The sequence below is a fragment of the Drosophila gunungcola genome, unplaced genomic scaffold (genome assembly GCF_025200985.1).
Source record: "Drosophila gunungcola strain Sukarami unplaced genomic scaffold, Dgunungcola_SK_2 000026F, whole genome shotgun sequence".
NCBI lineage: Eukaryota > Metazoa > Arthropoda > Insecta > Diptera > Drosophilidae > Drosophila > Drosophila gunungcola.
In genome coordinates this window covers 979,260-1,123,438 of record NW_026453205.1, presented here as the reverse complement: position 1 = coordinate 1,123,438, position 144,179 = coordinate 979,260, and the positions used below count along the sequence as shown (strand labels likewise).

At 40.2% G+C, this 144,179-nt stretch overlaps 1 protein-coding gene across 1 annotated transcript; it reads right to left on the bottom strand.

Annotated features, from left to right (window-relative positions):
* Positions 1 to 49,822: 49,822 nt before the first annotated feature.
* LOC128263904 (vesicular glutamate transporter 1) lies at positions 49,823 to 140,079 on the bottom strand. Its single transcript, XM_052999181.1, has 4 exons — positions 140,060 to 140,079; positions 134,057 to 134,211; positions 132,938 to 134,002; positions 49,823 to 50,119 (listed from the first exon to the last, which is right to left on the bottom strand). The coding sequence occupies exons 2-4, from the start codon at positions 134,147 to 134,149 to the stop codon at positions 49,922 to 49,924; spliced, it is 1,356 nt and encodes a 451-aa protein (XP_052855141.1). The 5' UTR covers positions 134,150 to 134,211; positions 140,060 to 140,079; the 3' UTR covers positions 49,823 to 49,921.
* Positions 140,080 to 144,179: the final 4,100 nt, after the last annotated feature.

Here is a 144,179-nt window from a genome sequence, read left to right as displayed (position 1 = left end):
AGACAAGGAAAGGAAGTCAACATATCCGGAAGCAGATCAAGGACAACGAGGACACCAAGGACGGCGAACGACAAGCGCCGTGAAGCAGATACGTCGACTTTTAAAGTCTGCGGCAGAGTGGGTAGGTGGAGTTCAGATCTGGTGTGCAGTAAATAACCTCAAGAGTTGCTGCTTCACCTGGTCTGCGAGTATGAGAAAAATCCCCTTGGTAGTTTGAATACTGCCGCTGAACTCTGCCCATGTTTTCCAGGGTTTATTGTTAGAAATGAAACACTTTAACGCTTTGCCTTGCAAAAATTCTGGCATTGTTCGGGGAATCATGCTTAGGCTCAGCCCATAGGTGTTTGCTGACCATTCCACTTGTTCCGTCGAATTTGTAAGACCATTTCTGACTAGCTTTGCGACTTTGGCGTAGTCTGGTGCGCTGGGCCTTTGTTGTTCTGGTCTTCTGACTTGACTTGAATCTTCCAGCCTCCTTTTTGCATTCCACGCCCAAACTTTCTATAAGCTGTTCGGCGTCTGCGTTCAGCAATTTGACGGTTGAGCCTGCTTTCCCGTAGGTCTTGTCCAACTTAGCCCAGATTTCCAATTTTTGGGTTTTCCTGGGTATCTGTGACGTATTCGGAGAGGGTTTTTTGTATGTCTTCCGTCTTCTTTCATACATCCTTTTCCCATTTCTGTTTTATGCTGATTCTTACTTTCAGGACAATCACGTTTTGGGGAACTGATTTTGTTACTTTCTGCTCGCTACGAAAATCGTTCGGTTAGCTCAAATGATTTTTGTGTTCGTTCCACCAAATTTACATAAACGTGACTGCCCAACTGACTAGTAAGAACGCACAGAAAGTGCGATCCTTCCGGGCTAGTCGCACCAGGACCCGTACAACTATCGCAGGACGATCAGGCGCACGCCAAGCCCGCGGTTCCTTATCGAAGGACTCTTTTTGTCCAACTCTGCCTGACATGCCGGGCAATACGCCAAGCTCAACTCGAGACAGAAGTTGTGACAAACGCCTTGACATAGCCGTGAGATGCCTTAAGGGCCTCGCACAGCTCCACTTGGTTCTTCACATTGTTTCACTGATTACTGGTTCACTTGATGACTGGTACTTGTTGACTTGTAAAAGATGACTGATCTAGCTTCCTGCGCTCGGCCTGCTTATATAGGTCTCGGTTTCTTTGCCTCCTGGTCCAAGGTCCACGGTTTTACCGTTCGACCTTTCGCCCTCTGCGCACGGCACCACAGATGGGTCCGAAGTCCCGTTACTTCCTTTTGCTGTTGCCTGTACTGCTTGCTTTTATTTGTGGGACGTTATTGAATTCCTCACAATGTGCAAAAGCAAAAAGAACCCAAAACTTGAGCTTTTTTGCCCTACTTGTGCCAACATATTTGGTTAACAGACAAACACAAAAACATATTGGTCAGAGAAGTAAAAAATGTTTTAAGAATTATTTTGCTAGCATCGATAACTTCATTTTTTCGCATTTACTTTTAAACATTTTGAAATATTCGAAGCAAACGTCGAAAAGGTGCGAACGTTCTGTTCTGAACATATCTATTGCACGATTAGATTTGATTAATTTTTTTTTAAAAAAGTTGTGATGCACAATTATTTTCGCTTTGAAATCTTGGCTTATATTTAAAGAGCATTAATAAAGAAACGATGCGATTGGTAGTTACGAAGAATTTCTTATAAGCTTGTTCAGTAACATAAGAATAACATTTTGGGTAGAAACAAATATTTTGGCAGCAAAGCAATTAAAATAATGTTGGTCTAGTATAAGCAGTGCATTGATTTTAAAACTAGCTTATATATATATTATATATATATATATATATATATTATATATATAATTTTTTTTTGAAGAAAGAAGGAATCAAGTTAAGTGGAGTTGCAATTTATGTTATGCCATCTACACAAATTCAAAGTTTGTCATTACATTGGTGTTTGTCAGATGCATTGCTTTGATTGCAGTGGCTAACGGAAGAAATATGCTAGTACAGCATATATATTTAAATAAATGGTATTTGACACTAGAGATATAATTTAAGTTAGTTAGTTGAGTGTATCGAATTAAAATAAATATTTTTTTGTTTTTCATTTTATTTTGTTAAATCTGAAACCGATATTTAAAATAAAAAATATTTTAAATTTAATAAAAATAATTAAAATACTTTTTATGCATGTATAATAACTTTAAAGGTACATAAACACGTGCAACACGCGAGTGCAACAATGATTATAATTTGATTAACAAAAACTACTTAATAATTTAAAGTCAAAAAAAACATTATTAAAAACGATTAATTCATAAAATCTTTGATCACGTTTCGCTGAAATCAATGAATGAACTGAACAAGTTTTCGAAAAAGTCACTTCTGTCTTTGTAGAATGCGAATGGCTATCGCACCAGCATACCATTTTGCAACTAGAGGGCAACGTAGTAGCCAAATGCAACAATGATGTCCTAGCAGCCACTGAACGCGTATAAACAACTTACGCATCTGTTTGCGCACTTGGCGCTTGTATTTAAATCACTAGTTGTAGGGCGAAAGCGGGAGCCAATAAAGCTTTCGTCCGTTCGCTCTTGCGGATTCGCCCCGTCTTTCGCCACCGTAGCATAAGTTAGGTTCTAAGAGAAATTATTGAAATATAATAGTTAGTGATCAATCGAACGTCATCGTAGCCACTCCATTTCGTCGTGCTTTCGAAATAGTTTTTCACAAGTTCGCAAATTAACGTCGTCTCGAACTACTGCAGTCACAAGTTTTCGCGTTGTTAATACAAAACAGTATTAAATTTTCATGGTGACCCCGACGTGATTAGCAGTAGAGTTCGCGAGTTTTAATTTTTTTTCGGTGAACAACTATAAACATTACCAACAAAAACCAATTTATTCGTGTCGGTTCGGCCAATAAATTCAATTTAACAATATTTCGTCGCTGGAAATTTTCTGTCGTTCCTTGAGTTGCCCCAGACGTTTCTGCAAATTTAATTGCTAAATTTGCTGCTGCCGCCAAATGGAAGTAAAAAGGAAGTTGCAATTATCAAGTCGGCCATTCAGGTATAGAGTGCCAAAAGTTGAAAGTTAATCTGTGGCGTTTTGTCAATTGTGTTTTGGCCCATCTTTCAATTTTTTGCATCGGTGTAAAAATCGGTAGATAGTGAGCATTCTAACCAAGAAATTAAAATTTGCATGTACTAACAACCAAAATTCTGCAATAAACATAATATATTTCGAATTATATGTGAATCAACCCAATTAGTCCGAACTTAATTCCCCTAACTTTCGTCGTAGTGAGCACCAATTTAGGGTATAAATAAAACAGCTGGGAAAAAGTGCAAATTGTGAAAAGTGTAGCTCTCAAAAATTAGCGGCAATAACTTTCGCCGCAGTTTGTCTGAACATTTTCCCGCGCTTTTCAGAATTTTCCCGCGCCTTTCCAATTTTCCCGCGCTTTTCATAATTTTTGAGCGCATTTCGATGTCAGGCTTATATATTCGTTGCCCTTAGTTATCGGTCAGTGTATCATTCTCCGTTTGCATTTGCCTAGGAAGAGCCGCTAGCCGCGTACACATACACACGCACACCGACACCGCTGCCGCTATTTCGAGTTATCTTTGGTCGTTTTCGTTCTCGATCGCTGCAGCAGTGCAATTTTCGGTCTGCCTAAACGTTTGTTCGTTTTTTTCGGTACGCTTGAGCGTAAGCTCCCCCACAGTGCGTGCGTGCGGCATATACTGTCGCAGGGCTTATATAAAAAATATAAAAACCCTATTTAGATATTTTTCGCTGTAATTCTCTCGGCACTTAGCTCCCTTACACTGTGTGCGATCGGTATATTATTCGTTGATTTTTTATTATATTATTTTAATAATATAAATAATATTAATAAAAATAAATATTTAACACCTCTTTGATACCAACAAAATAAATACAAATAAACGCAATGGAAACTAAGGATATCGAAGAGCTTAAACACCAACGAGATGAGAAGTATAAACTGAACTTATCGCCACTTAAAAAAAGCCAAATTATCAGTAAATCCGGTCGAGCTTGAGTGTCGATTAGAGATTCTAAACACGCACATTGAAAATGCTTCCCTTTTGCAAAACCAAATAGAAGTGAAAGATACAAAAGATATATACCGCGAAGAGTTGAAAGAGAGGGCCGTGATGACAAAGTCATTGCTGATTTCAATTTTAAATAAGTGCAAACAAAATAATATCGAGAAATCCGCTTCGCCGGTAAATCGCCCGCCTCAATGCCGTCTACCGAGCGTTGCTCTCCCATCTTTTAGCGGAAAACACTCCGAATTAAAAATGTTATAAGCCTTTTCGAAACTTTCGTTGACAAAGATGACACTTTACACGATATTGAAAAATTCAATAATTTATTTTCGTGTTTAGCTGGAGACGCTTTAGGAACAGTTAGGGCCTTTCAAGTCACTGCGGAAAATTATCCCAAAGCCCTTGCTAGCCTGAAGCGGGTGTACGATAATGATTGTCTTATTTTTTTTTTTGACAACATATCGACATTTTTTAATTTGCAAAAAATTCCCCCGCCTTCAGCTACAGCCTTGAGAACCATCATCGACACGGTCACAGCCTTGTATGACTCCTTGCTGTCTATTGGGGATGATAGCCCATTACTAATGCTATTTTAATACATCTGGTAATGAGCAAGGTCGATGCAGGAACTAAAAGAAAATGGGAAGAACAGTTAGATTATACTTTGCTTCCACTTTGGAGCGAATGTGAGGCGGCCCTCAACAGGCGATACCAACACATGGTAGCGGAAGAGGTTTCCAAGCCCAAAACTGTTCAGCAAACCCAACCTTACCCTAAGAAGAATGGAAATAGGAGTTTTTCGTTTGTCGCTGCCAGAACCGACTCTGTTCAATGCATGTATTGCAACTCAGCTGAACATCAGATTTGTAACTGCGCTTCCTTTGCAGCCCTAACAGTTCAGCAAAGATTCGATTTCGCTAAAAGAGCACCCTTATGCATTAACTGCTGCACACGGTCAAAAAATGCAAATCGAACAGATGTAGAGTGTGCAATTCCTCACATCACACTTTGCTACACATATATTCCCCAAACACAAATCTCGCGTTGCCACCCCCTCCTCAGCTACGCTCATGCAGGAGTCTCCATCGCATGTTTTGCATGCGAATGCATCGGATCGAGTCATTCTTGCAACTGCTTTTGTGAGCGTCCAAACCAAAAGCGGCGAGTTTGTATTACCTCAAGCGTTGCTCGACTCTGGTTCACAAATAAACTTTGTAACCGATGAGCTCGCTCAGAGGCTCAAAATTACAAGAGAGGACGTGTGCATGAGCTTGCGAGGCATTGGTGGAACTAATGCCCAAGCCACAAAAAAAATACACACGATTGTGAAGTCGCGAGTAGGGAACAGCCAATTGTCGTCCGATTTTTGGATTATGAAAAATATTTCTGGTTATCATCCGGATCAAGCGGTGAACACCAGCGGGTGGAGGGTGCCTGAAAATATTCAGTTGGCAGATCCATTCTTCTTCAAGCCCCAAAAAAAAGATATGCTTATCGGCGCTGATACATTCTATGAACTTTTATCTATTGCCCAGATAAAGCAGGGGCCTGAATTCCCCATCTTACAAAAGACAGTTCTCGGCCGGAAAGTGTCAGGGAGATGTGCCTCTGAAAATAATAAAACGCTGAAAAAATGGTACATCTCAGCTGCCAGGAGGAAGCGTTGGAGTCAATTGACACAACCCTGCAGAAATTTTGGTCTGTGGAGGACTTGCCGCCCAAGGCTAAAGTCCATACTTCTGAGCAACAACTCTGTCAACAACACTTTGAGAAAAATACTCAAAGATTGTCGTCCGGTAGATTTTCGGTTCGTTTGCCGTTTAAATCTGACCCAAATACTCTGGGTTCGTCATACGAAGTTGCGAAACGTAGATTTTTGTCGCTAGAAAGGAAATTGTTAAAGGACCCTTCGCTGAAGAAGATGTATACTGAATTCATGGAGGAATATGTTTTACTGGGCCACATGTCCTCCACCAATGACAATATTCCGAATACTCCGCAGTATTTCATTCCGCACCAATGCGTTTTACGGCCACAAAGTACTTCTACTAAGTTGATGCATCGAGCCGTACTTCTACGCAGGTAGCGTTGAATGACATCTTGATGGTAGGCCCAACTATACAATGCTTCGGTTTACATTGCATAAGTTTGCCCTTGCGGCCGACGTCAAAAAGATGTATCGCCAAGTGATGGTGGACGAAGGTGATCGAAACTTCCAGCTCATAGTATGGAGACTAGATCCTTCTGAGTCCCTGAAAATCTTTAAGTTAAACACCGTTACATATGGAACTTCGCCAGCACCTTTTTTTGGCGATTCGTTGTTTAATGCGGCTAGGAGAGTTGGCGCAAGAAACTCATCCAAAAGCCGCAAAGGTTATTCAGAATGATTTTTATGTTGACGATTTGTTGACTGGCGCCGGATGCGTTGAGGAAATGCAAAGCCTTCGAGACGAAGTTTCTCAGGTCTTGCAAGGGGCAGGCTTTGAATTGGCAAAGTGGTTTTCAAACTGCCCAGAGTTAACCGCATCTGAAAGCGCTGCGCACCCTTGGCGTGGTTTGGTTACCGGTTAAAAATTACTTTCAATTTCAGTTGGATGACTATTTCCTGGATCTTCGCGCGACAAAACGAAATATTTTGTCGGTGACTGCTCGACTTTTCGACCCACTTGGCCTCTTGTGTCCTTTGGTCACAAAGGCAAAGATGTTGTTGCAGGAACTGTGGCTTTGAAAATTAGATTGGGACGAGTCGCTACCGATGCAGTTGCTCACGTCGTGGGAGACGTTTAAAGCGACGCTTCTGCAGCTGCCTAAAACTAAGGTATCGCGATTCGTCAACACAGATCCACAAGTCCCGATTCAAATACATGGTTTCGCTGACGCTTCCATGCGAGCGTATGGAGCGTGCATCTACGTTCGGACTCAAACTGCTGAAGGTTTGAAAGTGTCTTTATTGACCGCCAAATCGAAAGTAGCTCCCCTCAAGACGAAAACTTTGCCTCGCCTTGAGCTGTGTGCAGCTCACCTTTTAGCAGATCTCTAAAATCGTGTCAGGCCATTGCTAAATTCCTGAGGACAGACTCCGAGATCACTTTACACTGGATTAAAACCCATCCCTCGTCGTTGTCGGTTTTTGTTTCGAACCGGGTTGCAGAAATTCAGGAGTGGTCGGAGAAAGCAATTTGGAGACACGTTCCTACGAAAGTCAACCCAGCAGACATAGTGTCCCGAGGATGTGACGTAGAGGAGCTTACAACGTCCATTTGGTTCGGTGGGCCTTCGTTCTTGCTAGACTCAGAAAATAATTGGCCTGTAAATAAACATTTCGAACTGCCGGCTGATGTAATGTCGATGGAGCTACGCAAATAGGCAATAGCTCTCGTAATCAGCCAAGAGCCAATTTATGTGCTTCAGAAAATAGAGTCCTTTTCGTCGCACCTGAAGCTTCTGACAGTGTTCGTGTGGGTTTTTCGTTTTATTCAAAGGTGCAATTTCACGAATTCAGGGACGACATGAGTAAAATTCGGACAAATAAACCGGTAGCAACGAATATTCAAAAGTTAAACCCTTTTCTTCAGGAAAATAAATTAGATTGGTGCTCCTCAACTTTGCTACGAGTTGGGGGTCGGTTATTGAATGCTCCTATTCCGTACGAAGCCAAATTCCCGTTGTTGCTGTCTAAAAGCTCACAGTTCGTCAGATCCTATGTGTCATACCTGCACGTTACGAACTGTCACGCTGGCCCACGAGCTCTCGTAAGTCGTCTGCGCGAGAAAATCTGGCTAGTTAATGCTCAAGAAGTCTGCCGACGAACAGTTCGGTCGTGCAAGCGCTGCTTTTGCTGTAAGCCGCAACTCTTGACGCAAATTATGGAAACTTACCAGCAGATAGACTTCGAGCTCTCCGCCCGTTCAATATTTGTGGCGTTGATTTTTGTGGTCCCTTCAGCACAACGTATCGTATCCGTGGTAAGCCACCGTACAAGTCGTACGTGACCTTGTTCGTCTGTTTTGCGTCCAAAGCGGTCCACTTACAATTAGTGTCTGACCTAACCACTGATGCGTTCTTGTTGGCATTTCAAAGGTTCGTGAGTCGTCGCGGGATTCCGGAGTAGGTGTGGTGCGACAACGCCACCAGTTTAGTCGGCGCAGATCGTCTCATGAGAGAGTTCCGAGCCCGCCTGGAGGAGCAGGGGGCGGTATCGAAACATTCGCATCAAAAAAGGGATGCGAGTTTGCGTTTATACCGCCCAGGGCACCGCACTTCGGCGGACTATGGGAGGCAGGTGTGAAGTCTGCAAAGCACCTGTTCCTTCGGACGGTAGGCCAAGACCTCTTGACCGCGGAGGAGCTCGGAACTCTGGTCACCAGCGTGGAGGCCGTGCTCAGCTCCAGACCCCTCGGAGCTCTAAGCAGCGACCCGAACGACGGCGAGGCCCTGACCCCCGGGCATCTGCTCATCGGCGGCCCTCTTCTGGCCCCACCATCAGCGGCGCTCCCGGACCAGATCAGCCTGACCTGCTTGCGACGATGGCGAGGTGTCTCGTCTCTCAGGCACAGGTTTTGGCAGCGATGGTCCCGGGAGTACATCTCCAGCCTCCAGCAGCGGTCCAAGTGGCAGCAGGGGGAGCCCAACCTCGTCGTGGGAGCGCTCGTCGTCGTCGCAGAAGACAACCTTCCGCCCCAGCAGTGAGGATTGGACGAGTGGTAGCGGTGCACGCCGGCACCGATAGCAAGGTTCGCATGGCGGACGTCAGGACGCAGGACGGCGAATATCGGCGAGCTGTCCACCGACTGGCCCTGTTGCCCGTTCTGGGCTGAAGGACGTCGTCCCTTCAGAAGGGGGCGGTGTTTGCGCACTTGGCGCTTGTATTTAAATCACTAGTTGTAGGGCGAGAGCGGGAGCCAATAAAGCTTTCGTCCTTTCGCTCTTGCGAATTCGCCCCGTCTCTCGCCACCGTAACACAAGTTAGGTTCTAAGAAAAATTATTGAAGTGTAATAGTTAGTGATCAATCGAACGTCATCGAAGCCACTCCATTTCTTCGTGCTTTCGAAATAGTTTTTCACAAGTTCGCAAAATAACGTCGTCTCGAACTACTGCAGTCACAAGTTTTCGCGTTGTTAATACAAAACAGTATTAAATTTTCAGCATCGTTCTGAAAGCTGGCAACCCACGATACCTGCGCTCGAGGAATCCATGCACATGTGCAGACTTAGCATAGACGCTGTTAAGAGCAGACAAATCTTTATAGCCAAATTAAAATATAAACTGTCGATTGGTATCTATTGCGATGAGATCACTGTAAGCCCCAGCTACCGGCATTAACATTTATCTCCCGCTCTCTGGCTCTTGTCGTTGTTCCCTTTTTGGCACATATATACCGATTGCGGCTGTTTGGTTGTGGCTGCTCGTTGGGTGTGAAGAAATAACATTGTCGTTGTTGTTCCCCCGCAGTTTTTAAACCCAAAATAAATATATATTATAACGATTAAATTTTCGAGTTATTATTTAAATAAATAAAGCTGCCAAAAAGCTGGTGGTGTCACGTTGGTGACCCCGACGTGATAGTGGTTCTTAAGTACGTTGCAAAGTTAAATTTGAAAATCATTTTGGAGCCCAAGCTTAAAGCATTGTGCAATAAAGTTGATAACAGCCAGTGGATTTGCAAATAATTGGATCAAATTTGTTCATCAAACGGAGACTCCGTTATTTTGCACGTCGTCTTTAACGCTGTTTTAAAACGGTTCAACTGCAAGCACATACATACACACAAACAAGCTTCAATGCGTTTTTTGGTGCCTGCACATACAGTCTGCTGAAGAAGTTTTCATTCAGATAACTTTAAATTCCTTTTTGCCAAATATTTAAATTAACAAAATACAAAAAAAAAAGTCGAATCCTGATTTGCCTCTGCTGCCATCGGTTCCTGAGAAGATCGCTTTTCTGAAACGCCAAACTGAGGTTTCTTTCGATCGACTTAATTTCATCGGCAGTGAACTAATGCCTGAAAAAATTGGATCAATCAGTGTTATCCATTTGGGTGTCCGCTTACACCTAATTAATCAAATTTAAACCACTTATAACCGTAATCAAGACTTACTAGAGTCTCTCGATTTTAATCAAATAGGCCAACCCTGTCGATATGAATTTGATGAAATGGAGTAACTTCTTGAGTTGCGATTGAGAGGTCACATTCAACAACGTACTCTACCATGTGCAACGATGATTCTTTAACATTTATGGTGTGTAATCGCTCTCGTGTTCCCAAACTAAAGTTGTCATATTTTTCTGGAGGATATACTGAATTCACAGATTTCATGTCGATGCTCTACACAATCATAGATAAGGATCCCGAGTAAACCAACATCGAAAAGCTGCAGCACTGACGTTCCTGTTTACTTAGCCCAGCGCTGGATGCCATAAAGTCGTTAGATATATTGTCAGCCAACTATACAGTGACTTTAGATCTGCTTAATAAACGGTATTCTAATAAACGTCTTGTTTTCCAGTCTCACATCAAGGAGATACTTGGTCTCAAAAGGGTGGATTCTTCAGCGGCAAATAAACTTCGGGAGTTTTCGGATAAAATCAACTCACACATGCGGGCTTTGGATTCGTTGGGATTAGCTCAGGAGATTGCTGATTCCTTCATCATTTACATGCTGTTGCAAAAATTGAAATTTCCCACGCAAACTGGTTGGGAAGAGGCCACCTTTATGAACAAAATACCCTCGGCGAAGGAATTCTATAAATTTTTGGAGAATCGGTGCCAAAAACTGGAAAACCTTTCACATGCCATGGGGAATTAAACTGATTTTGCCTCCAGTTCTCAGCCAACTACCTCTTTAGTCTTTCAAGGTCCAGCTTCTGATATCACACTATTGGCCACAGCTGTTGTCCTCGTAAAAAGCCGTTCAGGTTTATTCATTCCATGCAGGGCATTGCTTGATTAAGGCTCCCAGCTGCATAGTCTCACTTCTCGTTTCGCACAGCAGTTACAGCTAAAAAGTACTCGCTCAGCATCTTTGGTTTCGGGACTCGGTAAGACAAGGGTTCTAACTGAAAGATATTCCGTCGATATTTGATTATAATATCAGTCATCTGACTATTCAACGTTACTATCTGCACTCATCGCGCCTACTATCACTGATAATCAGGCAAGCAAAGCCCTGGACTTAGTTGGAATATATACACATATGTCCAACTAGCGGATCCCTTTTTTCACAAGCCGCAACGAATAGACCTACTAATTGGAGCTAGCATTTTTACATAATTTATTCACGAGTATTTTGATCTTAATCATATGTCTTTAGTTGACCCTGTGGATGTACATATTTGTCGGTACTTTCTCCCAGATCACAGTACAAAACCCATTTCTACCCCCTTGCCCCTTCCCCCTTATCGGACCGGTAATCGCAAAGTGCAAGATCTTTTGGCAGAATCTATGGAAGGCTAAGGTGACTTCGGATGAGAGTCTTCCTTTAAACTTGCAATCAACTTGGATGGACATTAGCAGCAGTTTCGGGCATATTCGGCGATTTACCTTTCCTAGACTAGTTTTAGATCCAAAAAGTACCATAGAAGTTCAAGGATTTTGTGATGCCAGCATTAAGGCCTATGGAGCTTGCGTGTACATTATCATTGTCATTTGTTGTGCTCGAAGTCAAGAGTAGCCCCGATAAAAACGAATACCGTAACAATGCTGGAATTTTCTGGAGCGTTATTGTTGTCTCAACTAGTGAGTTCAGTTAAGCAGATTGGATGTTTCGATGGAAGGTATTTTTGTTGGAGTGATTCATCAATGGTTTTGTCTTGGATTAAAGAGAAACGTTCAAAATTAAATGTATTTGTTGCCAACCGTGTGGCATCTATTCAGGAACTAACAAGCAGCTGAAATCCTTTCTAGGGGAGCAACTCTTGATAAGGCTCCATCGGTCCAACCTTCTTTAGTCAAAGTCAAGATAATTGGCTTGTCTCTTGTTTCCTACAAAAACCATCCACTGAGCTTCGAAGGAACGTATTGCTGGTCAACTCTGCTTATTTGGATTACACAACGAACTGCAAGTACATAAATTCATTTCCTGTCATGCAACGAGTTTTTGGATACGTCTCAAAATATTTGCCGTCGTCGTCATTCTGGGCTTTGCGTTACGAATGTTAAACATGGACCTGAAATTCTTATTCGACTTGTTTAACGTGCCCATAAGTGGGAGGAGCGGCAGGCTAAAGGAGTTGTTAAAAAGTCCAGTCCAATCGAGTCGCTATTACCGTTTCTGGATGATCATGACACTTTGCGGGTTGGCGGCAGACTTCAAAATTATACACGTGAACATGTCTTAGGTAGTCTTCCGAAGGAACGACTTGCCGAGCTTTTGAAGCTAGTAGAGTTGACTACTGCGTTCCCATTTACTACAGGTCCACTGTAAAGTGCTACATCAATTTTTATTTGCTTTACAACCAGGCTGTGCATTTAGAGCTTGTTCAAGACAACAACCAGCTCATTTCTCGGTGCGCTAAAGCGATTTGTTGCTTCGCGAAGCAAGCCCTATCAAATTTGGAGTGATATCGCTACTAACTTCGTAGGCGCAAAAAAAGAATTGCAGGAGCTTATTTGATTATTTTTGAGCGACACTCATTCTGCCGCTGTTAGCCAACTTTGTCTGGCCGAAAATATTGACTGGTGCTTCAATCCTCCACGGTGGCCCCATTTTGGAAGTTTGTGGGAGGCAGAAGTAAAATCGGCCAAGCATAATTTTTATCACACAGTTGAAAATTCGTTGCTCAGATTTGAGGAACTGCGGACTTTAGTGTGTCATATTTCTGAAATCGTTTATTCTCGGCCTTTAGTTTCGATTTCAAAAAGCCCTTGCGATCTAGACGTTTTGACTCCTGCACACCTTCGTCTTGTTGGACCTGCTGAGGCACTGTTAACGCCTGACTTAACTGCTTTAAACTATAATTGTTTGGACGGCTGGTGGGACCCATCTTCAGCAAATTTTTTGGATTCGTTGGCGTGAGGAGTATCTGTCCCTGCTGCAACAACGCGCCAAATGGCGCCTCGCAACTCGATTACTTCTGGTCCTCGTCAAGGACAAGAATCTTCCTCCAATGTGTTGGCCGCTGTATGTGGCCACTTTCAACGGGGGGAGTATGTTGGGAGCAGACAAATCTTTGTAGCTAAATTAAAATGTAAACAATCGATTGTTATCTATTGCAATGAGATCACTGTAAAATCCAGCTGCCGGCATAAACATCTCTCTCTCTCTCTTGCTCTCTTGCTCTTGTCATTGTTCTCTTTTTGGCATATTTATACCGATCGCGGCCCTCTGGTTGTTGTTGTTTAAGCCCAAAATAAATGTATAGTATAACGATTAAATTTAAGAGTTATTATTTAAATAATTAAAGCTGTCAAAAAAACTGGTGGTGTCAACAGAATTGTTGATCCAATTATTTAAGTTATTTGAAGTTTACTGTAAGTTAGTTTGGGGCGAAGGCGGGAGCACAAAAAAGCTCTCTCTCGCTCTCGCCATTTCGCCCCGTCTTCTCCAACTTTCGTTTAGCTAGGCTCTAACTAATTGTATATATATTGAAAAAGCACTCGTAAAATTTGATTCGCTTCGATCGCACGCAGTTTTCTTTCGTTGCCGTTTTGCCCAAATAAATTTCACGCTACTAATTTGTTTTCGTTGGTTTTCAAATAAAAAAAAAAAGTTTTTTCAGACACGATATCAATAGAATCTTTAAAAATAATGGGCAATAAAATTTTACAATTTCTAAGAGTAGCGCTAATCAAGCCGATGACCCTATTATCAAAAAATAATAAAGAGAAAGAAGCATTACTGTTACTGTGGTCATACAGGCATAGCTAGAACATTACCTAAAATAAAAGTCGTTATTGGAGCTAGCATGTTTAATGATTAATTATGTGTTGGGCAGATTAAACTGATCCCTGGGCTTTCGCTTCTTCAGAAAACTTGCCTTGGTTGGGCCGTTTCTGATGGAGGACAAAAGCATTTAAAAACGACAACTTTGGCTGCTTGTTGTGCTTCAAATGGTAAACTAGAGGATCACATCGATGATATTGTTCGTCGGTTGTAGGGAGTTAGAACGTTCAAATGAATCAGTTTCCGTCAGAACAAAGAAAGAGCTTAATTGCGAAAGGCATTTTGCCGACACGTTTGTCAGATTAACCACAGTTGAGTACTGGGTTAATCTGTCATTTAGTTCCAAATCCATTAACTTAGGCGAGTCATACGCGCAAGCCCACTGAAGATTTTTGAATCTGGAGAACAAACTACATCGTCAACCTCACCATAAAGAGCAGTATTCATCATTAATTCACGAGTATTTGGATCTTAATCATATGTCTATAGTTGACCCTGTGGATGTGGCGGTACTCTCACCCACTCCTATTATCAAGGAGGACAGCCAAACTACGCGTGGTTTTTGACGTATAGGCTGTAGCTTCATCTGGTCAATCCCTTAATGATGTGCCGTTGGCAGGCCCAATTATTCATACAAAATTGCTCTTACTGGAGTCATCTATAAAATGTATTGGTGTGTCCGTATGGGTTATCCTGATAACTTCTACCAATGTTTCTTATGGAGAGACTCTCCCCATGAGAAATGGCGAGTTAACAAGCAAGATACAGTAACAAAACCAACGTAATTTTTGTTGATAGGGTTAGCTCGAGATGAAGGCCCTAACTTTTCAATTGGATCCACTGCCTTGCTTGAAGACTTCTATGTAGATGATTTCATTTCTGGGGGCACTTCAATTTCTGAAATTAAACAAAGTGCAACAGACTTCTAAGATTCTTTCCCGTGCGAACTTTAAACTCCGCAAATGGTGTTCTAGTCATGCAGCCGTTTTAAAAACTGTAGCTGAGGCTGACAAGGAGCAGTTTCTACAACATGATGACGGAGGTGATATAACCAAGGCACTGGGCCTTGCATGGGATCCCTCTATTGACAATTTATTATTTTCATTATCGCTACCACAAAGTACAAAACCCAGTAAGCGTTCCATTCTATCCTTATCGGACCGGTAATTGCAAAGTGCAAGATCTTTTTGCAGAAGGAAGGCTGAGGTGACTTGGAATGAGAGTCTTCCTTTAAACTTGCAATCAACTTGGATGGACATTAGCAGCAGTTTCGGACATATTCGGCGATTTAACTTTCCTAGACTAGTATTAGATCCAAAAAGTACCTTAGAAGTTCATGGATTTTGTGATGCCAGCATTGAGGCTCCTATGGAGTTTATGTGTACATTACAGTACCAAATCTGGAATTGTCTGGAGCGTTATTGTTGTCTAAACTAATAAGTTCGTCGTCGTCATTATGGGCTTTGCGTTACGGATGTTAAGCATTGAACTGAAATTCTTATTCGACTTGTTCAGCGTGTCCATATGTGGGATGATATAAAGGAGTTGCAGGTTAAAGGAGTTGTAAAAAAGGCCAGTCCCATCGCGTCGCTATTACCGTTTTTGGATGATCTTGGCTAAGCACCATCACAATAGCTATCATTCGAAGCTTTTACCAACGGCAGCTGCACGCCGGACCCCGTGCCTTGCTTCCCAATTTGCGCTCGCAGTTTTTGCCCGTTGGATACTGAAGAGCGTCGCAAGAATTCTCAGTAAATGCATTAAATGCTTCCAGGCTTAGCCAAAATTGTTTGAATACTTCAAGGGTAGACTCCCGAAGGAACGACTTGCACGATCCCGAGCATTTGAAATAAATGGAGTCGACTACTGCGGTCCCTTATACTACAGGTCCTCTGTTCGCAGCAGGCCGCCAGTAAAGTGCTATATCTCAGTTTTTGTTTGCTTTACAACCAAGGCTGTGCATTTAGAGCTTGTTTTCTCGGTGCGGTAAAGCAATTCATTTATAAGTTAAACCCAATTAATTATTTTACTGCACCATCAATACTTTGGAATGCAATGCTCAAATTTACAAATGTACAGATTGAATTAATAAGCGATGGAGTTTGGGTAAGTCTCCAGAGTGGTCAGCCGTTGACTAGAGCTTGGTCGGCCACTAATGATGGTATACATATTTCAAATATTTGGGTCTAAAAACACTATCGAGGTTTTAATTTCTATTGTTAACGATAGTGTTAAACGTATTTAATAGCCTGATTCCATTGCCGCATTAGTGGACTTTTTAAATGTGCCTGATTCCATTGGCGCATTAGCATTTAGCTAATGCTACTCCGACATGTGAGTGGCACGAGCAGCTGATCAGGATTTGTTTACTTTTGCATTTTGGCAAATCCAAAAGAAATTAATTAAAACTAATGAACATGAGTGAGTTTACTAAACTCTGTAATGCTCAGCAGGACATCTATAAAGCTACCGAGGCATTTGCCAACTTGGACGACAAGAAAGAGAAGCTGATTGCGTTGTTATGACGGGTTTGCAATGGAGACCACCACAGTTTCTAAAAATGGCAAGGATCCCCGTATATGTGGGACTTATTTCCTGCCAGAGATCCAGCAGTAATGCATTGTGGTGCTGCGAGCAGAATTTGCAGCGTGCGCTTGAGTTTTCAGTCATTTTTAAATAAAACAGATTTTATATTCAAAAGACATGAAAAATTGCGCCAACCTTGCATATAGAGAACAGCTGTTGTAGTGGTGGCACAAACAAAATATCGTTCAACATCGGTATTTTCCGGTATTTTTTTTAAAAATGTTCGGGGCGAATGGTTTTTAATCGCATTTAAAAATCGAATTTATTTTAAATGCGGCATTTAGCCTTATGGGATTCCCTGTGTAAATAAATGCGCATTAGGCTAAATGCGTTTTAATGCGGTAATGGAATCAGGCTATAAAATTGTACATCCCTACATTTGGCGATAAAAGCGTGTCTCGACTGGCGGTATTCTGGTCTAAAATTTGTTTTTTTTTCGAATGTTTAGACTTTTATAAATATGATCCTAAAAGGATTTTTCAAATATCGAGTTGTTTTCATTGACATCGCTCATCTTATGACGTGTAGTCCGAGCCATTAGTATCGTTTCCTAATCTATAAACGCGTTTTTCTCGAAACTACTTTTTATGAGGTGGTTGAAATGATATTTCAAGTTCTACTGAACCGTTGAATGAAATTTGGTATATTTCTTGTTTATACAACTCACTATCGCGTCTGCCTCGAACTTAAGAAATGTTGATTATAAGTATTTTTTAAATATTGGAAAAGTTCGAAAAAATTGGTTAATAAACATTTTTTGTTTTCAATTCGACGCTATTTTGTTATTTTTTTTTTTGTGGTCTACTTGAAATCAGCATCTTTATCAATGAAGAATTTGTTTTTTTTTTTTTGTTCCGATCACTACTCAAATCCACCGACCTTTACCTCGGCGAATTTTCGTTTTTTTATATTATTTTTTATAATCTCAAAATTTAAATACAAAACACAGTATTTGAATTAAACCACCGATATTTTTCCACCTCCACGGCGTAGACAAAAAATTGTGTGTTCTTTTTAAATTTTTTAAAAGAAATCGGTAAAATTAAACCTTCATAAGCAAAACTTTGCATTTACTTTTAAACATTTTGAAATATTTCGAAGCAACGTCGAAAATGTGTTTTGAACATATCTATGGGACGATTTGTGTTGATTAATTTTCTTAAAAAAAGTTGTAATGCATAATTAAAGAATTTAAAAAAAGAAACGATTGGTAGTTCATTAGTATATACATTTTTAGTATACAAACTCTCGATGGTACATGGTAGAAAACCAAGCTTAATGAGTGTAGAACTGAGCTTTTCGTTCCATTCGATTCCCCTTTGCCTAAGCCCACACAGTGTTTTTTGCAACTTTGGCTATAATATTGATGATCAATGAATCCTTCCGGCTGACGCATATAGATGACATCATGTTACTCGCTTTTAAGACAGTCTGAAAAAACGTCGATTTAGTGCATGTACCCAGCCAACGTCATGACCAGTCTGAAAGTTGACTATTTGGCAACGTATGAAAAAGTATCGGTGAAGTTGACTCCGTATTAGACTGTCCATTTCATTTTTCATCAAAACCTCTTTTGCATTAGCGGGAACACTAATGTCTTCAGCCGATAGATTGCTTAGCATGTGATACAGCTTTGCTGGTCGTTCTAGACGACCTGTATAAAACTTTTTAGGTCTTTCGCGACTTCTTCGTGCTCCTTCTGAAGCTGGCTGCCCGATGACCTTATCATCTCTGTGATACTAATGTTACCAACATTCACTACAAACTCCTCGTCCTCACTAGCCACGACAATTGCCTGCTCATGAAGAATTGAATCTCGAGCCTCAATCACTTTCTAATTCTGAATATCCGACCAAATATTGCTCTTGGCTTTTTGGCAAAAATTTCTTAGGATGCTTTTTTTTCAAGACAATTATATTCGCACCAAAGACTCGCAGATACCCAACACAGTGTTTCCATTCTGTCCACACTTCAAACGGTGTCATACCTGGTTAAGATGATAATTGTCTTTTTACACCGCTGTCAACAAGAAATGATTTAAACCCGAAACGCAAATGTTCACGACTATTATCGCTTCTCAAAAGTTTCATTTTCCAGCCCGTTTCAATTCCTTGAACTAAACAATGATTTCGTCTCTTGTCTTCAGAAGGTCAACAAACACATAGCGAGATTTGTCGTCCATGAACGTTACAAAATATTCAAAATTCATTGGTCCGCATATGTCAGTATGTATTAAATAAAGAATTCTGCTTACCCGACTCGCAATACCTTTAAGGAACTGCTTTACACAAATGTTGCATTTTGCACAGGTCTCACACCCAGTCTTTGATGTTCTTTAACTCCAATTTTATATACCGTGAACAATTATTTCACATATCATCTATTTGAGGCTTCCGTTGTTTACCGAATTTGTTTTTACACTAAAACATTTGTTCGCTTGGTTTTTAATTCTAAGAAACGAGATCGCTTACAGTAGTCGACACAAAACATACTCTTTTGAAAGAGAGCTTTTGAAGCGAACGCAAAAACGAAATACGATTTTCTACGCGCCGTTATTTCCTTTCGGCTGGTTTTCCTGATTTTTTGCTCCACACTTTGACGCCTTGTGAGCGAGACGATCGCAAGACCAGCAAGTAAGGGCCCTCGGACCGTTCGATTTATTTCGTTTCTGACCAATTTTTACCGCCGGAACCGAAGCCAAGCTCTCGCTATTCGGCTTCTCTGCACACTCTTGATTTGCCTTGCGCCCATCTCCTTCTTCGTGAAGTGTGACCCTGTGAGAATTTTAAGTTGGCAGGTAATCGCATGTCCCCATTGCAACCACAAAAGCTTCCGACAGGCTCGATAATAACAAAATAGACAACATTTCTTCAGGCACTGTTAAGTCTATTTCTTTTCCACGACCGCGCCATAATTATTTACGTGATTTGTTACCGATTCATTTTCTTCCATTTTCATGAACAACAACTGCTTAAATAGTGTTATGCGACGCGCGGGGCCTGTCGGTGTATGAATTCCCGCAAGAGCCTTTTCGTCTTTCCCATCAAACTGCTCCCTTTGCGCATCACTATCGCCTTCATTTTTCACCTCTCGACCACCCATCACCGACCACAATTCCGAGTGTATTAGCACGCTTTTCATTTGGATCGTCCACGCACTATAATTCTCGTTGTCGAGCTTATCGATTGAATAGAATGAAGAACTCATTTTCACAATCGACCGAGTCTCATTTTCAGAAAGTCAGAAAATCACTTTCAACCGCCACAGACAGAAACTCCCGACCTATTCGTTGTGGTATATATTTGTGACTGAATTAAAGAAATTGCGAACGGAAAGCGAATACAGAAGAGAGTCGAGAGAGCTTCGCTTCGTTGCGACTTATACATATTATAAAATAAAATATTATAAATATTCAACAAAATTCTAAAACAATTTTGAGTCTAGTAAATATTAATAATTTATATGGATGGAATATGAGTCAAGCTTTACCGCTTTCAGTGTATACATTTTTGATAAAGAAGAAATTGAAAATTTTAACTATAAAACTTTATCTTCTGATGGTGAGATGGGATACATGTAAGAAGTTGACTTGGAACACTCTCCTGATCGAACTGACCCACATAATTATTTACCATTCAGACAAAACTTAGCTGATTTAACAAACAAATGACATTGTTCGTCTCATTTATTGCAGATTTATTGAAGCTCACGGTCACACTGCCTTTATAACGCAAAATTCAAACTTTATTGTTTTGTTTATTATAGTGTTTTTATTCCGCTTATTCTAACGTTTAAAAGGTTTCAGTTTTTAGCTTTAAATGGTTAAAATTATTTCGTATACATTTAAGCCTCTCTTTTTCATTCCGTTTTGTCGTCAACTCCTATCAATGAGCAAAATTGTAATTTCTACAACCATTTCGCTCATTGATGTATGTGGTGGTATTTCATCGAACGGTCTTTTTTTACTATCCGGTATCGGTTCTGACAATTTTGTTCATTCATTGCTCATTGAAATCGTCATAGGTTGTTTTGCTCGCACTTGAATGAGGCCTACAATGTAGTGTCATAACCCCATTGCAACATGGATTAAATGTGAAAAACACATAGAGCTTTGTTTTTACACGCCTGCTTGTCAAAACCTTAGAGTTTATCGATAGTGGGGTTCAGCATTGCTGAACCTCATTGTCGTTGCCGTTATCGTTGCTGCATTGAGAAATCCCGTAATCCCATCAATCGCAACTATCGATCGACCGACTGTCAACGAGGCGCCCCGTTTCTATTTAATTGGTAAACAAAAACTGGCACATTAAAACAAGATCCTAATGCTCCCTGCCCTGGTAACCACATCCTGAATCTACTACCGTTGCGGGCTGTTATTAGTTGACTTGGTTGCGCGGGTGAGGATGTGGTCGCCGCCCAACTCAGGCATCCCTGTTGGTGGCGGTGGAAGCCGCGGTTGCGCGCTGTGGTGTGGTGCGATACACCGTATCGGCCTCCCCTTTCCCCAGCAAACGTTTCGTCTGCTTCTGCTAATGCCCAAGCAATATCTGCCAGCCTCCGCTCCATTCCGGTTCTCCTCCTGCTACGTCCTCATGTCATCGATGACACCCTCCAATTTGATCCATATATCAGGAAAATCAGCCTTCCGACTGCTCAGGTGCGTCTTTTCCATATTTACTCCTTGGTTCCTTGGTCAGGACAATCACTTATGGACGCCAGATGTAAAGACCTGATTTCTTATTTCTTGCTCCCTACGTAAACGTGCGGCTAGCTTAGAGAGGTTGTAGGATCGTTCCACCAAATTTATATTGGCTGATTGACTTTGACCAAAAGATAACCCAAGGGTGTCGGGATCGTTAGGGTTATAATTGTCTCCTTAAATATAGCCTCGTGGGTCGCTCCTGGTCTTTGACTGCTTGCTGGTGTCCGAATCGTGACGGCTCCACCGAGTTGTATCGTCTAAATAAGATAGTTTATAGGTGTTAGTCAATAATGTTTATATTTAATTTTTTCATAGAATAATTACCAGTGCCTTAACAATAAGCATATGCTAACACCTATAAACTATCTTATTTTAAAGAATTTTATAATATTTGAATGTATATTTTTATTTTTCTAATAATATTTATTATTTGTAAATTTCTTTTACTTTATTTTTAAATAGAGTTGCGCTCCTTATTGTTTTAAGTTCGTTTGGTAGACTTTTCCATAATAAATTGCATTGACGTAGAACTGCCTCTCCGAGCAGAGAGATTGACTGCGAGGGCATAAATAGTTATTAGTTCATTGAGATATTGCAGTGATGAGCTTGCTGCTGTAACAAACTGATTTTCTTTGTTATCTGCTCGCTACGAATGTCGTGCGGCTAGCTCCGAAGATGTAAGTGTTCGTCACACCAAATTTATATGTACGTGACCGCCCTGTTGACCAGTGAAAACGCACAGAAAGACTGGGAGTATGCAGTGATCTTTTATTCGCCGACTTGACCCTCGGCCGGGGTGGTGTATTGATAATGTAGAACTATGTTCTGCCGTCGTCTCCTTCCCACGTTGAACATCTCGCTGGATCGTGCTGGCTGCGAAGTGGTGTCTCCCCCGCCGGAAGTGGTGTCTCCCTCGCCGGTTTCGCTTGCGATGTCTTCTGCTGCCCTTGGCTCGGCGGGGTTACAGGGATTAGGGATGCGTCACCGTTCCCAGACTAGGGTGAGCAGGCACTGTGCTCTCAAGGCGTACGCCTCTCGCAGCCGCAGCCTCCTGTCCCTTGCTCTGTCCCTGCCGGTCGCACCGGACGTCGGCTCAGTTTCTACCTGACGGTTCAGGCGTACGCCGGAAGCCGCCAACGCAGTCCGTGGGTCAAAGACGAACGCTTCCACCCTACCCTCTCTGCCGCAGGCTTAAGAATTCGAAGTATATGCTGCTCGCCCGACGCTCGTTGTTCGTCGTCCTGGGGTCCTCGTTGTCCTTGTTCTGCCTCCAGGTATCTCGACCGGCTCTGCTCCTTGTTGGCGACTCGGTAAGCTGCCGTTCTGGGACTCTAGCGGTGGACCGCTGTGCTCTCAACGCATACGCCTTCCGGGCTAGTCGCACCAGGACCTTGTACAGTTCCTGCAGGACGATCAGGCATACGCCGGAGTTCGCCAATGCAGTCCTTGTAGGCAGGCAGCTAGTTCTAGACAACTTTACTTCTGAGCCCACGGTTCTTTGTCGAAGGACTCTATTTGTTCAACTATGCCGGACACGCCGGGTGGGATGCCAAACTCGAATCGCGACAGAAGTTGTGACAAAGCGCCTGGACTTAGCCATGTGATGCCGTAAGGACCTCAGCTATCTGTGTCTCAATTCGGAGACTTTAGCTCTAAGTCCCGAACATCTCGACGGTGCGATCTTGTTTCCTTGATGACTCCGCACGGCTTTACTTGCTCCTTCACGTTGCTTCACTGGTCACTGGTTCACTTGATGACTGTTACTTGTTGACTTTGTAGAAATCGACTGATCCAGCTTCCTGCGCTCGGCCGGTTTATATAGGCTGTAACGATCCTGCTTTGCTGAGGTAGCTCAACGGTGTCCAGGTGTTCGTTCCAACATTTATTGATGTCATGAGTGGTTGCTGGAAGAGTTCGACCCGGTTCCCAGAGTATGACACGTAAGCGGGGTTCAGTGAAATCGAATCGGTATGCGTTTATTAAGAATTATCGTGTACATACGATAGAAAGAGTTTGTGCTGCAGGTGCTCGTCCGCCCGTAGGATGCCAGGGACTTCTGCGTCGTCGTTCGGTGTCGTCGTCGCGGCCGGCGGCGGTGGCGGCGGGCGTCCTGTGGGTGAGAAAGAAAAGGCCACGTCGGCCCTCTTGGCTATGCTTATGTCTATGAGGATGAAACAGTTTGGAGGCCGCTTGGGTCTACCAGTTTCGAGCAGAGGGTGGAGGCCGCTTGGGTCTACCAGTTCCGAGAAGAGGGTGGAGGCAGCTGGGGTCTACCAGTTCCGAGAAGAGGGTGGAGGCCGCTTGGGTCTACCAGGGTATGAGACGTCTCGCAACCACGAGGGGTCGGCCTTGCCGATCTCATCGGTCTTAGTTCCGGGCGCGCTGGGCCGGCGGTGGGCCTCGGAGAACCGAGTGGTGGTCAGGGCGCGTTGCGGACCGACTCAACCCGGGTGAGAACCAGGTGGGATCGGTTCGGCAGACGGCCGAGGAGCGCCTCGGAGAACCGAGTGGTGGAGTCCCCAGAAGGTCGGGTGTCACTAATGACGGTCGGTCTTGGGGTGTGGGATCCCAAAGGTCGGATATCACTGATGACGGCCGGTCTTTAGGGGGGTGGAGAAGGAATCCCAAAGGTCGGATATCACTGATGACGGCCGGTCTTTTGGAGGGTGGGAAGAAGGGGAAGGGGGGGGGAAAGCTAACTACAATGTATTCGGCGGACGTGGTACTAGACCCTATCCCTAAAAAGATCAATATCGTTGCTGCATTGAGAAATCCCGTAATCCCATCAATCGCAACTATCGATCGACCGACTGTCAACGAGGCGCCCCGTTTCTATTTAATTGGTAAACAAAAACTGGCACATTAAAACAAGATCCTAATGCTCCCTGCCCTGGTAACCACATCCTGAATCTACTACCGTTGCGGGCTGTTATTAGTTGACTTGGTTGCGCGGGTGAGGATGTGGTCGCCGCCCAACTCAGGCATCCCTGTTGGTGGCGGTGGAAGCCGCGGTTGCGCGCTGTGGTGTGGTGCGATACACCGTATCGGCCTCCCCTTTCCCCAGCAAACGTTTCGTCTGCTTCTGCTAATGCCCAAGCAATATCTGCCAGCCTCCGCTCCATTCCGGTTCTCCTCCTGCTACGTCCTCATGTCATCGATGACACCCTCCAATTTGATCCATATATCAGGAAAATCAGCCTTCCGACTGCTCAGGTGCGTCTTTTCCATATTTACTCCTTGGTTCCTTGGTCAGGACAATCACTTATGGACGCCAGATGTAAAGACCTGATTTCTTATTTCTTGCTCCCTACGTAAACGTGCGGCTAGCTTAGAGAGGTTGTAGGATCGTTCCACCAAATTTATATTGGCTGATTGACTTTGACCAAAAGATAACCCAAGGGTGTCGGGATCGTTAGGGTTATAATTGTCTCCTTAAATATAGCCTCGTGGGTCGCTCCTGGTCTTTGACTGCTTGCTGGTGTCCGAATCGTGACGGCTCCACCGAGTTGTATCGTCTAAATAAGATAGTTTATAGGTGTTAGTCAATAATGTTTATATTTAATTTTTTCATAGAATAATTACCAGTGCCTTAACAATAAGCATATGCTAACACCTATAAACTATCTTATTTTAAAGAATTTTATAATATTTGAATGTATATTTTTATTTTTCTAATAATATTTATTATTTGTAAATTTCTTTTACTTTATTTTTAAATAGAGTTGCGCTCCTTATTGTTTTAAGTTCGTTTGGTAGACTTTTCCATAATAAATTGCATTGACGTAGAACTGCCTCTCCGAGCAGAGAGATTGACTGCGAGGGCATAAATAGTTATTAGTTCATTGAGATATTGCAGTGATGAGCTTGCTGCTGTAACGAACTGATTTTCTTTGTTATCTGCTCGCTACGAATGTCGTGCGGCTAGCTCCGAAGATGTAAGTGTTCGTCACACCAAATTTATATGTACGTGACCGCCCTGTTGACCAGTGAAAACGCACAGAAAGACTGGGAGTATGCAGTGATCTTTTATTCGCCGACTTGACCCTCGGCCGGGGTGGTGTATTGATAATGTAGAACTATGTTCTGCCGTCGTCTCCTTCCCACGTTGAACATCTCGCTGGATCGTGCTGGCTGCGAAGTGGTGTCTCCCCCGCCGGAAGTGGTGTCTCCCTCGCCGGTTTCGCTTGCGATGTCTTCTGCTGCCCTTGGCTCGGCGGGGTTACAGGGATTAGGGATGCGTCACCGTTCCCAGACTAGGGTGAGCAGGCACTGTGCTCTCAAGGCGTACGCCTCTCGCAGCCGCAGCCTCCTGTCCCTTGCTCTGTCCCTGCCGGTCGCACCGGACGTCGGCTCAGTTTCTACCTGACGGTTCAGGCGTACGCCGGAAGCCGCCAACGCAGTCCGTGGGTCAAAGACGAACGCTTCCACCCTACCCTCTCTGCCGCAGGCTTAAGAATTCGAAGTATATGCTGCTCGCCCGACGCTCGTTGTTCGTCGTCCTGGGGTCCTCGTTGTCCTTGTTCTGCCTCCAGGTATCTCGACCGGCTCTGCTCCTTGTTGGCGACTCGGTAAGCTGCCGTTCTGGGACTCTAGCGGTGGACCGCTGTGCTCTCAACGCATACGCCTTTCGTGACACCAGCTGAACAACCGCGCGTCCTTCCGGGCTAGTCGCACCAGGACCTTGTACAGTTCCTGCAGGACGATCAGGCATACGCCGGAGTTCGCCAATGCAGTCCTTGTAGGCAGGCAGCTAGTTCTAGACAAATTAATTCTGAGCCCACGGTTCTTTGTCGAAGGACTCTATTTGTTCAACTATGCCGGACACGCCGGGTGGGATGCCAAACTCGAATCGCGACAGAAGTTGTGACAAAGCGCCTGGACTTAGCCATGTGATGCCGTAAGGACCTCAGCTATCTGTGTCTCAATTCGGAGACTTTAGCTCTAAGTCCCGAACGTCTCGACGGTGCGATCTTGTTTCCTTGATGACTCCGCACGGCTTTACTTGCTCCTTCACGTTGCTTCACTGGTTACTGGTTCACTTGATGACTGTTACTTGTTGACTTTGTAGAAATCGACTGATCCAGCTTCCTGCGCTCGGCCGGTTTATATAGGCTGTAACGATCCTGCTTTGCTGAGGTAGCTCAACGGTGTCCAGGTGTTCGTTCCAACATTTATTGATGTCATGAGTGGTTGCTGGAAGAGTTCGACCCGGTTCCCAGAGTATGACACGTAAGCGGGGTTCAGTGAAATCGAATCGGTATGCGTTTATTAAGAATTATCGTGTACATACGATAGAAAGAGTTTGTGCTGCAGGTGCTCGTCCGCCCGTAGGATGCCAGGGACTTCTGCGTCGTCGTTCGGTGTCGTCGTCGCGGCCGGCGGCGGTGGCGGCGGTGGCGGCGGGCGTCCTGTGGGTGAGAAAGAAAAGGCCACGTCGTCCCTCTTGGCTATGCTTATGTCTATGAGGATGAAACAGTTTGGAGGCCGCTTGGGTCTACCAGTTTCGAGCAGAGGGTGGAGGCCGCTTGGGTCTACCAGTTCCGAGAAGAAGCTAACTACAATGTATTCGGCGGACGTGGTACTAGACCCTATCCCTAAAAAGACTCCGCAGTTAAATCCCAGAGAAGTTTGCTCACACCAATGCGTAAGCCTTACCTTCTCCGCTCGCCGTCGGCCGCAGAGTGAATCTGTATGGGCCACCGGCGCCCTTTTTATATCCCTCCCGGCCCTTGCCAGTCACAACTAGTGTGACTGTAGTTTCCTAATCCTATAGCCAGGGCCATAACGCGTGTGGCTTGTGGTGGCCGTTGGTCAGTGTGACCGTTTCTTTTGTTTGGCGCGCCCGCCCGGATATTTAAATTTGAATATTTCCGATTTAACTTATATTTATTTCGGCTTCTTGCCTACTTAACTTCTTGCTTCTTGCATTTTACTACTATCTTAATCTATAACTACTGCTTATGTTTATTATTTGTTTATTCTTATATATTATGTTTATTCTGTGCGCTCCTGAGCGTCACACCTCCCCCCCTCTTGAGAAGGCACGAAGTGTCTTATAGTAATTCGGGTTCCCCTTCCAAAAATAACCTTCCACGTCTTTCGCTCGTCTTTTACCAATATGCTCTGCTGCTTTCCCTTTCTCCTTCTGTTCCATCTTTCTTTTATCTTGTCGACCGCCCTGGCCGACATCGTTGCATCCCTTGGTAAGATCCACCCCATCTCGTTCGTGAATAACTCCGCTTGTGGTGCTTGTGAGTCTGGTCGTGCCTCCGTCTCATGGCCTGCTGCCGCTCCCTCTGCCTGTGCCTTCGCCGCTTGCGCCTCCGTGTCCTTCGGGTGCAGCTCCAGGATGTCCCGGCGACGGTGTCCTTGCCCGTTCTACCCGTTGCTCCTGAACATTCCTGTCGGCCACTGCCTCAAGGGGCCTGCGGGCCGTTCTTGCTGGCGGTTGGGCTGTCTGTTGACCCTCTGGTTGCGACGGATCTTCTCTTTGTAGCAGAGCTAGCCTGCACATGGGTGGTCTGAGGCGAGTCGGTGCTGTCCTGATCTGTATGCCCGCCCCTGCTGGTCTCGCCGGTATTAGCCTCGCCGCTCGTCTTTCTTGCTGCAGCCGTGTGCTGCTCTCCCGGAACTTCTTCTTCGTTATATCGAATTTGTTCATGTTGTTGCTTTCTGACATTAACAATACATCGCATTAGTTACCTTCTGTTTTACTATCAAGGTTGGTTAGTTCATGGTTAGTGTCAATATATATTTTTAAATCTCCAATGTATGCGCGTTTTGCTTTCTTCGATTTACAATTTTTTGACCTAACTATCACCGGCAAACAAAAATTGTCTACTACCCACGGCCCGTCATATATCGGTGCTAATTTAGCGTTGAATTTTTCCGCTGCGTTGGATAGGTAGTGTGTTTTGCACCAGACTAGCTGTCCTACACTTGGCTTCCATTCTCTTTTACGTAGGTCGTAATGGTATTTTTGTATCTCTGCTGCTCCTTCCATGTTCTCGATCGCTTCGCTTCTGATGCCTCGTAGTCTCTTCCACCTCGCTGCCACTGTTTCTGTCGCTAATCCTGACCCTTTGGTGACCCTATCGAATAGTGCTCCCGGCAGTCGGAGTTCTCTTCCGTACAGTATTTGTGCTGGACTGAATCCCGTTGATTCGGATGTGCTGCTGTTATATGCTAGCATTAGCTCCGGCAGATTCTCGTCCCACCTAGTTTGTTCCTCCCCTGCCATTTGTGATATCATGGTTTTTATGGTTCGGTTTGTTCTTTCAGTTGGGTTCTGCTGCGGCGTATATGGTGTCGTGAATTGTTGCTGTATGCCCCACTTTTTCATGGCGGTCTTTGTTTTTCCTCCCGTAAACTGGACCCCATTGGCTGATATCAGTGTTTTTGGCGCACCAACTCTGGCGATTATCCGTTCACGAAATATTTTCAGGAATGAATCTGCCGTTGCGCTCCTTATTGCCGCGAGTTCGGTCCATTTTGAAAACCTATCCACTATCACTATTAGTGTGGTGTTTCCATGCTTCGTGCGTGGTAGAGGTCCGACGAAGTCGACACATAAGGTTTTCCATGGTGCTTCGGTTATTCTTGTCAGCATTTTCCCCGCGGTTTTTTGTTGAGACAATTTGTATCGTTGGCAGCTGTCGCAAGCCTTTACGAATTTTACAATGTCCTTCCGCATTCTGGGCCAAAAATATCGTTGCATAACCTTCCTCTGCGTTTTTAATATCCCCATGTGCCCCGCTGTTGTTTTGCAGTGGTTTTCTTTAAGCACCGTTTGAATCTTGCTTTCTGAAATGCACAGCTTCCATGGTTGTCTATCCCTTTCTCTCCCGCATCTTTTGTAGAGCCTTTCTCCTTTTACTCTGAATTCCTCGTTGCTTGGGTCTTTCTGCGCCTCGTCGTATGCTTCCTTCAACCAATCGCCCTGACAGTTCGCGGTTTTTATTTCTACTGGTGGAGACCTGGACAATGCGTCTGCTACTGCGTTCAACTTTCCTTTTCGGTATCTAATCTCGAATTGGAACTGTTGTAGTCCGAGTGCCCATCTGGCTACCCTCCCTGAAGGGCTTTCTATAGAGTTTAGCCATTTCAACGCTAGGTGATCCGTCACCACTACAAATCGGTATCCTTCCAGATACATTTTGTATTTGTTGATGACATGTTCCCCCTCGGCGTCTTCCTGGGTTAGTACTGCTCCTATCCCCAGCTCGCTTGCGTCTGTCTGTAGCTTGAATTGTTTTGTGAAGTCTGGGCATGCTAGTACTGGTGCCATTGTTAAACTTTCTTTAATCTTCTCGAAAGCCTCTTGATGTTGGGTCAGCCATTCGAATTTTTTTCCTTTCTTTACCAGGTCTTGTAAGGCACTTGCTTTCTCAGTGAACCCAGGGATGAATTTCCTGTACCATGATGCCACCCCTAAAAAGCTGTGTACTTCCTTAGTGCCTTTTGGGGTTGGTAATTCTCGAATGGCTGCCACTTTCTCCGGATCCGTTCTGATGCCTCTGTCGGTTACAATGTGTCCCAAGTATTTTAGCTCGGTTTGGAAGAAATTACACTTTTCCGCATTTATTTTTAGGTTTGCCGCTTGTAGCCTTCTGAAAACCTCTCTTAATTTCTCCAAGTGTTCTTTTTTGTTCCTTCCGATTACCACGATGTCGTCCAGGTATGCGAACGCGAATGGCTCCATCTCTGGGCCTATGACCGTATCTAAAGCTCTCTGGAATGTGGCAGGTGCTGTTGTGAGTCCGAACGGCATGACCTTCCACTGAAGAACCGAGTGGTGGTCAGGGCGCGTTGCGGACCGACTCAACCCGGGTGAGAACCAGGTGGGATCGGTTCGGCAGACGGGCGAGGAGCGCCTCGGAGAACCGAGTGGTGGAATCCCCAGAAGATCGGGTGTCACTAATGACGGTCGGTCTTGGGGTGTGGGATCCCAAAGTGTGACTGTAGTTTCCTAATCCTATAGCCAGTGCCATAACGCGTGTGGCTTGTGGTGGCCGTTGGTCAGTGTGACCGTTTCTTTTGTTTGGTGCGCCCGCCCGGATATTTAAATTTGAATATTTCCGTTTTAACTTATATTTATTTCGCCTTCTTGCCTACTTAACTTCTTGCTTCTTGCATTTTACTACTATATTAATCTATAACTACTGCTTATGTTTATTATTTGTTTATTCTTATATATTATGTTTATTCTGTGCGCTCCTGAGCGTCACAAGGCCTCCGTTTACCGCTAGTTATCGGCGTCTTCTTGCCTCCTGGTCCAAAGTCCATGAATTTACCGTTCGACCTTTCGCCCTCTGCGCACGGCACCAATATCAGGGTCCAAAGTCCGGTGCCGTCCCGTTACTTCCTTCTGCCCTCGGCCCTTCGCCGCTCTCTTCTATTGCTGTCCCTCTCGGACTCTCCTTGTCCTTGTCTGGTGCTCAGTGCACCACTGTCTCTCGCCGCACTACCGTTACTACGGGCGAATTCGAATTAATTTCAGAATAGAAAAGTAATTGAATAATCTACAGCATGTACAAGTTTTAGAGTTTGAAATTGCTTAAAACTGGTAACTGGTAGGCCACTGCTTGCATGCGCTTACTTCTGCTTGCTTTCTAACTTGTGGGGAGTTATTCAACTCCTCACACTGCTTAGATACATTGGTCCGTGACTGGTCACTTTTTTATAGAAGTAAGTTATTGTTTTATCCATGGGTTTGAATTAAGGTAAAGAATTTTATTAGTCAGGTGCGATACATGGTCAAATCTATTTAAATTAAACACATAACGAACAATTGAGTTAAATGCTGATGTTATTTTGCAAATATTACAACACCGTAGAATAGTGTAGGAACGAGGATGGCTTTGGCGATTTGCAGCTTTATATCTAATGGCAGCAGCCCGGCTGCTGGTTGAAATTTAGAAATTTTTTTTTAATATCTGATTTTTATAGTGTTGAAATATTCGGTACACACTTAGAGGCTATTAAGTCAACACAACAAACAAATGTACATATGAGTTTGAGCAGTCTTTAAACTTCCCACAAACCTCGGTGCAGGAGAGCTGCATAGCAACAGCGAAGGAGGAGAAAATGCCAGGGCAGCCAGTTCAAACTGTAAACAACGGACCTTGGACCCGAGTAAAGGGGAGACACCGTGAACTAACGGTACCGAGCTGGACATCTGACCCTCATACGGCAAGGGCAACAACTTCGGTCTCGCATAAAGAAGACACACCGTGAATTAACGGTACAACAGTGGACCTTGGACCCGATCCCGCGAGCAGGAGAAGGGAAATAGGACCATCACAGGCTATAAAAGGCGGCGCAAGCGCAGCTCACCCCGAAGTAATAGTGCGTGAATCAAAGCAAGTGCGTGTACCCGAGGCCAGTAGGAAGTTAATCAAGTGCCAAGTGCCAGGGTCAAGACGCGGAACGACTATAATTCTACAAGGCTAAGGCTACAACGCTGAGATCCAACGGTTGCTAGGTCGTGGTTAAATCGAGATCAAGGACTCCTTGCGTGGAGTCTGCGATAAGGGTGGCTTGGCGAAGAGGCAGAACCTAGTTTTTCCTGCTAGGCGATACACCTTGCCGACACAATCCAAACCGATCTTAGGGAGCCTGCGATAAAGGTGGCTGACCTGCTAGACGTTACAACTCGGTGGAACCCTCACGAGCAAGCAGTCAAAGATCAGGAGCGACCCACGAGGCTATATTTAAGAAGACAATTATAGCCCTAACGATCCCAACACCCTTGGGTTATCTTTTGGTCAAAGTCAATCAGCCAATATAAATTTGGTGGAACGATCCTACAACCTCTCTAAGCTAGCCGCACGTTTACGTAGGGAGCAAAAAATAATAAATCAGGTCGTTACATCTGGCGCCCATAAGTGATTGTCCTGACCAAGGAACCAAGGAGTAAATATGGAAAAGACGCGGCTGAGCAGTCGGAAGGCCACCAGCCACACGCGAAACAGCTGCGTGCAGACGGTGTTTTCATACCCGAAGAAGGACTCGGAGTCGGTCCCAGCAGCTCAAGGTCAGGGCAACAAGCTAAATAAGAAAGAGGGTCCCTCATACCGACAGGCGTCAAAAGCGGAGCAGACGGATCAGTCATTGGGAAACTACGGAATCCGCGACAAGATATCCGAGTGGCTTGAGGCAGTCGTAGTCAAGGCTAAAGGGTAAACCTACAGCGAGCTCTTGACCAGGAGTGTACATAAGGCTCGCTTTACCGCAAGCGGCAAACTTCCGCTCAAGCTGAATAGAGATGGCGATAGGAGCGCAACGCTGATCAGGACTTGGAAACGGAGCTGTGGATGTGCGAGCTCTATTATTATGCACTTCCTGGCGGTCAGCGACTTGGACCCACTTGTATCTACATAGGACCTCACAAAGGAGCTGGTGAACCAATTCGCAGAAGAGGCTAGCACAGTAAAAAGGAGTATCCTTCGATCCGCCTTGAGGGACACCCAGGCGGCAATAATAAGGCTGTTGTGTAAGAAGGTGCAAGTGGTCCTTGCCAGGGGCATGATAAAGGTGTGATAGCCAGTAAGCCAGATAGCCTGTAAGTGCCTGAATTTCGGTCATATCGCGACTGCTATATAAAGTGCGGGAAACCCGGGCATAGGCTAGCGAGCTGCTCACAATAGGCTAAATGCTTTCTATGCATCAGCAGGAGATGTCTTTCACCACTGCGAAGCTGCGCACGCTCTGCTGAGCCATACCATGCGGGGCCCTTAGGCAGACGTAGCGCTCATCAGCGATCCGTACAGAATAACATCCGGTTTGGACTATATACTGCACGCGACCAAAACTGCCGCAATCCTGACGATTGGATCAAGCCGATCGTGTGTATCGGCTTCTTCTTCGTTCGGGGTGAGGTCGGCAACTTTTGCCTCTACAGCTTCTACCTACCACCGCGCTTTTCTATCAAAGAAATCTCAGCAGTCCTGGATGAGCTGGTTTGCGATGCAATAGGAAAGCGATCACCACGTTAGTGACTTAAATGCCTGGGCAGAAGAATCGGGCTCAGCGTACACGAACGCAAGAAGCGAACACTTCAGAAAGTGGACCTTAGCTTCTGCAGCGGCTCGCTTTTCTAGCGTGCCCAATGGTCACTTAGCGAGTTATACACGGCTAGCGACCACAAGGCAATAATCTGAAAGGAGACCTACCAGAGACCCTCTACCGGAACGATACTTTTACCCTAAGACTATCCAGCTGGATAGGTTTCTTAGGGAATTTTTAAAGCCTGCCATTGGCGAGAACGGAGAAGACAACGTGGCGAGCATCACTCAAGCAGGAAGGAAACGGGGAGCCAACATTCTTACGGGCTAGACGGCAGCAGCAACGGAAGCAATGTGTCTCAACTCGAGCTTATTAGGCAAGTGTGCGCCGAAAAAAGCAAGACACTCTAGAGACTCCTTAAGGAGTCAAGAGGAAATGCTTTCTGGAACTGTGACTTAGCTGAACCGCCGACAAAATTGTAATTAAAAAAATTTATCAAGCATGACGACGATCGTGGGACAGGGAAACAGGTGTCTATGCCCAAAGCTTCGCAGCGGATGCATACGGCACGTGGAGCCACATCACCGATCCGATCCCAGCCGGAAGATATCCGAGGGATTCCCGGGGATACGTCGTCGCAAGCTTCTTCAACCTGTGCCTCACGGAAAGCATTTTTGCGAAGCTGTGGGAGATTCAGAAGCTGGTTCTGCTACCCAAGCCTACTTGCAGATTACCCCAAGCGTTAGCACTGGAGCCGTTTGTGTGGAATGCGATGTACGATGGTGTCCTAAGGCTGCCGCTGCTGGGTCATAGACGTCGCGTATGATATAGCCATCGTAATCGTGGCAAAAACCATCCAAGAAGCGGAGGACCTAGGAAACATTTCGGGAGCTTAGACCACAAAACGGAGGCTGTCCTTATATCCACCGCAAGCAGGTAGAGACAGCTGCCATTCAAGTCGGAGGCGTCTTGATAAATACTAGTTCAATATATATTCGTTTTTAATACAGCTAAATATTTTTTTGAAATTCCGAAATCGGTTTTTTGCCACTTTTTGGATTTTCTGGCCCACTGTGCACCGCACACCAACACAAAACTAACTTAGCACCAAGCATCCCTTGTGGAGGGCCATCCCAAATCTAAGGCCGAAACAGTAACTCCCATAAGAGACTCTTCAGGCAGCTGGGCCAGAAGCGACAAAGACAGAGCTTGTGCATTTGCTTTACACCTTCGAAATGTTTTTCAGCCAAACCCTGCAAATAATTCATTCACACTACCGTTTCCGTCAATTCAAATTGGAACTGAGACGGCGCCAATTCTGTTTCAACCAAACGAAGTTGCAAAAATTATCAGCGAGCAATTAAAAACATAAAAATCCTCAGGCGGTGATCTAATAACTCCTAAGATGCTAATTGAACTCCCAAGCTGTGCAGTTGAGGTACTTTGTAAACTCTTTAACGGGATAACACGACTTGGCTCCTCCCCAAAAGTGGAAAAAATCGGTAATCACAATGATCCCAAGCCAGGAAAAGATCACACAATACCAGCTTTATACAGACCGATAAGTTTACTCTCGTGTCTGTCAAAACTGCACGAAAAATGCCTTTTGACGCGCATAATCCCATATCTAAAAGAGTACAACGTTATTCCGGCAAATCAATTTGGCTTTCGACAAAGCCATGGAACAATAGAACAAGTCAACAGATTAACAACTGAAATACGAACTGCATTCGAGCTTCGGAAATGCTGCAGTGCGGTATTCCTTGGCGTTTCGCAGGCTTTCGACCGAGTCTGGCTCGATGGCCTTATGCATAAAATCAGAATGTTACTGCCGGAAAACACTCATAGAATACTTGAATCGTACCTTTACAATACAGCCTTCGCCGTAAGATGCAACACTACAACATCCGACGATCACACGATAGAGGCTGGAGTTCCTCAAGGTAGTGCCCATGGTCCAATTCTATTTCTCCTTTACACCGCAGATATTCTCACGAACGAGCGGCTAACTACTTCCACATTCGCAGAAGATACCGCGATCTTAAGTGGGTCCAAATGCCCAATTCAACAGCACTAATAGCTGATCATCTCGTGGTAGTGGAGAGGTGGTTATCAGACTGGCGAATAAAAATAAATGCGCAATGTGTAAACACAGGACGTTTACTCTTAACAGACAAACCTGTCCCCCGCTAACTCTGAATATCACGTCACTTCCACAAGCTGACGCTGTAACGTACCTTGGCATCCACCTAGACAAGAGACTTACATGGTGGAGACATATCGAAGCTAAGAAAATTCATCTATAACTAAAATCCAATAGCCTTCATTGGCTCATAAACACAACGCTTAAGCCAGTCTGGACTTACGGCTCCCAATTAAGGGGAAACGCGAGCAGCAGTGTCATCGACATTATCCAGCGAGCACAAACAAAAATCCTGAGAACTATCACTGGGGAACCTTGGTATGTTCGGAACGACAACATCCACAGAGATCTTGACATTCTACCCGTAAAAGATGAAATATCAAAACATTCTACCACACCAAGCTAACTTCTCATCCAAAACAGCTCGCCAGGGGCCTAGCCAGGGTTCCCAACCGGACCCGATTGCAACGTAATGACCTTCCAGCTCAGCAATAGTTATTAGAGCCCTTACATCTCGAGTCAGTCATCTTGACTGTCAGATATAGTTTTTAATTTAAGATTTTATATACTTATTGTTAGTCTCAATTCAGTAAAGATTCAATAAATAATATGCATGTGTAAAAAAAAAAAAAAAGTTCCCTACTGGCTTTAAAATTAGTCCGCCTTCGACTTAGCTATCCTTGTTGTTCTCCACGTCTTGGACTAATTCCACGAACTCTATTGCAGCGAATCCAATTTTCTCGAGTCCTCTCAGCTCGGTTGGATCAACCGATATCATCTCCACGCATCGCATCACAACAAATGACCTAATAGGTCCTTCATTAACATCAGACATTTCAGGCTGGCATGATCCGTAAAGTTGGTAAACTGCAAACTCCACATACGGCCGTAACTTACGAACTGCACGGAGAGCCGAGAGACATTAATTTTCGTTAACTATTATTAACCTGATGGCTGTTAGTTTTTGATGAAAAGAATGTTGTGGGCCTGACTGCAATGTGGTATGCACCACACTAAATGAAGAACATCTTTTTTTAATCGGGTTGCACCAAGACTAGTACTGTCGTCAACGCCATCCTCAATGTTTCAACTAAAAACTTGGCCTCTAGACTCTATAACCAGTGCCATAACGCGTGTGGCTTGTGGTGGCCGTTGGTCAGTGTGACCGTTTCTTTTGTTTGGCGCGCCCGCCCGGATATTTAAATTTGAATATTTCCGTTTTAACTTATATTTATTTCGCCTTCTTGCCTACTTAACTTCTTGCTTCTTGCATTTTACTGCTATCTTAATCTATAACTACTGCTTATGTTTATTATTTGGGTATTCTTATATATTATGTTTATTCTGTGCGCTCCTGAGCGTCACAAGGCCTCCGTTTACCGCTAGTTATCGGCGTCTTCCTGCCTCCTGGTCCAAAGTCCATGATTTTACCGTTCGACTTTTCGCCCTCTGCGCACGGCACCAATATCAGGGTCCAAAGTGCGGTGCCGTCCCGTTACTTCCTTCTGCCTTCGGCCCTTCGCCGCTCTCTTCTATTGCTGTCCCTCTCGGACTCTCCTTGTCCTTGTCTGGTGCTCAGTGCACCACTGTCTCTCGCCGCACTACCGTTACTACGGGCGAATTCGAATTAATTTCAGAACAAGTGCGCAAAAGTGCACTTTTATACTAACAGAATAGAAAAGTAATTGAATAATCTACAACATGTTCAAGTTTTTGAGTTTGAAATTGCTTGAATCGTTTTGTAGCTCTATTTAAAACTGGTAACTGGTAGGCCACTGCTTGCATGCGCTTACTCTGCTTGCTTTCTAACTTGTGGGGAGTTATTCAACTCCTCACACTGCTTAGATACATTGGTCCGTGACTGGTCACTTTTTTATAGAAGTAAGTTATTGTTTTATCCATGGGTTTGAATTAAGGTAAAGAATTTTATTAGTCAGGTGCGATACATGGTCAAATCTATTTAAATTAAACACATAACGAACAATTGAGTTAAATGCTGATGTTATTTTGCAAATATTACAACACCGTAGAATAGTGTAGGAACGAGGATGGCTTTGGCGATTTGCAGCTTTATATCTAATGGCAGCAGCCCGGCTGCTGGTTGAAATTTAGAAATTTTTTTTTAATATCTGATTTTTATAGTGTTGAAATATTCGGTACACACTTAGAGGCTATTAAGTCAACACAACAAACAAATGTACATATGAGTGTGAGCAGTCTTTAAACTTCCCACAAACCTCGGTGCAGGAGAGCTGCATAGCAACAGCGAAGGAGGAGAAAATGCCAGGGCAGCCAGTTCAAACTGTAAACAACGGACCTTGGACCCGAGTAAAGGGGAGACACCGTGAACTAACGGTACCGAGCTGGACATCTGACCCTCATACGGCAAGGGCAACAACTTCGGTCTCGCATAAAGAAGACACACCGTGAATTAACGGTACAACAGTGGACCTTGGACCCGATCCCGCGAGCAGGAGAAGGGAAATAGGACCATCACAGGCTATAAAAGGCGGCGCAAGCGCAGCTCACCCCGAAGTAATAGTGCGTGAATCAAAGCAAGTGCGTGTACCCGAGGCCAGTAGGAAGCTAATCAAGTGCCAAGTGCCAGGGTCAAGACGCGGAACGACTATAATTCTACAAGGCTAAGGCTACAACGCTGAGATCCAACGGTTGCTAGGTCGTGGTTAAATCGAGATCAAGGACTCCTTGCGTGGAGTCTGCGATAAGGGTGGCTTGGCGAAGAGGCAGAACCTAGTTTTTCCTGCTAGGCGATACACCTTGCCGACACAATCCAAACCGATCTTAGGGAGCCTGCGATAAAGGTGGCTGACCTGCTAGACGTTACAACTCGGTGGAACCCTCACGAGCAAGCAGTCAAAGATCAGGAGCGACCCACGAGGCTAGCCAGGGTTCCCAACCGGACCCGATTGCAACGTAATGACCTTCCAGCTCAGCAATAGTTATTAGAGCCCTTACATCTCGAGTCAGTCATCTTGACTGTCAGATATAGTTTTTAATTTAAGATTTTATATACTTATTGTTAGTCTCAATTCAGTAAAGATTCAATAAATAATATGCATGTGTAAAAAAAAAAAAAAGTTCCCTACTGGCTTTAAAATTAGTCCGCCTTGTTGTTCTCCACGTCTTGGACTAATTCCACGAACTCTATTGCAGCGAATCCAATTTTCTCGAGTCCTCTCAGCTCGGTTGGATCAACCGATATCATCTCCACGCATCGCATCACAACAAATGACCTAATAGGTCCTTCATTAACATCAGACATTTCAGGCTGGCATGATCCGTAAAGTTGGTAAACTGCAAACTCCACATACGGCCGTAACTTACGAACTGCACGGAGAGCCGAGAGACATTAATTTTCGTTAACTATTATTAACCTGATGGCTGTTAGTTTTTGATGAAAAGAATGTTGTGGGCCTGACTGCAATGTGGTATGCACCACACTAAATGAAGAACATCTTTTTTTAATCGGGTTGCACCAAGACTAGTACTGTCGTCAACGCCATCCTCAATGTTTCAACTAAAAACTTGGCCTCTAGACTCTATAACCAGTGCCATAACGCGTGTGGCTTGTGGTGGCCGTTGGTCAGTGTGACCGTTTCTTTTGTTTGGCGCGCCCGCCCGGATATTTAAATTTGAATATTTCCGTTTTAACTTATATTTATTATTATTTATTATAAGGGGAGACACCGTGAACTAACGGTACCGAGCTGGACATCTGACCCTCATACGGCAAGGGCAACAACTTCGGTCTCGCATAAAGAAGACACACCGTGAATTAACGGTACAACAGTGGACCTTGGACCCGATCCCGCGAGCAGGAGAAGGGAAATAGGACCATCACAGGCTATAAAAGGCGGCGCAAGCGCAGCTCACCCCGAAGTAATAGTGCGTGATTCAAAGCAAGTGCGTGTACCCGAGGCCAGTAGGAAGCTAATCAAGTGCCAAGTGCCAGGGTCAAGACGCGGAACGACTATAATTCTACAAGGCTAAGGCTACAACGCTGAGATCCAACGGTTGCTAGGTCGTGGTTAAATCGAGATCAAGGACTCCTTGCGTGGAGTCTGCGATAAGGGTGGCTTGGCGAAGAGGCAGAACCTAGTTTTTCCTGCTAGGCGATACACCTTGCCGACACAATCCAAACCGATCTTAGGGAGCCTGCGATAAAGGTGGCTGACCTGCTAGACGTTACAACTCGGTGGAACCCTCACGAGCAAGCAGTCAAAGATCAGGAGCGACCCACGAGGCTATATTTAAGAAGACAATTATAGCCCTAACGATCCCAACACCCTTGGGTTATCTTTTGGTCAAAGTCAATCAGCCAATATAAATTTGGTGGAACGATCCTACAACCTCTCTAAGCTAGCCGCACGTTTACGTAGGGAGCAAAAAAAAATAAATCAGGTCGTTACATCTGGCGCCCATAAGTGATTGTCCTGACCAAGGAACCAAGGAGTAAATATGGAAAAGACGCGGCTGAGCAGTCGGAAGGCCACCAGCCACACGCGAAACAGCTGCGTGCAGACGGTGTTTTCATACCCGAAGAAGGACTCGGAGTCGGTCCCAGCAGCTCAAGGTCAGGGCAACAAGCTAAATAAGAAAGAGGGTCCCTCATACCGACAGGCGTCAAAAGCGGAGCAGACGGATCAGTCATTGGGAAACTACGGAATCCGCGACAAGATATCCGAGTGGCTTGAGGCAGTCGTAGTCAAGGCTAAAGGGAAAACCTACAGCGAGCTCTTGACCAGGAGTGTACATAAGGCTCGCTTTACCGCAAGCGGCAAACTTCCGCTCAAGCTGAATAGAGATGGCGATAGGAGCGCAACGCTGATCAGGACTTGGAAACGGAGCTGTGGATGTGCGAGCTCTATTATTATGCACTTCCTGGCGGTCAGCGACTTGGACCCACTTGTATCTACATAGGACCTCACAAAGGAGCTGGTGAACCAATTCGCAGAAGAGGCTAGCACAGTAAAAAGGAGTATCCTTCGATCCGCCTTGAGGGACACCCAGGCGGCAATAATAAGGCTGTTGTGTAAGAAGGTGCAAGTGGTCCTTGCCAGGGGCATGATAAAGGTGTGATAGCCAGTAAGCCAGATAGCCTGTAAGTGCCTGAATTTCGGTCATATCGCGACTGCTGTATAAAGTGCGGGAAACCCGGGCATAGGCTAGCGAGCTGCTCACAATAGGCTAAATGCTTTCTATGCATCAGCAGGAGATGTCTTTCACCACTGCGAAGCTGCGCACGCTCTGCTGAGCCATACCATGCGGGGCCCTTAGGCAGACGTAGCGCTCATCAGCGATCCGTACAGAATAACATCCGGTTTGGACTATATACTGCACGCGACCAAAACTGCCGCAATCCTGACGATTGGATCAAGCCGATCGTGTGTATCGGCTTCTTCTTCGTTCGGGGTGAGGTCGGCAACTTTTGCCTCTACAGCTTCTACCTACCACCGCGCTTTTCTATCAAAGAAATCTCAGCAGTCCTGGATGAGCTGGTTTGCGATGCAATAGTAAAGCGATCACCACGTTAGTGACTTAAATGCCTGGGCAGAAGAATCGGGCTCAGCGTACACGAACGCAAGAAGCGAACACTTCAGAAAGTGGACCTTAGCTTCTGCAGCGGCTCGCTTTTCTAGCGTGCCCAATGGTCACTTAGCGAGTTATACACGGCTAGCGACCACAAGGCAATAATCTGAAAGGAGACCTACCAGAGACCCTCTACCGGAACGATACTTTTACCCTAAGACTATCCAGCTGGATAGGTTTCTTAGGGAATTTTTAAAGCCTGCCATTGGCGAGAACGGAGAAGACAACGTGGCGAGCATCACTCAAGCAGGAAGGAAACGGGGAGCCAACATTCTTACGGGCTAGACGGCAGCAGCAACGGAAGCAATGTGTCTCAACTCGAGCTTATTAGGCAAGTGTGCGCCGAAAAAAGCAAGACACTCTAGAGACTCCTTAAGGAGTCAAGAGGAAATGCTTTCTGGAACTGTGACTTAGCTGAACCGCCGACAAAATTGTAATTAAAAAAATTTATCAAGCATGACGACGATCGTGGGACAGGGAAACAGGTGTCTATGCCCAAAGCTTCGCAGCGGATGCATACGGCACGTGGAGCCACATCACCGATCCGATCCCAGCCGGAAGATATCCGAGGGATTCCCGGGGATACGTCGTCGCAAGCTTCTTCAACCTGTGCCTCACGGAAAGCATTTTTGCGAAGCTGTGGGAGATTCAGAAGCTGGTTCTGCTACCCAAGCCTACTTGCAGATTACCCCAAGCGTTAGCACTGGAGCCGTTTGTGTGGAATGCGATGTACGATGGTGTCCTAAGGCTGCCGCTGCTGGGTCATAGACGTCGCGTATGATATAGCCATCGTAATCGTGGCAAAAACCATCCAAGAAGCGGAGGACCTAGGAAACATTTCGGGAGCTACAAAAGAGTAGTGCCTCCCATCGGTTGGACTAGACATAGACCACAAAACGGAGGCTGTCCTTATATCCACCGCAAGCAGGTAGAGACAGCTGCCATTCAAGTCGGAGGCGTCTTGATAAATACTAGTTCAATATATATTCGTTTTTAATACAGCTAAATATTTTTTTGAAATTCCGAAATCGGTTTTTTGCCACTTTTTGGATTTTCTGGCCCACTGTGCACCGCACACCAACACAAAACTAACTTAGCACCAAGCATCCCTTGTGGAGGGCCATCCCAAATCTAAGGCCGAAACAGTAACTCCCATAAGAGACTCTTCAGGCAGCTGGGCCAGAAGCGACAAAGACAGAGCTTGTACATTTGCTTTACACCTTCGAAATGTTTTTCAGCCAAACCCTGCAAATAATTCATTCACACTACCGTTTCCGTCAATTCAAATTGGAACTGAGACGGCGCCAATTCTGTTTCAACCAAACGAAGTTGCAAAAATTATCAGCGAGCAATTAAAAACATAAAAATCCTCAGGCGGTGATCTAATAACTCCTAAGATGCTAATTGAACTCCCAAGCTGTGCAGTTGAGGTACTTTGTAAACTCTTTAACGGGATAACACGACTTGGCTCCTCCCCAAAAGTGGAAAAAATCGGTAATCACAATGATCCCAAGCCAGGAAAAGATCACACAATACCAGCTTTATACAGACCGATAAGTTTACTCTCGTGTCTGTCAAAACTGCACGAAAAATGCCTTTTGACGCGCATAATCCCATATCTAAAAGAGTACAACGTTATTCCGGCAAATCAATTTGGCTTTCGACAAAGCCATGGAACAATAGAACAAGTCAACAGATTAACAACTGAAATACGAACTGCATTCGAGCTTCGGAAATGCTGCAGTGCGGTATTCCTTGGCGTTTCGCAGGCTTTCGACCGAGTCTGGCTCGATGGCCTTATGCATAAAATCAGAATGTTACTGCCGGAAAACACTCACAGAATACTTGAATCGTACCTTTACAATACAGCCTTCGCCGTAAGATGCAAGACTACAACATCCGACGATCACACGATAGAGGCTGGAGTTCCTCAAGGTAGTGCCCTTGGTCCAATTCTATTTCTCCTTTACACCGCAGATATTCCCACGAACGAGCGGCTAACTACTTCTACATTCGCAGACGATACCGCGATCTTAAGTGGGTCCAAATGCCCAATTCAACAGCACTACTAGCTGATCATCACGTGGTGGTGGAGAGGTGGTTATCAGACTGACGAATAAAAATAAATGCGCAATGTGTAAACACAGGACGTTTACTCTTAACAGACAAACCTGTCCCCCGCTAACTCTGAATATCACGTCACTTCCACAAGCTGACGCTGTAACGTACCTTGGCATCCACCTAGACAAGAGACTTACATGGTGTAGACATATCGAAGCTAAGAAAATTCATCTATAACTAAAATCCAATAGCCTTCATTGGCTCATAAACACAACGCTTAAGCCAGTCTGGACTTACGGCTCCCAATTAAGGGGAAACGCGAGCAGCAGTGTCATCGACATTATCCAGCGAGCACAAACAAAAATCCTGAGAACTATCACTGGGGAACCTTGGTATGTTCGGAACGACAACATCCACAGAGATCTTGACATTCTACCCGTAAAAGATGAAATATCAAAACATCCTACCACACCAAGCTAACTTCTCATCCAAAACAGCTCGCCAGGGGCCTAGCCAGGGTTCCCAACCGGACCCGATTGCAACGTAATGACCTTCCAGCTCAGCAATAGTTATTAGAGCCCTTACATCTCGAGTCAGTCATCTTGACTGTCAGATATAGTTTTTAATTTAAGATTTTATATACTTATTGTTAGTCTCAATTCAGTAAAGATTCAATAAATAATATGCATGTGTAAAAAAAAAAAAAAAGTTCCCTACTGGCTTTAAAATTAGTCCGCCTTCGACTTAGCTATCCTTGTTGTTCTCCACGTCTTGGACTAATTCCACGAACTCTATTGCAGCGAATCCAATTTTCTCGAGTCCTCTCAGCTCGGTTGGATCAACCGATATCATCTCCACGCATCGCATCACGACAAATGACCTAATAGGTCCTTCATTGACATCAGACATTTCAGGCTGGCATGATCCGTAAAGTTGGTAAGCTGCAAACTCCACATACGGCCGTAACTTACGAACTGCACGGAGAGCCGAGAGACATTAATTTTCGCTAACTATTATTAACCTGATGGCTGATAGTTTTTGATGAAAAGAATGTTGTGGGCCTGACTGCAATGTGGTATGCACCACACTGAATGAAGAACATCTTTTTTTAATCGGGTTGCACCAAGACTAGTACTGTCGTCAACGCCATCCTCAATGTTTCAACTAAAAACTTGGCCTCTAGACTCAAAAACAAATTATTATAGCCAGTAAGCGAAGCTGATAGCGTGGCTAAGTTTTTCATGAAGCGTAGTACCAGCCAGGCTCTCGCCTCAGGTTTCGTCACCACAGTCCTTTGATTCTTTTTCACCACGACGTCGTCCTCCTGGTCGTTGTAATGCTCCATCTGCATGGCCTGGACCACTTCCACTTTCTTGTCATGCCCTACCACACTGTTGCCTCAGAACCCTTAAAGTGCTTTCTACCAATTCATTTTTAGACTCGGATAACATTATAAGTTCATTGGTGGGGAATACTGGGTGTGTGTTTATAATTCGGATTACCAAAACCAAACAATTATTTATGTACAGCAGTTGGGGTAAATATAATAGAAATTTTTACTGCAAAACAATGATTAAATAACATGAATTTAGAAAATTACAATTAGTTTGATCCTTATATCAAGATAAAAAGAAATAAATTCTACAAGAGTTAATGAGTTAATTAAGATTATTATTGATTAACTCAGCTACTCTTATATATTGAATATATAAATTGAAATATTAATGGAAAGTGAGCCCCGATGAACTTACCCCTTTTATCCTCTGGCTTTAAAAGTATGTAGATAGTACATATATTTATCCGTGCTTTACTAGAGACAAGTTTCTTCAATCACTAATTAACAATTAAAAATAAACAAAAAAAAAAAAACTAAGTATGTTTTAAGGTGAATTTCACTATTCAAATGCCGTTTCGTTCATAAACTATTTTAAAAATTGATTGATTGAAAAGTCAAGCACAAGTTGCCTTTTAATAACCTAAGATGTCCGTTATCAAATTGCATAGCGATTAACCAGGTTGATTTGGGAGTGAGTTAAGTACAATTATTGAACAGTATTTGAGCCCAGCATATAAACACAGAACTATACAGTTTGAATAAAGTTTTCGCACAGTCAAGCTTAAGGAAAAATATGATCTATGTAACAGCTTTATTAAACATTGTGGGGGAAACACGAGAAAAAGTGGAGGAAGAATATGACCCCTAGCAAAGCTTTGGAACTGTGAGCCATTATATTTTGAGCTAGAAGCTTAAAAAATTTTACATTTATTTAAAAAAGGCAGAATAGTTAATGCGCTCTTTCATAGTCTCAGCCCATAGTAACATCCTCTCAAACCTCCAAATTTGAGCAGCTCTATAGAGGAGACGGTTCTTTAATCCAATTTTAATGTATTAAGCAGCTCGAGATAAAAAACTTTTGTTCTACCACATTTTAGCAAACCCGCTAGTTTAGCGGTAAAACGACTTAAATTGCCCATAAATTTTAAACGACTGAGGCTACGGATACGTGCTGTATATCGCTAAATACTTATTTATAAGGGCTGTTCATGCCGAACATGTTCTTTTTGGCAACATCTTCATGTGGGCATCGCTATCTCACGATGTTCCCCAACTTCTTGCACACCGCCCTCTCTTATTTTCCATGTAGACCTAAGCTAGTCCGCCATATTACCGACATTCCAGAAGCTGGAAGCTGAAGTGCAATCCGCTGCGTTTGAAATTGGTTTTAAACAACTGAGAATCAAGGAACATATATCTGTGCGCGGCCCTGCCACCAACAGGGCTATTTACGTTTCCTTGCAATAAAATATTTACAGAATTATAGTCAAAACTATGTTTTGTGTTTTCTTTTTAGCAAATATTTTAAATCGCTAAACTAATTTGATGAGGAAAAATTCTTATTAGAGCATTTTTAATTAACATGGAAACAGAAGCAAGAGTATTATAGACAAAAATAATTGATTATGTTAAGGGGTCAGAACTGTGTTCTTCAGTTTTTTCAAAGTCCAAGTTATATGAGGACACCACCTGGTCCTGGAATTGGTGTTATCTCCTGTACAAATTAATAACAACATCTAACGAACAAATTCAAAATATATTAAATTTTTTTTAAGCAATAGAGTCAACAAAAAGACGGTAAATTGTTTTTTTTACAAATGTAGAAACACCTAATATTCCTTCAAAACCTCCGACAGCTAAATTAAAGCATTGGATTATGAAATAGTAAATTGTAAAACATTTTTAAAAATGTAATACTAAAAACTTAACCATTTAATTTTAATTAATTTATCGCTTTAAGTTTGAGCTATTGGTCTTTTTAAGTAATTCCGCGTACTCAAGAATGAGAAATATCTATCTATTGTCAACAATAAACTGCTTGGTAGATACAAAAAAAAACAACAGTAATGATCAATACACTTGTAGAAAGGCTTGCTTTGATACTGCTTGCTGACTAGAGGCCAACTAGTAGTTTTGAGGTACTCTTTTATTGTAAATAGGTTTTGAAGCTGTGCAGTTATAAGACTGTAGTTTCAAACAAAAACTTTTGATATCAAACAAAAACATCTCTTGACGTGGTAAAATTAACGTGACGATCGCACCTTCTACTCTAAAATCTTCTGATATCAGGTTTTTTTATTCAATTAGTTTCGTGATCGGTAACTCTGCACAATAAAATCAGCCTTGTTACTTAACAATCTTCAAAGCAGAGTGCCGCTTACAAAAAAAGAGGTGTATTTTATAAAAAAGCTAAATATCTGGGTTTCAAATTTAACAAAACACTAGCTTAGACTAACCATACAACCCAAGCTGTTTAAAATACATATGGATCTTTAAGATCCCTTTCCCTTATTTTAACCTCAAAGCTTTGATTATTATTTGACACCGGCATTATTCTACTGAGTCGAAAAATATTGCAAACGGTGACGCCATGAGTAAACAAAATCTAATTGCAGTGTTTAATTGTGTTGCCGGATATGTGTTCAATGTGAGACGTGGCGATCAGATTTCACGTTTATCGTACAAGATATTTAAAAATGACCATAGATTAAATTCAGTACACACAGTAACAGACAAATAAATCCGGACACCTAGGGTATGGCCTCTATATGCAAACTTTGAAAGTGCGTAAAATATGTGAAAATTTTGTATCTGTTTGGATCTTCTATCATGTTATTTATTAAGTATTTAGTGTTAAATTACCATCTAGTTTAATTATCGTAAGCTTTTGGCGCAAAACAAAAAAAATTTTAAGTGTCGAAAATGACTTATACTGATAAAGTTGCTCCAACACGTGACATCATAGACTTTTGCGCTTTGTAAGTATTACTAGAATCTGTATTTCAAATACCAAAGCTCTAGCTTTAGTTTCCGAAATCTTGACGTCTTGACATAGAAACGGCGAGATCGACTCGTCAATTGGTCCTTAATAAGAATATATTAAAAAGTATTTTTTTATTTTTTCTTTTTAAATTATTGTAATCAAAATCAAAATATTTAAATTTTTTGTGAATAGCACAAAATAGTGCAAGGATGTCAAATAAATTTTAAAAAAATGTAATACGGACTTACCGACAAAGATTTCCGTCCAACCCAGCTAAGAATCTTTCCAATCCGGTTATGGCGATTGGTGGATTGATGCAAATTTCCGGTTGATAGACCCAAGATTATAGCGAGTACTTACTTCAGGGACCCCTGTTAGCCTAATAGCCTTTTTAGACTGGTCGTATATTGTCAAATATGCGAGATATGATGCAAGTGTTTATAGTACATTCAAATCATTAGTAGGCCAAAATATAACTCCAAAAATAAAAAAATGCATCATTATGAACATAAAATGGCATGGCGGACAATCTTGTGAGTGCGGCAATATGGAAATGGAACTTTTACAAGAAGGTTCAATCGAAAAAGAAGTTACGGGCTATTCAAAGCCAGTTCTTAATGAATTCCTCACACTGGTATCATCTGCGAAATATCGGACCGTAGGCAGACTATCGGGGTCTCGAATGCCTCAGTTTGCAGTTTTCTCCATGACTTTAGCGTTGAAGTCTGGAAGGCTCTTTCACCTTCGTTCTTGTCCCCTAATTTCCTTACTTAGAAAAAAGTTAATGAGATATGGATTTGCATTTTTTATTGTTGGTGCTACCGGCAGTTGTAATGATTCTCGAGTTTTTGAGTTTTTTTTTCGTGGAATGCAAATTAAAGCTGAAGAGTCTTTGTTTCGGTTTCGGTTTCCCACTTTTCAAAACGCTGATGAAACCTCATCCATATTCTACGACTGCACCGCCCCAAGAAAAACAATTTAATAACCATCTTTGAAGTGCAGACGAGTCGTAGTAAACGGTTTCCACGTATTGGAAAAGGGGTTATTCTGTTAATAAATTTATTTAGCCCGGTTTTTCACAATATCTACAAATTGGGCTTAAAAAGTACTATTGTCCTCTAAAAAAATATCGATTTTGTTGTCATGTTGATTTGATTCCTTGTCTCCAGGCTTTGTACAGCCAATCACTCCGGAAAATTAAACTCACTCATATAATTTTTTAATTTAATTTTACGTCTTGTTGGCTACGCAGTGTGGAATCTAGTGGCCTATAATTGCGCTGTTCAGCTTCAACCCGCTATTTTTGTCTAATTCTCTCTTAAAGCCTAAGCGAACCGAGCTAATTTGAACGGCCAGATCGCCAATATCTTTTACACCAGTAGGAGAAGCTGCCACCTGCCTATTTTACTTTTGCTGTTATCGGCTTCAACCGCAATACGTTTGCTTTTCAGTGTACATCTTGTAAAAAGTGTCGTCGAATGTGTGGTCTGTTTTCTTAAAATTGATTTGTTAAGTGTACAACCATGCTGGAGTTTTGGGTACTTATGTTAAAAAGCTCTTAACAATTTTATGAAGAAACTTATTATTACTTAATATAATAGTTTATCTTTCCACTTCATAAACCTATGGGGGAGGTCAAATCTTTAGAATTGTATTAAAATCTCTAAAATTTAATACATTTTCTGCTATTCCTATAGCATTTATTACTTCTCGATTGCAACACTTGTGTTTCTCGCTCATATCACATTAACAACATGGTTTTGTTAAGCGAGGTCAATCACCACAAACTTACTTGAATTTACATCTATTGTAGTTAATTGATTAAATTTGGAAATGTAGACTGATGTTATATACATATACGGTACTAGTAAGGCTTTTGGCTTTTGATTCTGTGAACTATTCTCGTCTTTTATTCGAAGTAGATAAGCTCAAGTTTCCGAATAATATATTAGCTTGGATTTCAAGTTATTTTAATGGAAGAAGAGTGTTTATTTTGATAATGGAGTTGGTTTTGACCCAAAATTAAAACTTGACTTCCACATAACGTCTACCATAACGTTTACAAGGCTATGATCGTTCTTGGGTTATTAGGTAACCTTGGTCGGACATGGTTCTTTTGTAATCGAATTTAAAAATTTCGTGTTATAATCATAAATCAAAAATTCATAAATCAAACTTCGGCAAGACGAAGTTCATGTACCCTTGCAGCTATTTTAAAAATGAAATATTCTTGAAAACTTTTAAACTTTGAATTATTTTCGTATATGTTTAAAAGCATTGAAGTTATCATGATTTTCAGCTCAATTATTCGATCGTTTCTATGGCAGCTATATAATATCGTTTTCCAATTTAAATAAAATTAGATGTTACGCTTCTAATTATTAAAATACTATTATATCAAAAAGAATAATAATAGCGTTATAAGTGATTAACGAAAATGTACGCACAATTATGTATTTTATTTTACATGCATAGCAAACATAAAGTAACAGAATATTTATTAATGGTATAACCTTGGCATTATTTTAAGTACGATATTTTAAATTGGTCCGATAGTTTTATCCGAATCTTCTTTTGGTTTCGAGAAAATCTTTCCCTCGTCTGAATCGTCATGTGTAGGTAGCTCTTTATTCCAAGATTGTATTTCAGCCGTTCCAAAAATCTGATACACAGCGTAAGTCAATATCGAAATAATCGCGGATACTTCAAAAACAATTCGCCATTGATCAATAGAGTCCTGAAAAAATATAGAAATAAATTTAGTGTCAAGCTATTAGGCTATAGTTTAATGCTTTATTGCCATATGTTAATGTTGCAAAGGATAATTTCGTTTTTTTTTTTATTTTTTTTTAATCAAAAAAAAAAAAAATTTCCTAATCGGTCATAATTGAAACGATACGAAAGCTAACTAAACCTTTATGTTAGGCAATAAACGAGATACACGCATAATTTTTCGAAAACAACCAAACTAATTAAATTTTAGTCGATCGTGCTCATGGAAACTTTGGGATATAGTAATCCGACCGGTCATGATAAGTTTTAAAAAAAAAGTATGATTCGGCAGTTGTGAGATTTTTTTTTTACACTGCAGCGTGAAGTCAGTAATACATATATGAGGCAACTATTAGATATTGTCAACCGATTTTGACAGTTTGATTTGCGATAGGCTCGAAATACTATTAAATGCCGATTTAAGCTGTGACAGCCCACTGCCACAATAAAGAACAAAATTAATAAAATACCAAAAACTTAGAACATTCCAAAATAAAGTTGTTTTCTTTCGAAATCCTGCGCCCGCGTAACTATTAAAACACGCGCCCAAAGCGAACAACATATAATTACACTAAGCCGTGTAGCCAACAGTCATCGTCAGATCTGTCACGATGACGCCGATAATGGGACTATCACCATCGCTCACACTGGTCAAACGTCCCTATGTAAGCAGAGACGCAGCCTCAGACCAGACTGCAGCCTCAGACCAGTCTTCGATCACCGAGGAATATCAACTGAAGAGGAATGTCTTGCAAAGTTTTCTGGTAGCTAGTCTTGGTAGTGGTGGTGGATCCGTAAGAGATCGGTTAAGATCGGCTTTACGAATCGTTGTGAGGATCCCCGACGCCTAGCCCGGTCATGATCATTGAGCCCGACCAAATTTGGAATTCAGAAGGCTCCCGACCCAGAAACGACATGTTCCTTCCGACGAACCAGACCACTATATACCCGATGTTCGTGACCGATGCGAGGCACCACATCAAGCTAAGCTCGGCCCTCCACAGCACCGAGACCTCGTAGTAATCAGTAGCACAACTCGGCCCTCCCGCAGCGCCGACAACAGTAGCACAGAGACACCTATCCACTGAAATTACCTATTGTAAATTAGATATTACGAACCTAAGAAAATATAAGCATACTCCATAGCGTTTTCTCTCTGTGTCATCATTGGGGAAAGGGAGGGAAAAAACGATCTAGAGAGGCATTAAATTTCTGCCTCGAACCCTGGCCTCGGCGAGCTATACCGCCTCCCGAAACATTGTTCTTACACTACACAAATTTAACAAACAAAAAGCGAAATTCTAAAATTACTAAAAAAAATTGCAGCTATGGATGTTGAAGTCCGATCCGTTTTCAAACTTGACATGCGTACGCATACCCCAACTTTTTAACTTTTAATTGAAAGCTTTTTGACCAGAAACAACTTTGTTAAAATAAAACGGACTTTTTTGAGTGCATCTAACAACATAGTTCGAAGATCAACAACTTTATCTTTTATCGATGATTAATCGTTATTAATCGTATAAGCAAAAGTGCTCTGCTCAGTACTGCAATTCAAAGAAAAAAATCTTCATTGGAAATATTATACATTTTGAACTATTTTGAAAAACTCGGACTTACACTTAAATTATTTAATTTATAGGATATGAACAATCATGAACAAAACTTTAAAAAAAATGAGAAAACGTTTACTTAATCAATCTAAAAATTTAAAATTTAATTTTTTCTATTTCTTTTCCGTAGCACTAGAGCTAAATCAGCCGGGGTTGTGCACAGAAAAATCAATAAAGAAAGCGTTTCAAAACGGTATATATATATATATATATATATATATATATATATTATATATAAACATTAATACTTAAATATAACTATTTAGTAAAACTGAAAACAAATAAGTAATAAATAAATATATAAAGTATAAGTTTCAGGTGAAAACATTCAGTATGATTACCCCGGGTGAATCCCGGGTGACTTACACTCTTTCACGGGTGATTCACCTCTTGATTTGTTTTAGAACTGCATGGTACTGTATCAACCACAAATGGTGAAAGGACTGAAGAGAAGGAGAATAGAGCTCGTTATATTGGATGTAGATTTTATTGAATTCCGTGTGTAAATTCTTATAGGTTAATCTTTAGCTTTTGTAGTTTCCGAGATCCCGACGTTCACTCAGAAGGACAGACGGACAGACAGACGGATTCGGCTATTGATCCTGATCAAGAATATATGGACTTTATGGGATCGGAAACGCTTTCTTCTACATATTGCATACTTTTCAACAAATACTAGACCCTTTTACTCTACGAGTAATTGAAAAAAATGTAGAGAAAACTAACAAACGTTAAATAAGGGCATTTGATGGAGCAAAATATTCCATTTGAATATTTCGTATTAGGGCATTATTAACGAATTAGATTTGGGGAAGGTCATTGGGAAAGAAGCAGCAGAAGGTTCGGAAGAAAAACGGAAAAAAGAGCAGCTATGACTCCATTTTACTTTGTGTTCCGGAGCATCAGATGCCTAATTTAAGGAAATGGACAAAGATTTAAATTTATTTACATTGCCATCTTCGGATGACGGCGTTATAACGGCGATTGAAAACTAGTCTGTTGAGCCACGAGATCAAGTAAAAGAATAATAGCAAAAATACTAGACTAAAGTTTATGCAAAATATAAAAATAGACAAAAAACCTCTAAGTTGTAGAAAAAATGTTTTCATGTCGGCAAGACTGGTCACTTAAGAGACATCCTTCACGTTTCCGCATCCGAAATTTCATTCCGCAAACAAAATTGAATGACATTTCTCTGATAAATTAAATCAGAAATTGTAAAAATCGAAAAATGCACTCACTCTTGGTCGTTTGGTAGCAAATATATTACTGATATTTAAATAAAAATAAAATTTGTCCCCGATATCATTAACAGTCTTGCCAACTTAAGACAAATAGTATCAGCACGAAATTTATGAAGTTATGCAAGGAACTGGAAGCTGTCCACAAATTCAAACGAGAAAATTGACCTGAAATATGTATTCTATCCTGATATCCCAGAAAACTCGGTCTCATTAAAAAAAACGCAGAAAGCAGGCCAAACAATTGTATTTCACCCAGGAGATGTAAAAAAGGTAACATAATTGTATTGAACGGAAAATGTTCCATTCGCTTATTTCTTTTTAAATTTGTTTGTATTGCAAATACAACCAAAAATAATAATTAAAGTTTGTAGCATGAGAGGCTAGGTCATAAGAGCAAGGGAAAGTTTCTAGAAATAAAAAAAAATAATGTCTGATGATGAATACATTTTTTGTGAAGCTTGTGTAAACGAGAAGCAGGCGAGATATAGTTTCAATAAAAATAAGGACCACATAACGCGACTATTATTTGCTGGTCATTTTGATGTGTGCGGTCAAATTACAGCATCTACTGTTGATCATAAGAATTATTATTTGGTTTTGTGAAGAGTTGAATCAATCTTCACAAATATTAGCAAGCAGTCAAACAATCACGCCAGCAGGGGCCTACTAGTTGCCAGTTACGCGTCGAATTCGCTCGTAGTAACGGTAGTGCTGCGAGAGAGTGCAGAGCCGTGTGAACAGAAAGGGGCAGGTCTTCCGAGAGAGACGGCAACAAGAGAAAGAGCGTCAAAGTGCCGAGAGCAAGTGGAAGTAACGGGACAGCACCGGATTTCGGACCCTGCTGTGGTGCCGTGGACTTTGGACCAGGAGGCAAGGAGACGCCGATAACCAACGGTAAACAGAGGCCTATATAAGCAGGCCAATAGCAGGAAGCTGGATCATTCGTCTTTTACCAGTCAACAAGTACCAGTAACGTGAAGAATCAAGTGGAGCCTTGCGGAGACAAAAAGTAGCAAGATCGCTTCGCCAGAACGTTCGGGTCTTAGATCTTGAAGTCGAAGGCGACGAGCGTCAAGGGGGCGAGGGGCGCGAAGCAAGCCATCGGTTACTTCAACATCTACAAGTCCACGGCAAATAGGCTAGGGTGAAAGCGTTCATCTCCGGGACGTGCGCCTGAACCGTCAGGTAAGAACTGAGCAGGCGTTCGGGGCGGCGGAGCAAAGGACAGGAGGCTTTGGCTGAGAAAGAACCTAGTCTGAGAACGGTGACTCACATATAAGCCCTGAAAGCCGCCAAGCCAACGGCAGTGGAAGGAACCACAAGCACCCCGAGCGGAACCTGCAGCGGAATCAACCTGGTGCGAGTTGATCAACGCCGGAGCCACCAGGAGCAACATTGTGGGAAGGAGAGTGCTCAGACGGGGCCGGCGAAGAAGGCGATAAAGTACCATTTGTCATTATCAGCCCCAGGCCGAGGGTCAAATCGGTAAATAAAGATCCTTTGTATACACCAACTATCTGTGCGTTCTTACTGGTCAATTGGGCGGTCACGTTTATATAAGTTTGGGGGGACGAACACATAAATTTTATCTGTTCCCCAATTCTGGCAACAAATGCTACATGTAAACTATCTTATATCTTAATCTTAAAGGCAAAAGTGTTCTGCTCAGTACTGATCTGGCCTGAGCTAGTTTAAGTAAGCTCTTTTCTACCGCCATTTGAAAAGACAAGAAGTGTTTAAAAAGAATAGAAAACATATAACTAAAACTAAAACATTTCACTGACATATATCGAAAGCTAATATACATACTGAATCAAGCACATATTGTGTAAGGACTGAAGAGAAGGAGAATAGAAGCTCGCTTAACTAGATGTGTTTTCCGTCACATAAATATCCAGCTTACGCGACGCTTTACACTATCAATGCACTCATGGTGGCAGAGTGCCAAATCTTGAAGCTTAATATTTATTTTAAAAACTGGGAAAAAAGTATAATATGATTTGTCGTTAAATTCTCTCACCATTCCACCTATAAGAATAATACCATATCAAAAAAAACTTAAAATAAACAAGCAAAATGTAAGAAAAATTTACAATGTCTTTTCTAGCAAGGCGTACACAGACTCAAGTCACGTTGACTTGTAAAAAATTGGTCGCAAATGAAGTGCTTGTTACAATGATTTCTAGATTTCCTCCGAAAATTCTTACAGCAGAAATAGTACCATGAAAACTTTTTAATCAACTCTTTAGCAGTTTCGGGGGCTCATTCATTTAATTAGTCCAAAATATTGTTGTTGCTTGAAGTATAGGGGCACAGAGATAAATAAGGTTTTCATTAAATCCTGCAGTTTTGGATACCAATTTGCAGATTTTTGTAACACACTCGCACTTCTTTAGGTGAGTTCTTGACGAAACTTGTCATTATGTGTGTGACGACTGCGGTTTTACACTGTTCGTATCGGCCTAAGCCTAGATCGAAAAAACCTTTGCTGACCACTGATCTATACCAGTATTTGAACATTTTTGCTTATACTGACTACGACCCGTACTTCCATTAAATTCCCATTTTCCAATGAGTGTTCAATTTTTAATTTAATTATCCGTGATTGAGTCAACTAAGTTCCTTTAACGTATGAGATATTTTATCTACAGAAATGTTCACTGGATATCCCTATATATATATATATATATATATATATAGTGAATTATTCACATATACAGTTATGTACCAAGAAATAAGAATCTGCAGTGTAGGCGATCCCACGCTGAACCAATGTAAACAATCCACATCCGGAGCAGGCGATGCTGCTCCTCAATAACATAAAAAATTCTTGCAATGACTAAGTCCCGCTCCCTGAGTGACACTCTTACTCTCAAACTATTATGTACAATCAATATCCCAAGCGGGCGATCTCGCTCCCAAACTTATGTAAACAAAGGGCAGCACACGTATAATTTTTGTCACAAGAATTTAGTCTTAAGCTGAGATCAATCGAATAAAGAAGTAAAACTAATTCTTCGTTCATTTATTTCCCTTGGCGTTGTCCTTAGTCAACTGACGGGTCATTACTTCGACTCATTAATAAATAAACGTTAAACTGGCGCAGGATACACAAAGTATCGAGTGGAAAATAAATTAAATATTATATTTTAGGTCTCGAATAATAATTACGCAACACATTTCAAAACCCTTCAACATGGATTATAATTCCAATTCGGTTGTCCAACAAATACTGGAAGAATAGAAAAAAAAAGAAAAAAAAAATAAGTCCAAAGGCACCTAACAGTTAATAACAACATATAAATTTTAAGAGAAATTAATTTAAACAAACACAAACTTAAACAAGTAAAATTTAAAATAAACTAAAGCAAAATTTTTATTTTACTATAACAAAAAAAAATACTATAACAATGGCACAACCAGTTATCGCCGCACCCCAAATTGCTAAGTGACAACAACCTTGCTGAAGCTCGTCAGCAGCTAAAAGACATCATGCCATTTAAGGGTGATCCAGAAACTCTCTACACCTTCGTCAGAGTGGACTATGTAACTTCACTCTACCAAACTAATGATGTGCGACAACAGTGGATTCTTTTGGGAGCCATCGAAAGAAACTTGGACGGACACGTAACACGATCATTGGGCCTTCTTAATATTGAAGATTAGTCCACCCTAGATCGAGACAAGTTGTAGAATTTAAACCCCAAACACCGAACTACAAACTACTGGAGAACATCAGGGAGACACCTTACAAAGGAAATCTGAGAGCATTCTGGGAAAAAGCAGAAAGACGAAGTCAAGTACTGATTTCGAAATTGCATCTGGAAGGTAACCAGCCAGATTTTCTTATTTATATTCAGGCGATTAAAGATTCCACTAAAATATTGATCAGAAAATTACTAATACAATTATTTACTATTTTGGTTCATAATGATATTACAGACTTAAGATCGTTAATTACTCTTGCACAAAATGAGGGAATATATGAAGAACACGTTAATTTTGAATTAATAAAAATCCAGAAAACCGTAATAAAAACCGAAATCCTAATCAGAATTCTAAATCACACAAATTCAAAACAAATTCCCAAGCCCAATATCGACCAAGTTACCCACAATATTCTCAACCATTCCAACCTAATTTTAATCAATTGTTCACGTTTGAACATGGATAATTAGATTGCTGGTGCAACACCACTTCAGATTACACTTGTGACCTAAGAAGCATGTTCCCCTTCCCACATAATTAGGATGGGATAATCCAAATAATTGACATTTGACATTTATGACATTCATTTGTTCCCGAAATAGAGTATACATATAAAATCCTAGAATTAACCCCTGGAATTGGTTATACATAAGAACACTGCAGACAGGCATGGATCGCTACATTAATATTTCCAAGCGCAAGCTAACGCCCAAAATAAACCGTACCAACAAAGGCCCTGAAAATCTCGGGTTAATAAATGAAAATAGATTTTTCATTCTGGCGAAGCCTGAAACAGAGTCTGAAGAATTAGCCCCAAAGAAACTTAAGCCCCCACCTATCTTTGTTCGGGAGAAGATCTCCAACGTCCTAGTCAACAAAATAGTTGAGCTTGTAAAACTTTCATGTTATTCCGCTTATGAAAGGGAATATAAGCGAAACCAAACGAAAAACGAAACGATGTCAAAAAGAATTACTACACGTACCAGCTAAAAAGTTGCAAAGGCTTACAAGTTGTGCTCAAGGGAATAGAACCGGTTGTGACCCCCTTCGATATTATAGAGTCTTTAAAAGAAAACGGGTTTTGCGGAAAAAACTGTTATAAATATTATAAAAAAAACAAGAAGCCGCAACCACTTTTCAAGGTCGAGCTGGAGCCAGACAGCAGAACTTTTGAAAAAAAAAAACGCAGTGCATCCGATCTACAATTTGCAGTACCTTCTGCACAGTAGGAGAGCCGCACAAACGGAACGGGCCAGTGCAATGCACAAATTTGTGATTGTGAAATCACAAACGACACCGGAAGTTTTCTTCGCAAAAGCAGCCAGGTCATCATGTGGCCCTTCAATTACCACCAACGGCATTTCCTACGCCAGTGCTCTAAGGTCAGGCACAGCTCACATAGAGCCGAAAATTGATAACATAAAGCATAACATGGAAATTATGATGATAACTTTGCAACAAAATATGATGGAATTTATGTCCTTCATGAAAACCTCCATGCAAACTCTAATGCAAAACCAAAATATCTTGTTACAAATGCTTGCAGCTCAGCAGTCCAAATAAATTATGCCTAGCCTTCGAATAACTCTGTGGAACGCCAACGGTGTTTCACGGCATATACCTGAAATAACTCAATTTCTGAACGAAAACCACATCGACGTTATGTTGCTGGCAGAAACGCATCTCACCAGCAAATATAACTTTCAAATACGGGGATACACGTTCTGCGGAACCGATCATCCAGATGGTAAAGCACATGGCGGAACCGGCATCCTACTGCAACCTTGCCATTTGCCGCTGTCTACTGCCCACCCCGCTTTACAGTCTCCGAAGACCAATTCATGGACTTCTACAATTCACTTGGAGAGCGATTCATAGCAGCAGGTGATTACAACGTCAAGCACACACAATCGGGGTCCCGCCTTGTGACCCCCAAAGGAAGGCAACTATATAATACACTCATCAAAACTTGCAACAAACTGGACTACGTTTCACCAGGCAGTCCTACATACTGGCCTACAGATCCTAGAAAACTACCTGATTTAATTGATTTTGCTGTGACAAAAAATATTCCTCGCAATCTAATATCTAATATCGGACCACTCACCAGTGCTAATAAGTTTTCTTCAAAGCCTGGAATTAATCGAGCACTCTTGCAGGCTGACGTCGCATCGAACCAACTGGCTGAAGTTCAAAAAGTACGTAAGTTCCCACATTGAACTAACTCCACAGCTCAACATCAAGGAGGACATCGACTGCTATGCCGATGCACTGGAGTCTGTACTCGTCGCAGCAGTCAAAGTCTCTACCCTGCAAGGGAGGGATGGGCACACACACCAACACAAAACTACCTTGAAATCGAACAGCTTGTTTTGGAGAAAAGACGTTTGAGGCGTGCTTGGCAAACCAGCAGATCGCCATCCTCAAAACATAGCCTTAAGGAAGCTGGTCGCAAACTTACCAGTGCTCTAAGGCACGAAGAAGAAAAAGCACAACGCCAGTACATTGAGAAACTTTCACTCACCAGCATCAAGTATCCCTTGTGGAGGGCCCACCCAAATCTAAGTGCGCCGGCCGAAACAGTAACTCCCATAAGAGACTCTTCAGGCAGCTGGGCCAGAAGCGACAAAGACAGAGCTTGTACATTTGCTTTACACCTTCGAAATGTTTTTCAGCCAAACCCTGCAAATAATTCATTCACACTACCGTTTCCGTCAATTCAAATTGGAACTGAGACGGCGCCAATTCTGTTTCAACCAAACGAAGTTGCAAAAGTCATCAGCGAGCAATTAAAAACAAAAAAGGCCCCAGGCAGTGGTCTAATAACTCCTAAGATGCTAATTGAACTCTCAAACTGTGCAGTTGAGGTACTTTGTAAACTCTTTAACGGGATTACACGACTTGGCTCCTCCCCAAAAGTGGAAAAAATCGGTAATCACAATGATCCCAAGCCAGGAAAAGATCACACAATACCAGCTTTATACAGACCGATAAGTTTACTCTCGTGTCTGTCAAAACTGCACGAAAAATGCCTTTTGACGCGCATAATCCCATATCTAAAAAAGCACAACGTTACTCCGGCAAATCAATTTGGCTTTCGAGAAAGCCATGGAACAATAGAATAAGTCAACAGATTAACAACTGAAATACGAACTGCATTCGAGCTTCGGAAATGCTGCAGTACGGTATTCCTTTACGTTTCGCAGGCTTTCGACCGAGTCTGGCTCGACGGCCTTATGCATAAAATCAGAATGTTACTGCCGGAAAACACTCACAGAATACTTGAATCGTACCTTTACAATACAGCCTTCGCCGTAAGATGCAACACTACAACATCTGACGATCACACGATAGAGGCTGGAGTTCCTCAAGGTAGCGCCCTTGGTCCAATTCTATTTCTCCTTTACACCGCAGATATTCCCACGAACGGGCGGCTAACTACTTCTACATTCGCAGCCGATACCGCGATCATAAGTCGGTCCAAGTGCCCATTTCAGGCAACAGCACTACTAGCTGATCATCTCATGGTAGTGGAGAGGTGGTCAGTCTGGACTTACGGCTCAGGAATTGTGGGGAAACGCGAGCAGCAGTAACATCGACATTATCCAGCGGGCACAATCAAAAATCCTGAAAACTATCACTGGGGCACCTTGGTATGTTCGGAACGACAACATCCACAGACATCTTGGCATTCTACCCGTAAAAGATGAAATATCAAAACAAAAAGCGTCCTACCACACCAAACTAACTTCTCATCTAAACCAGCTCGCCAGGGGCCTAGCCAGGGTTTCCAACCGGACCCGATTACAACGAAATGACCTTCCAGCTCAGCAATAGTTATTAGAGCCCTTACATCTCGCGTCAGTCATCTTTACTGGCAGATATAGTTTTTTATTTAAGATTTTATATACATTTCAGAAAAGATTCAATAAATAAAATGCACATGTAAACAAATAACTAAGAACACTGTATTTAGTACATAAGTGGAAAAAGGTATAAACGACGCGATGAGCGCCAAATAAAGATTCCTAGCGAAATACTGTTATTTTTTAGTCAGGGATTCGGCGGTTAGCGGTATAAGTTGCTAGTTGAACGGAGCGGTTTTAGCTGCGCCCCCAAGACACGTGATTAACGCTGCTAACATATGATCCTTCGAGCATAAGATTTCTTTGCTCATGTACTCTGCCAAACCAATCGGTATACTTGACGGTATTTTGTATTTGTATTTTATTATAAATTCTCATCCTAACGCTACAAGTTTGGAACTTATAAGTTAATTCGCTAGTCACTAACAGTTGCAAAGATTTAATTGTTACATTATACTTAAAACTAATTTTTATAAAAACTAACCTAAGTCGCCTTCTATTTGTACTTTAATTTACATAATAGTATTTTTAAGGTGTGTGAATAATTTTATCTTGAATTGCGTGGGACTTTTAATATTTTTAAGATGGTTGGGGAGCTGATTCCATGATCAAATAGCATTATTTAAAAATTGTCTTTCGGATGTCAGAGATCTAGGTCTTATGCAAGTAAGATTGTTTGATTTTCTAGAGGATATAAACTGAAGTTTTGCGAAAAGATACGAAGGTTCTTTTTGGAAAATAATTTTTGCAGAAAAATTAAGATTCGCATCTTTATCCATTCATTTAGCGAGATATCGAATATTTTCTGCGAAAATTCGGATACGTAGTTTTGCACAAAGGACATTATGGTTTACTGTATCGAAGGCCTTACTATAGTTTCCTTAGGTCGTCTGCACTTTTTAAAATAGCTGAGGTACAGCTTCTCTTTTCCTAAAACCAAACTGATTATTAGTAAGCATTGCATTGTCGGACATAAATTTATTAATTTGATCAGCCATGAGATTCTCAAATACCTTTGATAGGTGTGGTAAAATGGATATGGGTCTGTACTCATTATTTGGTTTAGGAATCGGAATTATTTTTGCCGTTTTCCTACAGTCCGGATAAGTATATGTTGTCAGTACAGTAATAAAGGTTGTCAGATTCAGTGGCGTCACTCTTAATTCTTAGTATACTTTGAAGGACATCACACTGGTTAACACATATAAACCTAAATCTAATATCACAGAGAGTTTCAGGTACAAATCGTGGGATCAGATATTTATTTTCAATGATTTCAGGTACTGTGCAGTTTAAGAACTTTTTATTAAGTTCTTTTACATTTATGCCTTGCTCAAGTCTTGGTTTAACTTTGCATATTCCCAGGTGTTTAATTATTTTCCATGTCTGAGCAGTGGTATCAGTAAGTTTGGTCACTTTTTTTCTCAATGACTTGAACACCGCGTAAACTTGAGGTGTTCTGTACCTTCTTCTCCACTTATTGTACATCACGCTGTACTATTGCGCCTTTGATGTTTCTTTGAAACCATGGTTTTTCTAACTTTTCTACAGGACAGGCACGGACAGGCACGAGACAGTTATATAAATAACAAATATTGTTCTGTAAAAGGTTAACTTGTTCGTCTACTTCAGAAAGGGAATATATGTTATTCCAATTATACAAATTAAAGGTGGAGATATGTGATATAGTCGTCCGATTTTGATGAAATGTAAACCGTAATTCTGAAATATTTAACCATTACTATATGTCGAAGAACTTAACAAAAAATTAAAAAACAGCAAAGTTATAATTTTTTTGTATTATTTTTTCCGTTTGTTCCTATGGGAGCTATATGATATAGTCGTCTGATTTTAATGAAATTAAAATCGTAGTTCTGAAATATTTAACCATTACTATATGTCGAAGAACTAACAAAAAATTAAAAAACAGAAAAGTTATCATTTTTTTTTGATTATTTTTTCCGATTGTTCCTATGGGAGCTATATGATAAAGTCGTCTGATTTTTATGAAATTTAAATCGTAAAAGTTATAATTTTTTTTTATTTATTTTTCCGATTGTTCCTATGGGAGCTATATGATATAGTGGTCGGATCCGGTTCGTTCCGACTTATATAATACCTGCAAAAGAAAGACAACTTTTGGGAAAGTTTCATGCAGATAGTTTTAAAACTGAGAGTCTAGTTTGCGTTGAAACGGACGGAAAGTCGGACAGATAGAGGGACGGACAGACGGACAGATAGACGGACGGACAGACGGACATGGCTAGATCAACCCTCCTAGTGATGCTGATTAGGAATATATATACTTTATAAGGTCGGACATGTCTCCTTCACTGCGTTGCAAACTTCTGACTGAAATTATAATACCCTCTGCAAGGGTATACAAATTATGAATGAAATATAATTTAAACATAAAAGGATCTCGCCCGGCCAACAACTCAACATTTTTAGTGCAAAAATTCTTGGTCCTCAATAACTAGTGGGATGGTTCGAAGGGAGGCTTAGCTGAGGCCACCAGGCGGGTCGCAGGTTGCGGATAGCGAACGACCTTCTGGGAAGATTAGTTGCGAATAAGCGCAAGCAAATAAGCAACCCCGGACAAAAAGCGGGTATACCGACAAGACGCTTGTTTGGCCGTCTTAACACCGTAGCCTTACACACCCCCTCCCTCACAACTACCTACCTCCATCCTATCCCCCACATCTCACCTCGGTGCCGGACTAAGGTGTCATTCGACCCGTGCCGATAGTCAACCTGGCTGGGGGCCCGAGTTAACAAATAGCCCAGTCGCAAACGGAGGGTTCAGGCAAGTGGCGACCGTCTGTCCTTACTACGCCTTACCCGGGTACGGCGAATCTCTGCGTGGGCGGACTATATACTTCTCCGCAACTCGTGGGACCCCATGAAGAAGACAACAAATTTAAAAATCCCGCAGGATATCCCCGCAACCGGTGCCGCAAGACACTTCGAGGACAGATCCCTCGACGGCGACAGACCCCAGGCGGCAGCGCACCCGCCTAGGACTTCACCAGCAGCCCAGGCGAGAAGACAGGCGAGTCATTCCCAGCCAGGGAGCGTGGTGTGCCAGCAGGAGCTACAGACCCCAGGCGGCAGCGCACCCGCCTAGGACTTCACCAGCAGCCCAGGCGAGAAGACAGGCGAGTCATTCCCAGCCAGGGAGCGTGGTGTGCCAGCAGGAGCTACCCTGCCAGCACGCCCACCTCTCGCATCTGATAGGCCAACCTCTATCAGACAGCTGAAGAAGCAGGACGCTCTTCCAGCCCTAGGACAGCCCGGAGGACTGGACGACCCCAACAGGCGTGGCCTGCCAGGGTCGAAGGTAAAGTGGTACCTTAGGTATCTCATGCAGGGCATGACACCGGAGGAGGCCTTGAAGAAGGCAAAGGAGCCGAGGGAGCAGCCGGCATTGGGGGCAGCACCGGCTGGCAAACGGCTGAATACCAGCCGCACACCACCAACGGATACCCCCAAGAGGTCTAGGCACGGCACAGGGGCTAGTGAGACGTCTTCACGATTCCTTGGGCAAGAGGGGCCTAGCACATCAGCAGCAGCAGCGACAGAAAAGGCAAAGGTGCAGGCCAGGAAGATACCTTCCCAGCCCCGCCAAAACCAGAAGCCGACAACCGCTGGAGGACGACCCTCTAGCTCGGCACCACCGGTCATCGGACCCCGTCCGACATACGCGGAGGCTGCCAAGAAAGCTACGCTCATCAGGGTGGCCATACTCCCTGAGGGTTTCCCGGCGGCCAGCCTGACCGCGGAGGAACTATCCGGGCTCCAGGAATCGGTCATGGACGAGATGCTCACGTCAGCGTGGAGCGGTCCGGTCGTTTTCAGGGGAATCCACTTCAGGGTGGGTTACCTGATTATCGACTGCCTGGATGAAGGCTCAGCTGAGTGGCCGTACCTCAGCTGCGGACGTGGAAGGGAGTACCCCTAGAAACCCGCACGGGAGCAGACAACCCGGTAGCTTATAACGCCACGTTGTTTTGCCCGAGGAGCTCAGACCGAACCAATGAGGAGATACTAGCCTTCATTGGTTTCCAAAACCGTGTCTAGACGGTCGCCTGGAAGGTCATCTCCAGGAAGAACGACGGAGCTGGTGCACTCCTGGTCGTAGGGATGGACCAGACCGGAAGGGATGAGATAGTGGAGCGTGACCACAAGCTCAACTTCCGGTTTGGCCACGTCACCGTGAGCGGTCTGAAAAAGACTAAGAAAGCTCCGGAAGAGACGCCCAATAACGACATCTGTGAGGCTGTCGAGGATACCCTCGAACCACTGAACGTGGAGCCGAAGTTGCAGAGTGGGGAGCAGGATGAACAATCCATCACCAGCATGGACATTGGGGACGACCAAGGGGATGGACACCCTATGTCATCCCAAGAGCTGGCCCAGGAGCTCCTCCTAGACGACAGCTGCGAAGAAGCCGAGGTTACCGTGATAGACGGTGGTGGAGAGACTTGCTCTCTCTCTTTACCAGACATCACGGAGCACCAAACCTCGGAGTGATGGCTGCAACAAGCAGCACTTGGCTAGCCCAGGTAAACATCCATCGGGCCAAAGCAGCATTTGCTGTCTTGGCGAGGATAATCACCTCCCAACACCTCGGGCTAGCCCTTGTACAGGAGCCATGGTGGCACCATGGCATGACACTAAGGTAATATGCGATCCAGGAGAATTACCTCCCAGATCATGCATCGTTATAAGGAAAGATATCAATTATAGTATCTTTTCAGAGTTCATGAACAGAGACTGCGTTGCCGTAGCCATCAACGGCACAGGAGCTGCACCAAAGCTAGCAGTGGCCTCCGCCTACTTTGCCGGGGAGGAGGCCTGTCCACCGCCAGGAATACCCGGGCTCGTGGACCACTGCCGGACAAACAAGATCCCCCTCATCATAGGATGCGATGCCAACGCGCATCATGTGATCTGGGGCAGCACGGATGTCAACAACAGAGGTGAGCAATTACTAGAATTTATTTTAAACAATAACCTAGAGATCTGTAACGTCGGCGCCAGGCCGACATTTGTTACTAGGGTACGGGAAGAGGTGCTAGACATAACTCTAGCAAACAATTCATTTAAACCCCACATTAGGAACTGGCATGTGTCAACAGAAGAATCCATGTCCGACCACAGGACAATTTTGTTTGAGGTTGCCTTCAATACAAAAAGATGTAACCCTAAAAGAAACCCCAGAAAAACAAACTGGGACAAATTCAGGTCAACTCTAGAGCTCAATCTTTCCAACGAACCGTCAGGATACCCTAGACATTCCTTGGAATTAGATAGAGTGGTAGACAACCTAGGTCACGAAATAGTGAATGCCTTTGAAGGCAGTTGTCCTCTAGGCAGACAGAAGCGAGAAACAGACGCACCATGGTGGAATGCTGGTCTTCAACAAACCAAAAACTGATAGGAACTGTGAACTATACAGGCAAAGCCTGACGCTCTACAACAAAGAGATCAGGAAAGCCAAACGGAAAAACTATAGGAACTTCTAAGTAACGTTTAGCTTAACTTCGTTTTGTCTTAAAACGTTGGAAAAACTGGTAGACTACAATATCAGAAGAACAGATCTCAGAGACTGTCCGCTGCAAAACACATAGCATGCATACAGAGCAGGCCGTTAAACAGACACTGCACTTTCGCACCCTAGAAGGGGCAATTGACAGCAAAGAAATAGCTATCTGTGCATTTTTAGACATAGAGGGAGCCTTCGACAACACATCACATGATGCAGTTCGAGCTGCCCTGTCCAGAAGGAACATAGATGTTACTACGAGCAAATGGATTGGCAACCTACTTGAATCCAGGCAAGCAACATGTACACTGGGTTCGGATAGAGTGACAATTGCAACCAGCAGAGGCTGCCCGCAAGGAGGAGTACTGTCCCCTTTGCTATGGAGTCTGCTAGTAGATGAGCTTCTCAGCAAACTTTCCGGAAAAGGAATCCAATGTCAGGGATACGCCGATGACATCGTGATAATCGCCAGGTGCAAATTTGAAGCGACACTCTGCGACATCGTCCAACTCGGACTAAAGACAACGCTAGATTTGTGCAGGGAGGTTGGACTCAACTGCTAAGACAGTCATCGTTCCCTTCACAAGGAAGTAAAAACTACAGAGAATGAGACCAATCTCACTGCTAGGAACTCCTATAGAAACTAGCCGAGAGGTAAAATATCTAGGAATCACCTTGGATAGTAAGCTGAACTTCACTTCCCATGTCCAAAAGACATTGGAAAAGTGTTACAGAGCACTCTATACCTGTCGAAAAATTGCTGGGAAATCCTGGGGAGCCAGGCCTCTGATAATACGATGGCTATACTTAATGATCGTGAGACCAATCCTCACTTACGGAGCACTTGCATGGGGTTAACGAGCTAAGCTCACCAGCATGCAAAACCAGCTAGGAAAGCTACAAAGACTTGCCTGCGTATGCATGACAAGGGCAATGAGGACCTGTCCTACAACAGCCTTAGAAATTCTGATGGAGCTAACACCACTCCACTGTGTAATTGAAATTCAACGCAAAGCTACACTCCTGAGAGTAAGCACTGAGGGCACAGGTAGTGGTTGCATTCTAAATAACAGGGATGCGACTAATCTTTTAGGTGAGGTGCCCCTAATACTCCACCCTCGGGATGAAATGACAGCCAAATTAATCTTTGAGCAGAACTTCACAGCACACCTAGGCAATAAGAAAGATTGGACCACATTGTCTGAAGTGCACCCTATGGCTAAACACACCATAGCATGGTACACAGATGGATCCCTGACACAACAAGGCACGGGCCTTGGAGTGGTAGGGCCTCGCATAAAATACTACGAATCCCTTGGCCAATATACCAGCACATTCCAGGCCGAGGTATGTGCCATTGGACGTTGTGCAGAGCTCAACATACAGCGAGGATACAAGGAAAAGGACATATCGATCCTTTCGGACAGCCGAGCAGCAATTACTGCTTTACATAGTAACAAAATCACCTCGAAGCTAGCCCTAGAGGTGAAGAGTAAGCTAAATATATTGGGCAGCCGAAACAGGCTGGCCCTCAGATGGATTCCGGGACATAAGGATATATCCGGAAATGAACTTTCCGATAAAATGGCAAAACTAGGAGCCGAACTGCCCCTGATAGGACCAGAGCCTTACTGTGGCATAGGGAGGCACACTATAAAGGAATACCTTAGGAAAGAGGAATTCGCCATGAGGCAAGAACACTGGAGGAATACCCCAGGCCTAAGGCAAGCCAAAACTCAAATAAACAACTACAACAAGAAGAGGTTCAAGGAACTTATTCAACAAGGGAAAAATTCACTTAGGATCGTTACCGGATTACTAACCGGGCACTGTAGACTGAAAAGTCACCTAGGTAAGATGGGAATAACCAGCAGTAGAACTTGCAGATTCTGCGACTTAGAGGACGAAACCACTAAACACATCATCGCAGACTGTCCGGCATTAGCAAGTATAAGATGTAAAATCTTAGGAACCAGAACTCTTACACCTGAGCTCCTAGTAAGAATCAACCCACTTAAACTCCTCGACTTTATTCGAGGAAGTGGGTTGATATCTGAGCTGTAGGCTCTGAATGGGGGTACAATAGATCTTACAGGTCGCGGTACAATAAAAACACCCCGATACTAATAATAATAATAATAGTGCAACAATTAAAAATTCCACCAAACAACACAACACAATGACATTGATAGTTAACAACAATTAAATGGAAATTAGAAAATGAAATAATCAATTTAAAGGTGAATTTAAAACAAGAAAGAAAGCAAAATTCGGCAAGCCGAAGCTCATATACACTTGCAGCTATTGCAAGAATTAAATACTTTTGCAAACATTAAAATTATGATTTCCTTGCGTATATGTTGAAAAACATTGAAGCTATCATGAATTGCAGCTCAATTATTAAATAGTTATTTTATATATTTTTATTATTTCTATGGGAGCTATATGACATAGTCGTCCGATTTGGATGAAATTTAAAATGTAGTTCTAAAATATTTAACCATTACTATATGTCGAAGAACTAAAAACAAAATTCAAAAACAGCAAAGTTATAATTTTTTAAAATTTTGTTTTCGATTGTTCGTATGGGAGCTATATGCTATAGTCGTCCGATTTTGATTAAATTTAAACCGTAATTCCGAAATATTTAACCACTTCTAAAATTAAAAAAAAAAACTAAAAAAAAAAGTTATAATTTTTTTGTATTTATTTTTTCGATTGTTCGTATGGAAGCTATATGCTATAGTCGTCCGATCCGGCTCGTTCTGACTTATATACTACCTGCTATAGAAAGACAACTTTTAGGAAAGTTTCATGCAGATAGCTTTAAAACTGAGAAATTATTTTTTGTAGAAACGGACGGACAGACGGACATGGCTAGATCGACTAGCCTAGTGAAGCGAGCAAGAATATATATACTTTACAAGGTCGGTAATGTCTCCTTCCCTGTGTTGCAAACTACTGACTGAAATTATAATACCCTCTGCAAGGGTATAATAACTATCTAATAATTGAGCTGCAAATCATAATAGCTTCAATATTTTTAGATATATACTCAAGTAAATCAAAATATTAATGTTCTCAAGATTATTTAATAGCTGCAAGGGTATATGAACTTCGGTTTGCCGAAGTTGCGTCTTATTGTAAAGTTCAATATGCAATTTGGTGGGAACTTGAAACGTAAAAGGCGCAATTGATTGGGTTTCGAACAGAAGCTGATGTTTACTTTAATTTTGATTTGTTTAACTTAGCTGTGGAACAAAGATCGGACCTCAAAGCCAAATGCAAAGACAAGGGAAAATGCTGAGTCTGGAAATAATTTTTATAATAGCCATAAGCGGCTTGGTTTCACGGATTTGATAACTCTCCCCCTTCTAAAATGGATCGTCCCGATCCAATATGAAATTAATTTAACTGAACTCTTAATTCTGTTAAATTTTCTTGGTTAATAGATTTTTCAAGTTCTGGCCGTTGTTTTTTGTTACAAATAATATAGCATATTTGTATAAGTAAAAAATCAAATATATAATGATTAAAATTAAAAACATAAAGGTAAGTAATATTTTAGTGTTAGTAATTTTAATGAAAGGACTTAAAATGTTTTTATTATCTAAAGAAAGTTCCGAGTTATTTGATAAAATGCAATCGGATATTTCATAATTTTTTAAATGGTTCGTAGTTATGTAGTTAAGAATTTTGTTTTTCAAATTGATATATGTGATATTATTAATTTTGGTTGTACCATTAAACGTTGTTAAAAATGAACCGTTTAAATTGGAGTTGTTAGCAATATTGTTACCATTTATAAGAATGGCACCATCTTGAATGATGTTGAAGTTGATTTCTCAACATTTAATTTACCATTACATTTACCCTTAATTAAAGTGCAATATGTATTAAAAAGTTCGTTCTCAAAGTTAGACATTTCATTTAACATATTTGCACATTTTGCGACTTGAGCCGAGAGGTTAAATCTCTAGGAATCACCTTGGATAGTAAGCTGAACTTCGCTTCCCATGTCCAAAAGACATTGGAAAAGTGTTACAGAGCACTCTATACCTGTCGAAAAATTGCTGGGAAATCCTGGGGAACCAGGCCTCTGATAAAACGATGGCTATACTTAATGATCGTGAGACCAATCCTCACTTACGGAGCACTTGCATAGGGTAAACGAGCTAAGCTCACCAGCATGCAAAACCAGCTAGGAAAGCTGCAAAGACTTGCCTGCGTATGCATGACAGGGGCAATGAGGACCTGTCCTACAACTGCCTTTAGAAATTCTGATGGAGCTAACACCACTCCACTGTGTAATTGAAATTCAACGCAAAGCTACACTCCTGAGAGTAAGCACTGAGGGCACAGGTAGTGGTTGCATTCTAAATAACAGGGATGCGATTAATCTTTTAGGTGAGGTGCCCCTAATACTCCACCCTAGGGATGAAATGACAGCCAAATTAATCTTCGAGCAGAACTTCACAGCACACCTAGGCAATAAGAAAGATTGGACCACATTGTCTGAAGTGCACCCTATGGCTAAACACACCATAGCATGGTACACAGATGGATCCCTGACACAACAAGACACGGGCCTTGGAATGGTAGGGCCTCGCATAAAATACCACGAATCCCTTGGCCAATATACCAGCACATTCCAGGCCGAGGTATGTGCCATTGGACGTTGTGCAGAGCTCAACATACAGCGTGGATACAAGGAAATGGACATATCGATCCTTTCGGACAGCCGAGCAGCAATTACTGCTTTACATAGTAACAAAATCACCTCGAAGCTAGCCTTAGAGGTGAATAGTAAGCTAAATATATTGGGCAGCCGAAACAGGCTGGCACTCAGATGGATTCCGGGACATAAGGATATATCCGGAAATGAACTTTCCGATAAAATGGCAAAACTAGGAGCCGAACAGCCCCTGATAGGACCAGAGCCTTACTGTGGCATAGGGAGGCACACTATAAAGGAATACCTTAGGAAAGAGGAATTCGCCATTTGGCAAGAACACTGGAGGAATACCCCAGGCCTAAGGCAAGCCAAAACTCAAATAAACAACTACAACAAGAAGAGGTTCAAGAAACTTATTCAACAGAAGAAAAATTCACTTAGGATCGTTACCGGATTACTAACCGGGCACTGTAGACTGAAAAGTCACCTAGGTAAGATGGGAATAACCAGCAGTAGAACTTGCAGATTCTGCGACTTAGAGGACGAAACCACTAAACACATCATCGCAGACTGTCCGGCATTAGCAAGTATAAGATGTAAAATCTTAGGAACCAGAACTCTTACACCTGAGCCCCGATACTAATAATAATAATAATAGTGCAAAAATTAAAAATTCCACCAAACAACACAACGCAATGACATTGATAGAAAATGAAATAATCAATTTAAAGGTGAATTTAAAACAAGAAACAAGCAAACAAGGCAAGCCGAAGTTCATATACACTTGCAGCTATTGCAAGAATTAAATACTTTTGCAAACATTAAAATTATGATTTACTTGCGTATATGTTGAAAAACATTGAAGCTATCATGAATTGCAGCTCAATTATTAGATAGTTATTTTATATATTTTTATTATTTCTATGGGAGTTATATGACATAGTCGTCCGATTTGGATGAAATTTAAAATGTAGTTCTAAAATATTTAACCATTACTATATGTCGAAGAACTAAATACAAAATTCAAAAACAGTAAAGTTATAATTTTTGTTGAATTTTTTTCCGATTGTTCCTATGGGAGCTATATGATATAGTCGTAATTCTAAAATATTTAACCATTACTATATGTCGAAGAACTAAAAAAAAAATTAAAAAATTTTTAAAAATTTTTTTTTTGATTGTTCGTATGGGAGCTATATGCTATAGTCGTCCGATTTTGATTAAATTTAAACCGTAATTCCGAAATATTTAACCACTTCTAAAATTAAAAAAAACTAAAAATAAAGTTATAATTTTTTTGTATTTATTATTATTTATAGCATATTTGTATAAGTAAAAAATCAAATATATAATGATTAAAATTAAAAACATAAAGGTAAGTGATATTTTAGTGTTACTAATTTTAATAAAAGGACTTAAAATGTCAATATTATTTAAAGAATGTTCCGAGTTATTTGATAAAATGCAATCGGATATTTCATAATTTTTTAAATGGTTCGTAGTTATGTAGTTAAGAATTTTGTTTTTCAAATTGATATATGTGATATTATTAATTTTGGTTGTACCATTAAATGTTGTTAAAAATGAACCGTTTATAAGAATGGCACCATCTTGTATGATGTTGAAGTTGATTTCTCAACATTTAATTTACCATTACATTTACCCTTAATTAAAGTGCAATATGTATTAAAAAGTTCGCTCTTAAAGTTAGACATTTCATTTAACATATTTGCACATTTTGCGACTTGATTGCTTAATACTAGTCTCCCATGAATTTGGGAAATCGCTCTAGCGTGATATATTTCGCATCTGTTTTTTATTATTGGGTATTTTATTTAAATTATTAAAAGTTTTTTATGCAGTGCGATTTTAAAGACAGAGATGTCCATTATGTCAGCGATAATTACTGGTTCTTGTTCATGTTTTAATATTTTCATGATGCCATCATTGTTTAAAATTTTGGTATTAAAAGGTCAATTTTTGCTAGTGTGATTGTGTCAAATAAATTTTGCAGATTAAATGTTAATAATCTTGATCAATAAAAACATTTATAAAATCATCAGAAAGAGATTATATTTCTTTGAACAATTTGGAATTGATAATAAATTACTTATTATGATTTTCAAATATTTCATTAATAAAATCATCATGATCCGGAGTTTTCGCTAACCGTTTCCACACAGTGGATAACTTATTTATCAAAATTAATATTAATTAGTTATGATAAAATTAATTCGAATACTTATTTAATTTCCCATTGTGACCTTTTATTAGTTGTTCCTTTTTATATTATTAATTTTATTATTTCTTTATAATAATTTAAGTTAGTTACGTGGAATAAATCTGCGTATGAATCGTACGTCAATACGTTTTTATTGCCCTTGAATAAAAGATATTCGTGACTTGTATAGTAAATTTTTTCTAAATTTGTTAATAATATAAGGTGTAGTATGATCATCTGATAGAACATTTTCTGGAAAAGGTAAAAAAGTAACATATAAATATTTCGAATGTTATATTATCTTTGTGAGCAATTCTATTTATATTATTGATTATTATTTTGTTAGGTACTTTTTTTAACTACTTGTTTTTAATATCTAGTTTTAAGTTTATTTCCCCGTGTTTCTTTTCATAAACTACCTGTCCTACATGATATACTTTTTCTTTTCTGTTTTCATTATGTGTTTCAAACATTTTCTTTTGTGTGTTTTTTAAAATTTGAGGAATGTTCTATTTTATTATATAGTACGTCAAAATGTTTTTAATTTGATGTAGAATGAAAGCTCTGATTATATTCGTCTTTTATGCATCGTGCTTGATCTGTTAATGCAGAATGTGCCCTTTCAACTTGTCCGTTTGAAGTACTGTGCCTCGGGTCTGCGTAATGTAAAGTTAAACTGCACCTTTGTGCAAAAAATTGGGCCGAGGTTACTTTGGCTTGTGGAAATTGTTGAAAAAGTTCCATTAGTTTGTTTTCGATATTATATTTATTTTGAATTCCTTTTACTACTAACAATTTTGAGTAAGCGTCGATACAATTTATGAAATTAAGACTTTGCGCGTAATATATGTTAATGTGTAAATTTTCCCCTTCTTTACTTGGGATTGGGGCTTTTCCAATTGGAATTTTAATTGGATGTCTGTTATATTTGTTTTCATTGCAAATTGTATAATTTTGTATATATTCTTTTAGTTTTGTTAGTAAGTTTGGCCAATAATACAATCTACTGATTTGTTTATAATTTTCGTCAACTCCCCTGTGTGCTCTACAATGTGTTTCTTCGATTATAAGCTCTGTCTTCAGAATTTTCCACATCTTGGACTTATATTCTTATATACAAAAATGTATTTATTAAATTATCTTTAAGTGGTTTTTGAATTCTGTAATTTTAAGGTACAATGAGGTATTCCGTTATTTCGAATATATTAATCGACTCATGTATTGAATACCTGCCCGTTGCTTATAGCAATTGCTGCTTAAACTGGTTTAAGGGTATACAGGTTTCTTGTATAACATTCTCAAAACTACTCTCTGCTGAGTGCTTTGACCGATTCGTTAGTGTCAATTAATTTGTTGATCTGAAACCTTGAGACGGCGTCTGCAACTACATTACTTATACCTGGCTTATAAGTGACTTTGGGAGTGAAACTTTCTATGAAGGAGTACCAGCGTTTCATTTGGATATTAGGATTTGTATAAGAGATTGCGAAAGAAAATGGTTGATGATCGGTTTGAATTTCAATTCAATTTCTTATATTTTTAAGAGCCCATACTTTGGCTAAAAGTTCCTTCTTATTAGTTGCATAAACTTGTTCTCTTTTAGTCAAAGTTTTTGAAATAAATGTAATTGGCTTACCTTCTTGAGATAGTACTGTGACGACCCACCGTCACAAATATGTAAAATTCAACTTTCATATTAAAGCTTAAGCTTAAAGCTTAAAGAAACCCGATGCCGTCATGGAGCACCTTTCGTAAAGAATTCCTAAAGTATTACAGGCCAGCGGGTCATGAGGAGAAAGCAATGAAAAGCATCACACATAGTCACCAGGGCGAGAACGAGCCAGCGAAGGAATATGCGCTAGAACTCAGGAAAATCATGCGATTTACTACGCTCACAGAAGAAAAAAAAAACTGAAGTGAGTGTACCGAAACAGTCGAGTGGAAGCTCACTTGGGACACCAACCACCAGAAAGTTACTGGAGACCACCAAGGAACCAGTGGAGACCCCAAGAAACGCAACCAGTACTTAACAGAGGCGTCACAAGATCTTGGGACATGAACAATAGATGCTCGCGATGCAAAGTAGTGGGACACATAGCACGTGGATGCAAAAACCAACCAAGACTGTTTTGCTGGGTATGCGGACAGGATGGAATACGAACAATTCATTGCTGCCGCAGGAATGAAACGACACAGGAGCCACTCGGATTTTTATCGGCCAAGAACTAGCCAACAGAATAGCCAGACAAGGAAAAAAAAAAGTAATTGAAGCCATAAGACTTGCAGTCGGAACAAACAGAACGGTCACAGAGGCACTAGAAGTACCAATACAACTCGGGACACAAACAAACACAACAACACTACTAGTCCTCGACGAGGTGATCGGAGACCTACTCTTGGGAATAGATTTCTTAGAGCAATGCAATACTACACTAGAATGCGGAGGCATCACAGCGAAAATTAAAAAGAAGAAGAGGATCCAACGCAGAAGCAAGAAACACAAGAGACACGGCATCGGAACACTAGAAACAGGGGATTTAAGAGACTCACAGATCCAAGAGACCGTCAAAAGGGAGTTAGAGATGATGAGCCAAATCAAAGGAGTAAGCCACATTGCAAGCCACAAAATCTTCATGAAGCACGACCGCCCAATTAAACAGAGGTAATACCCTCGAAACCCAGCAATGCAATCAATAATAAACAAACCTGTCGACGAACTCATAGCACAGAACCTCATAGTAATCGTGGAGAAGAAAAACAAGGAATGGAGGCTTTGCATAGACTATAGGCAACTGAACGAGCACTCTGAGCGAGACGCATACCCAATACCACGAATGGATCTCATTCTCAACCAACTCCGTGAGGCAAAATACATAAGCACACTGGATCTGAAAAGTGGTTACTGGCAGATACCGATGGACGAAGACAGTAAACAGTACACTGTCTTTACTGTACCAGGACGCGGACTGTTTCAGATTACACACAGCACCGGCGACTTTCCAAAGAGCTCTAGACTCAGTCATCCGACCGGAGATGGATCCATTCGCGTTCGCATACCTGGATGACATAGTGGTAATCGGACGCACGAAACAGGAACACCTGGAGAAGCTACAGGAGGTAATGAGGAGACTCCGCAAGGCAAATCTAAAGATCAACACAGAGAAATGCCACTTCTTTAAGGAAGAACTGAAATACCTAGGACACGTAATCAGCGCAAGAGGTATTCACACCGACCCAGAAAAGATAGCCGCGATCCTCAACATGCCAAGCCCACAGACGACGAAGCAAGTACACAGCTTCCTAGGGGTGGTCGCCTGGTACAGAAGATTCGTCCCGAACTGTACAACCTGGTCAAGAAGGGGACAAAGTTCAAATGGACCGAGGAGACAGAAGAGGCGACCAAAACCCTAAAGAAAGCCCTAACCGAAGCACCGTTCCTGGCTTGTCCGGACATTGGAAAAACCTTTGTACTTCAGACGGACGCCAGTAATTACGGACTAGTAGCAGTGCTGATTCAAGAGTACGAAAACGGAGAACACGTTATTTCGTATGCCAGCCGGAAGTTTACAATAACAGAACAAAACTACTCAGCTACCGAAAAAAAGTGTCTGGCCATACACTGGGGCATCCAGAAAATGAGATTGTACTAGGAGGGGTACCACTTCGTCGTTATCTCTGACCACCAAGCACTTAACTCGATTGAGAGCCCTTCAGGACGGATTGCCAGATGGGCATTGGGCAATGCAGCCATACTCATTCGAGGTACGCTATCGCAAAGGCAAGCTTAACGTCGTGGCAGACGCATTATCCCGAATGCTCGAGGAAGAAATACTCGGAGCCGAAGAAGAGGAGGACGAGTGGATAAAACAGAAACTCCTTGCAATAGAAAAGAACCAGAAACATGGCCAGATTACGCATTAATAGAAGGAAAACTATACAGACATCTATCGTCATGGCAAAAGCACCCTGGGAAACACTCTGCATAGACTTTGTTGGTCCACTACCGAGGTCAAGTCACGGCAATAACATGCTTCTAATTTTGTTCGGCAAGTTCTCCAAGTGGGTGAATCTAGAAGCCGTCAGAAAAGCAACAACAGAAATTGCATTAAAATTTTTACGGGAACAGATCCTTACACGATAGGGTACACCGAAAAACTCATCTCGGACAACGGGGTAAAGTTTACGAGTAATAAGTTTAAAGCACAGTTACAGAAATGGGGAATCGTCCACCAGTCGAGAGGGCAAATAGGACAATAAAGACTATGACGGGACTACGACGACTACCTGGGAGTCTGTATAACGAAACCACACCTGGATCCGGAATGGTAAAGGAAGAGATAGAGGCAAGGTTGCTACGCATGATAGAAACGAGCAAACTAGCACATCGGAACATGGGAAAAGCAGCACAAGACCAAGCCAGATCGTACAGCCTACGGAAAAGAGACTGGAGACCCAGAGTAGTAGTGTCAAAGGCAGCTATTGGGTTTGCAGCAAGGTTAGCACAGTAGTGCTAGTGGGGTAGTGTGACGACCCACCGTCACAAATATGTAAAATTCAACTTTCACATTAAAGCTTAAAAGAACATTCCAAATACTGGCCTTTTATTATTCAAACGCGCGCCCAAAGCCGACAGCACCCGGTCACACTTATTCGACGAAGTTATCGATTGCCGATAATCATCGCCCAATAAACCCGATTACCCAAAGCGGGATTATCATCATCGTCCGATCTGGTCACACTAAGCGTCTATATAAGCGGAGACACAGCCCCAGACCAGTCACTTGCGTTCCGACGTCAACTAGGAGGAATACCCGGGTAAGTGATATAGTAGATAGTCTTGGTTGTGGTGGTGAATTCGTAAGATCACGTTTCCGGCTTCCGACCCGGAAACGACACGGAATAAACTGCAGGTCGAAACTTACGATGCCCTACATTTCCACATCCCACTAGAATATCGAAGTAGTTCGTTTCTCTAAAACGACCCAGAACACTACGAACCCGACGTACTCGAACGACGAGACACGACGACACCAAGCAGTGCACAACCGGCCCTCCCGAAGCGCCGACGCCAAACAGTGCAGCGCCAACGCCAAGCAGTTCATCGAACCATTGCGCAGCGGCAACACCAAGCAGTGCAACATGCGGCCCTTTCGTAGCGCCGATCCCGCACACAAAGCAGTGCGATACTTAACGAGTTGCGATATACTCGGCCCTTCCGCAGCGTCGATATCAACGAGCAGTACCGCACTCGGCCCTTCAGCAGCGCCGACGCCACTCATCAGCGTCATCCAGCTAAATTAACATTTTTGTTGACATTCTTATTGAAATTTTGCCATTGAGGTCATAAAGCCTTTACGCCTCTATAGCCAAACCTCGAAAATAAATGGTTTGGCTATAGAGGCGTAATTTAAAATACATTTTCTATAATAGCTCGTAAGGCCTATTATACTTCTTAATTCCCGAATATTTTTAGAAAGGGGAGGTTTAATTATTGTGTAAATTTTTTCTGGGTCTGTCTTGATGACGTTATAAAAAACGATGTATCCTAGAAAACTGGTTTCGCGTTTAAAAAACTTTTATTTTTTTAAAGAGATTTTCATGTTTGCCCTTAATTATAATTAATTTTGTTTAAGTCTGTATAATGTTGTTCAATCGAATTTGAGAATATTATAATGTCGTCCATGTAGACATGACATTTTTTCCCTATTTGTTCTCTTAGGATGCTCTCCGAAAAATTCTTGGTGCATTTGTTAGTCCGAATGACATCCCTTAAAATTCGTATTTTCCATTATTTATTGAAAAATATGTTTTTTTCAGATCAGATTCTTTCATTAATATCTGATGAAGACCTGATTTTAAATCTATTGTTGGATAATATCTTGATTTTCCCAAATTAGATAAAATTACTGATGGGTCTTGCATTGGGTACCTGGCAGTAGAGCTGGAAAATAATCGATGTTTTCCTACATCGATGTTTCGATGTTTTTCAGAAAAAAACATCGATGTATCGATACATCGAATTATTTTAAGGTGTTTTTGAAAAAATGTATTTTTCTCCATCACATATTATTAATCAATACCATAAATAAATCAAATTTGTAAAAGGTCTTGATAAATAATGAGGCTTTATTTGAGATCCATATATTCAGCTTATATATCTTCTCTTTCCTTCAAAAACCAAAATAAAAACTAAATCACAATTCAATGAAAATTAAAATAAAAAACAATATCGAGTTCTACTCAAAAGAATAAGAAAATAACTTAACTTAAGAAATCCAGTCATTTTTGTTTAAAAATAATAACATATTGACATTTTTAGCCTTAAGCGAGCTTCGCTTTTCGCTGATAATAAGCCCGGCCTTACTGAACATCCTCTCGCTTTCAGTAGAGGTGGCCGGAACGCAGAAGTATTTAAAAACGCATGTTTTGAAAGCGTTGTCATTTGATATCTGTTAAAAGAAGAAATGGGATTTTAAGTTGGTTACCATCTAAATTGTTATCTTTTTTTTTACCTTCCAATAATCAAAAGGGTTTGGTGCAGGCTCCAAATTAGTACCATTTAAATATTGTCTCAAAGCTAATATGGAATCCACGCGACCGGTTTGGATTTTTTGAATATTGTTTGTTTGTAAAAAACTGAATAGTGTGTTAGACTCTGCTGTGGATTCTGGTGTTGGCGGGCTTGATGTGGAAGCTTTTGATTGAGCATTGATGCTCGACAGTTCATCCTCCAATGATTTAACTCCTTGGGAGGAATTAAATGGATTCCAAAATCCCTCCTTTTTAAAGCGAGGGTCTAAAATCGTGGTCATTCTTGTTACCGTACGATTTTCATAGGGGACCAATCTTGTATTGACCCCTTGAAGTATGTCATCACAGACATCTCGACCCACCTTAGTCTGGAGTTTGGTTTTTGTGGAGTTTAAATTGTGTGATGGGTAAAGAAGAAACATCGAACATCGATGTTTTGAAACCTCGGTGTTTCCCGATTTTCGAAAAACATCGATGTATCGATACATCGCCGATGTTTTTTCCAGCTCTACCTGGCAGGTATGGTACTTTCAGTTAATTTTTTATAGTCAATGACAAGTCTTTATTTACGGCTTACGTCTTGATGTTCTCCTTTCTTTGGGACTACCAGAACTGGTGAATTGTAACCTTATAATTTCTTCTGCTAACATTCTTCGGATTTTGCTATTGACGAAGTCGGTGACAGATAAAACATACGGATACTCACCTGTCGTGAATAAGAATTATTTCTCCCTTTGTTCCTGTTCTAAAACGAATTTGCATTTTTACCTTTAAATGTTTTTTTTTTTTCAATATAGTGAATTATTTCTTTCTTAAGTCCGGCTAAATGATTAGTACACAGAGAAAATTCTGACGTTCAGAAATTGAGAATTTGAATTCTCAACTTGGGGATATACTCATTTTGAGTATTGATTTTGTACTAATTTTAAGAAAAAATACTTAAACTGAGGATATATTCTGAATTTGAGAAAAAATTTGCTAATAGTGAGGCAAAATGTACTCAAAATCCGTGGTCTAGTGGTCTAAGATGTCCGGACCAGGAAGCCAACACCCAAGGTTTTCAGGTTCCGAGTTCACTTCGAGTTGTGTGATTCTTTTTTTTTTTTTTCGTTGTTTTTGTTTTTTATTTTTTTAATGCTTGTTTATGTAACTCTTTATCATTTCTACAAAATACCGCAAAATACCGAATTTGCCTTTTGATATAAAATAGTTGTGCGGCTTTAGCTTATTGAGAAGTTAGAGCGTGCGTGGACAAGTAGTTAAGGCTTACAACTAGAGTTTGAAAGGTTCCGGGTGCAAGTCTCAGTCGAGGCATGTGCTTTTCATGAAAATATTTCGTAAATAATAAAATTTACGTAAAATTTCGTAAAATAATTTCATTTAACACGTAAATTAATAATATAACAAAATGTAAAACAAACAATAAAGTTGAAAGAAAATGTTAGTTACATTTTTGGCCGATTTATTTTGGTAGATTCTCATTTTGAATTTTTTGAATTCTTGAAAATTTGTACTCAAACTGAGTAAAATGGTCTCAAAGTGAGAATTTTTGCTCTTGGATTTTTTTGATTACGAATATTCTCAGATTGAGTGCAATATACTTGATTAATTTTCTCTGTGTACATATATTGATTATCTGTTGCTTGTCGAATAACTTAACAACGACGGGCTTGAAGTTTTTACATTTCAAACGACTTTTATTTCTTCGATTATGAACGGCACTCACAGGATTTTTAATTAGCAAAATACTTCTATTTTTATTAACGGATATTTCTACGTTGTCGCTTTCAGGATTTTAAATTCCCAATATAATTGTATTTTTATTGACGGATTATGAACGGCACTCACAGGATTTTTAATTAACAAAATACTTCTATTTTTATTATTGGATATTTCTACGTCGGCGCTCTCAGGATTTTCGAATCCCAAGCTTTTCCACAAATAATGAATCTGTTTATCATCAAAATATTTGTTTGTAATTAATTCTTTTAACGGAAGAGTATTATTTTCTTCAATTTAACTTATTTAATTTTTTTCCTCATTATAATAATATTTTAACTTTTCGGTTTTCCCTTTATATTCAAAGACTCCCTTTTCTATATTTACTATAGCCCTAATTTTTCTTATTAAATTGAATCCAATTAGAAGATCAGATTCTAATCCTCCGATTTCATAAAAAAATTATCTTGTTTCAAATATATTTATAATATGGTAATTCTTAATAATTGAATACCCATGAACTGTAGTAACCTTTTTGTATTTCGATAACTTTTTTTTTATTTTCAAAAATTCTTTTTTTTATATAACAAGCAGTGGCTTGAATGCTGTATGGCTGTATCTATTAAAATCTTTAACTGCTTCTTGGTTTTTCTGTCTATTCCGTTTAAACAAGGAATTCCCATGTAGGTATCTGTTCTAAAAAATGTTTTTCATTGATATTATTTACTCTGATTACTTTATTAGCTGGCTGATTTACTGCTTAATCTGGTTCCCTTTTTTGAGCTTGAGTTTGCTCCCTATTTTGATTTGTGGGAAAGTAATTTGAACGACTATTATTTTGATAATAATTAATTGGATTATTATTAGGTTTATTCTGGAGTTGAATCGATGGACCAACATCCATTCGGCTTGTTGCTTTTGATTGTTATTTTCCTTATTATTTTGCCAATAATTTCCCTTTTGTGGCCAATAATAATTTTGGTTATTACTCCAACTATATCCCATTTTATTAGTATTTTTACTCTGTCGTGTTTGATCAAATCGTAACTTGTTTCTCTGAAATCTATTTTCTTTTTAAATCCATTAAACCTGGTTGCAAATTGAGCACGGAAGTTGTTTGAATTTAATTCTTGGACCTTCGCCAAAGCATTCGGCAAATCTGGTGGATTTAATGAGAAAAGAGTTTCGGAGATAGATCATTGCTCCTTTCTGTTTTTTTGTTTGTTTCCTTTGTCATTATGTCATTATGGTTTTGTTTATTAGTAAAGTCATTTTTTTATTGACTTCGTTATAGTATTCAGTAACTGTCATTCGTCCCTGCCTGAGAATACTTAGTTCTGACTCGAGAATATGTATTGGTTGTTTATCGCTATATATCTAGATAAGATTCCTTGAAAGCTTAAAACGGTGCTATGATTGGTAAGAGCACCATGGGAAGCTCCAATAATTTTCTTTCGTAAAATTGTTAAGGCAATAAAATATTGTTCACTTTGAATTTTAAAAGAACTCATTACAGTTTCTGCAGCTTCCCTCCAACCTTCATAATGCGTTGGTTCCCCGGTGAATTTTGGTAAAGATTTTACCACTTCAAGTGTTGTATCGCATTTTATAGTTGGGTCGATTGCTTGTATTTTATAATCCCCCACAGTGTTTGCATCTGTGGCTAACCTTCCTTCTAAACCTTCTCTTTTCCAGCTTACTTCATTCAATTGAACATTTATTAATCTATTTATTAATTTCACTGTTATTTACTAATTCCACTGCTGTGGCTACACTTCCTGCAGAAAAATTTGGTGTTGAACCTCTGGTTGCCATTGTTAAAGTTAATTCACCAAAACTATTTATTAAGTCTTCCAGATTGTTTCTTGATATTATTTATTATATCTTACTGTTCTTATCAATGTATAAATTTGTCTCAATACCCTGATCTTAATTTTTAATTTTGAATCTTTCATTTTTTATTATTTTAAATTAATTCCTCACGGGACTGTCTCGATGGGGACTTCCTTCTCTGAGGTTGTGGGTTGATTTTCCTTCCTAAAAAATTGATGGCGAGAGAATGCCCTTCCTTTCTTTGTTACTTTTTCTGTTTTAGCTTGTTGTGTTTGCGTTGTTTTTTGTTTACACTTTTTAGTTTAATGCGTTTCTGGTTTTTAATCATTTTTTTGCGTTTTTGCTTTTTATTACTTATATTGTGCGTGGTTTTGATTATTTCATTTTTAAATTTTCATTTAATTGTTGTTAACGATCACTGTCACTGTGCTGTGTTGTTTGGTGGATTTTTTAATTTTTGCACTAAAAATGTTGAGTTGCTGGCCGCGCGAGCTCCTTTTTTATTTAACTTATTTTTCATTCAACAATTTTTATACCCTTGCAGGGTATTATAATTTCAGTCAGAAGTTTGCAACGCAATGAAGGAGACATTTCCGACCCTATAAAGTATATATATTCTTGATCAGCATCACTAGAAGAGTTGATCTAGCCATGTCCGTCTGTCCGTCCGTCCGTCTGTCCGTCCGTTTCTACGCAAACTAGACTCTTAGTTTTAAAGCTATCTGCATGAAACATTCCCAAAATTTGTCTTTCTTTTGCAGGTAGTATATTAGTCGGAACGAACCGGATCGGAAGACTATAGCATATAGCTCCCATAGGAACAATTGAAAAAAAAAATTTAAAAAAATATTAACTTTGCTATTTTTTAATTTTTTTTTAGTTCATCGACATATAGTAATGGTTAAATATTTCAGAATTACGGTTTAAATTTCATCAAAATCGGACTACTATATCATATGTCTCCCATGGATATAGCTCCCATTTATAACTTCAAAGGCAAAGACTAGGGCAAATGCAGAGTTTAAAAATTAAATTTGTCAGGTTTAATAATTGGGATAACTTTAGATTTCTTCCAAATTAAAGTGTAGCATGTATACATATGTATATGAATGATATTCGGTGCATCTTAAGCTGCCCAAGCATAAACAAGGCTACAACACTTTGTTGTTGCTAACACAATATACATAAAGCGGCAACTTTGTCCCAGCGCTGCTATTGCCGAGCGCCCACTGCACACTTTAAGTGCAGACGAAATATGATCCGCCTCGATAAGCAACGCCCGCCTAATAGCCGAGTCAGCATGGTTCTAACGCTGACTGTCTAAGTGTTTACATACGTAACACAGCTCTTCAGCTCTACTTGTAAGGAACATTTGAATAAAGACACTGATATGAGAAAGACGTTTATTTCTTTGAGAAATACTTAAATCCTATTAATACTGGATACTTACTATCAATACAGAAAAGGGGTGTGTTAAAAATATTTGTTATATGTGGAAGAAGAAGCGACAACAGAATTTTAAGAAATTTAGGGATAATATTGTCTAAGTCTTCAGCATTCGATTGTGTTTTAAGGATACACTCTAGGACATCACATTCATTGAAGGTCATTGATAGGTCAGGTAACTATTGCATCTAGCCTCAGGTATTTCAAGTTGTGAAAATGATCGCGCTTAGCATTTTTAATTGTTTTGGAAACTTTGGCTCTGGCTGATTTGAACTGTATCCTATATAGCGCTTTCACATTTGAAAGGCTTGATCGCGTTCGTATATTAGACACTTAATTTCGTTACTAAACCAATGGTTTTGTTTAGGTCTTAGCATTATTCCTTTAAGCTAAACAAATTTATTAAACATATATTGCATGTTATTCTTAACGACATCTAGTTGACAGAAGGGTAAATAGGAAATTAGTAACAAGCATTGTATTCATTCTGAAGATCATTGTAGTCAATCCTTTTATAGTCCCCATAAGTAAACGATTCTTTGATGTAGTCATGTTTTATGTCATAAGCCAACAAAATTGGGTCATGTTTAGAAAATACCGGTGCATTTACCTGGTCATACAATAAAGGTTTTCTAATGTTACTGATAAAAAAATATCTCAGGAAGAGTATCACAGGAATTACTAAAATGCGTCGGAGTCGTCGTATAATTAGCATTCAGTCCAATTGCTTCAAAACTATTCAAAAGCCGACTTTCCAGCAATAATAATATCCACGAAGGCAACTGATAACTTATTTATTTCGCCATTGGTATTCATTCCTTAACTGGATACTTATATATTTAACATTTTCTTTACGCACTAACATCGAAATAAATAATCAATCAATTTATGTTAAAGATCAGACTTGCTTGATTTAATTAACTAAGTCGCATGTTAGTTGGAAGTTTATTGCACTCACACTATGCTCTAAAAAGTGGCTCGATTTGGGAGTAATTAGTCCTGCGTAACTCAACAATAATGGGAGCAAAATCTCGGAGGTGCCTAGCAGGAGCATTAAAGCCTACTTTTGACAGAAGTTCTGGACAGTCAATGATTCCAGCCACCAGATCGGCGATGAAACAGATGGAGATAATCAGTATGCGATTGGCAAGTGTGGGAAGGTGAACGAGGAGCCACTGCTGCTGATAAGGGGGAAAATTCAGAAATTCTTAAGGGTAAAAGAGAAAATTTTAGAAATTTTTTCTGTAGCCTTTCTATTTTATTTATATGGATATTGGCTGAGGGATTCTAGATAAAAGCCGCGTACTCTATTTTAGATGTTGAGTAGAGCGCAAGCCTTCAATAGGGATCAATAAAAAGCTCTGAGTTCCGCTTTACAAACCCAAAAATAGCGAACGCTGAAGGCATGATTTAGTCAAAGTGTGCTGAGAAATAAAATTTGGAATCAATCATTACACCCAGATCTAGGCATAATTGTTGAATTTTTAAGGGCTGACCAGCAATACTGTATGTGGTTATAAGATTGTAGCTGTTTACTCAATTGTTTACTGTAGCTAACATAAAAGCATATATTATTGTTTAGCGGAAGTAAATTTCGGCGGTACCATGAACTCAAGGAATATAAGTCTAACTGCAGCGATAGTGAGTTTGCTGGAGTTTCGACTTCTTTGAAAATTTTTAAGTCATCTGCATAGAGGAGACATTCTGAAGAAATATTGAATTGTACATCATTTAAAACAAGAAAGGAAGCAAAGTTCGGCAAGTCAAAGTTAATATACCCTTGCAGCTATTGCAAGAATTAAATATTTTTGAAAACATTAAAATTATGATTTACTTGCGTATATGCTTAAAAACATTGAAGCTATGATGATTTGCAGCTCAATTATTAGATTTTTATTTTATATATTTTTATTATTTCCATGGGAGCTGTATGATATAGTCGTCCGATTTTGTTGAAATTTAAACCGTAATTCTAAAATATTTAACCATTACTATATGTCGGAGAACTAACAAAAATTAAAAAACAGCAAAGTTATAATTTTTTTTGTATTTTTTTCCGATTGTTCCTATGGAAGCTATATGATATAGTCGTCCGATTTTGACGAAATTTAAACCGTAACTCGGAAATATTTAACTATTATTTAACCAAAAAAAAAACAGCAAAGTTATAATTTTTATTTATTTATGGGAGCTATATGCTTAAGTCGTCCGATCCGGCTCGTTCCGACTTATATACTACCTGCAATAGAAAGACAACTTTTGGGAAAGTTTCATGCAGATAGCTTTAAAACTGAGAGACTAGTTTGCGTAGAAACGGACGGACAGACGGACGGACAGACGGACAGACGGACATGGGTAGATCGACTCGCCTAGTGATGCTGATCAAGAATATATATACTTTATGGGTCGGAGATGTCTCCTTCACTGCGTTGCAAACTTCTGACTGAAATTATAAAACCCTCTGCAAGGGTATAAAAATAATAAAAAGCAGAGGTCCCAAAGCACTCCCCTGCGGAAGGCCAGATGTTGCCAAATATGGTTCCGAAAATGTTCCATTAATGTTCACTTTGTAGCTACGATGGTTAAGGTATGATCTTATCTAGTTTAACATTGCTGAGTGTATGCCCAAATGAGAAAGTTTTGCCAGCAAGGCACGGTGGAAAACTTTATCGAAATCCGTGTATATGGTATTAACTAGGCAATGCTTATTAAAGGCTTGAATGCAATAGTTGCTGAACACTGCTGGGTTTGTCGTAATTGACCGACCTAATACAAAACCATTTTGACAGTTGCTTATTTATCTTTTTACGAAAGTTTGCAGGCAACAATACGCTCAATAGCTTAGAAATATTACAAAATTTAAGCAATAGGGCGATAATTGGCAATGTTATTATTGGGCCCGGATTTTAAAATTGCAGTCATCTATGGGCAAATTGTCCACTCATAAGTGATAAATTAAAAATAATTTTAAAGGGTACACATAGCTTTTCAATGCAACATTTAAAGACCTAAGCAGGAATCCCATAGCCGACAAAATATTCTCGTCTTCAACAGTCAGAGAACCTATGGTTACCAATCTTGTAATTGAATAAAGGGTTTGCTAGTTCAAAATTAGCTTTAAGAAAAGAAGCAAACAGATTTGAAGTTTCTTTATCAGAATGAGAAGCTAAATTTCCAAGATACATATCATTTTTTTATATCTGACAAACCTCCAAGCCAAATTTGTTGTTAAGTTTCAGCCCGCTTTCGGCGTCTGCTATATACTGGTGGTAAACAAATTTATTTAAAAACTCAAATTTTCGTTTGTGTTGTAAGTGCCTATGCCAATCTTTCGGATCACGCGATATTAAGAATTTTTTATAAAACTTATTGCAAAGATTTTTAAGCTTTTTTAGGCCATTCGTATACCAAGGCAGCTTGAATGAATTCTGCACCCTTTCTTGTGCATTATTTTTAATTATGTTTAAAAGAACTTATAAAAAGTGATCATAACACAACTTCAAACTAACATACGAAATAACTGATTGCCAGTAAACTGAGGAAATATCACTTCTAATAGAACGAAGGGAGTTTTCAGTCAAAATGAACTTGAAAAAATTATCCGTTGAAGGCGCAAAACATTAAATGTCTAATGATAGAAGCAATGGCCTATGAAGAATATCGCAGTTTCTAATAGGTAAGTTACATTCAGTTAAGGAAAAATTAATATCGGGATTAGGAAATAATAAATCATTTAAGACATTATTAACTTGTATTAAGCCCATACTGAATAGATCGTCGATGAAAAGAACCTCATCTGGCTGATGTAAGTTACTTGGCAGTTAGTAATGAGCGACAGGGTTTCTCGCCCAAACAAGGGATGACAGGTTAAAGTCACCAATAACGCAGAGATGATGTTAGTCCTGTAGATTTACATAGATATTGGCCACGTTCTCCAGATGGGCCTTGTAAAGGGAATAGGAACTCTTCGGCGGAATATAAGACGCCACAATTAGTAGCGTATGCACTGGTCCAATAACATAAACAGCAACGTTATCCAGAAGGTGTTCCGCAAGGGAGCCACCTAGGATCCCTACTATTTGGAATTTTCATAAATGACTTGCCTCAAGTAGTTTTCTCTTCTCATGCTACGATGTATGCTGACGACGTAAAACTTTGTTTGCCGTTATCGAACCCTAATTCCCATGAACTTTTGCATGCCGATCTGAACAATCTGCATTCTTGGTCCATTCAAAATTTGCTGTTTTTAAAAAATTCGAAATATAACTTTATATAACTTTATTATCAGCCTTATCGAATCGGTAATCTTGTAAATTCAAGCTACCTACCGGTTCAAATACGGTTCTCCATTCCTGTAAGGTCTACTCGTCACTTTCAACCTATTGCCCTCTTTATTTGTAAGACGAATTTCGAGGTACATGATCCGATTCGCGTTTTATGTTCGCAATATAACGATCTGTATTTTTTGATATTTTTTGAATGCTCTGTTAATTTAATTGTAACAAACATCCTAACTCATCTGTCCTTGCCCTCTCACACTTGATGTGAGTCAGGTACTATGTTTATTATGGCAGATATTTGCTAATTTTAATGTAATAAATAAATATAAAAGGGTGTTTTCATTGGGAAGTCCAATAGACAAACATTTCAAGCTGCGACGAACAGCCACAATTACGCCTCCTCCTCAAGCGCATTGACTTTTTGTACCTTCTCTGTCATTGCGATAGACTTGAAACAAGTTGAAATCGAAGCAATCGGTAGAGTAAAAGTTCATCTTGCGCTGGGTTTCAACTAGGACCATGACATCAAAGCTGCCTTGGGATGTGCCAAGATATACTTGTTCTGCTTTTGTCCGCACTGCAGAGATATTTTGGAAATATATTTTAAGTAGGGATGTGCTTAAAATGGAATGATTGTAAATTCTCGGGGTCGCCACCAGCTAATTCGTGTTCATGCTAATGCATTCCAGTGGATGCGGAGTAACAGCACCTACCGATCCTAATGTTTTTATTCCGCTGATCGCCCTTAGTAACGACGTAACTTTGATCCATTGCTTATCTTCAGAATTAAAAGTCGCTACATTCGCAAAATATATTAGAGTTTTCGAAAAAAAAGAAAAGCCAGAATTTAAGAGCGATGGCTCTAAACTGAAAGCGGCCACTTCCAAGGGAGCAACTTTAAGAGAACGTAGCGATAAAAGCGGGCGATGTTGTTGTTCATCTATCAGCTGAACAGAAAGTTTAGCAAAGAGCTCAACTCCCAAACGCACTTTCAGAGTCTAATCAAATCCAGAACAGCTATACAAAGCGGGTGGTAAAAATTCCAGATAGTGTTGTAGTTGTAACATCATTGCAGAGAGCTCGAATCCGGAGAGCGGACAAAGAGCATTGACATTAAGACTATGACTTAGGAGAGCCTCGCTCAAAGCGGACGTTGAAAGCTCAAGCTGAGAATTTTGTGGAGCTGTAGTGAATGGAACCCGATGTTTGGCGAGGGTCGAAGAAAACGAACAACAAGAGCTCCATCTGGTGTTGTTGGATATTTGTCGGTGAATAGAGCGCAAAAAATTCAACATTTTGGAGAATAAAGGCAAAAGGCAAGCCCAGCCTTTGTTGTTGCGAGCACAAACCCTGTAGATGACGGTGATGACGCCAATGACGCCTATTTCTGGGGGTTTTTTGAATCTGAATTAGGTGCTGATGAAATAGGAGTATGATCAGTGTGCAACTCAAAAATTGTTTCCTCAACAATTGGTCTATTCCTGTGGATGAAACTGGTGACTTTTACTGCTTCTGGCCAAAATTCCACAATATTGACACTCCGTAGAGTAGAATGGGCTTGACTATCGCTGTGTGTATCCAGTTGACGATTTTCGGGGACATGCCCCATTTCTTTCCGATGGATTTTTTGCAGGAACAGAGGACAATTGTTGCCTTTCTCGTTTTCTCTTGGCTGTTCAGTCTCCATGTCAGATGCTTATCTAGTACTTACCCCAAGTATCTAGCGTTATCATTGAAAGAGAGAGAGAGCAGTTATTTAATGTTGGTGGGTTAAGTTGAGGAACCTTGTATCTGTTTGTGAACAGCACCAGCTCCGTTTTCGAGGGGTTTACCCCAAGACCTCTTTCCCTAACCATTTTACAACTAGATTTACGCTCGGGGTAAATAATAAGTTCTAGGTTTTTATTGAGATTTTTCAGCTTTTTTAGGTCTTTTGTATACCAAGGCAGCTTGAATGAATTTTGCACTTTTTCTTGTGCATTATTTTTTTTAACTATGTTAATTGTTAGCCGGCTCGAGGTCAGGATGTTGAAAAAAAACACAAAATTATTTCAATTTTGGTAACATCCTGACCTCGTGCCGGCTAACAATTAATATACTTTGGAAAGGTCGCCAAAACCAACTATATTTTTAATTGTGTTTAAAAGAATTTCTAAAAAGTGATCATAACACAACTTCAAACTAACATGCGAAAGAATTGATTGCCAGTCAACTGAGGAAATATCGCTTCTGATAGAACGAAGGCAGCTTTCAGTAAAAATTATCCGCTGAAGGCGCAAGACTATAAAACTCTAATTTTAGTAGCAATGGCCTATGATGAACATTGCAATTGCTGACAGGTAAATTACATTCAACTAAGGAAAAATTTATATCGGGACTAAGAAATACTAAATCTAAGAGCTTATATAAATCATTGAATACATTATGAACTTGTATTAAGCCCATACTGAATAGATCGTCGATGAAAAGAACCTCATCTGGCTGATGTAAGTTACTTGGCAGTTAGTAATGAGCGACAGGGTTTCTCGCCCAAACAAGGGATGACAGGTTAAAGTCACCAATAACGCAGAGATGATGTTAGTCCTGTAGATTTACATAGATATTGGCCACGTTCTCCAGATGGGCCTTGTAAAGGGAATAGGAACTCTTCGGCGGAATATAAGACGCCACAATTAGTAGCGTATGCACTGGTCCAAAAACATAAACAGCAACGTTATCCAGAAGGTGTTCCGCAAGGGAGCCACCTAGGATCCCTACTATTTGGAATTTTCATAAATGACTTGCCTCAAGTAGTTTTCTCTTCTCATGCTACGATGTATGCTGACGACGTAAAACTTTGTTTGCCGTTATCGAACCCTAATTCCCATGAACTTTTGCATGCCGATCTGAACAATCTGCATTCTTGGTCCATTCAAAATTTGCTGTTTTTAAAAAATTCGAAATATAACTTTATATAACTTTATTATCAGCCTTATCGAATCGGTAATCTTGTAAATTCAAGCTACCTACCGGTTCAAATACGGTTCTCCATTCCTGTAAGGTCTACTCGTCACTTTCAACCTATTGCCCTCTTTATTTGTAAGACGAATTTCGAGGTACATGATCCGATTCGCGTTTTATGTTCGCAATATAACGATCTGTATTTTTTGATATTTTTTGAATGCTCTGTTAATTTAATTGTAACAAACATCCTAACTCATCTGTCCTTGCCCTCTCACACTTGATGTGAGTCAGGTACTATGTTTATTATGGCAGATATTTGCTAATTTTAATGTAATAAATAAATATAAAAGGGTGTTTTCATTGGGAAGTCCAATAGACAAACATTTCAAGCTGCGACGAACAGCCACAATTACGCCTCCTCCTCAAGCGCATTGACTTTTTGTACCTTCTCTGTCATTGCGATAGACTTGAAACAAGTTGAAATCGAAGCAATCGGTAGAGTAAAAGTTCATCTTGCGCTGGGTTTCAACTAGGACCATGACATCAAAGCTGCCTTGGGATGTGCCAAGATATACTTGTTCTGCTTTTGTCCGCACTGCAGAGATATTTTGGAAATATATTTTAAGTAGGGATGTGCTTAAAATGGAATGATTGTAAATTCTCGGGGTCGCCACCAGCTAATTCGTGTTCATGCTAATGCATTCCAGTGGATGCGGAGTAACAGCACCTACCGATCCTAATGTTTTTATTCCGCTGATCGCCCTTAGTAACGACGTAACTTTGATCCATTGCTTATCTTCAGAATTAAATGCGCTACATTCGCAAAATATATTAGAGTTTTCGAAAAAAAAGAAAAGCCAGAATTTAAGAGCGATGGCTCTAAACTGAAAGCGGCCACTTCCAAGGGAGCAACTTTAAGAGAACGTAGCGATAAAAGCGGGCGATGTTGTTGTTCATCTATCAGCTGAACAGAAAGTTTAGCAAAGAGCTCAACTCCCAAACGCACTTTCAGAGTCTAATCAAATCCAGAACAGCTATACAAAGCGGGTGGTAAAAATTCCAGATAGTGTTGTAGTTGTAACATCATTGCAGAGAGCTCGAATCCGGAGAGCGGACAAAGAGCATTGACATTAAGACTATGACTTAGGAGAGCCTCGCTCAAAGCGGACGTTGAAAGCTCAAGCTGAGAATTTTGTGGAGCTGTAGTGAATGGAACCCGATGTTTGGCGAGGGTCGAAGAAAACGAACAACAAGAGCTCCATCTGGTGTTGTTGGATATTTGTCGGTGAATAGAGCGCAAAAAATTCAACATTTTGGAGAATAAAGGCAAAAGGCAAGCCCAGCCTTTGTTGTTGCGAGCACAAACCCTGTAGATGACGGTGATGACGCCAATGACGCCTATTTCTGGGGGTTTTTTGAATCTGAATTAGGTGCTGATGAAATAGGAGTATGATCAGTGTGCAACTCAAAAATTGTTTCCTCAACAATTGGTCTATTCCTGTGGATGAAACTGGTGACTTTTACTGCTTCTGGCCAAAATTCCACCATATTGACACTCCGTAGAGTAGAATGGGCTTGACTATCGCTGTGTGTATCCAGTTGACGATTTTCGGGGACATGCCCCATTTCTTTCCGATGGATTTTTTGCAGGAACAGAGGACAATTGTTGCCTTTCTCGTTTTCTCTTCTTCTCCATGTCAGATGCTTATCTAGTACTTACCCCAAGTATCTAGCGTTATCATTGAAAGAGAGAGAGAGCAGTTATTTAATGTTGGTGGGTTAAGTTGAGGAACCTTGTATCTGTTTGTGAACAGCACCAGCTCCGTTTTCGAGGGGTTTACCCCAAGACCTCTTTCCCTAACCATTTCACAACTAGATTTACGCTCGGGGTTAATAATAAGTTCTAGGTTTTTATTGAGATTTTTCAGCTTTTTTAGGTCTTTTGTATACCAAGGCAGCTTGAATGAATTTTGCACTTTTTCTTGTGCATTATTTTTTTTAACTATGTTAATTGTTAGCCGGCTCGAGGTCAGGATGTTGAAAAAAAACACAAAATTATTTCAATTTTGGTAACATCCTGACCTCGTGCCGGCTAACAATTAATATACTTTGGAAAGGTCGCCAAAACCAACTATATTTTTAATTGTGTTTAAAAGAATTTCTAAAAAGTGATCATAACACAACTTCAAACTAACATGCGAAAGAATTGATTGCCAGTCAACTGAGGAAATATCGCTTCTGATAGAACGAAGGCAGCTTTCAGTAAAAATTATCCGCTGAAGGCGCAAGACTATAAAAGTCTAATTTTAGTAGCAATGGCCTATGATGAACATTGCAATTGCTGACAGGTAAATTACATTCAACTAAGGAAAAATTTATATCGGGACTAAGAAATACTAAATCTAAGAGCTTATATAAATCATTGAATACATTATGAACTTGTATTAAGCCCATACTGAATAGATCGTCGATGAAAAGAACCTCATGTGGCTGATGCAAGTTACTTGGCAGTAAGGAATGAGCGTCAGGGTTCTTCGCCCAAGCAAGGGATGACGGGTTAAAGTCACCAATAACGCAGAGATGCTGTTGGTCCAGTAGATTATCATAGATATTGGTCACGTTCCGCTTTTGTCCGCATTCCAGAGATATTTTGGAAATAGATTTTAAGTAGGGATGTGCTTAAAATGGAATGATTGTAAATTCACGGGGTCGCCACCAGCTGATTCGTGTTCATGCTAATGCATTCCAGTGCATGCGGAGTAACAGCACCTACGGATTCTAATGATTTAACCCCGCAGATCGCCCTTTGTAACGTCGTAACTTTAATCTCTTGCGTATCTTCAGAATTAAGAACGCTGTATTCGCCAAATATATTTGATTATTTTAATTATGATCAGTGTGTAACTCAAAAATTGTTTTCTCAACAATTGGTCTATTCCTGTGAATGACTCTGCTGATTTTTACTGTTTCTGGCCAAAATTCATCGCAAAACACAGACTGATAGACAGGCACACCCAGCTTAAAATTGATGAACTTCAATGCTGATACATAACGCATCTTTTTTAATTAAAGGATTGCAAACTATACGGTCAGTTTTAAACACACAGCTTATTAGCAACAAATTCGCACAACGCCTCTGCTTTGGTGCTTACTGTAAGCTTGCCAGTATGGCGAAACTTGTTGCTTGGTAGAACTTCGAATTGATCACAACGAGGGGCTAAACCAACAATGCGCACCTTGTTCCTGTGATTTTGTTATTCCTTTTGAGGGCAGCTGCTGGAGCGGAAGATACTTGAACAGCTGACTTAGCATGATGGGATGTAGCCTGGTTCGCTTGATGGGAAGTAGATGGAGTTGGTGCTGCAGGTCTCACCAATTTTTTTTGCGCTGACTGACATTATTATTGCCAATAGCAGGAACTGGAAAAGCATTGTTAAACTTTGAATTTAAGTCCATGTACAGATTTCTTAACTCCCGAATCTCTTCCATTAGTTTTTCGATTTTAGAGTGAGAATCGTTACTCATTAATTAATGAGTAATTTAATTGCCTCTTCGGGCAAATCAACAAAGGCTGTGTGAAATGTGCGGCGAAAGAACGACGAGCAACGGACCGCCTCGAAACTTCGTAGCTGCATAGCAGTAACCTCGGAATTTCAATCGGTGCAAAGAGGCATAAAAAAAAAACAACCGATTACAATGAGAGCTGACTAAAGACTGAAAATCTATCTATGAGTTATATTTGGTTATTGGTTGAAAATTCTGTTTCTTTTTTTTTTGTGAAAATTAAACTTAATTAAGAAAAAAAATATTTGTACAATTTTTGAAATTTCTTGTACAATAAAATATAATTATAAATATTAAAGAATTATTATTGCGTTTCAATTTTTTGATTGCCTGTTTGGTTCAGTTTTTATTGGCTGTTAAATTTTGAGATAGTATTATGTTGAAATAAGCTGTGAGCCACAGTATATGTACGCGCTGATGTTCAAAGCAAGTAATTTTCCTATTAAATACCGTTTTTTAGGTTGTCAAAAAAGTCTTGCGGTATTTTTTTTTATTGAATTTTCAATTGTTCATAAAATTGGTTACAATAATGCGATTCAAGTCAAATATATTTTAATATATAATATATTTTCTTTTCAGCGTATTATGTTGTGTGTTATTCTAAATAATAAAAAACAATATATATAAATCAGATCAACAATTATATATTTATATTCAATATATTAATATGTGTATGTATATGCATATATATGTATTAGGGTGTCCCTTATTTTTCTTGTTCGATATATTTTTATGCATACCTTCTTAAAACTTTCATAATAACCCAATATGTTCGGGAAAAAAGTATTAGTCCGTTGCATGCAAGAGAACCCGTGCCGACTTGCAATTTAAGCTTGTCTGTACATGTTGTCGCGGTTACAGCGCTGCGTCTATGGAGTACGCTTCATTCGTTATTTCATTCGTAAGTTTTGGAGTTATTGGTGCACTATTGTTTGTTGAATAAAGATGTCAGTGACATTACGAAGTGATAAAGATAGTATTTTTCGAATCGGGCTACCGAGTCATCAAATCACTGGTGCAAATCAGATCGCCAGGTTCTCTCCGTTTTATTTTATAATATTCGGCAAGTCAAGCTAACTCTCAGTGAAAGTGCAAATCTTGTGACTAGGGAGTGTTTAATATTTTTGGAAAAAACAAGAATTCCCACAGGGCATTGCCTAACTGCGTGAAGAAACTTATTGAATTATACTATGCTTGGAGAGAGCTGCAAAAAAATTAAAAAAAAATTCTAGCTACTTTCAAGGACCGAGAAAAGAATTTTAAAACAAGCCGTAATATCTTATTTAATATTGCACATGCTGATGCCATGAAAATAATAAAAATAGAGGAAGACAAACTATTTTTGAACAAACAAAGAGAACCAGGATGTTTAGCTGGTGTAGACAAAAAATTGACGAAAATAGAAAGAAAGAAATAGCTAGGCAAAGACGAAATGAAAGAAGAGGAAAGGCATGTAAAGCACAGATAGCTATTGGCTTTTGCATCTACTTATATACCAAGCCACTTACAGTATTCGGAAGCATCGGACGAAGAATTTATAAATCCTGAACTGGTTTTGCTAGACGTTGATTGCTCTGAAATAAGTATAAAAAGTGGTAGAAAGAATCTCATCACACCTAAACTTGTCGCGAATTTAGATCGATGCCAGTTGAGTATAAGGGACTCCAGATAAATTATAAAACCGTAAAGTATTTATTTTATATTTTTATTTATTTCCATACGCCCGTAAGTGCATAGGTATTTTTATTCAGAGTTAATTCTCTGGAGTAAAATTTTTGACTAAACTAAAGAACCGATCCAACTGCAGCTTGAGGCCTTTGCCTGGCTGCAGCGCTGTCGCCAAGGTGCCGGGTCAGCGTTTTGTCCCTGTCCGTGGCTATCACTCGCTCCGCGAGTGCTCTGGTCTGATTTCGGGCACTTGTACCCGGTACGCGCGGTCAGCGGTTTCCACGCTGCGCGTGCAGGCCACCGGATATGGTCTGCAACTCGGCAGTTTCTTCTCTTGGGAACTGCCTTTGTTAACTTCTCCCCCCTTCAAGTGGTCGACGTCGTTCCACATCGTTGTCAACTCTTGGTTTGGTGTGACTTCTGGCCCTTAGATAGCGATAGCCGAGCCAAATGGTGGATCACAGAAAGAAAGTAGCAAGTAGGGCAAAGGAGTTGCTGAGGAAGGACCCCAGTGTAAGTTATTCTCTGAGGGTCCCGATGTGGTGGAGATTGCTCAGAATCAGCTCGTGAAGAAATGGGAGACTCAGCCAGTTCTGGTGGGCCGTGATGTTGACTATGGCCTTGGCCGACACAGCAGGTTTTCTCGTTGAGAAGTTCCGTTGAGGGCTAACTTGTCAGAATAGGTTACCAGGTAGGTTCCAATTATTTTTGCTCTCGCCCTTGGTCGTCGGTTATGGTCACGTTGGCATCGTTCACGATGAGGGTGCCATGATCCACAATGGTAACTGGATACAGCTGACCTGGGAGCGTGGAGCAGTGCGCAATAGCCCCAGAAACTATTTGCTGGGCGCCGGTGCCATTTTATAGCTCCCTGCAGAAGGTGGCGCCGACCGTCGTTTTGCAATGACCGATGTTAAGGTTTCGTGCTGGGCATTCGGCGACAAGGTTCCCAACTTCAAAGTCCAGGATTTTTTTCTGATGCTGAACTGGATAGACTGTTATCTTCTTACATATAAATTTAGGGCTAGGGAGTTTAATGAGAATATGTATTATTTCAGAATTTTTAAAAACACTAATACTAGATACCTCTAATAATTCTATCAAACTAAAGTCAATAAGCTGCCTGTCCTTGAATTCGCCAATATCGGAACCATCCAAAATTGCTGGACTTACGATGTTTAATTTTGTAAGGGTTAAGCCCATTAAAATGTTTTCTAGATCCGTGATTACAATTCTATTTTTTGCTAGAATAATTTCCAAAGAGTGGGTTTTTTATCTGTTTCGAATTTATGGATTTGATTCATTGAGTTTGTGCGTTCATTTAGACGTTTCTGAAATTTGATATTTAATTCTGTTTGTCCTTCACCTGATCTCATTAATTGTTCTTGATTGAACTTTATTTGCTCCCAATCGTTAAAGTCGGGTGTGCCGGCAATAACTTTTAGTGCTGTCCCGATTAAGTTAATACTCCTAGCGGCTCTATGGTGGATTTTTAAGGTAGTCACCTAATTGCGAATTTTAGTAAGATCCGTCATTAAGACTGGTTTCCTGTGATCGTCTGTAAATGTCTTCGTCATTGTTTCCGTCTGGTCGGCGTAGTCTTCATAAGTCGTCACGTTTATTGAGTACTGTAGACATCCGTAGGACTCCCAAATGACAATTTCGTTGTCTTCTATCGGGATGTAGTCTGCGTTCGTGTAGTCACGAACAGCCGTAAGTACAAAAACTAAGACGAATTTCCCTAATCTAGAAAAATTTAAAAATAATATTAAAAGGGGTTCAGTAATCTCGCGAAGATGGTTAGCGTAGATTGTCCTTGTGGACCACCCTGTCCTCAATTAGGACCGTGGTCCCCAGGTCTGCTTCAATGATTTTTTCCGAACATAGTGGCGAGAGCTTGTTTCCAATGCGTTTGTTTGCCTTTAAGAAAACTTTTTCACCAGCTTGATAGCCCTTTTAGGTCCTATTCTTGTTTACCTGGTCAAGGGATTTTTCTTGAACAAGGGATTTTTCCCATAGAACAATATCTATGGGTTTTTTGTTGGTTACCGAGTGGATAGAATTGTTGTTTTTGTTGGTTGCCAAAAGAATTAGTTCGGTCGTATCGCTTAAGTTGCCCTCTATTTTCAAGCATCTGGCTATTTCCGCCAGGGTGCTATGAAACCTTTCTGCTTGACCGTTTGACGTGCTATTGAAATGATTCATGAGTATTGATTTAATTGTTTCGGAGTTGAACGATTATTCATTATCACAATAAATTGTTTTGATTTTTGGATTTTACGTCCACTATGGCCCTCGATGCGATAGCCTGCACCGTGGCGAATTTTGAAAATTTATCGATGCATGTTAGAAAAAGGGTTCCATCTGTTGAAAAAATGTCGATGTGGAGAATTTCCCCCACAAAAGAAGGTATCGGTGTTTTTGCTACCACTTGCTTAGATGGATGGCGTTTGTATTTTGCCATTGAACAGGTCTTGCAATTCAAGGTTGTTTCTGTTGCTTACCGAAGCATTTAAGGGAAAAAATAGTCCCTCAAGATTTGCTTTACATTTTCTTGTGCTGCTCGGTGAGCCCTGTTGTGTTCTGCTATGACAATTTCCCTTTGCTCGGTTGTATCCGTTATGACCTGCACGAAGCTTTTCGTATATTTGAATGAACGCCAAGATCAGTAGGGAACAATATATTGCGTTTACCACCTGCTTTTAAACAAGATGAATGTGTCAACAGAGGAGCTGTTTCCTTCCCCAATTACTATTTGGTTCCGGAAACAGTTTACTGGGTTGTCCGTCGTGTCTATGGTGTATGTCAATGACTGTTCGCTGTGTATGGTTGCTACATCTGATTCTATTTCGTCTTCTCAGACGTTTATGTTCTGGCGAGACAGCGCGTCTGCCATAAGGTTTTCTTTGCCAGGTTTATAAACTAATTTTGCACCGTGATCGTCGATAATCCCCTTCCAGCGTTTTAGTTTCGCGTTAGGGTTTTTGTCCGAGTACAAGTAATTCCGGAGGTTTTTCAGTGCCCAAACTATAGCGAGGAGCTCTCTCTCGTTGGTTGCATAATTTTTTTTTGATGTCCCGCAACGCACGTGATATCATAGTGATGGGGCGGCCATCTTGCGATAGTACTGCTCCCAATCCAGAGCCTGACGCATCAGTCGTCAAGTCAAAAGGCTTTTTGACGTCCGGGTAGGGAAGCAGAACGTCTTCTGATGCCAAGATCTCTCTCACCCTGTTAAACGTTTCTCTCTGTTTTCACTTTTCACGACTGATATTTGCTAGTTTTACCATTTTCTCCCTTAAGGATATTCGTTAAGGGTCTTGCGATAGTCGCGAAGTTTTTTAAGAAGCACCTATAATAGCTTGCTAGTCCCAGGAAAGATCTGAGTTCGTATAACGTTCTAGGCGGGGGGAATTGTTTTATTGCTTTGACCTTCTCAGGTGAAGTTCGTAGCCCTGTTTGAGACACTACGAATCCCAAGTTTTCGACGCTTTTTTTAAAGAACTTTGACTTTTCTTGGGACACTCTCATGCCCGCCTTTAAGAGTTTTGTTAAGGCCCAATCCACGTCCCTAACATGGTCCTCTTTGTATTGGAAAATATTATAACGTCATCGACATACACATAGCATATCTTTGAAATTTCTTCCCGAAGGACATCGTCGATGGCCCTCTGGAAAATGCTCGGGGCATTCTTAAGTCCAAATGGCTGTCTACAGAATTCGTATTTGCCGTTGTTTATTGAAAAGGCTGTGTTTTCCCTGTCCTTTTCTGCCAGCTCTATCTGATGAAAGCCTGACTTGAGGTCGAGTGTCGTAAAAAATTTCGACTCGCCCATATTCGACAGTATTGTCGAGATGGTAGGGATAGGGTATCTATCGTCTACGGTTTTTTGGTTTAGTTTTCTTATTACCTTATTACGCCGTCCGCAAGAAGTTGTTTAACCTCTGCATTGACGAATTCTGTTACACCCATGGGGTGCGGGTATGACTTAGAGTATACCGGTTCCCCATCCGTTTTAATCGTTGCCAATGTGTTTATGTTGAAAGGTAGCGCTTCGTCCGGATCGGCGAAGGCTTCATGATTTTTTACAATCATTTTATCGAAGGTGCCTTTAATTGCCAGAGGAACGTCCTCGTCATCGATTTTTATGAAGTTAACGTATTCCGCTTTAGCAAACTGGATCTTTTCAGTTCCCTTGCTATTGTGTAGAACATTTCTGGTAAAATCAAGCTTCGCATTCACTTGTTTAAGTAAGTCGAGTCCGATATTGCCGTTAAAATCTTTAAGGTCGTTAAGAATGAAAAAGGGTGTTTTTACGATGAACACTGAAACTAGACATTTTTTATCTATTTTAGTAAAGCCATGGATCGACTTTACTGTAAAGAGTTTATCCACTGCCACGATGCCTTTCAGCGCCGGGAGTGGTTGTATTGTGTTGTATTTTTTGTGATGGAAATTAGGCATCAAAAATAAAAATTTTTTATTACTAAAAATTCTCCAAAAAATATAATTGGCTTATTTTATTTTTGCACAATTTAGCATAGGAAAATTTGAAATTTATTCGATTTTAAGTGTCAACGAAATTTATTTTAGATTTTGCAGATTTTGGGTTTCTTCCACTTGTTAAGAGGAATTTTTTAGATTTTGGGTTGCAGATTTTGGATTTCTTCTACTTGTTAAGAGAAATTTTTTAGATTTTGCAGATTTTGGGTTTCTTTCACTTGTTAAGAGGAGTTTTTTAGATTTTGGGTTGCAGATTTTGGATTTCATCCACTTAGATTTTGGGTTGCAGATTTTGGATTTCTTTCACTTGTTTAGATTTTGGGTTGCAGATTTTGGGTTTCTTGCACTTGTTAAGAGGAATTTTTTTCAGTTTTCCTTCACTTTGTTAAAAGTTTAAATAAATATTTATGGTTTAATTTTTGTATTTTTCTAGTGCCCGCACTTTTAATGATATTTTCACTTGCACTTATTGTATTGGATCGCGTGAGTCGTTGATTTTAATTTTACTTATTACTTTCACTTGCAATTTCTTGCACTTGGATCGCGTAAGTTTCGGTGAGTTGGGCGACAATTATAAAAACGTTTAGTATTTATTTTATGTTTTTATTTATTTGCATACGCCCGTAAGGGCATAGGTATTTTCATGCAAAGTTAATTCTCTGGAGTAAAATTTTTGACTAAACTAAAGAACCTATCCAACTGCAGCTTGAGGCCTTTGCCTGGCTGCAGCGCTGTCGCCAAGGTGCCGGGTCAACGTTTTGTGTGGCGATCACGCGCTCCGCGAGTGCTCTGTTCTGACTCCAGGCACTTGCACCCGGAACGCGCGGTCAGCGGTTTCCTCACTGCGCGTGCATGCCACCGGATACGGTCTCCAACTCAGCAGTTTCTTCTCTTGGAAACTTCGGATTTTCCTAGCAAGAAATCACCGTACTGAGACTAGAAAATCAAGGGCAGAAGCAATTAAAACTGAATTTCAAAACAATATACCTGACATCGTCACAATTGAAAAACTATTACCCGGATTGGATGTTCGAAGTTCAAAAGAAAAATGCTTGCCAATCATTACTTCATTTGATGGTAGAGAACAGCTTCTTGCAGTACCAAAACTTGAGAGTTTTTCTGGAAAAGATCAGGCCAAAGCAATCTCAAATTTTTTGTTTGACTGGAACCTACACAATGAGGTACAAATAATGGACTGAATCGAATACTGGTCGTTTCAATTGAGCTTGTGCTATTTTGGAACAGAAATATCATTTGCAATCGATGATTTTAGAGATTTTTATGAGAACAAATCGGTAGCAAGTAACATATGAAGTTAACAAATCGAGAATGTGAAGCACTTGAAGCTCCTGACACATTACTACAAATACCTCTATTTGGTGCTACTGAAAACACAATAATTGGTATGGTAGATATACGCCAAGAGAGAAATCGTAGAGTTAAGTGCAGGAATCTTCTACAAAATATGAGTGACGAAGGCACAGATATCTATTTCCCAAGTCGGGTTCAAGTCCATTACCCAAATCGTCCATAAGAGTTGAAAATTATAGTTTTATAATTTTTCTATAATTTTTTTAACATTTTTAAAGTAAAGCCAACTACAAAAAATGTAAAAAGATGAGTTGGTGAAAGCCATGCGGTATCACGATAAACAAGTAGAGTTGCTTAAAATACGAGACGAGTTTGAAAGTGACTTGTTAAAAAAATCTAATGAAATGGAAAATGAAAACTTGAATCGAGTAGTAGATGAGTATGAAAATATTGTTGGATTTGAAATGAAATGGATAACCTAACATTAAATAAAAATGATGTTTCAATATCAGACGAGATAAATCAGCTCTATGTTGACCAGAAAAGATTATTCGATAAAATTATAGATACTGTAAATGTTTATTGCAATACATGGAAAACAGAAATTGAAAAAAAAATTTACAAAATCCGCGACTGTCTCCTAAAAACGTGTTAGGTAAATTTGTTTCTGCCGTCGGAGGTACAGGAATGTCTTTTTTGAAAACGTTAGAAGAAAATATAAAATAAATCTTGGAGAACAAGTTGTTGTAGCTGGACCTACAGGAATCCCTGCTCGCAATGTAAACGGAGTAACAATACACCGGTTCTTAAATTTACCTGTTGAGCATGGCGGCATAGCAAAATATACACAGTTAAATAATGCAGAGTTAAAGTTAATGAGGGATAACCTTAAAAACGATTGCCTTATAATAATTGATGATATTTCGATTGTGTCTAATGTAACATTACAATACATTAATTTGCAGCTATGCGAAATATGTGATACATTAGAACACCCAGATGGTCTTAAAAAAGATTTCATAAACACATTTCTGGGCTGCACCTGACCAACTTATGAGTTAAGTTGTTTTCTTACGATGAACCTACTCAAAATATTAGACAACAATCAGATCAACAGTTTGCTAACACACTAGCCCACGCAAGATTAGTCATTTTAGATGAGAATGATTATCAGCTATTATCGAATTCAATTGGAACATGTCTTTCCGAACTTATTACATACATTCAAAAGCTGCCACCGCATACAATATGCTTATTTCCAACAAGGGAACAACTTAAATCTGAAGAAAATGATTATGAAATTGAGCGTATTGAATCAAAATTTCAGCAAAATCAAAATGTCTTTATGGTACGAAAAAAATATACAATAACTTTTGCATTTGTAATAACCATTCATAAAAGCCAAGGGCTAACAATCACCTCTGGAGATGTTAATATTGGTGATAGTGTTTTTGCTAATGGACAAACATATGTTGCGTTATCTCGCTTAAAAACTCTTTCTGGCTCACACATTCTTAACCTTTAGCCAAAAAATATTAAGACAAATGATGGGGTAATAATAGACTACAACCGGTTAAGAAGTAAATAAAGAAAAGACCTACAGCATCTTGGTGTTAATAATAAGAAAAACAAAAATGTGTCAGATAAAAATATTTACCTACGACGTCAAACAACTGCTGTCAATAAGCCTTCAAAATTAGACAAAATTGTTACAAATCGCAGGAATAAAAATAAAGAAATCGTTCATGTTCGTGGTATGGAAAACCCAAAGAATGATATGCGAAATCTGCTTTTCAACGTCTTATAAATATGAGGTGCGTTAAAGATTCAGTTCTGAATGGTCAAAATAATATTTTAAAAGTACCGTTTCAAAATTACACAAGCCCTTTAATGTTGGGAACAAAATTTAACAATTCTGATTTACTGTATATAATTTTTAAAAACACGGGACAGCAAGATAGCGGGGACTTATTGGAATGTCCTTCTTTAAGAGGAATAACCCCATTTCTTTTACATAAACATGTGGTACATTTAAAATGCTCTTACTGTAGCCATAGACCCCCCAGTCAAACAACAGAAAATGTCATTGCAAACTTATATATTCCGAAAGAAAGAAAGTCCACACCAAATGAACTAGTAAATTTTAATTACGGTGTTTGGAAAAATATTGAAAATAGCTTACATCCACATTGCAGAGCTCATCTACAAAGTCAGACACTAATTGAATACTCAAGCCGTGTTCTTACTTTTGCACTTAGTTTAGTCGATCATTCCTATTCTAAAATAACAACTTTCATTTAAAAGGCACTTCACAAAGTGAATATTTCACCAAGGTCTATGATTTAATGAAGGACATTATACATCCATTTAACGAAAAAGGAAATTTTTTTTATAGCCGATGATGCAATAATAACTAAATCTTCTTGGCCTCGTAACAGCTAAAAGATCTGTATATACTTTTCTATAAAGCCAAGTAAATTTTAAAAGTAGTTAGTAGTTAGTCAGGTTTGAAAAATTGTTCTTACAGGAAAATAAAAATACTTGTTTGGCAAAAATCCTCATACTAAACCCTCATCGAGGGTGCCGACTGGAAATTACGCTACAATGCCTTGCGATGTCAGGTATGCTTTCAGCTAAGAATAACTGTCGAACTGTGTGTCCTGTTTTTTTTCAATGGCCAATACATACAGGGATGACTCGTGTTCATGGTATTGAGGTACTCTTTTATTGTAACCAGGTCTTTGCAGTAATATGACTGTTGTTTTTAAAAAAAAACTTCTGATATCAAACAAAAACACCTATTGACGAGGTAAAATTATCGATCGCACCTTCAACTCCAAAAACTTCTGATATCACATTTTGTGACAACAATTTTTATATGTACAAAAAAAAAAAATTTACACTGTTTTAAAATTGTTAAGTAGCAAAGCTGATTTTATTGTGCAGCTTTGTGACGAGTACAAAACCAATTTAATAAAAGTTAAGTAATTTTTTTTTCGTAAAATAAAGATTAGTCGTTACAATCAGAAGTCTGATATCACTTTGGAGTTTTTGGAGTCGAAGGTGCGATCGTCACGTTAATTTTACTTCGTCAAGAGGTGTTTTTGTTGTATATATACTATTCTTGGAAACAAATCGAAGGATGTTTTGATCATCACGAAATTTCTTACAGGCAAATATGGGTTTCTAGATATGGCGGTGTACATTATGGGTAAAATAACTTAATTGGGAGCTGTTTTGCATTTGAAGTTTATTGCGTAAAGCCGTCTTCTGAGCTATGCGCCGTCGCTTTGTTCTCTGCAAAATCAGTTTTTGGCCGACCACGACGAGCACTTTCCGCTGTTTGCTAAAACGTATTTTCGGTTGAATTTAATACAATGGACTCCTTCACATTCAGTCAATAATTTTTGTATTGGAGAATTGAAAATTTTTGCGATCAAAAATAAGCAGCAATATTTTCAAATATGTAGCAAAGCGATTTAGAAATAGCGGTCAGATATTCAGATATTTAGCCGTTATTCCAAATGTAAATTTAAACAGCAACGATCACTTCCTGTAATTTCTTTGTGTTGCTACCCTTGTTTGTGCACTACTGAGAATATGCAGTCGAGAAAACACACATTGATACGAATCGCTTTTGAGAATAAAACAAACAACGCAAAACTAATTCGAATTGATTTTTATTACATTAAATTAATGTGTATAAAAAACTGTCACCAATCACGACAGAGAGAAACAATAACACAACATAAAAAACACGACACAGGTGCGAAGCCCCTCAAATTTGACCTTAAAAAAATGAGAAGGCATATTAGTTCATTAACGATTACAAATACATCCGCAAATTTCCACTGCTATACTTAATAAAGTTACTCCTCCACTGCTATAAAGTTAGCCTAAGGAGGAATAGGGGGGCACCAAAATTAAATTTGAATTGTGCTCCCCCGGTTTTAAACTAGAAGATTGAACATTTAAAATTGTGTTAATTTAGTGTAAATATTTTCAGATCATTTTTCTTTAAATTTTGGCCTATGGGCACTCTGCAATGTGTCTTTTCTTCTTTTTGTTGCGGACTTGACTTTTTTTTCAACGCCAGTCCAAAAAAATTTTTTGTGTCCTTTACTTGACCCTACACTGGGTCTTTTTTTTAAACCTTTTTTTCTGATTTGGTATATGGTGCATAATCATTATTTGTACAAAATATGCTTTTAACTTTCTTTCAGTGTACATCTTGTAAAAAGCGTCGTTGCATGTGTGCAAGATTGCATCCTTGAACCCTAACATCCCATTTGTTGTTTTACCTTGTTTTTTTACAATGCTATAAACAAAGATAATTATGATTTAGTATGACCTCAAACTGTTTCTCTTTTCCTCTTTAAAATGATTGAAACATTGCTAAACCGGCACCGAATATATTTATAGATAATAACTTTCTAGACGAAAAAATAACTTTAAAGTTTCCAAGAGGATGGGAAATCGGGCCCAAATTCTTTACTTAAAATGATTGAAACATTGCTAAACCGGTACCGAATATAATTATAGATAATAACTTTCTAGATGAAAAAATAACTTTAAAGTTTCCAACCGTTTTGCTGGACTACGCAACGCCCCAACGGTAAGGCATCATTGCAGTTTGCAGACTTCGCCTAGAGCGCTCACGCCAATCGCTGAGTCTCTTTTCATCTTGTCTCGCCGTCACTGCAGTGCCTTTGAAATCACATTCACAGGGCACATTACACGCATACACGCAACCAAGCTGCCAATACTTATACGATTTATCACGTCATTTCTCATTTCGAAACTGGTTCATCACTGAGCCGCAGCTTTAAGCTACGCTGCCACACTCTGTTTTCCACAAGTTGACGGCTTACTTTTGAAAACCACGCATCGAAAGTTCAAGTTGTTAAAGCCTTTCGCACATTATAACAAGATTTGTATTCTAAATTTTACTCTAAATACACTAAAAAGCGATAAAGCAAAAGCTTTGTTGTATCAGGACAAGTATGTCGCGGATCGCAACAGCGGTTGCCAAGGCCAACCAGTCGGAGAAGCCGCAAATTGCGCTGGCGCCGGCAGAACTTACATGCCTGCTAGCTACCAACATCGAGGCCATTGACGCAGGAGACGAACAGCTTAGCTACCGCTCCAAGCTGGAAGATTTGTTCATCGCCAGCTTGGAAACGATTTGCACAACTCTACGATTCTCACGCCGGACATGTTGATGATTTGTTAAAACTTTACCTTTAGGAGACTAGAAACAAGCTTTAAAATCTTAAATCTATAAATTTAGTTGATGCCCATTAATAGGGGCATTTGGTTGATGAGTGGCCTCGTTAGCTACCGGGCTGGTAAGTCATTTCTTCTTGGTCGCGTTTATGTTCTAGTTTCGCCGAGAGCGCGTGCTAGCTGGTTTGAGTGCGTTGATAATTTGAATATGTATTTGGCTTGCAGTTGGGCAACTTCTTCTTTTACTAACTGGATGTTTAGGTCGCTGTGGATGTTGGTGTTGCGGATGTACCAGGGCGCTGCGGTTCTTAGCACTTTTGACTGTGCTCTTTGAATCAGCTATTTATAGTGCTGTTCCTGGCATTGCCCCACAGCTCAAAGCCATATTTCCAGACAGGCTTTATAACAGTTTTGTAGAGAATAACTTTGTACTCTTACCTTAGTGGAGAGCGGTAGTTTATTAGCCAATGCAGTTGTCGGGACTTATGTTCGCGCTTCGCTTCTATGTGCTTCCTCAAAGTGAGATGCCTATTTAGGTGTAGTCGGAGATATGTGACTTCGTTTGTAGATGGTATCAGTACTTTATTGATTTATAATTGTGGACAATTTTTTTTATTAAGGATGAAGGTAATGTGTTTTTTTTCATTTTTGCTTTTTCACTTTTATGCGCCAATCAGATAACCGTTTTAATTCTACCATGCTTTTTTCTAGGTCCAAATAGATGATCCGGGATACATTTTGGGTGTGATTTTGTCTAGCCTTTGGCTTTAGATGCTCCTTGACGACCTGGAGAAGTCAGTATTCTGGAATGAGACATATGGTGTGCTCGCCTTGGCTTAGTGTTAAAGGTGTTTTGCAAAAACGTTATCTTTTTCTACATCGCTGTTAGCCCAAGAGCCATCTTGGGCTGGAATCGGTGGTATAAGCCCAGGATGAGCTTTCCAGAGCGGGAATCTTGTGTTCGTAGGTGGTAATTTTTGAATAAAAGTTTATTGGGCCTGCTTTTCTTCTTGCCTCAGTTTACTAGAAAGCCTCCGTGTGGCACCTGCTAGCACCAGATGGTGACCTGCTGGCTTGCCAGTCTCGGCGGATACGGCTCTTTTCCCTGACTAATTGATCAGCATTACAGTTGATGTTATTTCTGGTACCTGATATTAAACTTTTTGGTGTTGCGTTACTTGCAGCAGATAAAAGCAGAGTTTCCAGGTTTTGAAGTATGTTATCTATATCCTTAGTGGTGTTGATGACTGGACCTAGGCTGATGTGTGAACTGATGTACTTTTTGTATTTTAGCCAGTTCGTTTTATTTGTTGTTAACAACTGTGTTAAATGAGGCTAATACAGCCGCTGCCGCGCCCCGTATTTTATTTTTAAGTATTCCTACAACCTGGTAATGTCGGCTGCTGCCTTTGTATGGCTCAAATACCCTATATGCTGCAGTAGCAGCCTGCCTCCAGGAAACATAGTTCCCTGCTTCCCGTCGAATTCCGGGACAGATTTTACCATGTCCAGGGGTTCGTTACATTCTTTCCCCGGTTCTATTTCTATTTCCAGGAAAGTCTGAATTTTCGGAGTTTTATCCTTTAATGAGCATTACTTCCCCATAATTTTAGCTAATTTTTCATCGAATAATTCATGTTGCTTTTGGAGCGCGCAGGCTATGGCAGCTTCCATGCTCGCAATTTGTTCAGCCTGCATTTCTTCTGTGTTCTGGGTTCGTGCGTTTTTAAAGTCAAGAACACTGTCTCGGATGTGTGGTACCCTGCTGGTCGATGGGTGACAATCTCTTTCAGATTGATTCTGTTCTGATTTCTGCCTTTCTACTCGTGTCTTCAAAAGTTTTTTGTATTCTTCTAGAACTTCTTCGTCTGATGAGACGTTGTCGCTATTCCTATACATGGGTCAGTATATAAAAAAAAATATTGTGGGTGCCACAAAATTCAATCGAGGGTTTGTTAAAAAAAAAATTTTAGCACCTATTATTTTTTGCAACAAAATTTAAATATCAAAATGAACGTTTTATTAAAAAATGTGTTGTATTTTTTGTGACGGAAATTAGGCATCAAAAATAAAAATTTTTTATTACTAAAAATTCTCCAAAAAATATAATTTTACTTTTGCACAATTTAGCATAGGAAAATTTGAAATTTATTCGATTTTAAGTGTCAACGAAATTTATTTTTGAAATATTTGCATTAGCGATTGCTTATGACAAAAAGCCTACTCACTGGTTCTTATATTTATTTCGTCTTCGAGTTCTACTGCCGCTGCTGTTTTCGCTGCTGCCGCTGTCGCTGCCGCTGCTTTTGTCGCTGCTGCTGCCGTTATCGCTGCCGCTGCTGTTGTCTTCTTAGAGAGGAATGTTTTGCAATTCCCGTTGCACATTTCAGGTTTCTTCCACTTGTTAAGAGGAATTTTTAGATTTTGGGTTGCAGATTTTGGATTTCTTCCACTCGTTAAGAGGAATTTTTTAGATTTTGCAGATTTTGGGTTTCTTCCACTTGTTAAGAGGAATTTTTTAGATTTTGGGTTGCAGATTTTGGATTTCTTCTACTTGTTAAGAGGAATTTTTTAGATTTTGCAGATTTTGGGTTTCTTCCACTTGTTAAGAGGAGTTTTTTAGATTTTGGGTTGCAGATTTTGGATTTCATCCACTTAGATTTTGGGTTGCAGATTTTGGATTTCTTTCACTTGTTTAGATTTTGGGTTGCAGATTTTGGGTTTCTTGCACTTGTTAAGAGGAATTTTTTTCAGTTTTCCTTCACTTTGTTAAAAGTTTAAATAAATATTTATGGTTTAATTTTTGTATTTTTCTAGTGCCCGCACTTTTAATGATATTTTCACTTGCACTTATTGTATTGGATCGCGTGAGTCGTTGATTTTAATTTTACTTTTTACTTTCACTTGCAATTTCTTGCACTTGGATCGCGTAAGTTTCGGTGAGTTGGGCGACAATTATAAAAACGTTTAGTATTTATTTTATGTTTTTATTTATTTGCATACGCCCGTAAGGGCATAGGTATTTTCATGCAAAGTTAATTCTCTGGAGTAAAATTTTTGACTAAACTAAAGAACCTATCCAACTGCAGCTTGAGGCCTTTGCCTGGCTGCAGCGCTGTCGCCAAGGTGCCGGGTCAACGTTTTGTGTGGCGATCACGCGCTCCGCGAGTGCTCTGTTCTGACTCCAGGCACTTGCACCCGGAACGCGCGGTCAGCGGTTTCCTCACTGCGCGTGCATGCCACCGGATACGGTCTCCAACTCGGCAGTTTCTTCTCTTGGAAACTTCGGATTTTCCTAGCAAGAAATCACCGTACTGAGACCAGAAAATCAAGGGCAGAAGCAATTAAAACTGAATTTCAAAACAATATACCTGACATCGTCACAATTGAAAAACTATTACCCGGATTGGATGTTCGAAGTTCAAAAGAAAAATGCTTGCCAATCATTACTTCATTTGATGGTAGAGAACAGCTTCTTGCAGTACCAAAACTTGAGAGTTTTTCTGGAAAAGATCAGGCCAAAGCAATCTCAAATACTTTGTTTGACTGGAACCTACACAATGAGGTACAAATAATGGACTGAATCGAATACTGGTCGTTTCAATTGAGCTTGTGCTATTTTGGAACAGAAATATCATTTGCAATCGATGATTTTAGAGATTTTTATGAGAACAAATCGGTAGCAAGTAACATATGAAGTTAACAAATCGAGAATGTGAAGCACTTGAAGCTCCTGACACATTACTACAAATACTTCTATTTGGTGCTGATGAAAACACAATAATTGGTATGGTAGATATACGCCAAGAGAGAAATCGTAGAGTTAAGTGCAGGAATCTTCTACAAAATATGAGTGACGAAGGCACAGATATCTATTTCCCAAGTCGGGTCCAAGTCCATTACCCAAATCGTCCAAAAGAGTTGGAAATTATAGTTTTATAATTTTTCTATAATTTTTTTAACATTTTTAAAGTAAAGCCAACTACAAAAAATGTAAAAAGATGAGTTGGTGAAAGCCATGCGGTATCACGATAAACTAGTAGAGTTGCTTAAAATACGAGACGAGTTTGAAAGTGACTTGTTAAAAAAATCTAATGAAATGGAAAATGAAAACTTGAATCGAGTAGAAGATGAGTATGAAAATATTGTTGGATTTGAAATGAAATGGATAACCTAACATTAAATAAAAATGATGTTTCAATATCAGACGAGATAAATCAGCTCTATGTTGACCAGAAAAGATTATTCGATAAAATTATAGATACTGTAAATGTTTATTGCAATACATGGAAAACAGAAATTGAAAAAAAAATTTACAAAATCCGCGACTGTCTCCTAAAAGCGTGTTAGGTAAATTTGTTTCTGCCGTCGGAGGTACAGGAATGTCTTTTTTGAAAACGTTATAAGAAAATATAAAATAAATCTTGGAGAACGAGTTGTTGTAGCTGGACCTACAGGAATCCCTGCTCGCAATGTAAACGGAGTAACAATACACCGGTTCTTAAATTTACCTGTTGAGCATGGCGGCATAGCAAAATATACACAGTTAAATAATGCAGAGTTAAAGTTAATGAGAAATAACCTTAAAAACGATTGCCTTATAATAATTGATGATATTTCGATTGTGTCTAATGTAACATTACAATACATTAATTTGCAGCTATGATTTCATAAACACATTTCTGGGCTGCACCTGACCAACTTATGAGTTAAGTTGTTTTCTTACGATGAACCTACTCAAAATATTAGACAACAATCAGATCAACAGTTTGCTAACACACTAGCCCACGCAAGATTAGTCATTTTAGATGAGAATGATTATCAGCTATTATCGAAAAGGGAAATTAAATTATATGTGAATTCAATTGGAACATGTCTTTTCGAACTTATTACATACATTCAAAAGCTGCCACCGCATAAAATATGCTTATTTCCAACAAGGGAACAACTTAAATTTGAAGAAAATGATTATGAAATTGAGCGTATTGAATCAAAATTTCAGCAAAATCAAAATGTCTTTATGGTACGAAAAAAATGTACAATAACTTTTGCATATGTAATAACCATTCATAAAAGCCAAGGGCTAACAATCACCTCTGGAGATGTTAATATTGGTGATAGTGTTTTTGCTAATGGACAAACATATGTTGCGTTATCTCGCTTAAAAACTCTTTCTGGCTCACACATTCTTAACCTTTAGCCAAAAAATATTAAGACAAATGATGGGGTAATAATAGACTACAACCGGTTAAGAAGTAAATAAAGAAAAGACCTACAGCATCTTGGTGTTAATAATAAGAAAAACAAAAATGTGTCAGATAAAAATATTTACCTACGACGTCAAACAACTGCTATCAATGAGCCTTAATAACACGGGACAGCAAGATAGCGGGGACTTTTTGGAGTGACCTTGTTTAAGAGGAATAACCCCATTTATTTAACATAAACATGTGGTAAATTAAAAAATCCTCTAACTGTAGCCATAGACCCCCCAGTCAAACAACAGAAAATGTCATTGCAAACTTATATATTCCGAAAGAAAGAAAGTCCACACCAAATGAACTAGTAAATTTTAATTACGGTGTTTGGAAAAATATTGAAAATAGCTTACATCCACATTGCAGAGCTCATCTACAAAGTCAGACACTAATTGAATACTCAAGCCGTGTTCTTACTTTTGCACTTAGTTTAGTCGATCATTCCTATTCTAAAATAACAACTTTCATTTAAAAGGCACTTCACAAAGTGAATATTTCACCAAGGTCTATGATTTAATGAAGGACATTATACATCCATTTAACGAAAAAGGAAATTTTTTTTATAGCCGATGATGGAATAATAACTAAATCTTCTTGGCCTCGTAACAGCTAAAAGATCTGTATATACTTTTCTATAAAGTCAAGTAAATTTTAAAAGTAGTTAGTAGTTAGTCAGGTTTGAAAAATTGTTCTTACAGAAAAATAAAAATACTTGTTTGGCAAAAATCCTCATACTAAACCCTCATCGAGGGTGCCGACTGGAAATTACGCTACAATGCCTTGCGATGTCAGGTATGCTTTCAGCTAAGAATAACTGTCGAACTGTGTGTCCTGGTTTTTTTCAATAGCCAATACATACAGGGATGACTCGTGTTCATGGTATTGAGGTACTCTTTTATTGTAACCAGGTCTTTGCAGTAATATGACTGTTGTTTTTAAAAAAAAACTTCTGATATCAAACAAAAACACCTATTGACGAGGTAAAATTATCGATCGCACCTTCAACTCCAAAAACTTCTGATATCACATTTTGTTACGACAATTTTCATTTGTACAAAAAAAAAAATTTACACTGTTTTAAAATTGTTAAGTAGCAAAGCTGATTTTATTGTGCAGCTTTGTGACGAGTACAAAACCAATTTAATAAAAGTTAAGTAATTTTTTTTTCGTAAAATAAAGATTAGTCGTTACAATCAGAAGTCTGATATCACTTTGGAGTTTTTGGAGTCGAAGGTGCGATCGTCACGTTAATTTTACTTCGTCAAGAGGTGTTTTTGTTGTATATATACTATTCTTGGAAACAAATCGAAGGATGTTTTGATCATCACGAAATTTCTTACAGGCAAATATGGGTTTCTAGATATGGCGGTGTACATTATGGGTAAAATAACTTAATTGGGAGCTGTTTTGCATTTGAAGTTTATTGCGTAAAGCCGTCTTCTGAGCTATGCGCCGTCGCTTTGTTCTCTGCAAAATCAGTTTTTGGCCGACCACGACGAGCACTTTCCGCTGTTTGCTAAAACGTATTTTCGGTTGAATTTAATACAATGGACTCCTTCACATTCAGTCAATAATTTTTGTATTGGAGAATTGAAGATTTTTGCGATCAAAAATAAGCAGCAATATTTTCAAATATGCAGCAAAGCGATTTAGAAATAGCGGTCAGATATTCAGATATTTAGCCGTTATTCCAAATGTAAATTTAAACAGCAACGATCACTTCCTGTAATTTCTTTGTGTTGCTACCCTTGTTTGTGCACTACTGAGAATATGCAGTCGAGAAAACACACATTGATACGAATCGCTTTTGAGAATAAAACAAACAACGCAAAACTAATTCGAATTGATTTTTATTACATTAAATTAATGTGTATAAAAAACTGTCACCAATCACGACAGAGAGAAACAATAACACAACATAAAAAACACGACACAGGTGCGAAGCCCCTCAAATTTGACCTTAAAAAAATGAGAAGGCATATTAGTTCATTAACGATTACAAATACATCCGCAAATTTCCACTGCTATACTTAATAAAGTTACTCCTCCACTGCTATAAAGTTAGCCTAAGGAGGAATAGGGGGGCACCAAAATTAAATTTGAATTGTGCTCCCCCGGTTTTAAACTAGAAGATTGAACATTTAAAATTGTGTTAATTTAGTGTAAATATTTTCAGATCATTTTTCTTTAAATTTTGGCCTATGGGCACTCTGCAATGTGTCTTTTCTTCTTTTTGTTGCGGACTTGACTTTTTTTTCAACGCCAGTCCAAAAAAATTTTTTGTGTCCTTTACTTGACCCTACACTGGGTCTTTTTTTTAAACCTTTTTTTCTGATTTGGTATATGGTGCATAATCATTATTTGTACAAAATATGCTTTTAACTTTCTTTCAGTGTACATCTTGTAAAAAGCGTCGTTGCATGTGTGCAAGATTGCATCCTTGAACCCTAACATCCCATTTGTTGTTTTACCTTGTTTTTTTACAATGCTATAAACAAAGATAATTATGATTTAGTATGACCTCAAACTGTTTCTCTTTTCCTCTTTAAAATGATTGAAACATTGCTAAACCGGCACCGAATATATTTATAGATAATAACTTTCTAGACGAAAAAATAACTTTAAAGTTTCCAAGAGGATGGGAAATCGGGCCCAAATTCTTTACTTAAAATGATTGAAACATTGCTAAACCGGCACCGAATATAATTATAGATAATAACTTTCTAGATGAAAAAATAACTTTAAAGTTTCCAAGAGGATGGGAAATCGGGCCCAAATTCTGTCTCATTATTACGTGTAGTATATAGGTCGAACCAAAACGGATCGGAAGTCTACATCTTTTGGATCCCATACGAGCAATTGGAAAAACAGAATAAAAAAAATTATAACTTTGCTGTTTATATTTTTACATCTTTGATTTGAATTTTTGATATTTTCGTATAAAGGTTTAAATCATTTAAATCGACCGACTATATCATGAAGCTCATTGTGGGGCCAATTTAGCACTAGTATAAATTTATAATCCATATGTATTACTTGAACTTGAATATCATTATTGTTTCTTTGATCCACCGGTTGGTGGTAAATCTCTTGTATTTATACCCATGTATTTTCACCACTCTGGCCACGAAGGCTTTTGAATACGTAAGAATAAAGAACTTTTGGTACCGCGAGAAGACGGTTGTTATTCGCTTCATTAACTTAACTACGCCAAATATACACTGCCATTTTGGACAGTGAGCCGACCACCCCATCGGCCCATCATCGGCAGAAAAATTCAAATCTGGTAACCGTTTTGCTGGACTACGCAACGCCCCAACGGTAAGGCATCATTGCAGTTTGCAGACTTCGCCTAGAGCGCTCACGCCAATCGCTGAGTCTCTTTTCATCTTGTCTCGCCGTCACTGCAGTGCCTTTGAAATCACATTCACAGGGCACATTACACGCATACACGCAACCAAGCTGCCAATACTTATACGATTTATCACGTCATTTCTCATTTCGAAACTGGTTCATCACTGAGCCGCAGCTTTAAGCTACGCTGCCACACTCTGTTTTCCACAAGTTGACGGCTTACTTTTGAAAACCATGCATCGAAAGTTCAAGTTGTTAAAGCCTTTCGCACATTATAACAAGATTTGTATTCTAAATTTTACTCTAAATACACTAAAAAGCGATAAAGCATTAGCTTTGTTGTATCAGGACAAGTATGTCGCGGATCGCAACAGCGGTTGCCAAGGCCAACCAGTCGGAGAAGCCGCAAATTGCGCTGGCGCCGGCAGAACTTACATGCCTGCTAGCTACCAACATCGAGGCCATTGACGCAGGAGACGAACAGCTTAGCTACCGCTCCGAGCTGGAAGATTTGTTCATCGCCAGCTTGGAAACGATTTGCACAACTCTACGATTCTCACGCCGGACATGTTGATGATTTGTTAAAACTTTACCTTTAGGAGACTAGAAACAAGCTTTAAAATCTTAAATCTATAAATTTAGTTGATGCCCATTAATAGGGGCATTTGGTTGATGAGTGGCCTCGTTAGCTACCGGGCTGGTAAGTCATTTCTTCTTGGTCGCGTTTATGTTCTAGTTTCGCCGAGAGCGCGTGCTAGCTGGTTTGAGTGCGTTGATAATTTGAATATGTATTTGGCTTGCAGTTGGGCAACTTCTTCTTTTACTAACTGGATGTTTAGGTCGCTGTGGATGTTGGTGTTGCGGATGTACCAGGGCGCTGCGGTTCTTAGCACTTTTGACTGTGCTCTTTGAATCAGCTATTTATAGTGCTGTTCCTGGCATTGCCCCACAGCTCAAAGCCATATTTCCAGACAGGCTTTATAACAGTTTTGTAGAGAATAACTTTGTACTCTTACCTTAGTGGAGAGCGGTAGTTTATTAGCCAATGCAGTTGTCGGGACTTATGTTCGCGCTTCGCTTCTATGTGCTTCCTCAAAGTGAGATGCCTATTTAGGTGTAGTCGGAGATATGTGACTTCGTTTGTAGATGGTATCAGCACGTTATTGATTTATAATTGTGGACAATTTTTTTTATTAAGGATGAAGGTAATGTGTTTTGCATTTTTGCTTTTTCACTTTTATGCGCCAATCAGATAACCGTTTTGATTCTACCATGCTTTTTTCTAGGTCCAAATAGATCTTTTTCTACATCGCTGTTAGCCCAAGAGCCATCTTGGACTGGAATCGGTGGTATAAGCTCAGGATGAACTTTCCAGAGCGGGAATCTTGTGTTCGTAGGTGGTAATTTTTGAATAAAAGTTTATTGGGCCTGCTTTTCTTCTTGCCTCAGTTTACTAGAAAGCTTCCGTGTGGCACCTGCTAGCACCAGATGGTGACCTGCTGGCTTGCCAGTCTCGGCGGATACGGCTCTTTTCCCTGACTAATTGATCAGCATTACAGTTGATGTTATTTCTGATACCTGATATTAAACTTTTTGGTGTTGCGTTACTTGCAGCAGATAAAAGCAGAGTTTCCAGGTTTTGAAGTATGTTATCTATATCCTTAGTGGTGTTGATGACTAGACCTAGGCTGATGTGTGAACTTATGTACTTTTTGTATTTTAGCCAGTTCGTTCTATTCGTTGTTAACAACTGTCAGTTTTTGGGCAGCTGATGGCACTCAAAGAGTATACTTATATATATATTTTTTTTTTTTTTTTTTTTGACCAACATACCAGTTCCTGCGTAGACTTTGCCGTCCGGATGATTCGTGCTATAAAATATATAATTATTAGTGTAGAAATTGTTTTTGCTTGTAAGATGCGTTTCTGAGAGAAGTAGAGAAGCTGTAACAGATCTAGCTTGTTATGAAAAATTCCATTAGAATTCCAAAAGCAAATTCTAAGAGAAGAAATTATTTACTATGATGGTCGGTACGTTTTCGGGTCAGGTGATTTTGATTCTTCTTGTTGTCTGAATGAGTGTCATGAAGTTCATTTGGATTTTTTATCTCCATCTTATTATAGATGGATACAACCTGCTTCTGGTCGGAGGTCAACTGGAACTTGCACCAGGTCCAGGGTCCCTATCATGCTGCCCGAAAGAGATGTTACCGTCGTCAGCTACGTCTGACATCTACACCTTCGTCACTATCAAGCCGGCTGACCTCCGAGGAACTCTCCACAGTTTTTGCTGAAAGTCATACTCAACTTACGTCCGCTGTTTCCACACTCATCGGACCCCAGCGGCCTATCCGCCTAAGCGCCTGGTCATTTCCTCACTGGCGACTTCTTGCGAGCACTGCCAGACTGGCTGGCTATAGATGATCAGCTGAACTGCTCACAACGATGGAGCCGTTTCAGCGCTATCAAGCAACATTTTTGGAGCCGATGGTCAACAGAGAAAGTATCTTTACGAGCTACAGGCCCGAACGACATGGTAATAATCCACGAGGATCACGTCCCTCCGCAAAGCTGGCTATTGGCCGCATTGAAGCGACAATACCTGGCAAGGATAACCACTTTCGAGTCGCCGACATTCGGACTGCAAGGGAATCATAAGGAGCCCCATTCATAAATTTGCCCGTGTAAAGGAACTGGGTACTTTCGATTGGGCCGGAATGTTGGGCAAATAAATTTAAAATCCTCATGTTATACTTAAACTTGAATATCATTATTGTTTAGTTGAACCACCCGTTGGTGGTAAAGCTCTTGTACCAATGCCCATGCACTTTCACCACTCTGGCCACAAAAACTGTTGAATACGTGAGAATAAAAAAGTTCACTTTTGGTACCGCGAGGAGACGGTTGTTATTCGCTTCATTACCTTAACTATCCCCCCGACTCCCTCAAGTCTCTTGTGGGTCAGAAAAACGGTTATGGTCCATCAATCACTCACTTAAGAACAATCAAAAAATTATATTACAACGATATCATAGCTGTAAAGGAACATCACAGCTTCATTGTTTTTGAACCTTTACGCATAAAAATCAAAATCGAGGTATTTTATACTCTTTGACAAACTACAAACGACACTGTGACGACCCACCGTCACAAATATATAAAATTCAACTTTCACATTAAAGCTTAAAAAGAACATTCCAAATACTGGCCTTTTATTATTTAAACGCGCGCCCAAAACCAACAGCACCCGGTCACACTTATTCAACGAAGTTATCGATTGCCGATAATCATCGCCCAAAAAACCCGATTACCCAAAGCGGGATTATCATCATCGTCCGATTTGGTCACACTAAGCAGCGCCTATATAAGCGGAGACACAGCCCACCAGGCACTTGCGTTCCGACGTTTCTTGAGGAAACATCAACTAAGAGGAATTTCCACATCCCACTAGAATATCGAAGTAGTTCGTTTCTCTAAAACGACCCAGAACACTACGAACCCGACGTACTCGAACGACGAGACACGACGACACCAAGCAGTGCACAACCGGCCCTCCCGAACCAACCATCGTGCAGCGCCAACGCCAAGCAGTTCCTCGAAACATTGCGCAGTGTCAGCAGCAAGCAGTGCAACATACGGTCCTTCCGTAGCGTCGATCTCGCATACAAAGCAGTGCGATACTCAACGAGCTGCGATATACTCGACCCTTCCGCAGCGTCGATATCAACCAGCAGTACCACATTCGGTCCTTCAGCAGCGCCGACTTATCAAGCAGTATCACTCTCGTTATAATTATAGTTAGAAAACGTAGTCTTAATCAATCGTACTATTAAAATATAACCATACTCTGTAGCGTTCGATTTGTGTTATTCTTTGGGAAAAGGGAGGTAAACCGATCAAAGGAGGAAATATATTTCTGTCTCGAACCCTGGCCACGGCGAGCTATACCGCCTCCCTAAACACGGTCGTTACAACACCGATTTTTTTTAGCGGGGAGTCCCGCGGCTTACCACCCGCCCAACGTCACGATTCGCGAGATTTAAAATTAGGGTACAGAGACCGGGACAAAGTAGGTTCTACATTTGCGTGAGTGTCTAAACATTTTAGGAGCGGCAGTGAGTTATAATTAGATGTTATAGAGTAATTAATTATAGTCAAAACATAACACTCTGAAAGGCTCGTGCAAGTCATAATTAGATCTACAATCATTCAATATTAGGGGAATATAATTGCTAGTTAAGCTACTTGGCACAGTGATGCCACGTATAAGGTTATTAATAAAGATAGTGCCGCGCATCTAGTACTTTCCTTTCAAATTCCTTTGACCATCTTTTATTAAAACCAAGCATCAAACATGAACAAAATATGATCGGCCTAGAAGGACGCCAAAATCGTTTACAAAAGCAGTTCTATGTAAAGAGCAGGTATAAGTCACGTATTTTGGATTGACACAATAAAAAGTCAATTACACTGTAACGACCTGGTTTCTTAAGTATCTCGATCGCTACGTAAACGTTTGGCTAGCTCAGAGAGGTTTATATTGGGTGAATGTTTTTGACCAAAAGAAAACGCAAGGGTTGTGTTGGGATCGTAAAGGTCTTATTCGTCTCCTTAAATATAGCCTCGCGGCTCTTCCACTACTGCTACTGCTGCTACTCGTCGCTCTCTTCTGCGGCGTCGCTCCTCGTCGTCGACTGCTTGCTGGTGTCTGACTTGTGACGGCTCCAACGAGACTCTAAATGTTATGCGAACCTCACTGTCGGGACCGGCAAGGTGTTCCGCCTAGCAGGTAGGACTAGGTTCTGTCTCTTCGCCCAGTTACCTTTATTACAGGTAGAACTAGGTTCTGCCTCTTCGCTCAGCCACCTTTATCGCAGACGCACGCAAGGATTACTTGAGCTCGATTCAACCACGACCTAGCACCCAACATCTCAACATTGTAGCCGTGTAGACTCGGTACTTGATTATCTTGCTACTGGTCTCGCGTACAGGTACTCGCTTTGATTCTCGCACTATTACTTCGGGGTCAAGCTGCGCTTGCGCCGCTTTTTTATAGCCTGTGATGGTCCCGTTATCCCTCTCCTCCAGCTCGCGTGATCGGGTCCAAGGTCCACTGCCGCACCGTTAGTTCACGGTGCGTCCTCTTTATGCAGTCCGCCAATTTACCGTTCCACCTTGTTGCACGCCGTATGAGGGTCCAATGTCCAGCTCGGTACCGTTAATTCACGGTGTCTCTGCTTTTCCCGGGTCCGAGGTCCGTCGTTTACAGTTTGCCTGTTGCCCTTGACTCCTTCGGCATTTTCGCTCCTTCGCTGATGCTATGCAGCTCCCCTGCATTGGGATTTGTGGAGAGTTTTAAGACTTCTCACATTTCACCCATTCTTCGGAAACGTGACGAAAGTGGTGATTTTCCCGCCTTTGATGTTCGTTCATTCAAATTCCCTGCCAAACTCGTACTGTTCGTGATCATAAGACAGTTCCCCGAAAGACTTAAACTTTCCCTAAACTGTTAACATAAGACTTTCCTAGACAGCGCCCTGAAAGAAATTTATCTTTGCTTAAGCCTGTGCTCCGTTCCCCAGACAGTTCCCCGAAAGGTTTTAACTTACCCAAAACTACATCTCGTTCCCCAGACGGTTCCCCAAACAACTTCAGCTTTCCCAAAACTGTTTCTCGTTCCCCAGACAGTTCCCTGCGTGGAATTTAAATTTTCCGGCCAGACAGTTCCCCGTCTCCAAAATCACCATTTTGATTTCCGTCGTCTGGCCATTCTACTGAACACCTACCGATCGCATTTATCGATGAGGTTCAGCAGTGCCATCGTCGTTGCCGATATCGTTTTGGTTGTCCTAAGTTGCCAGGGCTGCATAGGTGTGACCGTTCAATGAGAAATCTAATATTTTCTTGCACCCATCTATCGCAACTATCGATCGACCGCCTATCGTTGAGACGCCCCGACCCTAATTTTATCAATGGCCTCTTGGTTTTATGTAAACTCTGAATACGGTGAGTAAATTCGATCTTTGGAGACTTTTTCTTGACTAATGCCTCTTTTCCGCTACACTATGCTACACTTCGGCTTTGCCTCGTCTCCTCCGGCCCTGACTCGCGGGTGCACAAGCGGTGGGCGCCGCCAATCGATGGCCTCGACCGCTTCCCACATCCTGGCCTCCTCCTCCGGTTCGTCGGGCGCGGGCCATGTCCACGTGACATGATGTGACTGATGTCGCGGTGCATGCCCGGCCAATGGTACTTTGCTGCCACCCTCGCGATTGTCTTCCGGCTTCCCATGTTTCCGGCCGTCGGCATATCGTGGTTCCCATCAATGACTCGCTGCCCTGATCCGGTTGGTACTCGTAGCTTCCATGCGATCAAATACTCGTTGCCCGCTCTCTGAGGAATGTGCCGGTATAGCCGGTCGGCCTCCACTAAGTAGTCCGGATATTTTTGGGGGTTCTGGGCTGTCTTGCCCCTTATCCAGCTACATTCGGCTTGTTCCTTCGGTTCACCTGGTCGCTTCGTCTTCATCCTTGGGCAGGCTTGAGGCAGGGGCTGCCTTGACAGTGCGTCTGCCACAATATTCAGCTTGCCTTTCCTGTACTCGTTTTCGAAATCGTATTGTTGGAGCTCCGGTGACCATCAAGCTCTCGATGCTATTCAACCACTTTAGGGCCATGTGATCTGCTATCACTTGGAAGTGGTATCCCTCCAGGAAAGGCTTTAATTTCCTTATGGCCCACACAATGGCTAAACATTCCTTTTCAGTGGCCGAGAAAATATTCTCCGACACATTCAAGGTCCGTTTCATTCCCATTTAGGACTCTTTCGGAGAAGGGCGTTCAGCGGATGCACTATTGTGGCCAACTCTGGCACAAAACGCCTTTACCAAGATACCACTTCAAAATAGCGCAGCTAAAACCGGTGGTTTTAGCAACGCTATCGTCGATACCTTCTCCGGATCTGTCCAGATGCCCTGGCCAGTAATGCGATGCTCTAAGTATTGAAGTTCCTTCCTGAAGAATTTACACTTATCAGCGTTTACTTTCAGGTTCGCCGCCCGCAGTCTTCTAAATACTTCCTTTAGGATTCCCGGCATCATTTCGGGTCCTATAACCTGGTCCAACGCTCGTTCGAATGTTGCTGATGCCGAGTGCAAACCGAAAGGCATAACTTTCCACTGGAACAGGCCTTTCCCTGGCACTGTAAATGCGGTGTACTGCCTGCTGGCTGCCTCCAACGGTACCTGCCAGTACCCGTCCTTTAGGTCGAGGCTGCTAGTGTATTTAGCTTCCTGCAGTTGGTCCAAAATATAGTTGAAAATCGGCATTGGGTATGCATCCTTCACGGACTTTGCGTTGATCTGCCTGAAATCCACACACAGCCTTCATTTCCCGGTCTTCTTCCTCACCATGACTATTGGTGAGCTGCACGGACTCCTTGACGGTTCGATGCAGCCCTTTTCAAGTAGTTCGTCTAATTTGGCGTTGATCTCGCCCTGCATTTTTGGGTTCTTCGGATAGTACCGCTGTTTGACCGGCTGATCGTCCTTCATGGTGATCCTGTGTACTGCCACGTTTGACGTGCCTTGCAGATTTTCCAGGCTCTCCAACTCGGTCTTTAAAAACTGGTCCACATCCTTTTCCGAAAATCCCTTCGGGGCTTCCACGACTGCAACCGACAGTTTTTCCTCCAGCCAGCCTCGGTGTCTGTCCCTCGCCGGTATCATCACGCTGTGATTTTGGTGAGGAAGTTCCATCCTAGCACCAGTGCGTCGATTATTCCTGGGAGGATCAGCAGCTCCATTGACACTTTTCTTGTGCCAAGTCCGATTTGAATTCCTAGCTGCGACTTTACGTTTCCGCATCTACCGTCCGCCATCTCTACTTGTCTCTTTGTAGGTCCAACCTTTCCTGCCGCCTGCAGCCGGTCCGGCAGCTCTTTGCTGATGAAACTCGCTGTCGCGCCGGTGTCCACCGTGGCCTTAACATTCGCGTCACCTATGAGCACTGTGGCGGACAGTTGCATTTCTTCCGCCTTCAGGTCGCCCATTATTTTTGAGAGGCAGCACCTTACGATCCCTGTCCGCCCCTCGGAGGCTGGGATCGTTGCGCGTTTCCCGAACAGCACTACACCGTTCGGACACCAATCTTTCCGCATCGCCAGCAGAACGTGAGTCTGCGCCCCCGCATCTGCGGCAAGCGTTGGCTGGATTCTGGATAAATCCACTGCGATCGGTTGGTGGTCCGTGTTCCTGCGCCGTATGCCTCCGTGGCGCATCCGTGTCCTCCTGGCACCGCCTACACACCGCACCCTGCTCTGCCCTTGGCCTTGGCACTGGGCGGTTCTGTGTTCTCTGGGAGTGGTTTTCCATTTCAAACTTCTCCCGTTGCTCCTCCAGCTTCTCGAACTCGTCCAGGTGCCCAGGTGCCGACACTCGTACGGCCGGATAAACATTCGGAAGGCCGGCGTGCTGTTCTCCTTTATCCTGTTCAGGACTTCTTTATCAGACACACCCAGGGGCCGCATCATCGTCTGCCTGTCCACCATGTAATCCTTAAATTTTTCCCCGTATGTCTGCCTCCGCTGCCTGACCTGGTCCGCTAGCTTCTCCATGTAGCCTCGAGGGAGGAAATAGCTGAATATGAAGTCTCCCCAGCTGTCCCACTATGAATCACTTTAGGGCTCTGCCCTGCAGCAGCTCCCGCATTGCTCGTGGGATCTGGTTTATATCCAGACCATATGTCACGGCTGACCACTCCACTTGCTCCATGTACTCCAGTGGCTAGTCGTTGCCGTCATACCGAAAGTTCCACTCTCGGACTTGCTTGGCCACCTTGGCGTAGTCCTGCGGATGTGGCCGTACGCTTTCTTTCCTCTCGCGGCTGCCTTCTCGCTGCCTGCCGTCACTTGCCATGCTCTGAATATCCAGGCTTGCTATAAGGCCTTCGGCATCTGCGGCTGTTAGTTTGAATTTTGGGACCGGCAGCTTCCGGAATTTGACCTCCAGACCTGCCACTAACTCTGCCACGACCGGGTCTTCTGTTATGCGGTCAACCGTCTCTGCCAGGGTCTTCCTCATCGCCTCTACCGAGCCCTCAAGTTCTATTCCCAGAACATTGCTCACCTCGGCGAAATCCTCCTTCCTGAGATTATAGATCCAAGTCATGGCAATCACTCATGGGCACCAGATGTAACGACCTGATTTCTTAAGTATCTCGCTCCCTACATAAACTTGCGGCTCGCTCAGAGAGGTTGTGGGATCGTTCCAACAAATTTATATTGGGTGATTGCCTTTGACCAAAATACAACGCAAGGGTTGTTCCGCTACTGCTTCTGCTGCTCCTCAATTTAACCACGACCGCTAGGTCCGTTGGATTTCAGCGTTGTAGCTTCAGCCTTGTAGACTTATAGTCGTTCGGCGTCTCGACTTTGCGATCTTGATCCTGGCACTCGGCACTTGATTAACTTGCTACTGGTCTCTCGTACACGCACTCGCTTTGATTCTCGCACTATGTCCTCGGGCTGAGCTACGCTTGCGCCGCCCTCTTATAGCCTGTGCTGGTCCAGCTATTCCTCTTCTTCAGCTCGCGTGATTGGGTCCAAGGTCCACTGCCGCACCTTTAGTTCACAGTGCGTCCTCTTTGTATAGGTCCGAAGTCCGCCAATTCACCGTTCGACCTTGTTGCCCTTGCCGTGTGAGGGTCCTGTGTCCAGCGCAGTACCGTTAGTTTACGGTGTCTCCGCTTTGCCCGGGTCCAAGGTCCGTTGTTCTCAGTTTGAACTTGTTGCCCTCGACTCCCCCGGCATTTTCGGCACCTTGCATCGGGATTTGTGGGGAGTTCTAAGACTCCTCACAACAGTTAGAGTCGTTTAAATTTATTTAATTATCCGTGCACCAGTTTTGAAAGAGATTTAGATCGGATTGTAAATCTTTGTGGTAGGAGATATCTTTAAACTGCAACCATAATTTAACACCATCTGAGTACAAAAGTGCGAGAATGACTTATAACTAAGGGGAGGTCATTAATAAATAAAGTGATAAGTAGCGAACCGAGATGGCTCTCTTGTGGGACGCCGGAGGTATCATGGAGAAGATTAGCAGTTGAATTTTGAATGAGTATCCTTTGAGTCCTGCCAATTAGATAGCTTGAGACCCATCTAAGTTACCTACAAGAACTACTAAAAAAGTGAATACAAAGCATTTAACGGGACAACAGCCATCTTAAGTGGGACAAAGCAGCAAATCAGGCGACTCATTTAAACATAGAAACCTGACTGGGTCAACTCGAGGACTGGACGATAGACGCACAGACTTATACCCAGCCCAGATTTATTGACGTGATCGAAGGCACGGGCAGGTGGACTTCTACACCTCTTAGACGATGACCGACACGGATGCTTCAAGGCGTAACTTTTTAGGTTCAAGCACTTATCCTCGGCAATGGCTTACATTGTTATAGAGTGCATACTAGGCGCTGGGGACGGGAGCGACGCTCAGGATCCAGCTGACAAGTGGATATCTGCCTTCAGCAATGAATAGCTTTGCGGCGGTTTCGTGGGAACGGCACACCTTCCACATCTCTCCCCTACTACTCACCTATCCTTGTATATATTTAAGCTTAAAACTGAAGCTTTACGTTTGGCTAAAATCTGCTTTTTATAACTGCTTCTCAAATATGATGAGGACGTGGAGGTAATTCTCCTTGTAGCCTCAACATTTTCATAAATGTTAATATCAGCAGATATCTTCCCGAAACTCCGACTTTTTTTCGTCCCAACATTACATTGACAAAGCTGAAGTTGACCTAAGAAGGAACATTATTGTCGTTTTTTACAAGCAATTGTGAGTAGCCATCAAACGCTCCTGCTCTGTCGCTCAAAGTTCTTAAGTTTTTTGATTTCTTACGCCATTTTTAAACAGTGGTCCAAGAAAGGGCGGCTTCTTTATCAATAAAAAACTGTAAGGCAATAATAACGACTGGCTATAACAGTAATTCTGTACAATGCCAAAGTGTCTTCGCTTGAGAAAAGGCCTACCCTACTAATGCGGTAAGTTTATCAGGCATAATATCAAGGTTATATCTACAGAGTTAAACCGATAAAAATAGGTATCTGCTTTGGGGCTATGCCTTGAAAAGTGGTAGCAAAAACGGTTGCATGTGTTCTGGTCCCTCAATTCTAAGATTAAAACAACCCTCCTTCTTTTTATATTCCTAAACTGTAACTTAATTGTACATTAAACGTCCCTGCAAGTCTGAATAACTAACTCTTGAAGAAATTACACCGAAATCCAAGATATAAAACTACCGTTTCCAGGCAGTTATTTTAAATTTTACTTGATCATATTTACCCTTATCATTTGAGTGTCGCACTCACGCGAATCGCGTTGCCGTTATGCAGTCCGTTTCTAGTAAATTAATAGCCACTTGATCCCCTGACAAAGAATCAAGTATCGTAATTTTGTGTCTGCTTATTACTGCGCTAAGTGCCTGTAGACCACTACACAAATTTACCTTGTTCTTTGAACTTTCTCACTTCACTCATTTGAAAAAAGGCGTTTGTTGTAAATAAATAAATATAAAAGGCATTGAAAAGGCATCTCATCTGCAAGATATCTGCTAGACTAACACTGTAGACCGTTTGATCCTGAAAATGATGTTTTACTTAATCTGAAGTTAGACCATGTAATTGTTCAGTGGTAAAACAATCCTGGGAAGTGCCTGCTTTGGTAGGATTCTATAAATTAATTTATCACCTTCAGACAAACTTAAAACAATGCTCGATACTACTTTTATTGAAAACCTTTTTACGGTGATGTGCAGAGTCCCGAGTTACACCTTTCCTTCTCATTGCCTAAAAGAAATAAACATATAGTGCTATATAGACGCAGAATTAAAAATCTGCTGTGATGGTTCGATCATAATGCGTAATACACCAAATCGAAAGGTATCCCAAAAAATGCGTTTTCATACCAAGACCTTAGGAAAATTAATTGGTGATATATAAACGCAGAATTAAAAATCTACTGTGATGGTTCGATCGTCATGCGTAATACACCAATAGAAAAGTATCCCAAAAAAAAAGGGATATCATACCAAGACCTTAGAAAAATTAACTTGTCCAGGAGAACTTTAGTTGAAAAAACGCGTTGAATTACATCCAAATTGCTTCATTTCGATGCTCCAAAAAAAAAATTTTAAATTTTCGGAAGTTGTACATACTAGTGGCCCTTAAGACAACAAGCAAAGCTTGATACGAGCAGAGCCCACTTTTCGCTGGAGGCGTAAAGACGAGATCGCGAGTGGTAAAAGAAAAGAACACCAAAAAAATGGACAGATAATTTCAAAATACATACCATACTAAAAACCAATTAATAATACTAATTACGTGTAAAGTAATATAAGATTAATGCTTTTTAAACTTATAAAGAGTCGGTAGTAGAAATGCTATGATAGAGTTTATTATAGTCATTACAAAGAACTTTAAATGGCTCATTCATATCATAGTTTGATCTACAATGTTTCAAAATAATAGGATGTCGTTTCTAGTGACACGATTAGACACTGAGATATGTACATACAAATAAAAGTTTTAACAAGCATCGTTCTGCGGTTGGATAAATATGATAAATTATTTAGGTAACGGAGCTGTGGCTGTGCGAGCTCTATTGTTATACACTTTCTGGCATTCAGTGTCTTGGACCCACTTGTAACTGCAGGGGACCTAACAAAGGAGCTGGTGAACCAATTCGCAGTAGAGGCTAGCACAGTAAAAATGCTAATTGCTTTCTATGCATCAAGGATCAAGCCGATCGTGTGTATCGGCTTCTTTTTTGTTCGGGGTGAGATCAGCAACTTTTGCCTCTACAGCTGCTACTTACCACCGCGCCTTTCTATCCAAGAAATCGTAGCAGTCCTGGATGAGCTGGTTAGCGACGCATTAGGAAAGCGATCACCACGTTAGTGACTTTAATTCCTGGGCAGAAGAATGGGGCTTAGCCTACACGAACGCAAGAAGCGAACACTTCAGAATGTGGACTTTAGCTTCTGCAGCGACTCGCTTTTCCAGCGTGCATAATGGTCACTTAAAGAGTTATACGGCTAGCGGCCACAAGGCAATAAACTGCAACTTAGACAACAGGAGGCCTACCATAGCCCCTCCAGCGCCACGACGCTTTAACTCTAAGACTATCCAGCCGGATAGGTTCCTTAGGGAATTTTTAAATCCTGCAATTAGCGACAACGCAGAAGACAGCGTGGCGAGTAAAACTCAAGCAGCCAAAACGACATGCAGAGCCAGCATTAAGGGAACGAGGAGCCAACACCGCCACCGGTGTTTTGTCAAAGTTTCAAAGCATTTGGTTACAAAATACAATTTTTACAAGGAATTTAAATAGAAAATATTGCTTGAAAGTCAGATAAATGTACCTTTCCTTAAATACAAATAAATTTTTATTTCTATGTGATACAAAACTATTTTTTATTTTTTTACAATTAATAATGTTACGGAAATCAAAAATAATATTTTTTTTTCTTCAAAAAAGTCGAAAAAATATTTTTTTATTATTTTCAATACAAAGTTATACGATTTTCAATGTTTGCGACACTTCCAAATAGGCGTTCCCCTTCGTTCCCCTAGATATCAATATGTAAATTACTCGGAATTATTCCTTGAAATGTGCTGTTTTTAACAAGTTGCGCCTTTTTGCGCGTTTTTTTTTTTTAAGAACGAAATAAATAAAAAACCTAGCGCGCTTCCACATTTTTTGCAAGCTTGCGTGTACACATTTGTGCCGGAATTTACATGCGCTGCAGTGTGCTAAATGCTTTCTGCAAGCAAACCAACTGGTGACGGTGTGGTGAAATCGAACTTTTTGAATTTGTATGCACGGCTCTGAAATAATAAGTGCAAGTTTGCTTCCTATAGGTATGCTTGGGGAAGAAGCATCAGAGGCTCGAAATAAAGATTATAAAAATTATGGACAATTTTTGAGTAGAAAACATAGCCGCATAACAACTTTAGAAGATGTTTTTAATCGAGCTATTGACACTTCTGATCCGAAAATATCCTCTATAAACCTTTCTTCGCGTCTCACGCACAAGATTATTCTCATTACCTAAAGAGGTAGTTGATAATAAGTCAAGAGGCTGCAACTGAAAGTAAATCTTCAGTTGAAAAAGAAGAAGAAGATTTCTATGATGAGGAAAAACATAATATGTCAAATATACTCAATGAACTGAATGAAATTGAGCTCTCAGAATATGAAGAAAATGAAATCAAATAAGAAATTTTTAAAAAATTAAAAAAATCAAAAAAAAAAAATTAAATTTAAAAAATGCAAAAAAAAATTAAAAAATTAATAAACAAAATTAAAAAACCAAAACAAAAAAAAAACGGGATGTTAAATCGGTTTTGGAGCCTTCTCGTGGCACATCCTGAGTGCTTTAGCAAAAGCAGCTAATCCTAAGCGTAATATATAAATTATAAAACAAAATTATCACAAATCCTTTTTAAAATATATAAATTGATATAAAAAAATTAAAAATAATGATTAGAAGTAATTTAATAACAAGTTTCAATGAAAATTAATCAGTTTTTAGAAAAGTCATCATATTCAGTCCGCCATTTGAGTCTGCCATTTTGAATTTTGAAAATCCAATTTCAGATTCGGAATCAGCGACCCCAAGAACATAAGATAACATACTAAAAGTTTTAAATCTATTGATAATTTGGGAGTTATTAATTTTTGCCACTTTTTTCCAGTCCTGGCCCACTGTGCACTGGCTTACAAATTTAAATTGATGAAGTCCTCCAGAAATCAAATAGATTTACCGGCGGAATGTTGAGGTAAATAACTTACTAGATTCGTGAATGTTTCATCTTCAAGACAAAGTGATAAAATTATTTTTTAAGAAATAATTTATGATATGACACTACATTGTTCGCCTCACTCATTGACGGATTCATTGAAGCTCAGAGACAGAGACAACTATATGGATACTGCTTGAGATTTTTTTGGTTTTAAGTTCACGGTCACACTGCCATTTTAAAGTTAAATTCAAATATTATTTTTTTGTTCATTATATTGTGTTTATCCCACTATTTTTAGCATTTAAAGGATTTCAGTTGTCAACATTAAATGGCAAAAAGTATTTCGTATACACTTAAGCCTCGCTTTTTTATTCCGTTTTGTCGTCAACTCTTATCAATAAGCAAGATTGTACTTTTTAGATACGATTTTGCTGATTGATGTATCGGCCCCGGTGGTATTTCAACGAATGTTATTTTTGTTGCCAAATTCCGTCTAATATTTTCTCCATTCTTTGTTCATTGGAATAGTGATACGTATTGTTAAAAATAACAAATGAGCAATGAAAGAGGTTAACAATGTAGTGTCATAAGTCCATTAAGAAGAAATGGAGATAAACAATAAAACTGGCATAAAAACTGGAGGAAAACGTAATTCACACTTTAAAACAAGAAGGAAACCAAACTTCGGCAAGCCGAAGTTCATAATACCCTTGCAGCTATTGCATTAATTAAATACTTTTGAAAACATTTAAATTATGATTTACTTGAGTATGTGCTGAAAAACATTGAAACTATGATGATTTGCAGCTCAATTATTAGATAGTTATTTTATATAGTTTTAATATTTCTTTGGGAGCTATATGCTATAGACGTCCGATTTTAATAAAATTTATACCATAATTCTGAAATAATTAAACATTGCTATATGTCGAAGAACTAAACAAAAAATTAAAAAACAGAAAAGTATTAATTTTTTTTCATTTATTTTTCCGATTGTTCCTATGGGAGTCGTCCGATTTTGATGAAATTTAAAACGTAATTCTGAAATATTAAACCATTATTATCTCAAAGAACTAAACAAAAAATTAAACGGACGGACAGACGGACGGACAGACGGACGGACAGACGGACATGGCTAGATCGACTCTACTAGTGATGCTGATCAAGAATATATATACTTTATAGGGTCGGAAACGTCTCCTTCACTGCGTTGCAAACTTCTGACTGAAATTATAATACCCTCTCCAAGGGTATAAAAAATGGTACCATACAAAAAATGTTGAGTGTCATTTTTGGAATCAGGGCGTCGATCTGCACAGGAAAATCAAGGTTTGATCTCTGGAAGATTTCATCGATTTAAATTTGCAAACCAGAGTTATTGGAAACATTTTTTTTTGTTTATCTGTCATTTACTGGTATATTTTATATAATTTAAAAATAAATTTTAGTGTATACTTTACCTCTCGAGTTACTATAAATCCAGCAGTCAACGGAGAAATAAAGGACGCAGACATATGAATTGTTTGGCAAAATGCCAGAACGGCAGCAGAATGTCCATAATTCGGCGCTAAGTCAATTATATTAGCCATTGCTCCTGCATAAGATGCAGTTATAAATATCACCGCTATAAACCATACAGTTAACAAAATGTGGACATTATCTATATACCCGATACAATATATCAAGAGCCCTGGAATAATTTGTGATAGCGCGGTAAATAATTTTCTTACATTAGTTAGATTTAAAACCTTGTACAACACAAATTTATCAGCCATATAACAAAAAAATACAGATGAAATATACGAGCAAACAAATGGCATTCCAGATAGAAAGCCATTTGTTTCAAAATTAAATTTTAAAACGTTTCCCATAAAAGTGGGACCATTAACAATAAAAATATAATGTACAAATATTCGTCCAAACGTTGTTATAGCAATCGCCCAAGCAGGAAAGGACTTAAATATTTTCAGCCAGGGGACTTTAACTTTGGCTGCATTGTGTACTTCTCTTCTTACGTTAAGTTCTATGTATTTTAGTTCTTCTTCAGCAATCCGAGGATGCTCACGGGGTGTATTAAAAGCTAGTAAATACCATAATAAACACCATCCAAGTCCTAAGCTGCCTGTTGTATAAAAAACGTATGTCCAACCAAATTCTGACAAAATAAATCCACACAACGGGTAAGTTAGCCCGATACCAATGCTGAAACCTTGAAAACTTGACATAAAACGTGAACGTTCCGTTAGTGGTATCCAATATCCAACTATTGCATACATGGCAGGCCAAGTGAGGCCAGAAGCAAAACCCTGGACAGATCTTAACACAATAACAGCTATGTAATGAAATTTTGCTGCTGACGGCATCAAAATGCTACAAAAAGCTGTTGCTAACTGGGACCATCCAAATACGCACTTGGTTCCAAACAGTTCTGTAGCAACTCCTCCAGCCACCTGTGACAACACGTAACACCAATAGAATGAACCTATTATGACAGATTTTACAATAGATATTTGATCTTCAGAGCCCTGAAAAAAATTAAAATAAAATAACTTTAGCTACTTTCTTCATAATAAAGTTACCAAAATTATTGGCGATCCGTTTTGTTGGTTTTGAGTAGAATTTCCATTTGTAAACATAGCCACCAAAGCGAAATTCATGTCGTTGCGCATCATAAAAGATACCAGAAAACCAGACCAAGAAAGGAAATATAACACTAGTCGTGCAGGAATTTTGTCTGTAATAAATAAAATTCTGATATTAAAAGAACGAAAGTAAAACTGGCATTAACAATAATATGACTTTAATACTTGTTAATTAAATGATATAATTAAAAAAAAAATAATAAATATCATGCGGTATTTTTTAGTGATTGAAAATCATTAGACAATTACTATCAATATTACCAGAGAAACTAATGGTCTTAAATCACGGTTGATGGGTCTTTGTGTAGCTTTTTTTTATACCCTTGCAGAGGGTATTATAATTTAAGCCAGAAGTTTGCAACGCAGTGAAGGAGACGTTTCCGACCCTATAAAGTATATATATTCTTGATCAGCATCACTAGTAGAGTCGATCTAGCCATGTCCGTCTGCCCGTCCGTCTGTCCGTCCGTTTATATGCAAACTAGGGTCTCAGTTTTAAAGCTATCTCCATGAAACTTTCCCAAAAGTTGTCTTTCTATTGCAGGTAGTATATAAGTCGGAACGAGCCGGATCGGACGACTATAGCATATAGCTCCCATAGGAACAATCGGAAAAATAAATGAAAAAAAAATTATAACTTTGCTGTTTTTTAATTTTTTGTTTAGTTCTTCGAGATATAGTAATGGTTTAATATTTCAGAATTACGTTTTAAATTTCATCAAAACCGGACGACTATAGCATATAGCTCCCATAGGAACAATCGGAAAAATAAATGAAAAAAAATTATAACTTTTCTGTTTTTTAATTTTTTGTTTAGTTCTTCGACATATAGCAATGTTTAATTATTTCAGAATTATGGTATAAATTTTATCAAAATCGGACGTCTATAGCATATAGCTCCCATAGAAATAATAAAAATATATAAAATAACTATCTAATAATTGAGCTGCAAATCATCATAGTTTCAAAGTTTTTCAGCACATACTCAAGTAAATCATAATTTAAATGTTTTCAAAAGTATTTAATTAATGCAATAGCTGCAAGGGTATATGAACTTCGGCTTGCCAAAGTTTGCTTTCCTTCTTGTTTCTTTTAAAACGAGTCTTATAACAACTAATTTCAATTTAGATAAAGCATAACATGAGGCTTAATTACGTATTAAAAGGGTGTTAACCGTGTATTTATACTTTTTAAGTCTTCGCCAATATTTCTTAGAATTCTTCAAAAATTACGTTTCTCTTTTTGACTTGCCTTTTTTATACCCTTGCAGAAGTTTGCAACGCAGTGACCGTCTGTCCGTCCGTCCGTTCGTTTCTACGCAAACAAGTCTCTCAGTTTTAAAGCCATTTGCATGAAACTTTCCCAAAAGTTGTCTTCTCATTGCAGGATCGGACAACTTAATCATATGGCTCCCACAGGAACAATCGGATAATCAAATTTTGCTGTTTTTCTATCAGACCTGTTCCAGTTTTCACTTTCGAATAATTCACACGGATTCGAATTTCCCAGACCTGTTCCAATTTCCAATTTTTCCGAAAGAACAGAAAATTAATTCTTTTAAAATACTTTGCGATAACATAAAGTGCAATTGAAATTTTTACCTTATTCTTGTTACAAAACAGATTTGGTTAATAGGAACATTTTTGACTTTTTAAAAATGATTATGTGATGCCACCTCAGAATCGCTTCGATTCCAACCTACTGGAGTTTTGCATGTCCGCCGCCCCTGTTCTAGATTTCGAACGAATTTGATAGAGACAAAGCAATGGTTGTCATGGTACAAAAAAGCGAGCGCTTTTCGGTTGTGTAAAGTGTTAATTATCTAAGTTTATTTTAAAAGTGTTTTTGTGCTTATTATCCCATAATTTAATGTACTTATTGTGCAAAGCGTGTTGTTTTGGGACCTTGGGAACATTGATTCTTGTGAAAAGTTTGCAACACTGGTGCCAAGCAGCTGATTCACGCACAAATTTTAAAATACAAAATGTAAGTAAGAAAACCGAATATTTTTTCTATTAAAAATTAATATTATTAGGAGGAAACATAAGAAAAGCAAACAAGGCGTCATATTTATGAAGTTTACGGAGGAGAACATGCACAATGCCCGGTGGTTTGTGAAAGGTGACAGATATTGCAAATTTCTTTGAATTATTTCGGGCAACACAGCTGATTTCCACACGAGCTGTTCAAATCTTTTGTTGGTCAGTTTCCATCACTGCCTTTAAAATAAGTAGAATTTGTTATTTTTGGCTACCAATGATTTTTTGATTGATTTTAGACATTAAAAGTGTGCACAAAAAGATAAGGAACAGCAGCGGGCCAAATGTTGAACTTTGATTATGTTAAAGGGAAATCCGCCGATGCTAACGAATTTACTTCCGAGTGAAAACTGGAACAGGCCTGTTTTTTTTTTTATTTAGTGATTTAGAATTACGTTTAAACTTTGATCAAAATTGGACGAATATGTTATATAGCTCCCATAGCAACAAACGGGACATTAAAAAAAATGTATTTAAAACATGTTGTAACTTCTCTAATTTGTAATTATACAACTTGGATCAGCATGTAACCATTGTAAAGCATTTCCCTACAATTTGTCGGTACTCCGCAGCCATAGCTGTGCAATCATTAATTGTAAACATAAATGTTTAGCTAACCTTTGCCTGTGAGGGCTTAGGTTAATAATTATTATAAACCATTTATAACTCTATTTTATTTAAATGACACCCAACAAAAACGTACCAACAAAATAAAAGTGCAGTAGAAAAAAGTGAGATCACCAAGAGTAAGTTACCGAAAATAAAAGTGCAAAAAAAGTGAAGTCACCACAGTTTTCAAGGAATAAAATGCCGATAATAAAAGTGGAATAATTTAACAGAAAAAAACTTGCATAAAATAAAATTGCGCCCTCCTCCGAGGGAACAAACAGAGAAAAAGGGAACTGTAGGGAAACCTCTCGCCCCCCTCCGAGGAAACAAACAGAGAGAAAGGGACTTGCAGGGAAACCCCACGCCACCTCCGAGGGAACAACCAGAGAAAAAAAAGGGAGCTGTAAGGAAACCCCATGCCGCCTCCGAGGGAAGAGCAGCAGCAGCCGTCGGCAAAACAGAACCATATGGTTTTTATCCAAAATGTTCGCCAATAAATGAAGAAAATATTCAACTTTAAAAAATAATAATTCATGAATAGGAACAACAACTACGTCTCATCGGATGTGAAAATTTTAGATAAATATAAGTAAAATTATAAAAATAAAAATCAAAAGACATCAACTAGAACAGAGTTAAGAATATAGCGAAGAAGACCGCCACCCATCGGCAATATTCGAATATTCGAAAAGCCGTTTTCGACACAACGAACTCAGAAGTTCAACAGACAACAACAGAATGGAGGCCGCCATAGCAGACGCACTCCAAAGGCGGCAGACACAAATTTATGAAAAATTAGCCACAACTATGGGGAATTCTTTACTTAAAGATAAAACTCCGAAAATCAAAACAATCCAGGAGATTTAAATTATAACGGGGAAGGAATGTAGCGAACCCCTTGATATGGTTAAATCTGTTCCAGAATTCGACGGGAAGCAGGAAATTTATGTTTCCTGGCGACAGGCCGCCACTGCACTATTGCGCTAACGACCACATTTTTTGGCCAAAACCCATTTTTTAAAAGTCGTTAAATATTGTTTTTATTCGCGATGGATAGGGGTAACCTTAATCTTAAATATTGCAAGTACAAGTTTAACAGAACGCATTACTGTTAAGATATCAGCTGTTAAAGTCAGTTGTTGGTGCAACTTGAAGCGAGTGCTGTTTAATCGTAAACTTTTTCTTCCAAATCTAACACTATTAAAGAAACCAATTCAAGTGATATTTTTTGGCATGCAGTCCAACAATAGTGGTTTGTAATATGTGTTCGTAAACTTGAATTGTAGATATTGATTGTGGTGTCCCTGTTATCTTGTGAAAGGTATAACCCCAAAAAAAACTAAAATCTTGTAGTGATTTGTAGTGATTCAAGCACTTTCAAACTCTAAAACTTGTTACATGTTCTATATTATTCAAGTATTATTCTATTCTGTTAGTATAAAAGTGCACTTCTGCGCACTTTTTCTGATTTTTAAAATTTTTAGGTTCTAGCCTCAAATTTGCAAACTCCGAATTGCTTAACATATGCAAAGGAGTGCAAAGGAGATTGCCATTTTCGAATTTATGAAAGCGTGGACCTTGTTCCAAGCAAGATGAGGCAATTTTGGTTTAAAAAAAGTCAAAGCCTTTGCTACAATATAACACAGACCTGGGCAAAGTGAAATAGAAACTTAAATCTATTCAACCAAAGGCATTCTTCTTGCCTTAGCTAGAATAATGTTAGAATAAATAAAACATTAAAAGCGGTTGGACGGCCTATACTATTCTTTCTATCGAAAAAATATAGAACGTAAAGACACGAAGCGACAGATCTAGCATCCCTGCAGGCGGGCAATGCTAGATTAATAATTCAAGCTGCAAGTGCAGCTGCTCGAAAGCGCGCTCAGCCCGACCTTGCCTATATTTTGAAAACTTTAGCTTTATGTCCCGAATTGATTAAAACGAAAATAATACAGAGTTTTTTAAACTTTTTCAATACAATTACTGCGTTTACTTTGAAAACAACTTCTCTCAAAAGAAAACAAAATTTTTCTTTAGTATTTACCAAAAAAAATTCCTAAAAAAAGGGCGTAACCCCGCCCATTTTTTTTAAACCTTGCTTTCCGTATCAAAGACTTAATTAAAAAAAAAAAACCCGAGAAAGTTGCTTCGTTAAGTTATTAATCAATGCCACAAAAAGTAGTCATTTGCCCCATAGTGCACTGCAGCCTACAAAGCAGCCGTTTTTACCAGGCGGTCGGAATTCTAAAAATAAGTAAGAGGCCCAGCGGCAGCTGTATTACCCTCATTTAATACGATATTAAATTTCACGCCATACTGGAACGTAAGATTTCGCGTACGCGGACAAAACTCCGTGGCATGTAATTAAGCAAGAAATAAGTTTGTCAAGACAGGGTGACCTATCCTTGCTAAAATATTATGACGAGGTAGTACGGAAGCTAACGCTAACGCTGCCCAGCGGCAGCTGTATTATCCTCATTTAATACGGTATTAAATTTCCCCGCCATACTGGCACGCTAAAATTTCACATACGCAGACAAAACTCCGTGGCACGTAATTAAGCAAGAAATAAGTTTGTCAAGACAGGGTGACCTACCCTTGCTCAAATATTGTGACGAGGTAGAACGGAAGCTAACGCTTCTAAAAAATAAAACAATTATGACATACAATATGCGGCTGCAGCATCCGTTCTTAACAAACAACACAGAAACGACGCTTTACATGCGTTTGTTTCCGGTGTAAAAACATCACTGAAGGTAGTTGTTTTTCCCGCGCAGCCACGGGACGTGCCATCGGCACTGGTATTAACCCAAGAAGCAGAGTCTGACTGAAGCCTTTTTGCGGCCACTTTCGCCAGGCACAACGAAGAAAGAGTAAATATGTCAAACAACCAGCAACAAGCAGGTTGGAAAAATTCGCAAACATATTACAAACAAAACGAAAATTCGGGACCAAAGTAAATAAAAAATGCGTTGTTTCTGTGTTCAATACAAAAACATCCTTTTTCCTTCTTAGCGTTCTTAAGGACTTTGACGGCATTATTGGGCTCGACTTGCTTAATCAAGTAAATGCGAAACTCGATTTTACCAGAAATACTTTACACGCTAACAATGGAACTGAAAACATTCAGTTCACTAAAGCAGAAAACGTTAACTTCATAAAAATTGATGACCAAGACGTTCCCCCTGCAATTAAAACCACGTTTGACAAAACTAAAAATCACATAGCTTTCGATATAAATATGATTGCCATAATAAAAATAGACGGGTACTCGGTATACTCAAAATCTTACCTGCATCCCATGAGTTCGTCAATGCAGAAATTAATCAACTTCTTGCAGAGGGCGTAATTAGGCCATCCGAATCTCCATATAACAACCCTACCTGCGTTGTGGACAAAAAAGATACTGACCAAATTGGGGTCAAAAAGAAGCGATTAGTTATCGACTTGAGGAAATTAAAATAAAAAAATACAGATGATAGATACACCATCCCTACAATTTCGACAATACTGTCAAATATGGGCGAATCAACAGTCTTCACAACACTCGACCTTAAGTCAGGCTTTCACCAAATAGAGCTGGCAGAAAAGGATCGAGAAAAAACGGCATTTTCAATAAACAACGGTAAATACAAAATCTGTAGATTGCCGTTCGGGCTAAAAAACGACCCAAGCATTTTTCAGGGAGCCATCGATGATGTCTTAAGGGATGGAAAATCAAAGTTATGCTATGTGTATGCCGATGATCTTATAAAATTCTCAAAAACTAAGGAGGACCATCTTAAAGACGTGGGCTGGGTCCTAACAAAACTTTTAGAAGCAGGCATGAAACTATCCCAAGAAAAATCAAAGTTCTTTAAAAAGAGCGTTGAGTTCTTGGGATTCATAGTATCACAAAGGGGGCTTCGAACTTCACCTGAAAAGGTCAAGGCCATTAAACATTTTCCCCCACCTAAAACGCATTTCGACCTTAGATCATTTTGTAAGGATGCGATTGCTGGGGTAGGCGTCTCAGTCAACCCAGGATCCTCCCCAGATAAATTTATAATCTGTTGAGACAGTTGAGGACGGAAGTATTGGTCAAAGATTTAGGGCACTCTCGTGCTCGGAAACTAGCAGGGATTTATACCCGAATGCCCACGCATTGGAAAACTACCTAAAGTTATAGCCTAATTCCATTGCCGCATTAGTGGACTTTTTAAATGTGCCTGATTATATTGGCGCATTAGCATTTAGCTAATGCTACTCCGACATGTGAGTGGCACGAGCAGCTGATCTGGGTTTGTTTACTTTTGCATTTTGGCAAATCCAAAAGAAAATAATCAAAATTATTGAACATGAGTGAGTTTACTAAACTCTGTAATGCTCAGCAGGGCATCTATAATGCGACCGAGGCATTTGCCAACTTGGACGACAAGGAAGAGAAGCTGATTACGGTGTTATGACGGGTTTGAAATGGAGACCACCACAGTTTCCAAAAAGGGCTAGGATCCCCGTATATGTGGGAGTTATTTTATGCCAGAGATCCAGCAGTAATGCATTGTGGTACTGCGAGCAGAATTTACAGCGTGCGCTTTAGTTTTCAGTCATTTTTATACAAAATAGTTTTTATTTTCAAAAGACATCAAAAATTGCGCCAACCTTGCATATTGAAAACAGCTGCTGTAGTGGTGGCACGAACAAAATATCGTTCAACATCGGTATTTTCCGGTATTTTTTCTAAAAATTTTCGGGGCGAATGGTTTTTAATCGCATTTAATAATCGCATTTATTTTAAATGCGGCATTTAGTCTTATGGGATTCCCTGTGTAAATAAATGCGCATTAGGCTAAATGCGTTTTAATGCGCCAATGGAATCAGGCTATTACACAGCCCGCGTAGCCGCAGGGAAAACTAGCTAAAATTACACAGCCCGCGCAACCGCAGGGAAAACCGCCCGCGTAGCCGCACGGAAAACTAGCTATAACTACCATGCCCGCGTATCCGCAGGGAACCTTGACTAACACTGACACCCCCGCGTAGCCGCTAGGAAAATCTAGCTAAAAAAAACTACCATGCCCACGTATCCGCAGGGAACCTGGCTAAACACGCCACGCCCCGCGTAACCGCAGGGAACCTGACTATGATCACTACGCCCCGCGTAACCACAGGGAACCTAAAACACATTCACTTTTCACAGTCTAACAATTGGTTAGTTTATTATATCCTCTTCCCTGCCTCGTTGTCCCTAACCGCACTCCTCTCACCTCGTTCCACTCGGCCAGGTTGTCGCTGTTGTCGTTTTTGGGTGAATCGCGGATCCCACGCACTGGGTTGGACGGCCGCTGTTCTGGCTATTCTAGCTATTTGCTAGCTTACTAGCTACTTTCTGGCTTATTGTCTGATATTTACAAACAAGTACGCGGTTGTTCTATGGGCCGTAGGAGAAACTTATAATTATAAATATATATATGTACATAAAAGAAAGAATAAAAAATGTGATTCCTCACAATTTCTAGGGTTAGATAGCTACTTTAGGTGCTTTGTCAAAAAATTCGCGACAATCGCAAGGCCATTAACAAATATCACGAAGGGAGAAAACGGAAAAAAACAAGCAAATACCAGTCAAGGAAAATGGACATCAAAATGAACAAGGAACAAAGGGAAAAATTCGACAGGCGGAGAAATCCTAGCATAACAAGATGTTTTACTCTCGTACCGAGACTATAACAGAACTTTTTGTTTGACAACAGATGCCTCAGGCTTTGGTTTGGGAGTAGTCCTATCTTAGGATGGGCGACTGATCACGACGATATCACGTGCCTTACGAGACAATGAAATAAATTTTGCAACCAACGAGCGAGAGCTTTGAAAAATCTACGGAATTATTTATACGGGGTATACGGTTTACAGATCTTCACTGACCACCAGCCCCTCATCTTCGCCGTCCCAGATAAAAACCCTAACGCAAAATTGAAGCGCTGGAAAGGAAATATTGACGATCACGGCGCAAAGCTGGTTTATAAACCATGCAAAGCAACTCTCGTGACAGACGGCCAAGAATCTGATGTAGCTTCAAGTTATAGTGAGCAATCACTAAAGTAAATCATAGACAGAACTGAATCAGATAATAATTGAAGAAGGAAATGATTAATCCATAGACACATTCATCAAAGTGAGACACATAAAAAAATAGCTGACCGAGAAAATTTGCTTAATACTTTACAAGATATAGTTAATGCTGAAGTAGTAAATGCAATACGTTGCACTTTACCCACCTTGGCATTTATTCAACACCAACTAGTAGAATTATTTCAAAGCACCTCGTTCAAAAATGCGAAAAACTTTGTGCAATACATAACGAATACGACCGAGCAAAGAGAAAGTGTTATAACAGAATATAACAGGGCACACCGAGCAGCTCAGGAAAACGTACAACAAGTCTTGAGGGACTATTTTTTCCCAAAATGCTTCGGTTAGCAACAGAAAAAACCTCGAATTGCAAAAACTTGTTCCATGGCGAAGTACAATCGCTATCCATCTAAATAGGCGATAGGACAAACACCGATACCTGCCTTTGTGGGAGAAATTCTCCACATTGGCATTTTTTCTATGGACAGAACCCTTTTACTAACATGCACAGATAAGTTATCGAAACTCGCCACAGTGCAGGCAATTGCATCGAGGGCTATTGCAGATGTAGAAGCACACATATTAAATATAGTAATTTTTTTCTAAAGATAAAAACCATCTGTTGCGCTAATGAAAAATCTTTAAACTCCGAAACTAAAAAATCATTTCTATTCAGTAACTTCAATATCACTATTTCCACAGCACCTCAAACGGCCAAGTAGAAATGTTTCATAGTACCCTGACGGAAATAGCCAGATGCCTAAAATTAGAAAAAAAAAACTTGAACGAAGCCATATAATAGGTCAATTCACTCAGTAACCAATGAAAAACCCATTAGTAAGAAAATTCAACAAGCCCAAAAAAAATTCCTTAACCAAATAAAGAAAGATAGGACCTACAAGGACTATCACGTTGGCGACAATGTTTTCCTAAAAACAAATAAACGTCTAGAAAACAAGCTCCCGCCGCTATGTTACGGGATTAAATAAAGAAACACACCTTTTAAAAATTATTTTGGCAAAAAATAGAATCGTTATTACGGACCTAGAAAACATTCTCATGGGCTTAACCCTGGCAAAATTAGATATTGTAAGTCTGGCAATCCTAGATAGCACCGACATTGGCGAATTTAAGGACAAACAGCCTATTAACATTAGTTTAGTATAATTATGGGAGGTATCTAGTATAAGTGCATTCCAAAATTCTAAAATCCTCCACTTTCTTATTAAATTTCTAAATCCTAAGATCGTATGTAAGAAACTAACGGTCTACCCGGTCTAGCACCACAAGAAGATCCTGGA

Excerpts from the sequence above, each read along its gene's own strand:
- LOC128263904 (XM_052999181.1), bottom strand. The coding sequence starts at position 134,149 with ATGATGCGCAACGACATGAATTTCGCTTTGGTGGCTATGTTTACAAAT. Across the intron at positions 134,003-134,056 it reads ACGGATCGCCAATAATTTTG|GGCTCTGAAGATCAAATATC; the intron begins GTAACTTTATTA and ends AATTTTTTTCAG. Across the intron at positions 50,120-132,937 it reads GATTTATAGTAACTCGAGAG|GACTCTATTGATCAATGGCG; the intron begins GTAAAGTATACA and ends ATATTTTTTCAG.